General features: G+C 48.6%; 3 protein-coding genes across 5 annotated transcripts; 2 read left to right on the top strand and 1 right to left on the bottom strand.

Moving 5' to 3' along the window:
- The first annotated feature begins 28,319 nt into the window (after positions 1 to 28,319).
- CAMK1G (calcium/calmodulin dependent protein kinase IG) lies at positions 28,320 to 57,098 on the top strand. 2 transcript variants are annotated; one of them, XM_045838592.1, is made up of 13 exons: positions 28,320 to 28,361; positions 38,773 to 38,893; positions 43,419 to 43,547; positions 46,284 to 46,358; positions 48,761 to 48,899; positions 49,567 to 49,690; positions 51,051 to 51,126; positions 52,141 to 52,253; positions 53,035 to 53,113; positions 54,632 to 54,719; positions 54,958 to 55,382; positions 55,921 to 56,048; positions 56,202 to 57,098. In XM_045838592.1, exons 2-12 carry the CDS (start codon positions 38,802 to 38,804, stop codon positions 56,009 to 56,011), a joined length of 1,431 nt encoding a protein of 476 aa, XP_045694548.1. In that variant the 5' UTR covers positions 28,320 to 28,361; positions 38,773 to 38,801; the 3' UTR covers positions 56,012 to 56,048; positions 56,202 to 57,098. The 2 variants fall into 2 exon arrangements, with proteins under 2 accessions (XP_045694548.1, XP_045694547.1); XM_045838591.1 differs by lacking the exon at positions 28,320 to 28,361 and having other exon boundaries at positions 38,275 to 38,893.
- A 911-nt stretch (positions 57,099 to 58,009) lies between these two features.
- LAMB3 (laminin subunit beta 3) lies at positions 58,010 to 115,163 on the bottom strand. Of its 2 annotated transcripts, XM_045838740.1 has the most exons (24): positions 115,049 to 115,163; positions 92,590 to 93,037; positions 91,189 to 91,253; positions 90,247 to 90,401; positions 79,757 to 79,871; positions 79,148 to 79,221; positions 77,963 to 78,154; positions 76,602 to 76,665; positions 76,010 to 76,203; positions 74,142 to 74,262; positions 73,247 to 73,435; positions 71,682 to 71,837; positions 71,124 to 71,320; positions 70,676 to 70,790; positions 69,505 to 69,883; positions 68,285 to 68,445; positions 67,953 to 68,173; positions 67,496 to 67,693; positions 67,007 to 67,151; positions 63,156 to 63,363; positions 62,632 to 62,773; positions 62,077 to 62,253; positions 61,154 to 61,307; positions 58,010 to 58,514 (listed from the first exon to the last, which is right to left on the bottom strand). In XM_045838740.1, the coding sequence occupies exons 3-24, from the start codon at positions 91,214 to 91,216 to the stop codon at positions 58,378 to 58,380; spliced, it is 3,522 nt and encodes a 1,173-aa protein (XP_045694696.1). In that variant the 5' UTR covers positions 91,217 to 91,253; positions 92,590 to 93,037; positions 115,049 to 115,163; the 3' UTR covers positions 58,010 to 58,377. The 2 variants fall into 2 exon arrangements, with proteins under 2 accessions (XP_045694696.1, XP_045694697.1); XM_045838741.1 differs by lacking the exon at positions 115,049 to 115,163 and having other exon boundaries at positions 91,189 to 91,273.
- Positions 115,164 to 115,305: 142 nt separating this feature from the next.
- Positions 115,306 to 116,316, top strand: G0S2 (G0/G1 switch 2). The gene is made up of 2 exons (XM_045838682.1): positions 115,306 to 115,464; positions 115,586 to 116,316. The coding sequence occupies exon 2, from the start codon at positions 115,618 to 115,620 to the stop codon at positions 115,927 to 115,929; it is 312 nt and encodes a 103-aa protein (XP_045694638.1). The 5' UTR covers positions 115,306 to 115,464; positions 115,586 to 115,617; the 3' UTR covers positions 115,930 to 116,316.
- The last annotated feature ends 26,113 nt before the right edge of the window (positions 116,317 to 142,429 follow it).

Below are 142,429 nucleotides of genomic sequence, written 5' to 3'. Positions count from 1 at the left end.
AGTGTGTCTGGGCACATTGATAATGATTCCTGTTTGCCACCAGCCGGTGACTGATGCTTGAACTAGCCGTCAGTGAAGTACAGTCCTGGGTTTTTATTCCATTAGGACAGGTCTTCCCAGCTGCAGAGGGTCTGAGAGAAACGCTGCTGTTTCTCGGGGCATAGAGAGCTTTGCTGTAACAGCGCTGGGCAGCCGGGGATCAGTGTGGACTTACCGGGACCAGTCATCTTACCATCCCAGAAGAGAAAGGGCCAAACATCTCAACAAAAAAGTCAGGTAACTCCTACTCTTCTAGAAGGAAAGCAAGACTCATAGCCTGGGTGAGGGCCCCCATAGATGATGTCCTAGAGCTGTTGTCTTAAAACTGAAGCACATAACGGTGCTGTGTGACCTAAAGCAAGCAAAAGACATCTCTGGACTTTCTTCTGCAAAGTGTGTAACTGTTAGGGGGTCTGGGGCTATGTATAAATACATGAGTGTGTGAGTGAACATGAGTATGTGTGAATATTAAAAGTTTGTGAGTGTACAATCTGCGTGAGGGTATGTATGTGAATCTGTGAGTGTATGTGTGTGTGAGTACAAGAGTGCAAACGTGAAGGCGTGGGAGAGCGTGTGTGAGCTTGCGAGGGTGTGTGAGTATAAGTGTGTGTGTGGTGTGCAGATGGTGAAGAAATGCATTCCACACGTGAGGACTTTCCAAGAAGTATGTAGACAAGGCTAATTTTATCAGCTGCAGGTCCTCAAGCTCCACACACACTGTCCCCGCTGTCATCGGAGTCCCCTTTCCTGCGCACCCTCATGCTTACTCATACGTGCTCTCCAAGGAGTAAAACCCTTCAGAGCACCTAACAAAAGGACAATTAAAAATATTAATTGGGGGTGGGTCTTCTTATTGGTGAAGTGGGCACAATAAGCCCATCTTCAGACTTCTGTTTCTTCGCTGTTTTGGTTCTCTGTAACTAACAGAAAGCCGCGGCCTTAGTCACGGGCCCTCACAGAAGTAGTCTTTAATCAGAGACATTGTAGAGTGCGGGCAGCAGGCCTGCCGACAATTCTCTGGGCAGGGCGTCGTCTCCGCATTCCTCCAGTCTTGTCAAAGAGGGCATCACTTTGACCAGGCCTGGAGAGAATGAAGGGGAGACAACACTGTAAGGGATGAAGATAATTGTAGCATGGCTCTACAAACACACACACACACACACTTAAAGATAAGCGACTCTTGCCCTGGCTGCGTGGCTCAGTTGGTTGGAGCATTGTCTCAAACTCCAAAGGTCGTGGGTCCAATCATCGGTTGGGGTGTGCGCAGGGGGCAACCAGTGTTTCTCACATTGATATTTCTCTCTCTCTCTCTCTCTCTCTCTCTCTCTCTGTCCCACCCCCTCAAAAATCAGTAAAAATATCCTTCGGTGAGGATTAAAACAATAAAATAAAACAGATAAGCCATCTTTTCAACTATCTCTATACTCAGTCCTAAAAGGAGAAGAAAGGGGCTTTGAATAGTCAAACCAGCGCCTAGGTTTGCAACACTAATTGTTTTAGACACGACTGAAATGTTTTCAGGGGCTACTGAAGTCGACAAGTGGTACTGGATAAATCTCGCAAATAAAAATTTTATGTGGCTTCTTTTGAATGCAGTGTGCATTATTCAATAGGTAGTTAAAAGTCTATTTTATCAAATAATATACTGAGCTACATATTCCAATTACAATCAATCTTGAGACTGTTTCATCTTATAAAGTGTTTCAATTTCTCCCCTCCTACACCTCCCATTAATCAAAAAAATTAAATATAGCTGTTGTATGAATTAATTTTTAGCATTACAGTCGACCCTTGAACAACGTAGAGCTTAGGGGCGCCCCCTTCACACAGCTGAAATTCAGCGAACACCTTTAGACTCCCCCCAAACGTAGTAGTCCCTGGGGATCCAAGGGGAATTGGTTCTAGGAACCCCCACAAATACCACTGCGTCTAAAATGGCTGGATGAGTGCACGCAGTCGGCCCTCCACATCACTGACTCCCGACCTCACCACACAGCGGCGCAGGTGCTCATTGAAAAAACCGTGCAAGTGCACCACGCAGTTCAAGCCCCCGGTGCCCGTGCGGTTCAGGGGTCAACCGCACCTGCCTTTCTCCTTCACCACATGTGTTGGAGAGCTTATCTCGATGCCTCGTGAAATTGAAGGAGTCATTTCTGTGTTTTTATGCAAGACACCTATTTAACTATTCCCAAAAGCTAACTCCGAAGTTCAGTGCACACTTGAGAGCACATTTACTAAAAAAGAAAAAAAAAGGCACACCATCAATCATGTTTTTTGTTTTTTGAATAACTTACTATTTTGACTGCATATAACATTGAATTTTGAAACAACTTATATTTTAATAAGAATATTTATTTATTTATTTAATATTTATATTAAATACAAAGTCAGTTCTTGACTTATATTTTATAAGTCAAGAATTTTAATCTTGACTTCTTTTAGTAATCTTTTTTCACAAAATTAGAAGTAATCCTTCTTATGGTGCTTTTCATAATTTTCCTCAAAGCAAAAGATGTGTGTCTGGAAAAAGGCCAGCCAGTATTAATTTAATGAGAATGGTTTATGCAACATTGATATCTCCCGGCAGCCAAGGCAAGTGGACTGGAATGAACATGCATGAACAGTGACGACTTCACTGTACTAGTCAGTGGGGGCAGTAGATGTCATTGAGTGAGCAGGTGTACTGTGTGGCCATTGCATTCAAAATGACTGAGTGAGTAGCGCAACAAATCTGCTTCAAATTTTTTAATAATATATTTTATTGATTAAGCTATTGGAGTTGCCCCAATTTTTCCCCTTCATCCCCCTCCACCTGGTACCCTCATTCTCTCCAGCAATCCCCCCCCTTAGTTTATGTCCATGGGTTGTACATATAAGTTCTTTGGCTTCTCCACTCCCTACACTATTCTTAACATCACCCTGACTACTTTGTACCTACCAATTTGCACTTCTTAATCCCCGCACCTTTTCCCTCATTCTTCCCTTTCCCCCTCCAACTGATAACCCTCCAAGTGACCTCCATATCTGTGATCTGTTTCTGTTCTGCTTGTTTGCTTAGTTTGTTTTTTAGATTCAATTATTGATTGTTGTGAATTCATTGTCATTTTAGTGTTCTTAATTTTTATCATCTTCTTTTTTAATATAATTCCCTTTAATATTTCATATAATAATGGCTTGGTAATGATGAATCTGCATCATATTTTGTGTCAGGCTTCAACATTCCTCCATGGGAACTATTTGGATGATTCAGAAAGCTTTTGTGGATGGTGCAATGAGTGCAGTGCAAATAAAAGTGTGGCACAAATGCTTCAGAGATGGTCAAGAATATATTGAAAGGTATTCATGTTCTGGAAGGCCTGCAACAAGCAGAACACCTGAGAATGCTGAACATGTACAGGCTGCAATCAGCAAAGATCAGCGACTGACAGTACAAGAACTAGAAGCTGACCTGGGAATTGCAAAAGCTGCTGTGTCTGAGATTTTGATGTAGGATCTTGGCATGAAACGTGTTACTTGGCAAAATTTGTTCTGTGGCTTCTGCTACCAGAGCAGAAAGAACATCATGCTGCAGCTGCTAATGATGCTGCAAAAACTGTATGAGGTCCCAAGGGGCCTATTTTGAAGGAGACTGAGGCATCGTTGTCCTATGTACAATGTTTCTTGTATCTTGTATTTGCTTCAATAAATGTCTCGATTTTTCATAGTATGTGGTTGGATACTTTCTGAACAGAATTCATATACTGTAATATTAATTTGAACTAAAAATTTGAATCAGACTTTTTCTTAGAGCAAGCAAGCCTGATTTGCAGACTGGGTTGATGAGAAAGACTAGCGTTGCTAAATAGATCATGCGTGAGCCATTTTCCGTAAAATGAAGGAGCTAAATCTGAGCTCTAAAGTTCTGACAAAAAAGATACTTAAGCGTATGATAAAATAAAAGCACTTTGTGTTAAATTGCACTGGGAAAAGTGGATCGAAATGAACAATATTTTAATTTTCCATCCCTTTCTTAATAAATTGGACTAGAGAAGATGAAAAAATAACAAATATAATTAATAGTCATTGAATAGGTTTTAGAAAAGGCTCTTGGTATACTCCCAGAAATCGAAAGAGTGAATGGCTCTAATGATGAACAACAAATCCCTTAGGGAGTCTTTTTCTCTTTCAACAAAGTGGAAGGATAAATATTTTTGGATGGTGGGTTGCTGTGTAAATTGGGGCATTTAACTCAAAAGAGTTCAAATAATTAATGAAGTTATCATAATGAAACATCTATCCATGTCAGCTTATCAGTGTAAACAAGATTTGTCAGTCTTCACACCTACAAAAACAAAACAAATAAATTTTTAAAAGAATAGAGTTGATACTGTCCACATTCTCATTCTAGCAATAAATAATATTTATTATTTAATTGGGAGAATCACATTAATCTCATTAAGAAATATATCCCAATTATTTTTATTATTTAATTTACTATTAAAATTTTTTCATATTTATGTTATTTTGATTATTTGTACATGGATGATAATTATAATGGCCATTCATTTAAGAAATAATTTTAACACTTAGACCCTCATGGAAAATTTGAATATTAAAATTTTTGACCGTACACAACAATGTCTATGTACTTAGCACTAGTGAACTATACACTTAAAATGGTTAAGGTGGCAGATTTTATGTTGTGTTTTTCTACCACAATTAAAAATTTTAAGGAATTTAAATTTCTGATTACATATATAATATTTTTTAAGCAATGCATACTTGGTGATCAATAAAAGATTAGCAAGCATAAGAACATACTACATTAGAAAAAATTCTAGAAAGATTAGTTTAAGAAGATTCGAGATTGAAATAAAATGTTCTGGTATTAAACAGTTTGAGTTCACGTGCTTTTTAAACAGACGGCGATGGACATCAAATCACTGTGGTATTTAGGTTCTACTGAATGCCTTTAATAAGTGATAATGATTTCATGTTAGAGTCAATATTTACAACACCTTGAAATTATATCCTCAGAATGATTTCAGTTTATGGAGAGAACCGTAGGTGTGAACCGAAGGGTGTTTGAGACGCTGCGTAGATGTTCCGGACACGGTGGGAGGCACCGCCTTTGAGCCTGGGGACCAGCTGGGACTCTGCTGCAGGGGCCAGCGCGGGCCGCCTGTGCAGTTGTGGCTTCCATCCTCTTCCTCCCGTTGGACTCCTTGGAAGCATTTCCTTCTCCTGGAGAGAGCAGCGGCCCTGTGGACCAGAGTTTTCAGAGGCGGGGCTTCTGTTCGGGCTGTCCCCACCCTACACGACACAGCCTTCCCTTCCGGTGGGAAACCCAGCCGGACGGGAGTGGCAATGCATGGACCAGAGCATTCCTTTTTGGAAGGAGAAGAGGTGGGGACCTTAATTTATTGAACGTCTGCCACATACTGTGCAGAATGCTTTATATACATATGTAATCTCATGTATTAATAAGAATAATTAAGGTTATGGTATATGGTTATGATTATTATACTGAGCACTTAATACACACCAGCCACTGAGGTATAAACGTTCCATGAATGATCTTTATCAATCCTTACAACGATCCTCTGAGATAGGAATTATCCTCATTCCCACTGTACAGATGAAAAATGAGGTCAAAATACATCTTTCAAAGGTAAACAGACAGGAGGTGCCAAAGCCTGACACTGAAGTCCACATGTTTAACCTCAAGGGTCATGCCTGGTGAGAATGAAGCTCACCGAGTCTGAGCACCGTGGCAGGACGGCGATGGCCACGTCTCAGGTCAATCTGACTCATTTGTTTCTATTTCATTCCAGAAAGGACTGAGATGCCGCCCGATAACCGCAATGTTCCTAGTTATCTAGAACTCTCCGAGCACTTGTTCACCTTGCTTCTCTGCCAGTTCTATAAAGTGGACGGAATTGATTTTATCACAGTAATGATTTTATGATAATTATATAATTGCCTTCCCCTCCCCTTTTTTCTGCAAATGAGAAGACTGAAATGCCCATAATCTTTTCCGGGACTCGTCCTGCCCCATCGGCCATCTCCGAACTCCTGAGCGGAGCGCATCTGACAGCTGTGAAAACTGAGCCAAGGCGGCCCACGCAACCCCAGGGGCCCCGAAGCGCACAGCGCTTGCGCAGCCGAGCCAGGGTGGGAAGCCCTCAACACACTCTTTTGAGCTTTTGAATATCACTGAAAGTAAGGGCTCCTAACTGACACGTCCCATCAGGCAGGGACCTGTGTGTCCACGGTGTTCATCACGGTTCTGAGCAGGGAGCCCGTGGGGCCTGGCTGGGGAGCAGATGGGAAGGGGCACGCCCGCAGGTCTTGAGGAAGGAGAGCTGTGGGGCTCACTCCTCATCGACTCTCTCTGAATAGGGGTAGTTGTTCAGTTGCTCAGAAAGGAAGGGTCTTCAATGGATTTGCCAAAGGGCCTGTTTTTACTTTTTATGCCCCAGGCAACGGTGTTGTAGGGGGGGGGGACGGTGAACTGGAGTCATTTAAGTCTAATATAACATGTATAAAAATACAGAGATTTGATTCTGAGACAGCCAGAGCTGTGAAGCAGCATTTTAACACTGACAGACCAGCAGGAGGCAGCACCTCCACTGGGGCCTCCTCTGGGTTTGCTTGCTGGGACTCCCAGAATTCCCCTGCCTAGCCTGTGCCACGGCTCCCAGGACTGGTGCACCGCAGGGCCAAGCAAATGGCCTCACACTGGTGCTTTTCTTTTTTCAAGGATTAGAGGGGAAGAAATACCTTTTGTTTTCTTTTTTCCCAGTTGGCTAAACATGACATCTGACCTACAGACTTGGAAAACCACTTGACTAGCAGTGTGAGCGATTAGACAGGACAACAGCCCGGGGTATTATCTCGTGGAACAGGGGAAGCCCAGCCCGTCTTTTCTTCTAAAATTTGTGGCAATCATCAGAAAAGAGCAGCTGTCAAACTCTCCTCCTGCCCTAATGGGACTGCCAGGCCACTGCAATCTTTATTTAATTAGTTTATTAATCTTACAATGCAATACCAGCCTCTGTCTCGTTGCCCCTTACTAGCTAACCAGCTCAGGATTTTCAAACATGCTTAATTAAAGCTCCAAAAGCCACAGGCCTTCCCTCCTCTTGTTGATACTCTCCCACCAGGCCAGATACCAGCCAGAACTCGAATAAATAAATGGCTCTGCCTCTCTGTCCATCTGTCCCACCGTGGGGTGGTGATGAAAGAGCAGGACATTCTGAAGGAAGAAACATTCACTTCTTCAGAGGTTTGCTGCTATCCATGATGGGAGGGGGGCTGCTATCCTTTGGAGGAACACGAATTATAGTGCTAGAGGGAAAGGAATGAAAAGGATGTTATTCAAACTCTTATATATACATCACTCCTTCTCCCAGCCACTACACTTGTTGGAAAGGAGGTGTATCCACCACAAAGGAGCAGCCCTTCTCTAGGACTCTGTGAACTCCTGGAGACAGCGTCCCCACCCTAGGGGGTGGGGAGGATGTAAAGCCAGGAGGAGCAGGTGGGAATATCCAGAGATGGGGCTGGGGCAGAAATGCACTCGTTGTTGTTCTACAACTGTGTCTTAACAGCTGTATGCACAGCTGTCTCCCCAGCAAACTATGAGTCCTAGCAGGCAAGGACTGCTATCTGGCACAGTGCTAGGAACATAGTGGACACATAAATTTGGAAGGAAGAAGGAAGGAAGGAAGGAAGGAAGGAGGGAAGGTAGAAAGTAAGGAAGGAAGGGAGGAAGGGAGGAAGAGTAGATGAGAATGGATGGAGGGATGAGTGGGCAGGTGGATGGATGGAGGGATGGATAGGTGAGTAGATGATAAGGATTTGGATGAAGGACTCCACTCACTGTTACACAGACCCCATGGCTCCAGAAAACCAAGCCAGGGCGTTTCTTCCTCAGGCTGTTCTTTCACTGGCAGACTCTTTCCTAGGAAGGTCCCCAGAGAGCGTAGTCAGAGATGGTGTACATGAAGTCTACACAGCACACCACCAAAGCAATGCCAGCAGGAAAAGAAGAATCCCATTCTGTCCACAAGTTGTTTTGAAGACAAGATGCTAAATAACTCACTGGTTGGGTTGTAGAGGTTATCTTCATTTATTCTTCTATTTGTTTTTACTGAATTGTGTCCAGAGGGCACCATTTTCTCAGAATAAGCAACACTGCAAAAATTAAATCTACCATCTGGACTTTTCCAAACATCTGGATGTCTGGCATCGTGTTGACCTCAACTGGATATCTTACGGCCATGCAGTTATCAGCAGTGGGGCAAAGAAGGAAGCCCAAATAAGGGTGTTCACAGTGATCATATATTCTGCAATACCCATAAATGTACAGGTTTCAAATACTCTGGCCCTATGTCAGGCTATGTCCCAATTCTTAATTGGAAAAATATGGTTGGTCTAGACACGTGAGCAGAGGAGAGAGTATGAGAGATAAGGGGGAAAAGAGGAAGACGGGGAAGGAAAGAGAGCAAGGAGGAAGGGAGCTGATCAGGGGCAACTCTCCAAGCAGTGAGGCGGGGGAGCTGGAGACAGCTCAGTGGGCCACAGGGCAGTCCTCAGACGGCACCTGAGGCCAGCTTGGGCTTCTCTCCCCTCATCCAAAGCCCAGGACCCAGGTGGAAACAGCCAGAGCACCAGGAACTTCTGGAGCTTGTCTTACACCAGTGTTAGGGGCGCCCCCACTTTCCCTCACTCCAGCAATGTAGGCAGAGAAAGGAGAGTGACGCCCCCCATCCCACAGAGGGGAACTGAGGCTCAGGGGAGAACAGAGGCTTCCAGGTGAGCGGCTGAAGGCAGAAGCGAACAGAAGCTCTGTGCTTCCGGGGTGCCTTTTCCAGAGAGACGCTTCAGCTGCAGTGTTCACTTTCGGCTGCCCAAATGTGCTTCAACAAAGAGACAGGACAACAGCGGGAAGCCTGGAAAAGATCGGCATCACTTTAGGCGTGAAAAAGGTGGAGGGATCACAGACAAAAAACAACCTCATAGACACAGACAACAGTATAGTGACTGCCAGAGGGAATGGGGGTGGGGGAGGTACAACAGAAGAGGGTAAAGGGGGATGAATGGTGACAAAAGGAGACTTGACTTTGGGCGGTGAGCACACAACACAATACACAGATGATTTATTACAGAATTGTACTCCTGAAACTTATACCATTTTGTTAACCAATGTCACCCCAATACATTCAACTGAAAAAAAGAGAAAGAAAAAGCAGGATGACAGGGGAAGCCTGGAAAAGACTGGCGTCACTTTAGACGTGACCTGGCCACACACACACTCACATGCATGTACACAAGCACGCATATGCACACATATGCCATATGTCCTTAAGGTTCCTTTCATTTTAAACCCATTAAGAGGAATGTATTTCCTCTCCAGGACCCCTGCCTGCCTGCCAGCCTTTGCACCCCCTCCCAGCTCCTCCAGGCTCACTGTGGTGTGTTTTTGTTTTCTGACTGGGTGATTGATTATAGAAGAGCAAATTAGCTCCCACTGCTTTTAAGATGCATTTTCTCTCTTAAAGAGAAGATGATGTGTGTGAGCATTACTTCTCTCCCCCGCTGCCTGCCTTGGCCGTCGGCTGCAGTCATTGCCGCTTCCGAAGGGCATTCTTGAAGGGAGGAGGCACCCAGGCAGCCCACTGCAGCCCACCGCAGCCCACCCTGCTATGACCCAGCCCTGCCTCCCGTGGCCTCCTCCTAGCCCCAGGAAATCTCTCTGGTTTTACTCTGGGCTATTTTTACCCATCTTTGTGGGTAAAAATACATGGGAATCCAGCTGCCTAGCATGAGGTAGACCACGTTGAATTAATGAATGAATGAATGAATGAATGAATATACACAAGTGATGAATAAAGTACAAATACTAAGGTCCCAAGATAATTAAATCAATCTCTCTCTCCCCCACCATTCCCCCACTATGGACCTGGCTACTCAAACTGCAGTTTTCAGATCAGAAGCATCGGCAGTCACCTGAGGGCAAGGTTTCCAGGTTCCCAAGTAACTCATATGACGTGTACACAGACCTATCAGCTTTGAGAAATGTGCTATGTAGTGCTCAGTGGAAGCAGGAAGGTAGAAAAGATGATCTCTTACATGTCTCTCACTCAGTGACCTCAGATTGATACAGTCATGAGAGGCTGAGCTCAGGGTCCTTACAGGCTGGAGTGCTGGCCTACGAGAGGGAAGGTAGAATTGCAACTCTGCTTCCCTTCGGTTCTAGCTCTTCCTGCTGCCGGCTCCTTTGGGGGCCCAGCTGACAGATCCAGAGCACAGCATGGCTTTGCTCTAACTAATTGCCAACAGTTGGCTGTAGCTGAATTTGTTATTCAAAAAGGCTCATTAATCTCCTAATGCCAGTGTAGCCAGGGCTGCTAATGGTGCCTCTCACCTCCCAACACCCAGTTCCCAGTGGGGCATCCTGGCTCCTTCTGGCAGCATCGCAGGAAACAGCTCCCTTCTCAGGCGAAGTTGGTGCCTGAGGACATGGAGCCAGGCTGATTCAAAACCTGGTTAAGGCCCCTTATGGGAATACCGGGAGGTGGCTCTCTGGGACCTCTCGAATGAGCTGAGCTGTGTGCTCTGTCAGCCAAACAATGGACTCGGTCCTTTTTCCCCTCAGGTATAGGGATGGGCCCTACCTTGGAAAACCTTGCAGGATGTTTAGAAACATGGAAGAGGTACCTTCTAGAAAGATGATGGTGAAGTCTGAAGAATTTCAGAGACTTTGGCTAAGTTTCGAGTCAGATGCTCAAACTTCTATTCATCCTGTCTCTGAAAGTGATGACAACGTGCCTTTCTCCTGCCTTTCTCCCCTAAGCTCTACTTCTGCGGGTTTGTCTTTCCAAGACTGTACATTCTAAAGGGAAGGGGTCTGTTGTGGGTTTTACACCCTGGCCACTGGGGCCCTGCTAACCCATCAGCTATTCCCTTAGCCTCGCAGCTAGACACGGGGTAAAGGGGAGAGAACAGGACAGCAGAGACAGAGAAGGAAGAGAGCAAGTGAGGAAGGGAGCCGGTCGGGGCACCTCCCTGAGGAGCGAGAATATGATGAGTATTAAGAGTAAGATGCTTCACAAGGAAACCCCACTAGGGCTGAGGTGGCTCACCTCAGCTTAGGGCTTTATTCTGTTTCTTCTAACATTTTAATATGAAATTTTTCAGACAGAAAAGTTGAAAGAATTATACAGAAAATGTTAGTTGTATAATATAGGCGGTGGGCATGTAGGAATCCATCTTTGTTGCTATTTTTGTTCTTCCAATGGACCAGACCCTCTGGCATCCGTCAATTCCATTAGTGTTGCCGAAATGAACGAAATGAACGTGAGCGAGCATCCTCGCCACAGAAGTTTAGTTGTTAGGGCAACACTGCCCTCTGCTGGCCATGGGCCCTCATTTCCCCAGGACAGCTCTGCCTGGCAAAGGGCTCAGGAAGGGCCGGTCAGATTGTTCCCACCCAGCCCTTGGCTTTGTCTCTCCTGCCTCTGTCCTTTGCCGAGGCCCTGCTTAGTGCAGGTGGGACCCGCCCAGGCACAGTGGTGCCTGGCACCAGCTGAAACCCAGCTCAGACAATTAAGCGCTATGTTAGGCCAGCCAGTGTCTTTGTGTTCGTGTTTCTACAGCCATTAACCCAGTATCTGCTGGCATGGGGTGCAACACCAGGGCTGTGCACAGTGCACAGCTATGTCTCCGTGCTGTGGATAAATGACTTGACCACTCAGAGCCTTGTTTTCCTTCTCGGTGGAATGGGATCACCAGACTCTTTCTTTCCTGGGATAAAGCAGAGAGTGAGAAAAAGTGCAATGAACCAGGTGGGTCAGACACACCTGAAAACAACTAGAAAGCATTCATCTGCTTCCAGCAACAGCGAACCCATGTGCAGGTGGCTTGTTGACATCAGGCAAATACCCTGGGCCTTCTTATGTTTGAGGTTATTCTAAGGTGGCTGGTGCTTAAATATCACTACCAATGGGACGGGATAAAGCAGAATGGATCATCAAACGGTGGCCACCTATGGGGGTGAAGTCCCTGTGTAATTGGAAGCCGAGAGAGCAGGATCTGCCCTGTGTCTTGGTCACCTGTGGCACGCAGGGTGGGTTACAGCAGTCATTCCCAAACTTGACCTGTGTCTGCCTCACCTGGAGGAGCTGGTACAGCCCAGACTGCTGGCCCCACGTCAGTCTCTGATTCAGCGTGTGTGTTGGGGGAGGGTGGGGACACGGCCTGAGGGTTTGCATTTCCGACACATTCTTAGGTAAGCAGACCAGGCCCGGAAAGCCAGACCAGGCTGTGTAACGATAAGAGCTCCTGAACCTCAGTGAGTCACACCACAGAAGTGTATTTCTTGTTCACGCTGCATGTGGAGTGTCAGCGTGGGTCTCGGGAAGACCCACGCCAGCGGGTGCCCTGCCATCCTGTGGCTGCAGCTCCTGGAACATCTGACTCCCTGGTTGACAAAGGAGAAAAAACGAGGTGTCATGTTTGGGTTTTTCACTGCCTCGGCCCAGAAGTGATGGCACAGATCACGTCCACTCACTTTGCATTGGCCGGAACTACTCGCGTGTGCTGCCCAGGTTCCAGGTAGGTGTCTGCCATGTCCTAGAAGAAGAAGGGCACTGGGTGTTGGTGAACGCTTGTGCTGTCACTCATACCACCCAAGCACATCTCTGTTCACTCTCAAGAACATGTGCAGTCAGTCAAAGCAGGATGGTGGTTAGTGGGGGCATACTTTTGGCCTTTTAAATGTTGGTCAGAAAGTAAAAATGATGATAATAACAATGATGGTGATAACTGTTCCTTGTGCTCTTTTTGTATTAAATCATCGCTCACAACAATCCTATGTGATAAGTTCCACTTGCATCTTCATTTTATAGCAAAGTGTAGTTATGTAGTTTCCCCAGGTCACACAGCTGCTGAGACAGAGCTAGGGTAGTAACCGAGCCAGCCAGACACCAGAGTCCTGTTTCCAACCACTCGTCAGCTCCAGTACTAAATTATTTTTGAAAAGAGAGTAGGAGAGACCATAGTAGGAAGGCCTGGTTTCCAGGTAAGCGAAGAGTCCCAAGTGAAATAATCTAAATATAAACAGTTCTCCAGAGAGAGCATCCTCGTACAAGCAGCTCTGCCGATGGTGTACAAGGGAGTTGGCTCAGCCACGTAGGTTCAAATGGGACCCGGTTGCAATGCAATGCCTTTAAGGGCATTCACTGAGGCCCCACCAGGCTAGAAGTCTCCCCCCGAAGAATACAATCTTCCTAGTAAGTGGTCAGCAATCAGGAGGACGGGGCAAGACATTCCTCAATCTCTCTCATAGGATTGCTTCCCATGTCACCCGGTTCCCCTTAAATGAAGACCCAGAAACCTCCCCCTGCCCCCCAAGCCCTCCCCCTTGGCCCTACTCCATCCAGAAAAACACTTCCAGCTGCAGTGTCCCCACCCTGAGGTCTGAGCACCTCCTCTCACTCTACCCTGGTGGGCTGGCGGCAGGGTCTTACTGAGCAGTATCATAGGAAGAGGCCTTAAGTCCTAGTGTTGCTGAGGTTTGGTCCCACTGAGTAGTGACTAAAACAGCTCCTCAGGGCGGATTGTGTACAGGAAAAATAAGCCTTTCTCCCACTGATAGTGATACGCTCTCAAAACTTCGATGAGTTACTGTAATAGGTAATAAAAACTGTTTCATTTTGCTATCTTAGCTAAGACCCTCATTCCACATGAAATTGGGAATGGAGGAGGTAGGAAAAAATGCAGCTGGGAGAGGAAAGGAAAATCCTACCTGGACATATTGGATCCAAAGAGTTTGTTTCAAAAGGTCTCTGGCTGAGCCAACAATGGCCAGTAGAGGGCGCTGTCCTAGTGCTTTAGAGAGCTTCAAATCAGGAGCTTCCGCCTGCCCTCTCTGCTCACTCCACGACATCTCTGGGAGAATGCCACATCTTCAAGAGGTCACTGTTTAACCCAAATGGTCCTTGTTAGTGCATCAAAGGGGGCCAGTCTTTGGCCTCAAAAATGTCAGATTTCTTCCCTGGCATTTACAATCCTCCTATTCCCTGTTTTTCTTAATAAAATTTCAAAATCTCCTTGTAAAGATTTTGAAACATTGTCATTTTCTGAGCAATGTTTTCATTAGACAGCTATGAAGGATACACAGTCAGTTATTCCATCTTTCTCTGTCTCTCCTCCTCCTGCACACACACACACACACACACACACACACTCAACACTCACAGTTTCTGCTGACAGCTCAGCCCCACATCTGCAGCCTGGGATCCGACTGAGAAGACAGATGATTGGGAATTGTGTGAGTGCTCACATAAGTTATTCTGCACTGAAGGTCTGTACCGTAAAGGGTCTCCAACCTGTTCGGGAGTGTGCTTAGCATTAATTACCAAGCGCAGTCCCATTGAGTAGCGACTAAAGCGGTTCTTTCCAGCCAAGTCTCCAGGTGGTAAAAGGCATGAAAACATCTTTTCTTTCTTGCAGGAGTACCTGTCAAATGGACCAGCAGTGAGATCTGTGTTTTGAAAAACAGGCAAGGACAGCTCACCCCTCAGCGCATTCTGGCACACGAAGCATGCTGTGTGTAGCTCCTTGAGTTGCATCCCCAGGCTCTGTCTGCCTCAAGATTGAAAATAAAAATATGAGGATTGAGGATTTCACAGTATTAGCAATCCATATCTCCAGAGAGCAGCAAAGGTAGATTTGGGATCTTCCATGGCTCTCATTCCAGCCCAGCTGCAGGGAAAGCAGGCCGACCCCATACTTCCTGACGTAGCCCTGCCCAGCTGCACAAGGAGCCCACCCCAGCGCCAGCCCGACCATCACTGGGGAGGTGTATTAGTTTGCTAGAGCTGCTGTAACAAACTGTCACAAACCGGGTGGCTTAAACAATAGAAATCTATTGTCTCACAGTCCCGGAGGCTACATGCCCAAAATCAAGTTGGAGTTTGCTCCTTCCAGGAGCACCGAGGGAGAGTCTGTTCCACGTCTCTCCCCTTATGTCTGTGGCTTGGCCCATGCTGTTCAGCTCACAGAAGCATCACCCTAAACTCCCCCTTTATTTCACATGGTGGTCTCCCTGTTGGCATATCTGCTTCCAAATCTCCCCTTTTCATAAGGACACCACTTGTATTGGATTAGAGCCCTTCTTAATAATCTCCTCCTAACTAATTACATCTGCAATTACCCTATTTCTAGATGACCCTATTTCCAAACAAGATCATATTCTGAGGCACTGGGGTTTAGGCGAAGTTTGAGGTGGGTTTCATAGTTGAAAAGCACAGGGTGAGTGTCCTAAGCAACAGGAGAGCACCGACACGATAAAGCCCATGAAGCCTGACACAGCAAGGCAATAGAGCCGTGCAGCACTGATCTGATCCTGCCAGCAATGGGGACCCACGGGCAGAGCGAACCAGCACACACACTCAGATTTGCCTCGCAGCCCAATTGCTCTGCCAGGGCTAGTGAGGAATGGCAGTGGGAGAGGGACAAGGCTGGAGGAAATAAACTCAATTACTATAATCCAGGCAAGAAAAGATGAAGTCAACCCTTGAAGGAATGGAGAAGAAGGGGCAAGTTTAAGAAATATTTAGGAAATGAAATCAGCAAGACTGGGGACTTACTGATGCGGAAAGGTGAAGGAGGGCAGGGTGGGGGGTCACTAGTGACTCAGGCTTCCAGGTTGGATGACTAAGTGGATCACACGGGGTACAGGGGGAAGAGCAAGTGTGGGGGGAACACGTCGAGTTCGGCTTCATCACTCCTCCTCACCACCACCCCCTCATGCCCCCTGCTTCCCAGTTCTGACTTCCCACCTAGGTTCAGTTTCACATGAGCTGAACTTGGGGAACTGTAGGACCCCTGGGGGTGTTCCTCAGCATCCTTAAATAATTCACATTTTAATACAGAAAGTAGACACGTATGACCCAAATATACCTAGACTCAGCTATCTACAACTACCTATTATCTATAATTCTATTATCTATAACCTATTATCTATAATTCTAAAATCCAAAACTCCTACAAAATCTGTAAAAAAAAAACCTTTTATTGTAAATGTGAAGTTCATTTGGCAGCAGAACTAATCTGAATGAACTTGGGCTCACTGCTTGACCCATCCGGCCAGGGGTAGGTTCCATGCAGACATGGTGGCTTTCGTTACACCCACGTGACCACCCAGCAGAAAGGGGGTGAGAGTGTGCACCCGGAGAGTGTGAAGAGTTCTGTTAGAGCCCACAGGAGCTACCCACTATGCTCCTGAGGGCCCCTGCTCAGTCGAGGCTGCGTTCGTCTCCCGTTCCGTAGTGAAGAAACTGAGGCTCAGATCTAGAATGAACACCTCCTCTGTGAGATAAGAATTTGCGAAGGGGCACTAGGACCTGAACTGTCTTTATTCTCAGACTTCCCCCGTTCACTTCTGGCTGTTTTCATGTTGACGAAACACCACCCACAGACATGTTTTTCATTCCTGGGCTCTAAACCACCCTCCTCCAACCCATGGATTAGAGCCATGCCCCGGAGCAAGAAACTATATGTTTCCCTCTATGGGAAGAGAAAAGCCGCAGAGCGCCGTTTCTCGGATGTAAAAGCTAGAAGTGAGCTGGTGAGACACACAGACAGGTAGCACATGCATGGATGGTGCATCTGTGTCTGTGCAAGTTTTGCATCCAATTTTGTGCACAAAATAGCTAATATCTAATGGTGGCACAAGGCCCCTTCTCCTGAGATCCCACCAGCTGTGTTAGTGCTGCCCTGCGCTGGGTTAGAAGGCTGGAGATCGATGCCTGTGTCCACTTTTTGGAGAAAAGAGGACAAAGCGATGGTCCAGGAGTCTGGCTTCCTGCCTCATTAGCTCATGGCACCATCAGCCTTCCAGTCACAGCTGAGACCCCAGCTGCAGACCCAGCCCCACCCTCGGCTTGGCCACCAGGACCGTCCTCCATTAAGGAGCCCAGAAGGCCCTTTTGTTCGATGAGATTCGGTCAGCAGCCAGCCTTTCTCAGGGTTAATCCTCAGCTCTGACTGGGTCCCGGCCTTGTTCCTGCAACCAGTTTTCCTCCCTGAACCCCATTTTCAACCCGGAGTCTTGTGCTGGGATCCCTGGGATGAAATCCATCCAGTACCCAATTCCTCTGAGACAAGGGCACCCCCTTGCTTTTGCTTCCACCCCCACGCTGGGCTTGGAGTCTCATCCTGATATCCCCCACTAAATCCCACCCCATGCTACCTGCCAGCGTGCCTTCCTGAATCCCAATTTATATTTGCTGAATGAATTGATAAATTACTAGCTCCTATATGCTAGGTACTTAAAGACAGTATCTAGTCTAAGATCTCAAAATTTTGTGAAATAACTCAATAATTGAACATTTTTTAATGTAATGGCAGACTGAATAAGGTCTACTACTGCTGTGGGGAGAGTGAATTACCTTGTCATGGGGGAGGTTACACAGGGGGTAAGATGGGAGCCGTTCTCGAAGCTCAGTTAGTGACCCTCTAAGCAGGAAAGGAGGGGCCGTCCTGGCAGAGGGATGGGGCATGAGCACTTCAGAACCCTCCTTCTCCGAGCTTCCCCACTGTTGGGGACCGTCCTGCCTGGTCTCAGGAAGCTGTAACCCCCTGTGACTTAGGCTGAGTAAAAGACCTCCGGACCAGGAGCCACTGAAGGAGACAAAACATTTCCCTGGCATGAACAGTGCCTGTTCTAATGCCTGGCTTCCCTTTTGCGTGATCGGCAGTCAATGACGGGTAACAATTCTCTAAGAAAGAGAATGAAACTAAGACAGACACAATCACATGGGAATGCCCTTGAGGGAAGGGGCTGTGGAAATGAAGGGGTGATGGACATCAACCCCTGCCCCCTCGGCTTTGTCAAAGCCTGAGTCCTTGTTCTTAGATGTGAGAAATCCAAGTCTCCTGGCTGCCTCTGTCTCCTGCCCTTCTCAGGCCTGCAGGGCGGTGCAGCCCAGACCAGAAATGGCGGCCCCCGGGGTAATCAGGCCTGGGACATAGAATATGCAAGATCCTGTGAGATCTGTTTGCTGGAGGATGTTATTAATTTGGAATTTAAAGGCACAGACAGGAAACCTTTGGAACCTGTAGCCCTTTCATATGTTAAAGACCACAACCCTTGCCCAGAATCACAGCAGGAGTTCTGTCCCCACCTCTGTAAGGTGCCTACATCTTTTGATCTTTTCTGCCAGACTGTGAATCCACAAACTAAGTCTGCTTTCTCAATAAAAATCTGCTTGGGTGTGGACACAGGTGTTGGGAACCGCCCTGACTGGTATTAGAAGCTGAGACCCCCGCCTAGGCTAAAGCTAAGGGAACGCCCTTGGAACCGTGAGCCGGCAAGGAGAAAAAAGCTTGTCTCCCTGGCAGTAATGCTGTTTCTGCTGCGGAACCCCAAAAAAAGCTTGGTCGGTTAGCCAAAGACGGGTAAGATTCCCCACGGGGGGAACAACCCAAGCCAGGCACGATCACTTTTGGGAGGCCCCCCAAAAGAAGGACTTGGGGGGGCTGCAGCAAAAGGGGGTGATGGACCCTCACTCCTCGGCTCTGACAAAGTCTGAGTTCTCAGCGTCCGGAAGAAAATCTCCTTATCTCTCGGTGGCTTTAGTTCCCGCGCTCCACCTAAGCCTGAAACAATGACGGGGAAGTGCAGCTCGGTACTGGGAAGTGCGGATTTCCCGGGGTGATCGGGCCTAAGAAAGAACATGTAAATTACTGTGAAACCTTCTTTGTCCAAGAATGCTCTTAGTTGAATGAGGAGGGTCTTAGGAGGAAGCTAGTTTGTTCCTCAGCCTTACAGCTCTTTGACCCCCAACTCAATAGACCGGCAGAGTTCTTTGTTTTATATGTTCCTTACTTCCCCTAATGAGTATTGTACGTTACCTGAGTTATTATGTAGCATGAGCCTAATAAAAGCAGGTATGGACGGTGGATCAGCGCGCTCCTCACTAGAAGGGGTGGCCATTTCGTCCCTACTTCTCCACAGAAACTAGTTTGTCTCTGTGCATGTTTTTTCTCGCGTGTTTATCGTCGAGCCATCCACAGTGTGCCGTGGTCACTGCTGGCCGGTGACCCACGCGCAACACACAGGGCACTCTCCCCACTACAGAGAGGGTGGCCATTCTGTCCCTATTCCCCCACAGGACCTGGTTGTCTCTGTGTATGTTTTTCTTGTGTTTTGATGAGCATCGGCAGCCTAAATGGATACTGCTGGCCGATATCCTCCACACTGCACCGCTGATCTCTGCACACCTGTGATGCCCTCTTACCTCTTGTGGAACTTTGTGGTGGGAGGATTTGCTGGACATACTAGACACTACCCATCACCACCCTCTTTGAATACTGAGCTCCACCTGGCTCCTAATCCTTCCATTCTTAGCAAGGCTACAGACTATTATGAGGTCAACCTTATCTTAAAGAGATATGTCCACATGACTTGCTTTCAAGGCCGATAATTCCAGAGTGTCCTAGGATTGTAAAAGGAACAGGGACTGCTCTGGGGGCTCTTCTTTCCTGTGTCCCTTGAATCTGCTATGCCCTGGTCCAGGCAGAGAAGAGAAGAAATGTTTCCTTCCCTTCTCTCTGCCACAGCCCACCTTGCAGACCTGGCCCCCAAACACAACCCTCTCAGTGAGCTCGTCTAGTTCCTCTAGACCCCAGGATCAATCAGTCCACAATTTTCTAGTGCAACCAAGCACACTGGTCTTGTCGCCATTGCAAGAAGATAACCCTTATCCTCTGCATCATCCTTTAGTCTGGTTGCTTTCCCAAGGTTTTGGAAAGCCTGGGCAGACCATTCTCGCTCTGCTTCCTCCCACCTGTTGGGGGCGGGGGAGGGGGGCATGTAGAAATGCTGACAGCTGGGAGCAAAACAATCCATAACACGACGTGTCAATGCCAGCCTGCTCTCCACGCCCCTGCCAAGGACTTGCCTCCAGCCCATGGTGCAGGAGCTGGCCTTGGGTGTGGAGCCCATTGTGTGCATTCTGAGGCCCTGTCCAGGGAGGGAGCCAGCCAGTTGTTCTCTGCCCACAGACCTTGCCCTGGAGGCGTCGTGCCCACATCCCCTCTTTCTGCAGGTTTCTTTCAATCCGTCCCTGAAGGTCGCATTCTGACGATAGCACTGGAACAGTCAGGCAAGAGATCTGGTGTCTAAATCAAGCAATTGTTTCCTTCGTAGGGAGTGAATTACTTCTGCTTATGTCTACTTGTTGTCAGTCCTATTATGTAAATGTTCCATCTCAGGAACAATAGCGGATGAGAACATTTAGGTGGTGAGGATGCTGGCAGCCGCATGAGCCCTCCTTCTTCGGAGAGGCTGGAAGGGGGACAGAGAGCAATGGTGAGGGGAGGGAGAGGACCACTGGAAGGAAGGTTTTCCTGTTGCTACTTTCCTCAGGGGACCCCAGGGGTGGAGGTCATCCCAGAATGCTGTGTAGCTCCCAGGTCCTAGGCGTTCCAGTTCAGGAGTCTGGTTGCCACCCTCCCAAACCCATTATTAAGGAAACATTAGCCTTTCATGGCCCCCGCTCATGACTAGCTCCATAGCTAGGGCACACATTGGACTTTCCTGGGTACTGGAGTGAAGGGGGGCTCAGGATGGCTCCCCTTCCTGGAAAGACAGTTACCCCAAGAGGGGAGAGGACCTGTTCTCTGAATCTTTAGCATCTGAAGCTGAGACTTCATGGTACGTGGAAATCCACTGTCCCAGACATCTGGTTCACAGGCATGCGCACACGCACACACGTGCACACCTAGATGCCAACACTGCCCCTGCCCTGGCCCCGTGTGCCGCCCTCACCGGAGATGCCTCACTCTCCTTATTGGTCCCCACAGTGTCTCAAACTGAATCAGGTTTCCAAGTGTCCTCTTTCTAAGAGTTTATCATTTTCCGTGCACTTTCTAAGCAGTTTCTCATTTCATCCTTATGACCCTCTTGTTGAGAAATGTAGTCCTTTGTGCCCAGTTTATGCCTCAGAAGCAGGCTCAGCAATGAGAAGAAGATTGCCTAGAATCACACATCTCTAGCAGGGTCCCCAGCACAATCCCAAAGTTGCTCTTGAGTCTGACTCTGAACCTCTTCACTGTAACACTCAAAGAGGTTACACTACAGAGTTTTACGGTCTGTCTGGGCAGACACTCCTGAAAGTCAACCCTTCACTCAGCAGATGAATCAATTCTCCAGCAGATGAATGCTTCCAGGATGCCTGCTCTGTGCTGGGCGCCACAGGCAGAGATTCTCAGGCAGTCCCTGTGGTCCTGTTAGATCCTTTCCAGAGCGGGCAGGGGGCTTAGTAATCACCCCTGGAAATTTTCTAGAAGATTGGCATCATGAGGATGATGGGTCTGAGACCTCTTCCTCCCCCTGAGGGAGTGGGGAGCAGAGGGGGGCAGGGAGGAGGAGAAGGAATGTCACCTCAGTGCCTGGCACAGTGTCACCCCAATGGTAGACACCTGGCAATACTTGTTGGTTCCTATAATGTGAGGGAGAAGCAGCAGGAGTCTGCTCCCATATCAGGAATACGGAGAACTTTGAGGCAAGCCTTCTTGAGGAAGCGCTGTTGATCAGAAATCGTCCCCGCCAAGGAAACGATCAGCCAGAGCGGGGCGGACACAGGCACCAGGTCTGGACAGAACGCTGCCACTAGAGGGCAGTGGCAGCTCGCTCTTGGGAGTGAGGGAGCCCTGGATACCTTCATTCTGGAGAAGCCAAGAGCAACCCTGCTGCTTTGGAGGCCTGTCCCTGTGGGGGGGACCTGGAGGTGGACGTGGACTTCAACCCGGAACAAATGCGATGTAACTTTCCATGTTTCGTTTGACCTCGACAGGAGACTCGAAGGTTAGACTGACATTGTTAGTCCCGTTTGCCGAGTAAAAACAGAAAGGTCTTTGTGTTTCAGATTCATCCCAGGTTGCATGGCTAATGAAGATGCTGTGGGGACGAACGCTGGGTCCCCTAAGCCCCAATCCCGGGCCGAACCCAAGACCTGTTTGTACGTGGTGATGTGGTCTAAATGCTTTAGGGAAATTCTGACCGTCATAATTTTTCCTTTATGGGCCATCCCTTGCATTATTTACTCATTCCCCTGGAGGGTTAGGAAGAAACAAAAAAAGGAGATTAAAATCAAATTGGACAATCAGGTACTTTGTAAGTAACCTTGCTAAAAGGTCAGACGAGGTAAGAGATACTCATGACTGCCCACCCACTGCCCTTCAGCTCTCTTCCTGCTGTCTTTCAAGGTCACACAGTAGTGACCTTACAGTCAGGACTGATTTCTCCTGCTTCGGATTCAGAAATGCAGGCGGACAATGATGGGCAGTGAGGAGAGAGGTGCTGTTCCCTCTCCTGAGGGCCAGAGCAGGACTCCCTGGGTCATCAGCGAAAACTCCAAAGTCCATGGTGACAGGCTCCATCCTGCCCCCACTCTGCCTGGAACATGGCACATCCCAGTGCTGGGCTCCTTTGGGAGTGTGACTCGGGCCATGGAGGCGACGGCTTCTTTTGGCACAGCAGACTCATGAGGAGGGGATCAGGTGAAAATCTACTCACCTTGTAGACAATTTTTTTAGTTCCTCCTCACCAGAGGGCATTTTTTCACTGCTTTTTTTAAACGGAGAAAAAGAAACATCAATCAATGCCAGAGAGAAGCATCAGTTGGTTGCCTCCTGGATGCGTCTGCATAGAGGATCACATGTGCCCAGACCAGGGATGGAACCCACAACCTCTCGGTTATGGGACGATGCCCCAACCAACTGAGCCACACCAGCCAGGGCCTTGTTAGGCATCTTACCTGCAAGATCCGAGCTAGAGATAGCCAAATGTTGCCTTAGCAGAAGCTGAGAAAAAAGAATAAAAAGGTGTCAGGACAGTATGCATAGAGAAGGTCCTGGTGGAATAGGCTAATATCTTCCTCCCTAGGGGTTTGGGGACACGAGGAAGCAGACAGAGGTCCTGACTGAATGACCCCCATGACACCCAACTGTTTGCACGCTCTAAAGAAATTGGAAGACGCAACACAAATCAGGAGAAGTGGGCTGTTACACGTCATTCTGGATTCTGCACAAGCGTAGGGGGCAGCCCTTAAGGAGCCCGTTTCTAACGCACTGAACGCCTCCTGCTCCTGCTACCAGTGGTCAAACTCAGGATACCGGAAGACTCTCCTTTTAGGTTTCATTCAGCCCTTGGCCTTGTAGGTCTTTGTGGAACTCCCTGTCTGCCAGGGGAGAAGGTGGTGTACAGCATGGTTTCTATCCTTACACAGCTTATCACTATCAGGCAGCCCTGACAGGTATCAGGCAGCCCTGACAGGTATCAAGCCGATTTCCACCCCAGTGGGCAGGGGGGACACCATCGCAGAGATGGGATCTGGGAGAGAGGGTCGTCCATTTTTGCCTGTGGACCCAGGAGGCAGGTTCAGGGCAGGAGGCTGTTTACAGGTCTGGCTCGAATGAAAAGAAGAGCACGTCTCAGGCTGCAGGGGCAATGCACACAAAGACACAGCGGCGTCTATTCCTGGAAGTACTAGAAATCTGGCGTCTTATTTTTAAAACAAATAAAGACTAAAGTAGGGAGTGTTACACTGATTCATGCCTGAGTGCCAGCCGGCCTCTATTGTCCTGTGATTCCGATTCCCTCCCTCGCACCGCCACTGCCTGGGCCGACTCCGTGCTGTTATTCCGCTGCAAATCGGATTGTGTTATGAAATAAGCGTTATTTGTTCTTTGGTGACCCCTCTCCTCTCTCATTTTCCTTCCTGTCATCCTTTCAGGGCCAGGCACGACTTGTTCCTTTCCCACCTCCCCAGATGCATCTGGGGCTTCTGTCCCTCCTGCTCTGACCGCCCAGCCACAATGCACTTCGCTCTGTCTCTCCAGTAGGCGTGGCTCCTTGCCGCCCCGGGGCCTTTATACCTGCATTCTTTCATTTCTCTGACTTTTCCTGAACATAATTCTTTTTCCTTCTGATTCCAGTTTGAAAGTCACTTCCTCAGAGCCAGATAAGTTCCCTGTGACATGTACTTTCGTAATGCCCTAACTAGTCATAGCACTTATCACAATTATAATGATCTGTATTTGTTTAAAATCTGATGTTACAGCTAGAACAAAAGACTCATTAGGGCAAGACTGTGCCTGTCTTGTTTATTACTGTGCCTGTCTTGTTTATTACTGTGTGTTCAGAGCCCAGCATGTTGTTTAGGACAGGGTAGGTGCTTAATAACTATTTGTTGCATGAATGAGTGAATGAATGAATGAAGATAGTTTTCTGCCCTGGCACCTCATCATGGCTTGCCATTTGGCTGTCTAAAAAGCTCAATGTCAAGATCTAGTTAAATGTGAAAAAGACAATGCAGACAGAGGTCAGGTGAGAGAGAGCTGCTCTGCCCTCATGGGCACACCTCCCTTTCCTCTTTCTTACATCAAACCACAAGAGAACACCTTATTTTGTGTATTTCAGGGGTGAGCATGACCCCATGGGAGCAGCGGAAGCGAGCACCTGACAGTACACATGGCCACATCCCCCTCTGTCCCCGTCACCTGTGAACCAAACAGCTAGATGAGCTCAGACCCACCAGCCACTTGGGGCGAGAGAAGGATGCCCTGGGCACCGGCACCACCTTCAGGTCCTTCCCTTCTCTCTGTTCCGCTGCCCCCTTGATTCAGGCCCTCCCCCCACTCAGGCCTCAGGGACTGGCTTAGTGGCCAGGCCCAAAGCGCTCAAACACTCTGGCTGGCCAGCCTCACCCCCTTCCCACTGCAGAGCCGTCTTGTCGTCTCCAGTGTGCATCGCATCTATTCCAGCCTCTGCGCTTGTTTCGATCCCACCCCACTCACCATACCTCCCACATCCGGCCCTGCTCAGCCCTAAGGCCCAACCTCACATCCAGCAAAGTCTTCATGAAAACTCCCCTGATGTCTCCAGCCCCCCGCAGTCTGCCCTTCATGGCCCCATCTCCAGTGACAATGTGAGTTAATAGTGCCCTGCTTAGCCATTGATGGATCACTGAAGGTTTTCTGTATTTTTGTCTTATCTCATCCACTGGGCACAGAGTTGTTGCTTAACAAATGTTTGGTTGAATGGTCGATTGGGAGACATGTAGAGATAAGGCCATTAAAAGACTCAACCAGACAAAACTGTAAGCATGGATGTGCGTGCGCACATGTGTGTGTGTGCACTGTGCATATGTTTTCACGTCAAACACTCTCTTCCACCTCCTGAGAAACTTTCCCAAATGCCCCTTGGGTTTCCTGATTACCTGCACCAACACGTAAGGAACAGATGCTCCGGCCCCACTCCGGCCTCTGATGCCTGGCGTGTGGCCTGGTCGGTACCTGCCAGGACATCTGCTTCCTGAGCTCAGCAGAGAGGCAACACTTTCTCCTGTGGCACCCAACATCTGCAGGACCTATTTCTGTGTCTACAGCTGCGAAATCATTTCTGGTTCCGTGGCTCGCCCAGGCCAGCAGTGCGCAGGCAGATTGGAGGGAAGGGGACGGAGGAAGGAAGATTCTGGTGAGCCGCTGCTGATGGGCAGTTCCTTGCCCAACTCAAACTTGTACCAGGGCACGTCACAAAGCACAGAGCTGACTGATTTGTGTGCTTGGACAGTAGAAGTTCCATGAGCACAGAGTCTGGGTCTGGTTTCGTGCCCCTAGCCGGTGCTTGATGAATGCTGAAGGAATAAGCGTATGTATGCGTGTGCTGGAGAAGACGCCAGACAGGCAGGATTCAGCACCCTCCAGAGATAAGCTTTGCGATGTTTGTTGAGGTCCATAGGCATTATTTGACTGTCTCCAGCTGGGATCAAACTCCCCAGTCCAGTGTTCACACAGCAGGGGGACAGCTGCTAGCTGGGGTGCTAGGCCCAGAGAGTCTAAGCCAGGGGTGTCAAACTCGTTTTCACCGGGGGCCACATCAGCCTCACAGTTGCCTTCAAAGGGCTGGATGTAATTTTAGGGCTGTATAAATGTAACTACTTCTTAACAGTTAAGCGAGAGCTCGGCACTGCCACCGGGTAGAAACAAGGTGCCGGGCTAGATTTGGCCCACGGGCCTTGTGTTTGCCACCTGTGGTCTAAGCAATGGACACTAGAATTCAAGACAAAAAAAGAAGAAGAAGAACCAAGGAGAGCTGTATACAATGAGTTTTGGGAATAGCACAAAGGGAAGCGTGATTCGTTCTGAGGTCAGGAAATCATGGAAGGCTGTGTGGACTAGATGGCATAGGAAATAGATTTTTAAAATCAATAACATTCCCATGGGCAGAGAATGAGGAAAGGGCACTCTATACTGAGATCAGCATAAGGGAAGATTAGGAACTCTGGAAGTAAGTGTCAGGTTAGAAATAAGTGTCTCACATGTTGTGGCTGGAGTGGCAGCTGGGTGGACGGAGGGGCTCGGGGAAGCAGGCAGAGTTTTGTGCCAGACCCAGGGACACCTCCACTGAGGGGCTGAGGGGTTTGGAGTTCATTCTGTGGGTAGCAGGTCTTTTTGAGGAGGCAGCAATGTGTTATGGAGATACCTGAAGCAAGGATGAAAGCTGGATTGGAGATAAAACAACAATAGCTCGCACTCACTGACTGCTTACCATGTGCCAATCACCGCTCTAAGCATTCTGTCTCATCCCACCCTACTAGTACATAAAAGAAGTTCAGTAATTGTCCCATTTTACAGGTGAGAAGACTAAGGCGTGGGGAGGTTAAGCCACTTGTTCAAGGCCACACATCCAGTCAGGGGGTGACACAGGAGTCCAAACTAAGAGCTTTTCGAGAGCTACTGTTAACTATCCCCATGGATCACCTTACCTGAGGACCAATTAGGGCCTAATTTATCACAGTAGCACCTTGGAGAGAAAATGAGGGTCTGAACCAACATTGCAGAGATGAAATATAAAAGAGGTAGCATTTACTTATCGCCTGTTGTGTAAGAAAGGCACAACACGTATACACGCACATGTACTCATTTGCTTGTATCCATATAAGCAAATACTGGAGAGAGACATGAAGAATTAATGAAAGTAACTACCGACAGGGGGCAGGGCAGGAGGGGAGAAGTGGATGGGGCGTGGAGAGGGGGTGAGACACCACCATAAGCCTTTTAATAAAGTTCTGAGTTTTGACCCGCATGACTGTATTTATTTTAAAAACACCCAAATGATATAAAATAAACAGGCACAACTTCAAAGCTAATTCAAAGGAACAACTAAAAGTGCGTAACAGCTGATTAGGCCTGGAAGGCAATGGAAGCGTCAACACGGCCAAGGAGAGTGCTTGAATGCTGCTGGGGAGACGGTAGCCCGCCCGCGGGCCTTGCTGAGGAGCAGGGAGGGGACAGAGTGGGGTTAGAGGCGCTATAACATGTTCCCTTTTGTTTGTGGATGGAAATATTGTGGACAGTTGGATGCAGAGATAAAGGTTGACAACCCAGATGGGGGTCTTGATATGGGATGTTCACGTGAAGCCCCCGTGAGTGGGTGTTAAAATTAAGAGGAAAGTAGAGAAGGAGAAGCAAGAGGGTAGAAGACAGAGGTTCAAGGACCTGCTCTGATGGAGCTGCAGAGAGAAGCTGAGATGGAGACTGTGAGGACTTGGTCCAGGGCAGGATGGAGGGGTGGGGGTGAGGGAGCAGAGGTGCTTCTAGAAACAGGGGAGAGGAGACATTCCAGGTTTACTGGGGGGAACCACTCAACATGGGGTCCCCCTGGGGGTCTTCCAAGGAGTTCTCTGCGGGAGACGGCATGCCAGGCGGATACCGAGGGCCCTTCGGTCTCTACATTTCAGCCAGTACAGAAGCCCTACTGCCCAGGCAGGTGTTTTCAGACAATACACCCCAGCAGCTGAATCGTTTAGAGGGAAACTGAGGCAGGCACACCTAGAAAGCTCTCTGGATTTTCTGTTGTCTCCTTATTCAGGGCAATGGAAGCCTCTTATCTGATGTTTTGTTTTTTGCTTTTGCTTTTTCCTCTCTTTCGTTCTATCACACACATCAAAGCAAACACAATTACTCACATGTACACACACACGGCATAAAAGGGCCCCTTTGCAAAAGCATTTTTCTGGATCAGACTAAATGCTGCTGGGAGGGAGGGAGAGCAGAGCAGAGGAAAGGAAGGAGAGATGCAAGCCACCTAGCTACTTTTCCTCCCCTTTAAGGCTGCCTGGTTACGGTCCTGGGAAAGAAAACCCCTGCATTCCTCCCCTTTAATTCAGTTTATTGTTAAAGCGCTGGAGCAGCGAATCCTCACAGACCTGTAGGAGCTGGAGTGGGAGCACCAGGAGCACGAATTCTTTCTGAGTCCCTGGGTAAGATGAACCTGCTTCTTTTCTTGATTTTAGGAGGTTTCCTTGCTTGGCGGCAGGCAGGCGGCTCCTAGAGAGTGGGTTTGAAGAGCCACTTTGGTGAGCAAGTTGGGTGTTTATTTCAGCCTCAGTTCCAGGCTTGCCTGATTCTTGTGGTGTCAAGGGTAAGTTGTAGCTGCCTTGGAAAAATAAGTCTGAATGGGGGTCCGGGTAGGGCCTCCCTGGGGAGCCATCACTTCAGGGTTGGCTTGAGTGGGAACCTTTTGCACTTCTGGGCAGGAAACAGGGAGCCACATCTCCGTCTATGCCCTCCTGCAATGCCTGCCTGCAGGCTGCCTCCCAGGGACAGTCCTCAGGGCTCTGTGCCCGGGAGGGGCGGTCCATCTCCAGGGTGTCAGGACCTCCAGCGTGCCTCTGCCTTGGGCTCAGCCTTCCTCCCTTAACCCCTCTGACCACATCTGTCAAACCAGGCAATGCCCGTTCTGCTTACTGCCTGGGCTGTGGTGAGCACTAGGACAGCCAGTGGGCAAAAAGGAGGTTTGTAAACAGCCTGTGGCTCTGCAAACCCAAGGAGGTGAAACAGCCTCAGTCCCCCTGGCAGGGTCCAGGGACAGGCTCCAGCTCTGTGTCCCCGGCTGCGTTAGGATGTAGAACTCAGCTGCCGAGAGCTTGTCGGTCACAAGACCACTCCTTCACCTTCCCCAGGGGTGCGTCCATCTCCCTCCTGCCTTAAACTTCCCCAGTTCACTTCTCAGGTAAAGATGCAAAAGGGAAGTCTGGATTCACCACCACCACCACCCCCCATCCACGCTGTCCCTTCTCTCCACGTAACTTTGACGCACAAACCTTAACCCTGAGGCTCCCAGAGGCTCTGCCAGGGCTCTCGCTCGTCTGGCTGCAGTGCACGGCTGGCTGGCTGCTTGCTTGCTCTGGAGCCAGATACATTGATCATGAGGAAAATCGCTGAGAAGTGTCAAGAGAGTCAAGCAGGTTCCGTCTTGGGTAAGGAGATGATCTCTTCCTCCAGACCAGAGGCTGGAGACAGAGCCTGGCCCCTGGCAGTCCTACTGACCCAGGCTAACCGGGGCCACAGATGAGACCCAATAGGCCATAGCACAAAGTGCTTAGTAATACCGGATACGGGGACCACACTTCCCAGTTGATAATGTGCTTTTTCTTAATCACCTTTAGGGCAGGTCCACCCAGCTGGCTGGTGAAGCAAGTAGTGTATCTCCTTTAGCACAGACGAGACCACTGAGACTCAAAAGGTTAACCGGTTTTCCTGGGGTTGCAGAGCTGCTGACTGGCAGTGTCCACTTGATGATAGTGGCATTGGAACCCAGATCTTCTGACATAACCAGTGACCTTTCCATGATACTGCAGATAGCTACGGTGCGTGCGTGGGGAGGGGGGTGTGGAATGAAGAGAGCACTCTTTAGAAAGAGGCAAAACTTTGGGAAAGAAGGCCCACGTTAGAGTGAGGAAAGGTTTGGGCTGGATCAGGGGGAGGCTCCGGCAATAGATGGCTCAGGCCCCAGCGCCGTTGCTGAGAAATCTGAGTGTCCCTGGGACGCAGCCTTTTTAGCTCATCCGAGCCCTGCCTTAGGGTGGGAGAGTGTGCAGGAAGGGGAAAGCAGTCAGGGGTTGGGACCGCATGAAAGCATCCTGGGGACGAGGGCGGGGTAGGTGAAACCCAACAACCATCACCAGGATGGAGGCAACAGGTTGCATGGTAGGGGGCCAGGAGACTGCCTGAGGGAGTCATTTGCCATCCACTTGATTTGCGGTATCTTGCTTCACATGTCTACCCCTCAGGATCCCATCTATAAAATGGAGTTAATGACACCTACCTTGCAGGGCGGCAGGGAGGCTTTAAAGGAGATAATGCACTTGAAGTGCCTAGCACAGTGCCCCACCCAGGCGATCAGTCCGGGAGGGGTGGGCCTGGAGCAATGTAGCTGGGGTTGGAAAGAACCCCTTCTGAGAGGAGAGTGCCTCCCTCGCTCCCTCTCCCGCATGCACGCACGCACTCGGCCATAAATAAGTTGTCACACGTGCCTGCTGCCTGCGAGGGATGGGGCCCAGCCGCAGCCTGCCAGGGCCCGCGGAGTGAATGAGTTGCAGGATGAATGGGAGAGAGAGGAGGAGCGGCAGAGCGTGCGGAGCGGCGCGCCCGCGCTACAACTGCGGGCGCGCCGCCGCGGTCCGTGGCAAGGGGGCTGGGGTTGGGGCTGGGCGGCTGCCGAAACGAGCGCAAGTCTGCGGGGGGCCAGCAGGCTGCAGAGTCTGTGAGGATTGCCGAACCTGGTGCCCTCGGAGGGGAGGCTGGTAACGCCGAGCCTCTTGGCACAGCCGCCCTGAGCTCCCTGGCTGCCTTCGCTGCTCCTCCGCAGGTGGGGATCCCTCCTCTCACCTTCCGGAAGGAAGGCAGTGCCTGGCTGGGGCGGATTGTAGCAATCAGCCCCACACCTGTCGGAGTAGGCACCCCTTGCATGGGAGTTAAGCTCAAAGGCAGCGTGTGGCAGACACACAGTCAAAACTGTTACCCTTGAAAACTCCTTAGAAAGGGGTCCGGGTTTCGATGAACATATTGGCCCTGAAAAAAACCAACACCAGCAGTGTTTCCTACAGCGTTGCACCAGATCTGTGTTTTCTTGGTTGCCTACTAGATGAAGCAGTTAGTTTGCATTATCGGGGCCATGATGTATGCGAATTTATATGTCTTTAAACACTTCAGAATCATAGTGAGAAGAGATGCTCACACTGCGAGAGGCATGTGGGAGCTGAGACCCGCTGAGGGAGTAGCAGGATCACAGCTGTCCCGCGCTCACCCCTATCTAAAATGTTATTTGTTCCCTTCTCTCCCCGGTGCACGGCGCTTAATTCACGTGCCTGTCGTGTGGGCCCACTGCATAGCACCTTGGTGGTTTCGGAGAGCTTTATATGTCCTCTGATGTACTAGACGCCCACAGAAATGCTAAGAAATAGAGAAAGACCATTGTTTCCATTCAGCAGATGAGGAAGCTGAGGCACACTGTGGTTAGAAGCACATGAAGGACAAGCAGCAGCCGCTGCTCTCTCCAGTGGCTCCTGTGTGTTGGCCTCTCAGAGACCAAGTGAAGCCGTAGAGAATGTTCCTCGTTTCCTACATGAGAGACTCACAATAAAGCTTAAGCAATACGTGAAATCTGGCTTGTCGCTGCAGCAGGAGGAATCTAGTTAAACTTAAATATGGATTTGAGCCTGAAATAAACTGCAGGAGGCAATTGAGAAATGTCCTTCCTCAGTGATTTTATGAGCAGAAACTGGCAAGCAGAGTTGGTCTGTGAGACGCAGGACTAGTGGAAGGGCTGGGGGTGGGGGGAGTCCGTGTTCCTTAGAAGTTCTGTCCAGCCAGAAGTCTCCAGGAGGCTTTGGGGTCCGGGCCTGGGCTCTGGCCAGCTTGAATCGCAGCCCATGGGTTGGAACAGGTTCTGACAGCACACACAGACCCAGCCACGTGCCTGGGCCTCCGTGCAGAGAGCAGGGCTGTGACTGATGGCTGCAGGCTGCTGGAAAATGCATATATTGCTCAAACAAGTGGAGACTCACAGAGCATTCTGGCCTCATCCCTGTTTCCTGACGGAAGCTCCAAGCAATCCCAGATTCCCCTGGGTGCCAGTAGGTGTTACCAGGAAAAAGGAAAGAGTTCTACAGTCTAATGCATTTGGGGGATGCCAAGGTTATATAGTCTTAAGCAGGTGTCTTTACTAGTCCACAGAATCTTTAATATGCTAATGTGATCATTAAAGACACCTGCTGAAGGGGCAGAAAATCCACTTTGTTCAGGATTTCCTGGAACTAATATTCTAAAACACAAACTTAAGAAAAACTTAATCTAACCTCCTTTTTTCACCAAGAAGAGAGGTGGGTGCCCAGAGACGTACAGCTATCTGCCTAAGGCTGCACAGCTCCTCCATGCCAAACCAAGACTGGAGCCAGAGCCTAAGTTCTTTCTCATGTGTTTCCCAATCCAGAGCACCATAGAAGGTCCAGTATGGGCCCAAGTCCAGAAAACAGTGGGGCCCAGGCAAGAAAATGTCCCGGCTTTAGCCTTTCAGCCCCTTTTTAACCAAGTGATTTGTATACTGCTGTGACTCCTGTGCCCCGGCCTGGAGACAGTTAGCACATTCTCGTGACGGATGATCCCATGCAGAACCTCCCTCCCGAGACCCACAGGCCTTTCTGAGTCACGCTCCAAAGACACGGAAACCGTGGAAGCACAAAGCAGTCTTAGGGAGGCCTGACTCCTCTCAGATGAGTAAAAGGGCCACCCACACATGGTCCCTCGGGAAGGCTCTGAAGCCTGTTCACTGTGCCCCGGGAGAGAGTGCTGGTGAAGGCAGGCTGCCTCTTCCTGCAGGTAGAGTTGAGAGCCATCACCTGTGGGTTGAAGGCTGCAGAGGCGCTACGCAAAGATTCTCTCCTTCCCTGTCCCCATCTCTCCAGTGTCCAGTTCAGGACTATACAATGGCTTTGGGAAACACATGGCATTGCATTAAATTGAATGCCTAGGGGTTAAAACCTGGTGCTCCCAAAACTCTAGGGCATCTTGTCAGGAGGGGTGACACTCTTAAGCAATTAGCCCAGTTCATTGATTTAATAAGCATCTCAGAGCAGAGTCCTAAGCAGCTGTGACTCAAAACCAGAAGCTTGCTAAGGGGGTTATACGGAGGGTCCAGGGCAGTGTGAGGTCATGAGGTGGCCTAGCACCTCCAGGGTAAGGTGATGATGATGAGGAGGCCTCTGAAGACAAACCTCATCTGCCTTACAGTTCCATCTGGGGCTAGTGCTGCTGCTGTGACCCAATGGAGCCTGGGAAGGAGAGAAGGACAGGGACGACCCATGGAAGAAGCATGTGAAGGGCACCTGCCTCCTGGGCTCACAGCCCAAGATCTCTCAGCAGCGCCTCATAAGTGGCCAGGCTGGATGCACAGGGATCACACAGCCTGTCCCCAGAAGCTCAGAAAGGGCTGCACTCGGAGGCAGGGTCCACCCCAAGGCTGTGCATCGAGCCCTTCAGGAAGAACTTTTCCCTCTGTAGTCTCCTCCTGGCTATGAAAATTTCCCCCAAGAGATCAGAAGACCATCCAAAAAATATGCCTGAGCACTAGTAAGAGCCAGGCGCTGAGCTAGGACCAAGGGAGACAAGGAGATGGACCAGGTCTTTGTCCACATGAAGTTGCTTTCTAGTGAGGATATGACCTCAAACAAACAAGCGGGGGAGTTTTGGATTGTCAGATATGTTGTGGAAGACGGGCTCAGGCTCACATTACAGAGTAACTTCAGGGGGAAGGGAGGTGACTCCAGATAGCATGGTCAGGGGAGGCCTGTTCAAGGGTCCCAGGGCAGTTCTGCTCACCAAGAACTGGACCTCAGGCCCACCCACCTCAGGCCCTGCATTGCCTGTCCCAGAAGTGACGAAGATGACAAAGAAGGCAAGTCGATTTTGCCCTCTCTGCTGCTAAAGGGGAGGTCCTACTGCCTGCCCCCCAGGGTGCAGGGCTTGTTGCTGCTGTTCTTCTCCAGAGCAATATCAAGACTGCAACCCCTACCCCACACCCTTCAGTACCCATCTAAATCCAACTCCTCTGCAAAGCAATCCCTGATCAGGCCTCCCTCCCACCCCGCAGAGCTCTCCTCCTCCTTCATTCATTAACAAACTGGGGCTGGACCCTTGTATGCCCCAGGCTCAGCACCAGACATTGGGGATTCCAAGAGGAGGAACCACGCCCCTGACCTTAAAGCACTCATTTTCTGGTGAGGGAAACTCACACAAAAGCAATTAACCTACAGTTGACCTCTGAACCATTTTGATTCTGACCCGACTTGCTCATTCATTTGCCAACTCCCATCAGCTGGTCTGTGTCCTTAGGTATTCCTTAATATACCTCTGCTTGCTCTTTCCACCTGGACTGTAGGCACTTTGCAGGGTAGCCTCATATCATAAAAATGTCTGTATTTAGTCCAGTGTGTATACAGGAGGCACTCAATAGATGCATGTCGAATGAAGGAGTGTTACCTCCATGACTCAAAGATAGTCCCATGCAATGAGGTCATTTCCTTTGCCCGGAGCCATTTTGCAGAATAGCATCAAGGGTCAGGCCCTGTTGAGGAGCTAGCCCCAAATGCCAGCATCCGCAGCATCTCCTGAGCTGCATGTGGGAAATCAGCTCTAAATCTCAGAATCTACAGTGGCTGTTGTGGGGCTTTGAAGCCCAACAGAAATTATTGCCAGAGACAGAGAGAGGCAGGGAGCGCTTTGGAAACAAATGAGAGCAATACTGGAGCCTCCGCCTTCACAGAATTTGTTTTCCTCTGAAGGGCCTTGAGGTTTCTCTGGGGTGGACCAGGGCGGGCATGAAGCAGGGGTTCAGATTTAGCCCCAGATATTGCCACGGAGCTCTGAAGATAAAACTGAATTGTTAGGATGGAGTGTATGGGAGGAGGGGTGGGCGGGAAAGATGTTTTCTTATAGCTTAGCTTAGGCTAAGAATACTATGTTTTTAAGCTATTTAAGAGAGATGGGAAAGAAGGAACAGAGAGTACAGATCACTAATGAGGTGGCGATGCCTCCTGGAGAGCGAGCAGGCCGTCATTCCACGGGGGTCCACAAGGGGGAGTGGTGACCGCCCAGCCGAAGGCTGGAGCTGGAGAGGCGACTTTTGATTGACTCCTACGTGGAAAAGCAGCGTCTGCAGCCCTGTTCTACGGAATGGGAGAGAGACAAGGAAGGAGACGCACAAACTGACCCTGTTGATTTGGTTCCTTTCAATGCCCATCTCTTCGCCTCACATACTTTGTGACTTCTCAGCCACAGTATGTCCACACAGTAAGAAGCATTTGGGTCCAAACTTAGATGCCAACCACTCTGATAAGTGGAAACTGCTAGATTTGGGGCTAAAAACCTGCAGAATGGTATCCAGCAAAAGATAGCCCTCTATGGTAATATGTAATCTTTCTCTAGGCAGTCTCTTCCAGCCAGGGCCCATTCGTCCCCACCTTGCAGACTGTGACCGACTGACAAAGTCCAGGGCGGGTCCTGCTCTGGCCAGTTCTGTAGCCCCCCTGGGCTGCCACCCTGCCAAAAGGAGCAAATTAACAAAATAGCCTGATGTTACCAGCACAAGCCACCAGATCCACACTCAGCTGTATCAAAGATGTTTTCATAATTATATAGCCAAGTTGCAAATTTACAGGTGATACTAAAATATGCAAAGAAAATGTAGATTCTTTATTCCCTATAAAAGTTCACCCTGCTAGGCAGCAAAAAAAAAAAAGGAAACGACATTTAAATTTGTCCATTATAACCTTTCAGGTTTAATAAAGAGCCTCATTTAGCCATTTATAAAGTGTCTTTCAGGAAAACACAGCCTTGAGATGATCTTTCCTCCTCCTGTTCTAGTTCAAGAAGCCGTTTCATGTTGTAAGGTACTTGACCTGGCTTTAATGTGGGAGAGGGGGCATCAAACCTACCAAGGACCTCAAATTACAGTCATCTGGGCTGAGTAGTGAGTGACCTCTGAGTTGTGACCAGGCCCATCTGGCCCGTGAGATGTCATGCTGACAACCTCCACTGAAGGCCCTGATCCCAGCCATGTGCTTCCATCTGAGAACTCTTTGATTGTGGCCACCTCTTTATCTAGGCCCCAGGTGACATTCCCTCTAGTAGCAACATTTCCCCTCACCAGGGCCATGGGCAGAGGGAAGCTGATAGGTGTTAATATCTGGCTCTTGGAGGGCAGGGGGAAGAATGAGGAAAAGTCCCGATGGTCATATTCGCCTGTTTCCCACCACAGCCAATTGCACACTAACAACAGGAGGCCACTAAGCGTGGAGCCCTCAAGAGATGTGCACAGTCAGCTCTCGTGCCTGAGCTGGCGCAGGCTGGCTCCAGCCCCCACACAGGCCCTGGGGAACTTCTGCAGGTCATGCGACCCCGTCTCGCTCAGCTTTCTCCCCCTCGGCCTGCCCTATCATAACTTTCTGTCCTCTTAGATGTGGCCCCAGCCAGAGTCCCCCCTAGGCATACAGACTCCCACCAGCAGGGGCCTGAAAGCCCGCCCGTCCGTTCCCAGATGGACGTTAGCAAAGATGTGTGCTTCTGACAACTACACCATCTGCCTCCCCGTCTCCTTCCCAGGATCCACCTGGACCAAAAGTGTCAGTCTTTCCAAGCCTGTCCTCTCTAAAGGACCTCGTCTGTATCACATTGTCCTTATTTCCAGGGTCTAATATTCACAGTTATGTCTTCATGGCAGAAGAGGTTTCCTTCTATACTATAGAACCTATTCAATGACATGAGTCCTCCAGAAGGGAATTACCAGGAATGAAAAACATCAACTTAATATCCCCCCAAATATTCTCTCTGTTACAGCTGTTTGATGCACGTGACACAATATGCTACGTCTGTATACTCAGTTTCCTTCACTCTTCCTCAAAACCAAAAGGCCTTCGTCCCCACGTTACAGATGAGTTAATGGACTCAAAGCTGTTACTAACCTGCTTAAGGCAATTTAACTAGTAACTAGTGCAGGTAGGATTTGAACTCAGGTTGACCTCTAAATGTATGTTATGTAATGCTAAATTGTAGAGGTGCAAACTGTCTCTTTGTTCTAAAGCTATGAGAAGACCCCAAGGATTCTACTAGCACATTTTTTAATGGGGAAGGAGAAGTATTGCCTGAGACATACCACCATTAGACAGACTTTCCTCCCGCTCTGTCAGGTCCAACGAGTTTGCGGGAGAAGGGTGCTGGCAGATGTGTGTCTCACCCAGCACTCCCAGAAACTCAGTGCCCTCCGTCCAGCGGCACTAGGGTGGCTAGGGAACGGCACCCAAAGGACCAGAGAGTCCTTCCAACCCACCCAACCACACCCCAAGAGCATGCTTCTCTCTAGTAAACATGGCCCCATAAAGGGCACCTTTACCACGAGGTGTTTCTACCGGAAGCACAAGAGTCAGTCTAGAGTCCTCTCACCCCACCACAGACACATCACCTAGTATCGTAGAAAATGCGGCCCCCAGAATATATCCCGGGTCCATCCACTTCTCTCCTTCCCTACCACTGTGGTCCAAGCCACTACCATCTTTCTTATAGGTTTCTGCCCCCTTCCTACTCTCCATGGATTAGCTCCTGCCCCCTCCCCTCCATTCTCCATGGAACAGCCAGAGTGAGCTCTTTAAAACCTCAGTTCAGTGATCTAATTTAACTCCCTGGCTAAAAATTCTCCAATGTCTCCCAGCCTCACTAAGAGGAAAATCCAATATGTAAGGGAGTCTCTAAGGCCGTCTCAGGTCTGTTCCGGGCCTGCCTCTCCCTGGCCACCCACCACTCCGCGCCGGGCAGAGTTCACGCTGCCCCAGCCACACTGTCTCTTCAGCTCCCTCAGCCTCCTTCCCTCTGTGGACTTCTGTGCTTCGTTCCTTCTGCCAGAATGCTCCTTGACACCCTCTGCACTGGGCTGGTGCCTCCATGAACTGACCTCACCTGAAACATGACCTGCTCAGAGAGGTGTCCCCTGACCTTCACCTAAAGAAGACCCACCCTATCTGTCTCTACTTGAAGCCTGGGTTGTGTTCAGGGTCTTCCCACACGGTGTCCCTGTGCACAGTAGTTCACTGGCTTGTTGCCTATCTCCTTGGGCCTGCCAGCCTCGGGAGGGCGGGGCCAGTGTCTGTGTTGTCCATCGGAACAGGCAATGCTGGGCACGTCTCAGTGTCAAAAATTGAATGAATGTGGTAATTCAAGAACTCGGATATCAAAGTTAAGACATGATTCAGTTTAGAGTTCAGTAAATAACCATTTTCCCAGTTCTGCGCTAGATGTTGTGAGTTACAGAGGAAACACAGTGCTCATTCATCTAGTGTCCATTCATTTAATCTGTAACAGGTAGGGGAGAGGGGGAACCAGGAAGGACTGGGGATTGGCGGAGGTGGCAGAGCTGGGATAATAGAAAAGGAAGTGGGGCTGACTCAGCAATGTGAATAAACACCTTGGGGGCCACCTGGCCACACAGGAAATACCTCAGCTCATCCCAGGCCCCCTCAAGGTGTGTGATCCCATGTTAATCCATACATGGATGTGTTACTGCCCTTAACTGTGTATATGCAAAGTACAGCTTCCTCTGCACACTAGACTCCAAACTCCTTGAGTGTGTGGCAAGAACAGTGGGCGTGTAGTAGATGCTCAATAAAATTGTTGTAGTGATTGACAAAGCAAGCGGAGAGAATAGTCTTATTTTTGCCAAATATCCAGATTCTACTCTTCAGCCTTCTAATTGTTCCCTGAAGGATGTACTTTCAATTCTTTTCACAACATATCTCATTGTATATGCGAAATTAGCTGAGCAGACCCTTCTTCCCTTCCTCACAGCATCCCCAGAAGCTTCAACTCTGGAGGCGATGGGCCGAAAGGAAGACGAGGACTGCAGCTCCTGGAAGAAGCAGACCACCAACATCAGGAAAACCTTCATCTTCATGGAAGTGCTGGGATCGTGAGTGCGGGGCTGAGATGGCGGGGGGGGGGGCGCAGGGCACCACTGGGGGCAGCTGGAAAGGAGTTGTTCCAGGCCAGCAGAGATGGACAAGCAGGGACATCATCTCAGCAGCTCCCAGGGACCTAGGAAGGTGTAGGGGCCTTGTGGGGGAGGGGAGGGGAGGGGAAGGTACCTTGGGATAAAACAGAGGACAGTTTAACACACTGGAGCCCTCAGGGAAAATCAGCCCTTCCCCCAGCTTCTACCTTCTGATCTCCCCCCAGGGACTGCCCCCCTGCCCACCTGCACCCATATCTGCCACATCTTGCGAGCTCCTGGTAGGAGAAAAGAGACTTTCTGGAACTTCCGGAGATTCAGTGACCCTAGAACTTTTCTGGGCCTTCCCACCCCACTTTTTCATTTCCCTGGGCGATGAAAGGCCAGCCCCACTGTCTACTGTAGAAGGAAGAAAACGTGCTTCAGAGGCTCAGAGAGCAGGAGGATTCCACACTTGGATCGGCTCCCCACCCCACCGCAGTCTCTGCTCCGTAGTTAAGTGCTATGTTGGAAAAATAAGGTCACACTGCAGCCCAAACTCCTACCAGCCTCCGGGGAGTCTGTGCCGCCCCTTGGCAATGATTACACAGCTAGCAGAGCAGAGCTGGCCTGTCTGGAGCTGACACTCAGTGCGCTCAGTCCCGCCTCTTTCCCCCACCCACACCCCCACTCCCGCCGAGGGCACAGCCGCTGCAGCACCTCCAGGCCACCGCCCCCATGCCTCGCCTCCAAACCGCAGCCGGTTAGCTAATTAGTCTGGGCTAATTGGGCCAGGGGCCTGGGGAAAAGAGAGGCAGTTAGTGGGCTGCGCATTTAAGCCAGCTCCCCCTCTGCCTTGGCTAGGAGGCAGTGGCCTCGGGCAGCAAGGCTAGCCACACTCACACTGTAGCCAGAGAGGATGCGGTGCTGAGAGGAGGCCTCCGGGCCCTCCTCGCCCAGGCAGGAGTCGGGCTCTGTGTCACAGAAGGGTCCCAGGCATGGTGCTGGTCATCAAAGCACTGGCCCTCCATCAAGGGCCTTTGCCAAGATGGGAGTGGCTAGGAAGGGAGTATTGGCAAAAGAGAGAGGGACAAGACTCGTGAGTGAATCAGAAATAGTTTGCCCAAAACACAAGAAAAGGGGGAGAAGGAAGCCTGGGTTGACAGAAGCTCATTCACCGTCGGCTCAGACTGGTGCCGTAAGACTGTCAGAAGGCACGCACGGCCATCCTGGAGCCCAGCGAAGTCATGCTGCAGTTTCTAAACCCAGGGGGCCACCAGCGCCCCCTGGGCTCTTATCCCTCTAACGGTTAACTGTGAATATGTTTCAGGAAAGACACAGGGAAATAATAGTACGGTCAGCACCAACATGCCCACCCCCTAAGTTCAACAGTTGTTAACACTTCACTGTATTGGTTTTACATATACACACTCACTAAACAATTTGTAAACTGGTTGCAAACATCATCACACATCACTTCTGAATCCTTCCATCTGCATCTCCTAAGAATAAAGGCCTTTTCTTTTATATCCACAGTATCATTTTCATACTAAGAAATAATAATTTCCTATTATTTTAGCCTAGACAACTTTTTGAAAAATATAGATTCCTGGCCCCAGATCTACGGAACTGGGATTTGGGAAGCCAGGACCCGGCAGCCAGGAATCTATATTTTACGTGTTCCCACTAGCTCTACTGTATCCAGCTCCACGCTGATTTGGGGAAACCAAGAGGACAATCAGGGTCAAGTCACTGTTGCAGCAGTCAGGGCAGAGGAGAAGCTGCAGGGGAGGCCTGTCTGTGGTGCTCAGGAGGGGGACCGGCAGCACCGGGCTGCAGACCCCACAACTGACCCTGGTGAGGTGCAGTGGAGGGGGCAGCCACGTGGCGGAGCACGGTCCCCATCTGGATGCACCAGAATCCCGTGACAAAGCCTCTTCCCGCTAGTCCTCAGCTCCTCTGCAACAACCCACCAGGGAGAATAGGCTTTTGTTACATCTGCCCAGACACCACCCACAATTCCAGGGCCCTAGGACAGCTGTAGGGACACTGGGCCAAGGTAGTCCATAGCAGGAGGTATCTCACCCAAGTTCCAGGCCAGCTGCCCTTCACAGACCAGGAAGAGATTTTTCTTTTTGGCCCATGCCCTCACCCTGCCACGCAGGATCCCAGCAAGAGCAGAGAGCTATTCAGAGCAGGAAATGCAAACTGAGTTCTGTTGAAGCAATTACTCCTGGCTCTGAAGGCTCTTCCTGTCTTGCCTCCTGACCTGAACGACCTTGACTGCTCAAAACTAGCTCTCTGCTCCCTGACCTGACAGATGGCACAATTAAGTCTCCTAACCGCTCTCCTCTGTCCCTGTCACGCACAGCCCTGACACACACACACAGTAGAAAGCAGCCTGAGGCAGAAGAGCAGTGACATTGTTTCAAATTGCCACAACACATGCCACTGACAGACACCTTGATGTGGGTGGTACCCCAGGAAGACCTTAATTTGATTCCATTCCACAAGAGGACCCAGAGTGGGTGTCAGCTTTGAAATCAGGGGATTATTCATGTGTGGTTGTAAAGATAAAGGTGAAAGGAGAACTCAAAGTGGATCCTAAAATGTCACCGCTGGCAGGCATCATTAAGCTCACGTGGTTCAACTCCCTCGTTTTATAGGTTAGGGAAAGTGGAGTCTCACCCCTACTGGCTGGTCCACACCTCCATGCTTTTTCTCATGCTTCTTCTCCAGCCCTGCCTGAAACATCACTTCCAAGTTCGTTTGTGTTTTTCCCACTGAACTAACTTTCACTCATTCCTTTAAACTGAGCTCCAGGTGTTCTTATGTCAGACAGCCATGACGTGTGTCCTCCTCAGCCACCCCCAGTGGTCATTTCGCACACGTTAGGACAATTGCCCTTTTCTCTAACCTGCAGGCTGCAGGGAGGTTATGGGGAAACATGGGAATAGCTACCACATGAAAATATACAGTGGCTCCAAGGTGAATGGCATCTGCTGGAACTGCACAGGGCACAGCCTGCCCAGCCACGGCAGATGCACGTCCTGAGTCTGCACTGTCTGAGATCTCGGGACACCTCCTGCTCCTCTGCATGCGCTTCTCTCACTCTAGATTCTAAGCTCACCCAGAACTATCCCCAGTGCCTAACACAGAGAGGTCCTGTCAGCACAACAAGCATTCTCTGAATGGTGGATAATATTTTTCAAATTAAATATCAACTGTTTATTTGCCTGTGTCCCTCACTAGTCTACAGGCACCTTAAGTGCTGAAACGTACTTTTTACCTCCAGCATCTAAGACTCAGTAGGTGCTCAATAAGTCCTGATGAAAGGAAGGAGTGACCGGATGAATGACTAGACGAGCTCGGAAGGCTCTGATTAACTCCGTTCCCAGTGCAGCTGGGGAAACAGGAAACTCAGACACAGGAAACACTGAGCATTTTCTGATGCGGACTCTCAAGGTCCTTTCCACCAGCTTCACTGCAGTTGGGCCTTCATTCTGGAACCCACGTGGCAGTGAGGATGACTCAGCTGTTTCCTCCCTTAAACTTCATTTCCTCTTGTTACTACCAGGTGTCCTCCCTAATGGTATTCAAATAATAATAATAATAATAATAATAATAATAATAATAATAATAACTAACACATGTGGCTTAGTGGCTGTCAGGAATACTCTTAAGCACTTTCATTAACTCATTTAATCTTGTAAACAACCGTATGAATCAGATACTATCAATACTCACACTTTTCAGATAAAGAAACTGGTTATACAGCAATTAAGTGACTTGCCACCTAAAAAGCTGAGGTTCTGACGTGGACGATCAGGCTCCAGCATCCTCCACTAGCTAAGTGCTGCTCTGATGGTCTGGTCTCCAGAGGACCCCCTTCAAACCAACGAGCCTGTAGTTTGGAATCGCACACTGTGCTGCTATTGGGTTCCATCCCCTCTGTCTTCAGAAGCCGGCCCAGACCTGCCGGGTTCTGTCTTCCACTCTCACGGATGCTACTGAACGAGAGGATAATCAGCCCCCTGCCTCTGATCATGGGTTCAGGGTCATTACCACCATCTACAATGGATACAGGAGTCTTTTCTCTCACTGTGTCTGAGCCCTGTGCCCCAGTGAGACCTCCAGCTGCCACTCTGGCTTGCCACCCTGTGCCATCTTGAGAGAGGCAAAGTAAATGGACTCTGCAGTGACCTCTCTAAAATGGGTTTGCCAAGTGGAGAAATCTCTCCGTAGCAAAGCAGAGTCTCTGGGAGTCCCTCCCAAACTAAAGATCCAGGAAGTAGCACCTCCCAGTCCCTGAGTCTGTAGTGGAATTTTTTCTCTCCCGTGTGGTGGATGAAAGAAAGGATTGGCATGTCAGACCATCAGGCACCCACAATGACGATGGAAACTACTTACCAGCCACATCTTCCCTCATTAACCCTTTGGTTTTACTTCCAGCAATGGTCTCTAGGCAGCCAGTACTAATTCTTATGTCCTGGCATCTTCTACACAGAGGAGCTTTTTCAGAAGTTTTCCTGGTGAAGCAAAGGATGACTGGGAAGCTCTTCGCCCTGAAGTGCATCAAGAAGTCGCCAGCCTTCCGGGACAGCAGCCTGGAGAACGAGATCGCTGTGCTGAAAAAGTGAGTGGGCCTTGGGGATGGTGGGGTACAGCTTCGGATCCCCACATTCCCTTCACAGGTTACCTTCTCGAAGGACTGGGGCTGGATTGTTCACACCAAAAGGCATGAAAAGGCTTGCTCCCTTTGATTGGGCTAATGGGTCACTTGATTAGTCAGCTAAATTTAGCCAGACAGCTGTCTTAGCTGATTTTTTTTGTTTTGGGCAGCAGATTGACCAGTGAAACACGTGGTAGCAGAACTGGTTTGTGCACATAGACCAAAGGGTAATTACCTTAAAGGAACAAAAATCAATTGAGAGCCAACCCCTTGGAGAATCAATAATTAAGGAAGAGGCATAAGACTTGGAAATTAACCTCAATTTGTTCCAAATCAAATGCAGGGTCAGCACCCCAAGCATCGCGATGGATGCTGCACTAACAAATCCTGGTATTTATAGCAGGACTCGTACAACAAACCCTTGTGGGGCGCCTTTGGTGCCAAAAGTGTAGTAGGCTTCAGAAACACAGGGAGGAAGCCAACAAAATCCCTTACTCTCAGGCACTCACATTTTCTGGGCAGAGACAGAGGTACTCATAACAAACTCTATTCCCATTAGATGTGAACCATACTAACAGGAAGCAGAGTTTAACGGAGATAGGGATTCATTTTGCCTACATGTGTGTTTTTTATGAGTATGGGTTTTCAAAGAAGAGGGAACTTGAGTGAGCAGAATTGTGTGCAGGCAGGAGGGACAATGCACAACGGGAATTCAGACCAAGAATAGGATAAGCTTTAGCGAAGAATCAAGGCAGTGCAAGTGCTGTTAGGGAAGAGTTAGTGTTGGAAGCCTCTGAACTCATAGTGAACACTGTTAAGGGAAAGGAAATGAAACTAAAATGGTCAAGTGGGACCTGATTATAAAGGATCTGGGCTGTTATAATAAAGACTGTTGACTTTATTCCGTGGGCCAAGGAGTTTAAGTGAGGAGTCACATAATCAGATTCATGTTGTAGAGCCATCATCCCTCTTAAGCATGGTGAAGGATGGCCTGGAGAATGCCAGTCTAGAGAACGGGAGACATTCTCAATAACCTAGGTGAGGGACGAGGATGCAAGCCAAGTAGTGGCAGGACCATGTGGTGGCAAGAAGACTGGGTTTAGGGAAGCATTTTAGACAAAGAAGTGATTGGGTTTGGGGTTGGTTGGTAAGAGCATAAAAGAGAAAAACATTAAAAATGATTCTGAGATTGAGGGATTAAGGGGACACTACTATCACCACTTGGGATGGAAAACAAAAAGGACGTGTAGGCTTGGAGGAAGTAGAAAGAAATTGATTGGTGTGTTGAATGTTGAATATCTCTACAGGAAGGTGTCTGGTAGGATGTTGGAGACATACGTCTGGGCTCCAGGGAGATGAAAGCAGAGAGGGACTCTGGACTCACTGAAAGCAAGGACCACAGTCATCTTTCTTACCATCACATTATACCATCAGTCCCTCATAACACAGAGAAATAAGCAGCTCAATAAACATTTGTTCAGTGTGTGAACCATGAACAAATTAATGTTAACTTTGTCAGCTTCTATGTATGATTGAATCCATCAGGCACTGCTACAAGAGACCTATATTTTTAGAAATGTCTTCAAGATGATAGTTACTATTAATTGTGTGTCTGCTGTTCCCCAGGCACTTACTATGCCATTGATATGCATTTCTTTTTTAATCCTGATTTAACCCTATGAGAGAGATGTACTTTGGAGACAAGAAAGTGAGCCATAGAAGACCTGAGTGAGTCAGCCAGTGTTACTCAGTTAATAGATGCCTGAGCTAGAGCTGAACTCAGACCCAAGTGACTTAGCATCTGAGTTCTTAACCCCTGTGATGCACAACCATGAGTAAAACTTCCTAGAAATTTTCCTCCTAGACAGCCATGCACAGGACTGCTGATTAGAAGGCCAGGCCTCTCAGCTAATATGATTATTCTACTTGCCTCATCCTCTGAGTAATCCCAGACACAGGTCATCTAGGACAGAGTTTCTTGACCTCAGAACTATTGACATTTTAAAACAGACAATTCTTTGTTGTACTGGGGGCTGTCCTCTGCACTGTAGAATGTTTAGCAGCAGTCCTGCCTCTACCTACTAAATGCCTGTAGCGTCTCTCCCATCCCCGGTCAAGACAATCAAAAATGTCTCTAGATAGTGCCAAGTGTCCCCTGAGGGACTAAAGAGCCCCCTGACTGAGAATCACTGATCTAAGGCATCCCACAGAACTGCCTCTCCCACAAATGAGCATCTGCCTTCTCACAATATTCTAGAACAATAATTGTGCCACACTTCCTCCATGGTTACCCATGACAAGGCCTTTCTTCATGCAATGTTTCTGAAAGAGACCTGGATACCCACATTGTAGACTAACCTAGTGGTCAATGTTCCCTCAATGTTCCCTTGGGTCTTTTAACTTTCTCTTTTGATAAACCTGAAAGAGATCCCTAAAGCAACAAGGGCACATTTGTTCCCTGAAGCACAATGATCAATTATCCATTCAAAATTATGGACTGAATACCACCCTAGGAATCTTTTCTCTGGGATTTTTTGTGACTGCCTATGTTTTTGGAAGGCTTCATAGGGATCCTAACTTCCTAAATATTATCCTCAAAAGTTTCTAATAGAAGCAAGAGTCCATTTGGACTGGAACTGCATGCTTTGTCTGGATGACCTAAAGCACATGCCGTTCACCATGACCCTTGTGTTCCCCCAGGATCAAGCATGAGAACATCGTGACCCTGGAGGACATCTACGAGAGCACCACGCACTACTACCTGGTCATGCAGCTGTAAGTGGCAGGTGGCCCGCTTCCTCCACAGATGTCCCATGGGGCCATGGAGGCCTAGAGAAAGCTAACTGGTGGTGAGGGCAGGGTGATGATTAAAAGACAAAATCAAGAATTGGTTCAAGAGGATTTGAAATGCCAACAGTCCTTTTAGGCTCAGTCTGCCTCTGGGCATGGACTTGTTCTGTGTGGGCAGAGGGATAAACTAGGATGGATTATTGGTACATGACAGTACTGTGTTACCAATTGTTAAAATATTTCCTACCAGCCAGCAAGTAGCTAAGACCCCAACCCACCCATCCTCTGTCCTGCCCCAGCCCCTCCCCTCAGACTGGCTGGAACTCCCCACCGCCCTGCGGTGCAACAAAAGGGCAATGCCTGGCATAGGAGGTACCTCCCAAACCCTTCTCTGGCACCGTGGCTTGAGCCCATTTTGACCAGTCGTGGTCATCAAACTGGATATGAAAAGGCTGACTATCACTCCAGGGTAAAATCACTATGGGAGTACAAGCCATGTGTACATAGATTTTAATTCAATACAGAGAGTTTCTCAAAAGGGAGTCACCAAAGGTAGACACAGGCTGTGACTGTGAGTGTGTCCATGTGCAGGGCTGAAATGTTGCCTCATTAGAAAGGCCTCCTGTCACTGTCACATCCGAAGAAGAGTCCTGCCTGAGAGGGACTGCCGTAGGGCTGGTCAGGACTCTCGAGGACTCAGTGTTGGGCTCAGAGACACACTATTTATAGAGTGCACAGAAGCACACACTCACGTACACCAATCACTCTGCAGTCACAGCATAGCGGGATATAGTGTTTTTGACTGACAGGCTAATTCCTCAGAAACTGTAATGAGCTAACTTCAGCCTCAGCAGCCTATTAACTGCTGGGTTCACCTGGGGCCCAGTGAATGGTGGTAGCAAGCAGTCAAGGGCGTAAGTTGGAGGAGGGCCCAGAGCATCACTGACAAGTGAGCAGGAACCATGTGGCACCTTAATAAAGCCAGTTCGACAGGATTAGCACCCAGCAATTTAGAAGGCGAAGAGGAGGCAGGAAGGTGGGCAGGTTCCAAAGTCACTGAAGAACCACCAAGCCTCCCAGCGCTAGGACCCAGGATCCTAGTCAGGAATTCATAGTTGTGGACAAAAAGAGTCTCTTTCTCATGGACTCCCAGCTCCTATAGGAGAGCCCAGAGCACAGGACAGGACCAAAAGAAATAGGATGTTATGCATTTTGATGTGAGAATTTTGACTTCCTTGGTAGTGTATGGTCCTGCCACACATGAATATTCACACCCATGGGACAGTGGCAAGGGGATTGGAACCCCTGGCTGGTGGGTAAAGTAGCCAGGGGTGCTTATCCCAGAGAAAGCCTCAAAGGGCATTTCACCATCCATCTGCACATACTGGAAAAGATTCATATGAAAGAATGTTATTTTTTTAAGTTTTTTAAAAAGATTTTATTTATTTATTTTTAGAGAGGGGAAGGGAGGGAGAAAGAGAGGGAGAGAAATATCAATGTGTGGTTGACTCTCACATGCCCCCCACTAGGGACCTGGCCTGCAACCCAGGCATGTGCCCTGACCAGGAATTGAACCCGAAGCCCTTTAGTTCACAGGCTGGCACTCAATCCACTGATCTACACCAGCTAAGGTGAAAGAATGTTATTTTTGATCTGGGTTCCCCTAATGGGCCCAGTGGTAGAATTGATGTCTGCTGGTAGAAACTACAGGGAGTCGGGTTTCCAGATACAGAAGAAATATTAAGGTGACAACAGATAAAACAGTCTGCCTTAGGAAGTGGTGAGCTCTCTGCCACTGATGTGCCCCAGGACTTACTGTAAGACTTGGCAAAAATGGTGTAGATGGTATTCAAGAAGTGGGGGTCAGACTTGACCTTAAGGCCCCCCTAAATCCTAAAATACCATACCACATGAGCCTCAAGCTACCACTACAACTCCACCCCGTAATTTCACCTTTAGGTAGCCCAATTTTCCAAAATGAAAAAAAGAGTTCCCGACATACACGCGGATTTCTCGCGTGCACACCTGCCCTCGGCTGCGTTTCAGTTTCGCTTCCCCCTTCACCATTTCTTTCTTCCTGTGTCCTAGGCCAGGGAAGAAGCAATGTGCCCTCAGAAAGGAATTATTGGCTTCTTGTGAAACCCTAACTGGGGCATTTTACATTTTAAAGGATGTTGCCAGGGAGAGGTCAATGGTTGGCCCAAAAAGAAATGACTCCCTAGGGATATCATTCCAGGGACCCGAAGGAGGTCTTCTGAGACGGGAGTGACTAGTCCTCCCTGCAGAGTCCACATGTACCTGTCTGTTCTGCCAGACAGGTGTCCCCATGGCTGCATTCACATGCCTTCAACCTGAAAAAAGACCTGCCTTTGCCCCTGTGCCCACAGCGTTTCTGGTGGGGAGCTCTTTGACCGGATCCTGGAGCGGGGTGTGTACACGGAGAAGGACGCCAGCCTGGTGATCCAGCAGGTCTTGTCAGCTGTGAAGTACCTCCACGAGAATGGCATCGTCCACAGAGACTTAAAGGTGCCAGGATGGGAGCCCTCGCTTGGCGGGAGAGGACAGAGAAATGATCCCTTAGGAAGCTGCAGGGGTCATGGGCAGTCTGAGCTCTGTAAGATGAGAGGGCTGGGCTAGCTCCCTCCTGCGGCCCTTTCTACCCTTAGATTGAGCAAATCTTGGATGAACGAACAATCATTGTTCATTTGTACCTCAGCCTTTTCCTGAACTTTCCACTAGGCTTCACCCTATTTGGATACCAAGATAATCCACAGGTTTCTTGAACTGAGCCACGGTCAAACTCAAATGTGACAAATACTTACTGAGGGTCAACGTTACACCAGGCAGGTACCAGACTTTAGAGAGGCCAGAGACAATTAATGAAGGGTGAATTTCTTCAAAAGAGTCTTAGGGTATCTGGGAATGAGAGGAAGGAGATATTAGTACATTAAAGTCTATAAAGCTAAGCCAAGTCAAGGCCATAAGCAAAATACAGAATGCTGGGGTACAGGAGTTGAGGGTGCAGGAAGAAGGCAGGAGGGAAGAGAGGGGAGAGATGAGCCTGGCCTTGAAGTCAGGAGCCCAAGGCAAAGCTTCCTGAGAAATTACATGTCCGGGGGAGGAAAGAGATGTGTGTTTCAGGTGATCATATCCTACACTACATGGTATTTCTCCAACCCCTGCCCCACCACAGCCTGAAAACCTGCTGTACCTCACTCCTGAAGAGAATTCTAAGATCATGATCACAGATTTTGGTCTGTCCAAGATGGAACAGAGTGGAGTCATGTCCACTGCCTGTGGGACCCCAGGCTACGTTGGTGAGTCTGGGAGCAGGAGGAAGGTTGGCCAGTTGGCTACATTTGACCACATGGATGTTATTCACAGAGTGGGATGTTACTCACAGTTGTAAGGAGACAGGGTTCAATTTCAAGGATAAGCTAAGTAGAGGATTCACTTATGAGGTTCAGAGCCAGACAATCCATTGATCTCTGAAACTACCCCAACTGCTGCCAAATCCTACATCTTACAGACAGCCTGCCCCTGAGCCCTCCCCACAGCCCAGAGTAATAGACTTTGCTTCTCACTTTTACACACAGACTTCTCGCATTTGTCCTTCCAGGGAGATGAGGGAAAGAGACAAGATCACAAACCCAGATACCATTAGACCGCTGAGCAGTTGACCACTAGCCCTCTGTCCTTTCCCCCACTCAAGAGGAAACCTCAGCCCCCCAGTTGTTGGTATCCTGGAAGTATAGTGCCGAGTTTGAATCCAAGAAACCCAGACATGGGCCCCCCAAATATACACCCTAAGAAACTGGCAGAGGTGGGGTCCCCTGACTAAACAGGAGGCATCCAGAGGCCCTTAAAAAGAGCAGGCAAGATCCCCCGCGAGAGCATTCCTGATATCCATGGGGGAGAAAACCGAGACTCAGAGCATCCACTCCTGCCCCTCCCCTCTTAGCCAGTCCTTACGGGTTAGGGGTAGGAAATGGGAAGTAGAACCCTCACTCAGTAGAGGGAATCAGCTCTCTCCCCAACAGAGAGGTTGGTTACTTACCGTTACGTGTTTGATCCCACTGGACACAAAGCCCTGGTGTCTGTGATAAATACTGACGATGGTTCTCTACTGCCCCAGAGCTCCCAGTCAGTGGAAGACAGAGCTCGTTCCCTCATAGAGCTCATGATCTTATCAGGCAGACTAAGCCCTGCCCTTGAAGCTACCAGAGGCTGATGGGACAGATGCAGCCTGCCCTCTGGGAGCTCCTCCCTTAACAGGGAAGACTCAGACTCCATCGTCATGGAGATCCTGGTCTAGCAAGAAAGAGACTGTCCCTAACTTGCAGGTTTCCCCATCTGAAGGGGGACACAGAGCCCCCACCCAGCGGATGCCCCGTCTGAGTGGAGAGCCATGGGGCCTGCCTTCAGAAAGACATAGCTCTGGAGATCTCCAGTCTGATCAGGGAGTCATAGACCCTGTCATGGGACCTTCTAGTCTGACGGGAGAGACACAATCCCTGCCCTAGAGGAGTGTTCAGACTTACAGAAGCAACATCATCTTAGAAGTGGTCCAGGAGAGGGCCACTATAAGTCCTCTCCTCCAAGCCTCTTCCTGACCTTCAGCCCCCAACCCACAGCCCCCTCATCTTACCCAGCCATGACTTTGCCTTTGGTTTGCAGCTCCAGAAGTATTGGCCCAGAAACCTTACAGCAAGGCTGTGGATTGCTGGTCCATTGGCGTCATCACTTATATATTGTGAGTAGAAGATGTCCTTGGCGCAGTGCCTGGAAAATCTCAGAACCTGCTCACCCTTTCTTCTTCCCTCCCCTGTGTCAGCTCCTCAAGCAGCATCCCTCTCCCAAGCATGTGTATGTACACGTGCACATACACACACCTGCGCACACACTCGGGCACACAGCTCCACCTGTCCTGATCTCCACCAGGTTATAAAAACAGAGCTCAGTGTGAACCCACTGTCCAGCCACATGGTAGTTTGCCCTCCTTCACCTCCACCCCATTTACTTACTGCATGTGCTGAGTTCCCCTCTGCGGAACGAGCGGTGAAAGGGGGAGAGGCCAAAGCCTGGAAGCCAAGCGGGCACAATGTTCGCATCTCAGATTTTTCTCCTGGTGATGTCATTTCGAGACCAAACAAAGGCCTGGATGAACCTGGTCCTCGCCCCTCTCCACGTCTTCTCGGGCTCTCCTTTCCAAACCTGCTCATCACCCCTTCCCCCCACATCCCTCCTCCTCTATAGCAAACTCTGCTCTTAGAAAAACAATCTACTGTTAGTCATTTACCACTTTGTGTGGATTCAGGTCTCTATTTACTTAACTTATGTCAAATAACTACTCTCACTCATTCACTCAGTCAATAAATATTCATTGGCTGTCTACCCTGAGCCAATCACTAGTTTAGGTACTAAATACATAAAGAACAAAACAGTCTTCAAAAATCCCTCATGACACTTATGGTCAAGTGGCCATTCTACCACCCTTCTTAAAATGCCCAAAGAGGCCATCCAACGCTGCCTGTTCCAAGCTTTGGCTCCCACATTAACACTTGATGGGACCTGCACTGTGTGTGAATCAGAGGCAGGTCCACGTCCTGGCCATACTGCTGGTGGAGCACCTTGCTGCCTGCTTGTGGACCCTGTGGGGGGCTGGGCAGAAGGCAGAGGCTGGGCAGAGGATGGGGCTGGCCTAGGGAGGGGCTAAACTAGGGAGGGAGGGGTCAGTCAGCAGCATGGCCCTTTTGTTCCACTGCAGGTTGTGTGGGTATCCTCCTTTCTACGAAGAAACTGAGTCTAAGCTCTTTGAGAAGATCAAGGAGGGCTACTTTGAGTTTGAGTCCCCATTCTGGGATGACATTTCTGAGTCAGGTAAGACCAGTGGGTGTGAAGGACAAGATAACAGGCTCCAGGCACAGGCTGCCAAGAGAAAAGCCCTTAACAAAGGATGACGGTCCTGGCTCTTGAAAGTCCCTGGGGAACCTGACAGACAACAGGCTGCCAAGGAGAGCAGAGAAATCTTCATGTGGTTCAGAGGCCAAATAAATTATTCGCATCTAAGGTTCATGCTTTTGTTTTCCTAGAGACAGAAGCATGGTCTGCCTGGTAAAAGCAGGGGAAATAGTTCAGATGAGGGACCAGAAGGGCAGGGCCAGGAAGAGGGGAATCTTCCAGCGGGAATTGCTTAGTACCTAGCAAGTACCAAGGCCAAGTTTTAACTTTTACACAGAGACCGAGACCATGCCATACCTCGGTGTGTGGGCAGGCAATCATTGCGTGTCATTGTGCCCGTTAAATAGAGATCAGAGCTGGAGAAAGCCAGCAGTCACATGTGTCCCCATGTGCAGGTGCAGGCCCCTGAATGGGGCAAGTGCACACTCACGTGGCTTGCAGGCATGTTGGTGCCTCGTGACGGGAGATATATGTGCAATGCTATGTGGGTGAGACTGAGTAGAGCCTCTCTTTAGTTCTTTATGGTGGGTTGTTGTTAGGTGGTTTAGATTTCTTTTTTCTCCTTTTAAGACTCTTTAAATTGCCTCTTTGGAAGATTAGCTAAAAGATGTATTCACTGCCACCCACAAGCCCGGAAGTGAATTTCCATCAGTCATGAAATCTGGTCCTAAGATGCTATGTCTTTGATTGCTCCTCTTAGCCAAGGATTTTATCTGCCACTTGCTGGAGAAGGACCCAAATGAGCGGTACACCTGTGAGAAAGCCTTGAGGCACCCCTGGTGAGTGAGGGATGGGGTGGCTCCTAGCCCCGGCCAGTGGCTCCCCAAATGTCACACTGACCTGTTTGCAAGATGTGTTTCCCTGGAGTCTGCTTTCCCTAAGCTGTTTACTCTTGTGGCATTCACAGAGCATTGAAGTGTTCACCTGGCCCAACTAGAGATGCAAACAGCATTTAATTAAGTGGGTTCTGACCCAAGGGTGGCAACCGGGTCACCTGGTCAAGTGCAGAAGGCAGAGGCAGCGGGGTGCTGTCATCAGCACTGGAGAATACTCAGTACTCGTTACTCAAGAGGCACCCAGGCACAGGCAGCTCTGGCCTATTATTAAAAGAATCATTTTACTCTCTTTGGGGTCAAAACCTGTTCCATATGAAGTGACCTGAGAAAATCACAATTCATAAAGTAGGTAAGTAAAGTCCTGAAACACTTCCTTTTTTCTTGCTACACGCCTGCTTGAGAATTTACAATAGCTCCCTATTTCCTGCCTCAGCAAGCCCAGATTCTTTTGTCTTTCCAGGTATTCCCTAATGTGGCCTGGCCTCCAACTTTATTTCCCAGGATTCCCAACACACCTCTGTTCCAGAAATGCCTAAGATCTGTACTCCTCTCCCTGCCTTCCCCTACCCCATACACCAAATTATTTCCAATTATTCCTCGGGTTATGCCATTTTCACCACCTAGAATGTCCTCCGCCTGCCTCGGATGTGGCATCTTTCAGGATGCAGAATAGTCTCCGCCCCTTCCTGAAGCCTCAGCTCCCGCGATCCGGGCAGGCCTCCTCACCTCTCACTATCAATTACAGAGCTTCCCGTGGATTGCTCTGGTTCACGGCCTGAAGCAACGCTCCACCCTACACTGTCAGCCCTAGGGATTAGGACCCCATCTGCTACGATCCTTCTCCGGGCTCCTTAGTACCTAGCAAGTACTGTGCATGTGGCAAGTGTCTGAGGAACACTTAGAGACAAGTGACTAAAGGACTGAGGGGACAGGAAAAGGGTAACCTGTACTGGGTGACCTCACTGAAGAAGGCTTCCGGGAGGAGATGGGCTCTGAGCTAACAGATAATGAAAAACCATGTGCCCTCTGACACTCAGTAAATGTTTTTTTATATAAAAAGCCAGAGAGTAAATATTTTAGGTTCTGCTAGCCATACCACATCTGTGGGAACTAGTCAATCTGCCTGTGTAGCACGGAAGCAGCCACAGCCCGTACCTGAATGAACGGGCATGTCCCAGGAAGGCCTTATTTACAAAAGCAGGCAATAAGCAGATTTGGGCTACACACCAGAATCTGCTGACCCCGCTCTAAAGTAAGCTGTTGGTTTTTCCAAAGCATAGGCCCCTGATGACCTTCCCAGGGGGACAGAGGAGCTCTGATTCCAGCCTTTCCTACTGTGGCCACCCGTCTCCTTGGGCACTCCGTTTGCCTTAACCTGGACCTACCTGCACAGTCCCCTGCCCAACTCCTGGTTGAGTCCCATAGCCAACTACTATCCAGGTGTCCCCTCTGCATCCACAGGATTAATGGAAACACAGCCCTCCACCGGGACATCTACCCATCAGTCAGCCTTCAGATCCAGAAGAACTTTGCCAAAAGCAAATGGAGGGTAATCTGTCCTCTCTGGGAGGTGCCGGGCTGTTCTGGGGCCCTGGGGGCTGGGCCGGGGCAGGGGATGATGGAGGGGCTTTCCTTGGGGCTTCCCAGCAGACACTGGCATTCCCTGGACCCCTCTGGAAGGAGAAGCAGGCACCTTGGTTTCAAGAGGCCACAGAGCAGAGGGAAAGCTTGAGCTCTGTGACCCTCTGAAAGTGGAAATGGCCAAGGCTGGTGCTGTGTCTCCTCAGCAAGCCTTCAATGCAGCAGCCGTGGTACACCACATGAGGAAGCTGCACATGAACTTGCACAGTCCGGGCGTCCGCCCAGAGGTGGAGAACAGGCCTCCCGTCAATCAAGCCTCAGAAGCTTCAAGACCCAGCTCTCCTGAGATCACCATCACTGAAGCCCCCGCCCTGGACCAGAGGGCGGCACTCCCCGCCCTGACCCGGCTACCCTGCCAGCACAGCCCCCGGCCCACCACCCCAGGCCCCAAGTCCCTCAACTGCCTGGTCAATGGGTCCCTCCGCATCAGCAGCAGTCTGGTGCCCATGCAGCAGGGGCCCCTCGCCGTTGGGCCCTGTGGCTGCTGCTCCAGCTGCCTGAGCATCGGGAGCAAAGGGAAGTCCTGCTACTGCTCCGAGCCCACACTCCTCAGAAAGGCCAACAAGAAACAGTACGTACTTTCCCTCGAAGACAGAGGCCCAGCCCTGCTCAGCCTGGGTCTGAAAGAACTCAGGCAAAAGCTAAAATAAATTGACCAAAGGATGTTTCCCAACTTGAGGAAGCCCCAAAGGGTGGGAAGAGCTCTGGATGAGGGGCTAAGGGAAATGCTGTCCTTACCGCCCACTAGCTGTGTGATGGCTGACCACCAGTTCATTTCTCTTTCTATTTTGCTCACCTGTAAAAGGGGTTAACTGAATTATATGGACCTGCTCAGGCTGCCTCACCGAGGTACTATAAAAGTTTAGTGAAGCAGCAAGAGTGATAAATGCCTGCAGAAAACTGGGTACATGTGAATGGTGAACAGTAGATTCCTTGAGCTTCCAGGGCCTCTGTGTTTTGGGGCGGGGGCGGGGGTGGAAAGAGGTTTGGTTGTCTTGTGTGTCTTTTCTGCAAGTGCTGTACTTTCTGAACCTCATAAAGGAAGGGCTGAAAACTACCTGGGCTCTCTTCCTCCCTCAAATACTTCATAGCCTGCATTTCTTTTCCAGGAACTTCAAATCCGAGGTCATGGTGCCAGTCAAAGCCAGCGGCAGCTCCCACTGCAGGGCGGGGCAGACCGGAGTCTGTCTCATTATGTGATCTCTGGGGGCCGTGCCTGTGTCACTGCAATTTTCAGGTGAGGAGACTAGAGACAGGAGGGCCAGGGTGGAAACCTGGTGGGGGAGCTTCTGTCCCAGAAGAAAAGCCCCATCCCAGAGTCTGAATGATGGGGTCCCAGGGGTGCCAGAGGTGGCGGCCCCACCCCAACCTGAAGCCCTTTCCTCTGCAGGAGAAACTGTCAGCTCGTCTCTGCCCTTTGGAACCTGGGGTCTACTGTGCAGCAGGAGGAAGGGGAGAAGTGGAGCAGGGCCTGGCGGGGACAGTCTCTGATGAGAAGCAGCCAACTGCTGCCACCTGGGGCAGACCCTCACCAAAGGCCCTGGCGTGAGCCTCCAGGGGCAGAGGTCTCTCAGAAGCTGCAGGCAGGAGGAGTGGCGTCTGCTGGCCTCCAGGTGTCCCTGACCCACCTGCTCTGCGCCCCACACCCTACGTGCCGTGGTCTGTGCAGTGTGTGTAGATAGCTCCTCCCCAGGTCTGTGTGTTTGTAGTGAAAAGCTTAACAGGCTGGCCAGGCTGTGTCACCTTCAGAGCAAAGCCATAAGGAGCATCGGCCCAGACTCCTTACTCAGCACATACTCGTCCCTGCCTCTCAGGCCTCCGTCCTCACAGCCAGAATGGACTGGCCCATCAGCGTAGTCATCTGTCCGTCTGCATGAACAACAGGCAGCTCCACGATCTGCCTGTGAGCTCTCAAAATTTGAATCCTTCACTCCAGGGTTAGCTCCCAACTGTGCCAAGCTCCCGCCAGTGTACCCTGGCCCACTTCTGAGCCTCCTCCCGCCCTGCCCCTGTCCAAAGGCAGTGAGTGCCACACCCTCCCAGAAGAAAAAGTTAGAAATCTGAGGCAAAGTACTGTAAGGAGTTAGGATCCTGGCCAGATGCCCTCCACACACACCCAATTAAGTAAAAATTGGGAGCTGACTGTTCTCATTTCAGCAGTAATTCTAATCCTGCCTCTGCTCCCCCTCTCTCTTCCTAAAAGTCAGGTACATCATTCTCGCCCCTCCCCAGTTTTCTTGCCACCTGACCTCTCACACCAGCTTCATGCTCAGTGTTGTGCTCAATAAAATGGACATATTTTTCTCTATGAGGCTTCATTTGGTTCTTCTCGCGGTCAGAAGCAGCTCAGGGACTTGTGAGCATGTGGGGAGCGGAAAGTGTGTGGAGAGCTCGAGGCCAGGAAGAATCTAGCAGACGTGGAAGGGTGCACATGGGACGCCAGGCACCCAGGGGCGAGCTACACATTCTGACCCATTTACTCCTCATGTGACCTCCTGGAGCTCAGGCGGTCCAGCTCCAGCGTCCATTCTCCTACTGATTGGTATTAGATGAGCATGAAGTTGAGGCCCAGCCTGCCCTGCCACACTGGTGACCTGGGGGAAGTCATGTAACCCTTTAGGCCACCTTGGTTTCCTCACTTGTCAGATGAGGACAACAGTGCCACCTACATCATGAAATACCACAGAGCACGTGTCCCGCCCAGTGTCAAAGAGTGAGCGATAGTGATCGAGACGTTCATGTAGATAAATGCCTCGCCCAGTGCCTGGGCTGTGGCCGCCCACAAATGCTCATGCCGTTTCCATATCCACCTCCCAAACACTCACACAAATACACATCCAGTACAACTTCTCTTTGAGAACCCAAGACACACTGGTTCTGGTCTTAGTCCTGTTTCTGGAACCTGTGTGAATCTGGCCACCTTGCTTCCCTTCTCTCGATTTCTAGTTCCTCATCTGTAAATATGAAACTAGATCATCGTTCAAAGGTGAAACGGCTCCTCTAATCTCTCCCGGATGGAACCCATCAGGTCCTGGGCAGAGGGGCCCCGTCTTCCCAAGTCGGGCTGATGAGCAAGCTGGGCTGAGCGGAGTGGGGCAGCCTACGTTTCCTGCACCACCAGGCCTTGGGAGACAGAAACAAGTGATAAAGGTTTGCTTAATAGAAGACACATGATTTTCCCTCTTTGAACCTCCAGGATCCTTTCCAAAGACTTTTATTGGGCGCTTTTATTTGTACATCATGTGGGTTAAGTTTTGTGTTGGTCCAGGATTCAGCCTCAGTGGAGAACACAGAGCGAGGACACTGCCCAGCCAAAAGCTTCCTCTGCTTGAGAGCTTCCGGTCACGATGACATGGCTCACCTCTGCCATCCCTTGTCCCTCACATGTGGTTGTCCCATCAGCTCAGGCTCAGCTGTGGCCCAGAGTAGCCTTACTAGCTGCACACCAGCGGTGGGCCAGGAGGTGCTTCCGGCTGCATAAAGGAGCTGGGAAGCGTTCCAAACCAGTCTGTCCCCCAAAGCAAGGAGGGCAGGTGTGTGGGCCCAGGGAGCTGGCAGCGGGAGCATCACTTGCAGGTGGCGTAGTAGAGCACCCGCTCATTGATGTGGTCGCGGATCTGCTCCACGTGCTTCTCCAGCCCTGTCAGGTCCGCTGAGCGAAGGATGATGGCCTGGCTCCCCCTCAGCAGCTCCGACTCCATGTCTGAGGGCAGATGGAACAGCAGGGGAGAAAAGGGGGCTGGTGAGTCCCCAAAGACTCCCACCCACCTGGAGACAGCACCTGCAGGAGGAATCACCTCTGGGGGATCCCCCTCAAAATGGCCCTCTCCAGCCCCACACTCCTCCCATTCACACATGCCAGAAGCCAAGCCCAGGAAGCCCTCATCCCAATTATCCCATGGCCCCTACCCTTCTCCTCTGCTCTAGGCCCCCTCAGTTGTCCCAGGCTAATGAGGGCAGCCACTGGCACCAAGATTAGTAGCCCGCTACCACTGGCTCTGGATGGCAGCCATCCCACCAGCGATCCTCGGGTGGACACCATGGCGAAGAGCTGGCTGAGTGACCAGAGTGCCTCCCCACTCTCCCTCCCCGAAATGCCACAGATATTCTGCAGCCTACCACCAGCCTGTGGCCTCATCCAGCCTGTCCCTCCTGGCACCTGGGGCGGGAGACCCTCTACCATATTCATGAGAGCTGGGACCCAGCCTCAGCCTGAGCTTTTCTAGAAACAGGGAAGGAGTGCACTGCCTCACAAGGCTCCAACTTTAGGCATCAGAAGGAAAGAATGAAAGAAGGAAGGAAGGAAGGGAGGGAGGGAGGGAGGGAGGGGAACAAAGAACAAAGAAAAAAGAAAAAAAACGATAAGAAAAAAACAAGAAAAGAGAAAAGATAAGAAAAGCAAGAGGAAAGGAAAGGAAAGGGAAAAGGAAAAGGAGAAGGAAAAACCTCTCATTAAGCCAGAGTCAGACCCTTCCTGCTTAATTGTTGTGTCTGTCTCCTAGGGGTGTAGGGATAGATTTGCTCTGTCTCCCACACTACAGTCCTTCAAAAGCCTGAGGCTCATCTTCTCCAGATGAAACCTCCTTAATCGCTTCATCTCTTCCATATTTGATGTGATCACTAAGCCCTTCCAACCCTGGTCACTCTCCCCCGGACTTTTGGTTTGTCGATATCCCTTCTGAAGGTGCAGCTGCCGCCACTGAACACCGGACCTCCCCAGGGACATGATGCTGTCAGTGGAGTGTAACAGGGTTAGTACTGGGCTGCCATTCAGCCAGTAGGTACCCATTTGGGCTATGCGTTGATCAAATATTGAACTTTTAACAGCTGCTGTTCTGTCCCTGGTCTCCACCCTAAGAACCCCCTATGCAGGATCACCCCCATAATTCTGCAGTTAGAAGTAAATTCCTGCAAGCAGGTCGGTCAGTAGCCATTCCAGTGCCACAACCTGAGCTTTGGCTGGTTGGTCAGTGCATAGCACACCGATTTCTAAATATTTTTAATATCACCCTTGAGCCATTACTCCCTTATCCTGACTGCTTTGTATTTATCTGCTCTCTGGCAATAACAAGATACTGCTAACTTTTATTCAGCTTACAGATACTCGAAACTCTGAAAATGACTTTGAGTCATTTTCAGTTTTGAGTAACAACTCATATCTGCCTCTCGCTCGCTGGTGGTGAAGTGTCCCCCCCGCAGCAGCCACTGAGAGGCCAGGCCTCGGCTGGGCTGCGCTGATGGCTTCAGGCCCAGATGAAGCCAGCGTGGAAGATAGCGTCTCTCCTCGTTTAATTTCATAGTGCTTCAGCCCATCCTTTTAGATTTCCAAGATTGCCTTAGAACACCGGTTCTCTTTTCTAGTGTATCAACTATCTGTTGTAAAGATTTGAGAAGCATATGCTTTATCTTCACCCACTGACCCAGCAGCCCCTGGGCTCCGCTGTCAAGGTCGATTCCTCTCGTCTGAGAGGAATTCCTTCAGGTCTGGCTGGCCACCACCTCACATCTGCTCACTGTTTACTCAACAGCCCGACCTCCTCTATGGTATCCACCTGGTCAGCCAAACGGATTTTTGCCTCTTTCTCTGAGCTTCAGAGAAACGCTGCCTGAGGCATTCTCTGGCACATCAGTGCAATTGTCCCATCCTCTTGACACCTTAGAGATGGAGCCTGGGTCCTGGACATCCCTGTTCTCCTTTCTGAGACACTCGGAACCCTTTGGAAATCTTTCGTTAAGCCTCTGCCACATTTGAAACCCTCAGGTGGTTCCTCTGGGGCTGGGTCTCCCTCCCACTGGCAGGGAGGCCAGGTGTGCGGACCAGCCACGCCAACCCCTGCTCCTTCTCTCCCTCCCGTTCTGACCCTCCTCAGCCCTCCTCTCTGGCTGGGTGCTCCTGCCCCATTTTCAAAATGTGCCTCATCCTCCCCACTCACCCTGCTTGAGATCCCTCTCCTTCTTCCCAGTCTCTCCCAGGTCTACACATCCTTCAAGTCCACATCTAATCTTATCCTTTCTGAACATTCCCTTCACTGAGCATTTCTCTTTGGCCTCTTGCCATTTGGGCCCCTATCACAGGCCCCCTTGTGCTGCTAAACACAGGGTCGTGCATCTCAGAAACTGTAGGAAAAAGGGCCACATCTAGATCTCGAGCTTTTGAAAACAGGCCATGTCTTGTAAACACCTCTACATTCCCCACAGCCTCACCATCATGCCCCGTACTCACAAGGTGCTCAGAGACTCCGGCTGGCCTCGCTCCCTTAGCCCTGCTGCCCCAGCAAGACTGAGCCTCAGAAGCGCTGGGCTGGGCCCAGCCTTCAGGGATGCCCCGAACCATCCCCTCACCTCTCATCCTGTCCATCATCTCCATGGTCTCCCCAAACAGCTCCTCTGCCTCTGTCTTGACACTCAGGATCCGGCTGCCCTGCTCCCCCAGCATGGGGCTCTGGCTCAACCGGTCCTTCAGCTCGGCGTACTTTTGCTTTATTCTCTCAAATCCCTGAAAAAGGTAGAACAGCCTCTGTCACCATCATCATCATCCAAAGTTCTAAAGACCTGTGGCTGGAGTACTTGACGTCACCCAAATCAGTACTGAGGGATAAGGTGCCTCCTAATGTCCCCCATGAAGTGGTCTTGCCTATTAAAAAAAAACCCTCCTAGGCCACAAACTGTACTTTAAACTTGTTCTGCATGTCCCTCCCTGCCTCTGTAGTTCCTGTCATTTCCCACTCACCTCCAGCACAGTGTCAGGCACATAGTTGTCCCTTAATAGTATACTGGGCAGCTGAGCCATTGTAGCAGAACCATAAATGCTAATATTCCTGGTATACTGGAGACATTGAGGAGACTCTTTGATCTGCCCTCTGGTCTAACTCTGACAGTGGCGGGGCTCTCAGTTAGGCTAAGTCAACAGTGCCTGCCCTGGCTGGGCAGCCTGACAGGGATGGGTGTCAAGAGACCTGCTTTGTAGACGAGCTTTGTTTTGAACCAGTTACCACTTAATCTAGAAAAGGAGAAGGGTTGGACTAGATCATTCCCAACATTTCTGAATCTGTGGCAACCATATCAGCTAGAAGCAGAATTCAGATGTCTGGCCAGATTTGGGTTAATCCTGAAGCCCCTTCTGGTTATTTTAGAATAACTGTTATTCTGCTCGCTTTTGAGCCCACGGTCCTAGAAAGTGTGCACGTCTACACCCAGGTAGCGTCCTCTCCTCTTGGGACCTCCTGCCGCTGTGCTTCCTCAGGCTAACCGCAGCCTCTCTGTACCTCCTGGGCACTCAGTGCCCGCTCGCTGGCGCCTTCCGCGAGCTGCTGAGCCTGGGCTGCCTGTGCCTGCTGCTGCTGTGCCTGCTGGCGTAGCTCCTCCATCCGTGCTCGGAAGTCACCCAGCTGCTCCATCATGCCTGTCACCAGTCTCTCCGCCGGCCCCAACACCTGCTGAACCTTTGTGGCAAGAAGGAGACCTGGGTCTGTGTTGGGTCTCATAAGCAGTGGTCTTGATCCCTCTTTTCTCCAGCACATCAGGCAGCTATAATGGCAGCTTGGATGTTCCTCCAAGCAGAACGTCACTATTGCCCCCTCCCAATCCCCTGTTTGTCCATTGGCATCCAGGCCTCCCCCTTCATCAGCTCAGCGTACCCCCATTCCTTTCTGCACCTGGCCAAGATACCAGAAAACCAAAGGCTCAAAGCCAGGGTCAAGGCTGTAACCCTCCTTCCTTAGGTCCCTGGCTCAGTTGCCATCCAGGCCACTTTCCGGCATCTTGCTTGTGCCTGAATCTGTTCATTCCCCAAATGAGGGAAGGAAGCCCTAACACCTCACCTCAGCAACCCTGTCCTGGATAAGCCGAAGGGAGCGGCTGGTGCCTTGCATGGTCTCCTGAGCCTCCTGCAGCGCCAGGGTGCCCTGCTGCAGGTTCCCGACCACGTCCTCCACCTGGCCCTCCACTGCGTGGGCTCGGCTCCTGGGGCCAAGAGCGGAGAGAAATGAGAATGAGAGAGCAGGGAACAAAGGGGTGAGTGGTGCAGCTCTCTGACCAGTCCAAGAGAATGCACTTCCCAGCCAAGACAAGGAGAGTTTTAACTCAGCAGCTTTTCCATCCCAGGACCCTCCCTGGCAGTGCTCCCTTGGAGACACCCTGTGGGCACGGTTTCCAACGTGGAAGGCAAGGGCCACCGTGAGTGAAGTTTTACCCGAATGCTGCACATTGCTTCACTACCGCCCTCTGCGGTGAGCACACCACTCTGACTTGGAGAGCTTCATCCCTCACTTCCAGCAACAGACTCAGGGAGCAAAAACACCAGCCTGGCCCTGGGCAGGGGTGAGTTCAGGGCTCCGGGCTGTACCTGGCCTGCTCCGCCTCAGCCTGGAGCCTGCGAGCTCGGGCGACGTCCTGCTTGGTCTGCGCCAGCACCAGGTCCACGTTGGGGAGCCTGGCTGCAATGGCCTGGATCTCGTTCATCTTCCTCAGGACTGTGGCGGAGTCTGTGGGCAGCCACAGGGCCAACACAGCCTCGCTGACCTCCTGGATGATGGCCGCATCGGTGTCAGGGTCTAGAAGACAGCCATCTGTCAGACGGGGCGGGGGGGGGGAGACCAGCCACCTCCCCAGAGGGTAGAGGCCACTCTGGGCAGAGCAGCACCCATGTGGCATCTCTGCCTGGCACCTCAAGGCCCTGCCGCTCCGTCTCAGGCCCACTCAGGTGCCCATTCTCTGAGAGTTTCCGGCATGCTGGCGCGGATGACTGTCAGCACAGCTGCAGCAACTAAGTGTCTGGTGGCACAGGAAACTGCGGGCCGGGGAGAAGGAGGCGGTGCCAGACAGCTGGGCCTGAACAATGCGTGGAGCACAGGCACAATCAGCCCTCAATTGGGGAGGGTGGCCAGGAACTAGAACTGCTCCCCGGGCAATAAGAACCCTTCCACACGCCCCTCAGCAGACCAGGGTGCTCATTTTTGCAAAAGCAGATACAGATAAGCTGGTCATAGCTCAAATGTCACCTTCTCAGAGAGGCCAGCCCTGGCCACCCAGTCTAAGGTCACACCCCCCTCCCCACACCAACACTCCTATCTCCCTTCTCCGCTTATCTTTTCAGTGCATTTATCACCAGTACAGGTCAACACTTCACTCATTTATCTGGTCTTCTGTCTGGCTTCCTACTAGGATGTGAGCTTTAGCAGGGCAAGGTCTGGGTTCCATCCACAGCTCCCTCCCCAGGCCCTAGCACAGTGCCCGGCACTTGGAGGCACTCTGTGTTTGTAGAGTGAATGAGTGACAGAAAGGGCTCCAGACCCAGGTCTCCCTGTTACTACTCAGGCAACTTGGGGCAAGTCAAATGGCCTCTATGAGCTCAGGTTCCCAACCTGTGAAATGGGAATAACTCTCCTCAACCTGCAGGGATGAAATAAAACAATCAAGTAGCAAGAATTTTACAAGCCATCTCCGGGGCAGAGAGCAAGCTCGAAGTGCAGAGATGGTATCTCCTCCACAGCTCTCTGTTCACTCACAGATCCCAGTGATTCTGACAAGGTAGCGAAGGTGGCAGCCCCTCACCCAGATGGCTTACCCTGGGACTTGAACTCTCCCGGGGCCCTGGAACCCTGGGCCCAGCCTTACTCTGCACTCAGAGGGTTTCCTCTCCAGCTAGCTCACAGGTCCCAGTCCCAGTCCCCAGGTCAGGTGGAAGGACACTCCTGGAAGGTGGAAACCACGCCTCCTGCATTTCTGCGTCCCTTGGAAACCACACTGGCAGCGGCAGGAGCCCAAGGCAGAACCACAGTGGGTCCAGTGAAGTAGGCTTGTCCCCAGCTACAGCTTTCTCAGGGACCTCTGCACAAGACCAGCAAACTCCCATCTAACCCAGAGTCCTGCTCACAACGCCGGCTTCATGTCCACCTTCCCAGGAAGCCCCTCACTGAGCACACCTTCCTTTACCCTGAATCACTCCAGCTGCGCCCAAGGGCTGGGGCCGAGTTTCCCTCAGTTAATGCAGGCTTCTGAGGCTCAGGGCGGGTTCAGCAAACATCCACCCCTCTGAACAGCGGCACATGGGGCTCTGAGACTGAGAATCACATTAGATTCAGTCCCTGCTCTCATGGAGCTCAAAGTCTGGTGGGACAGACAGGCCCACAACCAAGGAAGCACAACCCTGAGTGAAGGGGGTGAGCGCAGGGCATTAGGACGCCACCAGGAGAGCACCCACCCCAGTCGGACAGGTCCAGGGAGGTGACCAGAGAGTGGGATATCTGGAGGAATCTCAGAGGATGCGTAGGAATTAGCAGGTAAGGAGAGATGGGACAGGGAGGTCAATCCAGAAAGAGGGTAAACATTAGCAAAGGCAAGGAGACAAGAGTGTGGGTGTGTGCACATGGGTGTGTGTGACTCATGGTGCAACAATCCAGAGTGTGAACAGCAGAGTGAGGTGAGTCCTCCCTGTGCTCCCTCCAAGCCCGATGCCCTTAGGCAGCTCATTGAACTTCCTTGTGCTTACAGTCCTCACCTGCAAAGTGGCAGGCACTCGGATGGAATAATACAATACACGCAAAGTGCTTAGAACAGGGCCTGGCTCTTAGTAAGAACTCAGTAAAGCTGAACTATTGTTTTGTCAACTACATTGGAAGGCCTAAAAAAGACGACATTTCTCCATAGGCTCCCCACCCCCCATCTGTGACCCTGGGTGCCAGCAGCACTGAGTACCCACGCCTCCCTCTCCAGACTCTGGAGAACAGACCATGCCATGGAGACCGAGAAAACGGTCCTGGGTCTCTTTTTCTGGCTGCCCTGGCTTCAGACAGGACTTGACCTGAGACGCAAGTACAACCGAGAGGATAAAAGGGGCCCCGCAGCCTGGCAACCCCCTCTGTTCACGTGAGCCTTGTACCCCAAGGAGAGACTCCCCACCCACCTCCTGCTCCCTGGCAGGGTGGGTGCCCATTCAGCCTCACTCGGTGAGCCCCGGGGGAAGGCTGGCTCTGCCTGAGTCCGAACCCCAGACTCTGCCCTAGTCCCTCTGCCCATGCTTGTCGGGCATCGCCTCCCTGCATCTCCAAACAACTCTCCCCCTTCTGGGGCCGTTGGGAGGGTGGCTTCAGCACAGCCTCAGAAAAGCCCGGGGACCTCAGCAGGTCCTTCCTGCCCCTCTGACTTGCTATCCACACTCAGGAGGGGCTTCAGCCTACTGGGAGCAAAGACGGCTCAGTAGTAGCAAGAAGAACCACCGTCGTTACACTGAGCCCTCAGCTCCTTGTAACTAGGCTCCCAGCCAAGTGAATTCCCTGGCAGCGACCAGAAATCTAATAATATCAACTCATATTCCTGAGGCACCTTTAATTTTTCAAAACACATTTTACATCAGTTACTCAATCCCCAGAATAAACTTGTGAAATACTACCATCCCGGTTTGCAGAAGCAAAAAAAAGGAGGCAAAGAGAAAAGCAACTTGGCCAAAGTCACACAGATTCCTGAGTCCTGTCCAGGGAAGTTTCCACTTCCAGGGTGGGATGGGAGGGGATCCAGTTCACATATTCACTCAACCAACATTGGGTGTCTGGCCTCATGCTAGGTGCCAGTGAGTGAAGCAGTGAACAAGGCAAAAAGCCATTCCTGCCCTCTTGGAGCTTACAGTCCAGCAGCAAGTCAAATAATACACTCTGATATAAATGAGTTCTGCAACGCAGGCTTGGACCAGTGTGCTGAAGGTTAGACCTCAAAGCGGGGTCGGGGGGGAGGGGTCGACCAGATGTCATGGTCACAAAAGTGCCCCCGCAAGGAGACAATATTTAAGCTGGGACCTGGAGGGCAAGAATCAGCAGCCTTGGAGAGAGCATTTCAGGCACAGAGAGAGCAGTAAAAATCTCGGGACAGGCAAGAGCCTGGCCTATTCAAGGACAGTCAGTGAGCAAAGCAGGAAGACCCAAGGCCACCTACCCAGGAGGTGAGCAGAGGCCGAAATGAAGAGTTGGGAATTTATTCCAAGAACAAGGGGAAGCCAGTGAAGGGTTTTAGGCATGAGTGGGGCATGACCTCATGCACACATTTTCCAAAGATGCTTTAGGCCGTTCTGTTGACCATAGACTTGAAGGAGCAGGAGGGGAGGTGGGAGAACAGACCATGGCAGCTGGCCAGGGGGAGCGACAGGGCCTGGCCCAGGTGGCGTGGAGGCGAGGGACAGCAGGAGTGGGCCAAGCCCAGGCTCACCTGAGAGGAAGTCCCGGACCTGCTGGATAAAAAGCCGCGTGCGCCTGACGTCTTCCTCCATCTGGGAGCGGCTGGTGCTCACCTGGGTCTCCAGGCGCTGAGCATCGGATTGCACCTGCGAGGCGGCTTCCTCGGCTGCCCTGATCTGCAGACACACGCCAGGTCGGCAACCACCACAGCCCCAAGGGAGTCTCTCAGCGGCTCCCCGGAATTCCACAGACACCTGCTACTCAAGATCTACCTGGGAAACATTTGTAATGAACCCAGCGTGGTCCCCGGTGTTAAAAAGTGATGTGGACTCAGATAAAATAAAAGCCCAAAACATTGCCGCCAAAGTCTACTTCTCACTCGCTGTGGGGGCCTGGGGCAAGGTGCCTGACACCTCTGGACCTTTGTCTCCTGACTGTAAAACAGGAGCTGACTTCCGCAGGGGGCTCTGTTCTCTCTGCCTCCTTCGGCGGGTGCCCACCTCACCTTGGTCGCACCTACCATCTGTCTGGTCTGCTGGAGCTGGGTGTTGAAGGCCCGTAGCTGCTCGGCCACCTGTCCCGCTGTCCGGAAGGCCGCACCAGCCCTGGGGAGGGCGCCTCTGCAGTGGGTGCCACAGGCTGTGCCGTTGTCTCGGGGACAGAGCTCCCCAGGGCACGCTCCTGGGGTGCAGGCTGTCTGCCTGGAGCCCCCACAGATCTGTGCAGAGAGGGGTGGTCAAAGAGGGTACCCACCACTCCTCAACAACCACTCCCATCTCACACAAATAGCCAGATGTCTCCATGGCAACCGGGCACCAGAAACGTGTTTCCTTGGCAACTACTGAGTACACCGTGAGGGGCCAAGGGTCAGGATGGGCGGGGGAGCAGGGTAGGTCCTACTGGGAAATGTGTACAAGCAGTAGGCGTGTGAGAGCCGGGCGGGGGTTCCAGGAACTGGGACTCCATGCCTGACTCACCTTGTGGATGGTGGGTGTCAGATCAGGCAGGGAAGCCATCTCCCGCTTCAGGGCCGCCAGCTGTGGGCCGCTGGCTCCTCCTCCGCCTCCCACCTGCTTCTCCAGCCTCTCTGCCTCTCTCCGGATGTCCCGGACTTGGACCACCCGGCGGACACTGTTGGAGACCTGCTGGGCAGCCTGGGATGACCGCTGGTAGGCTGTGGTCAGCATCTGGAAGGCTCCTGTGGGAAGAGGGGAGGGGGTCCGAGTCAGCCCTGGACCTGCAGGACTGGAGGTGGAGCAGCGAGAGGGTGCGGCGCGACGCCCACGCCGTCCGAGTCCCCACCCCTCACCCGAAGGGTCCGCACTGCTGATCTTCTCAAACTGCTCCCTCTTATTCTGATACATAACGAGGAGGTGATTGAAGCTTCTGTCCAGGCTCTCCAGGTCTCCTGGGAGGGTCAAGGCCTCCTCCTCTAGGGGCAGAGGGCGCTGTAGGTCCTGGAAGGTCCTCCTGAGATGGGAGAGAAGCCCTCATTAACATATAGGAGGGGGGTGACTCCCCAGCACCAGCCCTCCCCTTGGAGAAACTGCTGGTAAGTCAGGAAAAACAGAGAGGACTTCAGCAGAGGTGACGAGATGGAGACGCCACAGGCTAAAGAAGATTCTGCCAGGCTTAGGCTGGGGCTTAGGCTGGGAGGGCCAGCCTGACCTCTCTCCACCCCTCTGCAGGCAGATCCAGAAAAGTCTCTGCTTCCTGGACTGCGTGACTCTGACACTCCCGATTCTCCTCCCCATGCCCACCGCTGCCCACCCCGACCCTCCTCTTGGGCTCCCTACAGGCCGACCTCAGCTGCCACCCGCACAGCCCAGGCGCCTGAGGCTCTCGTCCGTAGTCCAACCCACCCACTGAGCTTCCACAGCTGCTGCCCACTGGTTGTCTCCACCCGAAGGGGGTACCCCATCCAGACCCATGGCCATTGAACTTGCAGCCTCTCATCCTCCACCTTCAGGCGCAGGCATGGACTGCCCCTTGGTGCCTGCATGTCCAGCCTACCAAAGGCCGACGGACTCACTACTCACCTGTGAGAGTCAGGTCACCCGCACCCCTGGACAGCTCTGGGCACGGACAGTGAGGGCTTGGGAACTAATTATAGAAGCTTCCAGAGTCAAATCTCACTAATAAGGCACCTCTGCTCGTGAGGGGATGGGGTTGCGGCTCCCATTCCAGAGGCAAATACGAGGTATTTTTAGAGCCCCTGCCTCCCGGACACCCTCCACCAGGGTGACTAATCTGGAGCGGACTCTCAGAGGCAGCACCAGCACTTGAAAGAACGCCGGGCTTGGGCTCTGTCACACCATCTCTCTGTGCCTGTTTCCTCTCCTGGACATGGAAGTGATAACGCCCACCATGCCAGCCACACAGGGCTGCGGGGACGGTTACAAAAGAGGGCGCACACGAAAACACTGTGGAAACTGCGAAGGGCCCTGCCAACGTAAAGAAAGGCCGTGCTGCCCCTGCTGGGAGCCCATGTGCTGTGATTCTGAGTGCTTGGCAGGCGAAGAGGATTACCTGAGAGAGAAGACGGCACTGGCCAGCTGGGCCACCTCCTGTTCCGTGGCTGGGGCGCCACCAAGAATGGCCTGGATCTGTGCAATCTTGCTCTTGGCATCCAGGATCCGAGAGGCCAGGCCAGGGTCCTCCAGGCCCGGACGGAGCCTCAGGGCGGCAGTGGCATTGAGGAGGCTGTTGAGGCGTAAGACCTGCTCCTGGAGGTCGGCATCGTAGTTCTGGAAGCAAGGGTGGCAGGCCACGCACACAGGGTAGCGGTTGCAGTAGCCTCGCTGGCACTGGTCACAGCGAGGCCCGGTCAAGCCGGGGCGGCAGAGGCAGCGGCCTGAGGCCTTGTCACAGCCCGGGCCCTCGGTTCCCCGGAAGTCGCAGTCACAGGCTAGGGGATGGAGAAAGGAGGCCGGGGTCAGGGAGATCAAGGTGCCTGGCAGGGAGGGTCTGAAGAGGAGGTCTGACCTCAGGGTCTTCCTGAATTGGAACAAGACTGTCGAAATCACAGTGACACCGACAACAAAAGCAAGCACTTCCTTGGCACCCGCTGCGTGCCAGGCACTGTTCCACGTCTCACATGCACCAGGCACACAGCAATTCACTTGACCTTCACAACCTCTCCAGACAGAGTCAACCACCCTGCTGGCCTCGTGTTTTGTAGATGAGGCAACCGAGGCACAGAGAGGTTGGCTGCAGCATGTGCCTTCCCCAGAGGAGGAAACCGAGGCCTGCAGAGGGGGCGTGGCCCGCCCCACCACACTCAGTGGGGCCGAGGTAGAGCAGGCTCCGTCTGGACACTCTCGCGGCCACTTGCCAAACTGAGCTCCCGGAGACATGATGCCTTCCCCCTCAGGACTCACTTTTCCCTCCACGAAGAGGGAAGGGACCTTCTCCCCTTCTTGCCGGGCCCTGGAGGTGGCTCTAGGAAATGCTTTCTCAGGGAACTGAGAGCAAAGCAACCCTCCGGCACGGGGACATGGGATGACCTCATGTCACTGGCCCAGGGCTGGGAAGCTGCTGGCTGGAGCAGCGGGGGGCATGTGCTGTCCAGGGCCACCAGGGCCCACAGTACATGCAGCACTGGTGTCCCCCCCATACCACAGGCCATACCCCACCCTGCCAGCCCACCCAAGTGCCCCTCCCACCACAGCCTCCACACCCCCCATCAGCAGGCGCGTACCTCGGCATCCCCCGGCCGCCGCGTCGCCGTAGGTCTGGTCAGGACACTGGCGGATGGAGGCGGCGCTGCACGTCAGGCCCCCAGACCCTTCCCGGCAGGGGCACTGGCCTGTGAACTGTGGGGAGGGCACCGTGAGGGGGCCTCCCGGAGCCCCGGCCTCGGAGCACCTCCCTAGTGTGGGGGCCCCCAGACAAGGGCCCCCACTCAGAGACAAGCCCTTAAGTCAGAGCCAGAGATGGCCCCGCAGAAGAGGTGGCGAAGGGCATTGCCAGCGCTCTAAAGCCACGGCGGGAGGGACACTGGGTGGCCTCTCAAAGGGGCTGGGGACAGGAGCAGACCAGCCTGACTTTGGAAAGGCCCAGAAGGACAGTGTGGAGGGGGGATGGACGTGCTGGTGTGCAGCCCCCTCTCCTGTTCAGGCACCCACGGGGCCACCCCCACCACGTACCTGGTTGCACTGGGGGCTCAGGGAGTTGTGTGGGTCGCAGGCACACGGCTCGCAGCCCCGGCCACTGGCCAGCTTCCAGTGGTAGGGAGCGCACTGGTCACATTTGGGGCCCACCACGTTGGGCAGACACAGGCAGCGGCCGCTCTCCTCATCGCAGGGCATGTCCCGCCGGGACCCCAGGACACTGCAGTCACAGCCTGCGGGAGGGGGGCAGCTGAGCTCAGGGGACAGCTCACCAAAAACTCGCCCCCAGAGATCATGCACCAAGAGGGTATCAACCTGGGAGAAGAAGCAGGCAGAGCCGATCCCTCCAGATAATCTGGCTGACTCATAAGGCCGCTGAGATTCCCACCAGTTCCAGCACCTGCCGGCTTGGCTGCCTGCCCTGCCTCCCACTGGCTGACTCAGTCCCACTTTCCAAACTGGGCCTGTGCTGCCACCTGCTGGAAGTCAATGGCACAGCACCTGGCACACAGCCCAGTGATCTGGGGCAACTCATGGTTCTGGTGGCCCCCTGCAGCCTGCTCCTTGCCTTGCCAGGCTGGGCGCCCTACTCACGGTGGCAGCCCTGCGGGTTGGCGTAGGTGAGTCCTGTAAATCCCGGCTTGCACAGGTCACAGCGCTCCCCCTGCACATGCTCCTTGCACACACACTGCCCCGTCACTGGGTCGCAGGGAACCCCCGGCACAGCCCCATCCGGGTCACACTCGCAGGCTGAGTGACAAAAGCGGCCACCACAGTAGGAATAAAGAAGAATGCACAGAGTTAAGAGCACATTGTAGGAGTCAGACTTCCTGGATAATGGCTTGCAGTCTTACAACCTCAGTCAAGTTATTTAACCCTTCTATGCCTCAGTTTCCTCATCAGTAAAATGGGGATAGCTATACAACCCTCACAGGCTCCTCATGAGGGATAAATGAGTAAGTGTGCCCTGGCCAGTGTGGCTCAGTTGTTGGAGTGCTGTCCAGTAACCAAAAGCTCGTGAGTTCAATCCCCCGTGCAGGTGCATACCATCCTTGGTATGGGTGCGTGTGGGAGGCAACCCATCAATGTTTCTCTCTGACATCTATGCTTCTCTCTCTCCCTCCCTCCTTTCCTTCCTCTCTCTCCAAAAGCAATGAAAAAAAATGTCATCAGGTAAGGACAAAAAGAGTAAACGTAGCAGGGAACAGGGCTTGGCACATGGTAAGTGCCATACAAGCTCCATCATATTATTTCCTGTCTATGTGTGATTATGGGCACTCTTGCACGTTGCCCTAAGCAATCTTCATGGTAACCTTAAAAGATGAAAGTAATTGTCTGTCTCGTGCAGGTGAGGAGACTGAGGCTCAGAGACGGTGAAGGACCTACTCAGGCCACACAGCCAGAAAGTGCTGGACACAGAAGTCAAACTCAAGTTTTTCTTGCTCTTTCCATAAACAAGTAATATCAACAGGAAGTGATCCAGCTTTCTCCCCCCACCCCATCTGGACCTCTTTCCCTTACGTGCCTTTCAAAACATGGACTCTGCACCTAGGACGCCTTTCCTGAGGAACCCCGCCTGAACCCAACGGCTTCCGTCAAGTCGCTCTTCCCTGTGTGAGCCCCTGGGCCTTGTGGACATGTCAGGTCACGCCTGAGTGTTCCATCGCTTTACATGCATGTCTATTCAATCAGCATCCTGTGGGCATCAGTTATTTGCTTGCTCTTGTGCTAGGGCCTGAGGATACGAGATTCAATCTCTGCCATGGAGGAATTCTCAGCATTTGGGGAAAATAGAAAACTGCGCAGCAAACCACACTCCCACTTGCAAAGGCAATAACACGTAAAGACAGAGGTCTTTGCCCTTCTTTCTCCTGTGTGTGGGGTTTGTGGTACCAAACAGTGTGTGGGTCTCCTGGCAACAGGCACTGCATCTTACATTTACTTTTCTCTTTCCTTTGCCCAAAGTAGGGATCACACGACGATCACTTCACTGATTGATTAATGGTCCAGGCGATTTGCTTAGAAGTGCACAGCTAAGTTAAAACAACGGCCCACAAGTCCTCCTGAGGGCTTGTGTGTCCCCGGGGACATGTGCTCTGTTGTGTCCAGAGCAGATGGGGAGGAACAGACAGATGGCACCCTGGGGAGCCCCTACTCACGGATACAGGTCTCCTCAATGGGAGCACCGGGGCGCCGGTTCCGGAAATAGTGCAGCTGACACCGCTCACAGTTCCTGCCCTCCGTGTGGTCCCGGCAGTTGTCACACACCCCTCCGTGGGCCCCCTGGCTGTTGGCAAACACAGCTGGGTCGAAGTGACATGTCTCTGAGTGGCCGTTGCAGTCACATCCTGGAAAAGGAGTTCCCGGGGCTGCCGTCAGACCGGCGCCTTTGCCGTCCACGAGGCGCAGACCCCCTCACACCCCCCACTGCCTCATTGGCATCTCACAACTCTGCGATATGCTCGGGCCTGGGAAATGGGGAGACTGAGGCCCAGGGAGACTTGTGTAATTTATTTGATGTTGTATGGCAAGTAAAAAAGCAGAATAGAGTGAGAATTCCGGCCTCCTGACTTCAAGTGTGGGAGCTAACCCAAGAATAATGGCCATGTTGGGCCAAAAAGAGAGTTCTGTGAATGGTCCACCCCACCTCTTCCCCATTGCCACCATGACCTCTCTCTGGGCTGGGGACCCCCATTTCCCTCATTTGGGCAGAGAAAGGCCCTGACTCAAGGGAACCAGTGCGAGTAGGAAACCAGACACGTCCTGCACAGGATAAGGCAAGGGAAGGGGCCAGAAGAGGAAGGACCTGCGAGAAGAAACCGTGTGGCATCCAAGCATGAACAAAGCCTCGGTCTCTGCAGACCCGGCTGCAGAGAAGGATGGGGAGGCAGAGGGAGGATGCAACCCAAATACTGTCTTCATCCCCACGGAACAAGAAGAGCTTAAACTGCAGGGGTACAACTAAGATTCAGTTTAAATAATAAAGAATGCATCCTCGATGTCCCAGGAGAGGTCACTGAGGCCCAGAGGGGCCAGCACCCCACTCAGTCATACTTTGGCACTCGTGTGGGTCCTGGTCCTCCGCGGGTCTCCAGGGCCGGTTGTTGTAGAAGGGTGCACAGCGTTCACAGTTGGGGCCGGCGGTGTTGTGCTGGCAGACGCAGACGTCGTGGACCTAGGACAGGGGCCATCGGACATCGGCCATCGGCCATCAGTAGTGATTATCAAAGGAATGGCCCAGGGTGGACCTGCCCTCTCCCCTTTGGCCCTCTCCCCTACCACTCAGGGTCCAGCTCAGATCCCAGCTCCTCCAGCCTTCGCTCAACCCCGGTGACACCGCTCATGTGCCTGTGCGTGTGTGCGTTTCTGCACTGCTCCTCTAGCTAGATTTTCACAAGGTCACTCCCTGTGCTTGGACACTCCCATGATGCCCAGTGCAAGCAGCACCCGGAAGGGACTCAGACACCCTGGCTGGTCAACTTGATTCTAAATTCTTCGGGGCCCTCTAGATTTATATTCCAACAGTCTACAACTGAGGTTGTTTGGCTAATGGACTGCATGATGAATTGTTACTAGACTCACTAGGGTATAAAAATAGAATAACTGTTGCATGCTAATTGTCTTCCAAATTAAGGCCAACACCCTCAGCCTGGCATTCAAGGACCTGTAAGTTCGTCCCATCTCATGTCCCGCTCCCTCCTGACAGCACAACCAGGCTGGGCTTTGGAGAAGCAACCTCCACAAGCCCTACCTTCCTCTCCTTTTGCCTTTACTGACATCCTTCTTTCTGTCTGGAACACCCCTCTCCCTATTCACCACCCAAACCCTGCTAGCCACAACGGCACCCCCCTCACAGGCCTCTCCGCTTCCTCTGCTTCCATGGATTTCAACCCTGAATGTGCCTCAGAATCATATGGGGAGCTTTTTAAAGGAATACCAACAACAGGCCCAATCCAATCAAAATCTCAGGGGCAAGGGCCAGGCATCAGTACTTTATAAAGTGGCGACTCCTTCGTGCAGCCTGATTTAAAAGCCGCGGGGGCTGGGTGTGCCCTCTCCCTGTGCTCCAGCCCACTGCACTTTGTATCCCTCACATTCACAGGCCTCTCTGCTCTGGTCCTTTATCTATGGGCCCCAGCCCACGGAGGGGCTGGTCTCCTCCTGGCCTCCTCTGCAGCCCAGGGCAAGAGCTGGCCCGAAAGTGAAAAGAATAAAGCTGACTGATGTTCATTTCACCTGTATTTCCTTCTCGGGCTATGTTACATGAATATTCGACACCCATGTATGGACAGGGCAAACAGCATGCTACCGTGTGTTAATAGAGCTGAAGCCCCAGAACAATGAAACGACAGCTTCCTCTGCTTCTGGGCCCAGGGTTCTCCTCTGCTAGCGCTTCTCAAATGTGGTTTCATAGCGAAAGCCCCTGGGCTGCTGGATAGGCTGGAGCCTCTCACCCCGCCTACCACCACCCTTGATGGTCCAGCTCGGCTGGTCCAGGGCACACTTAGCATGTGTTAGACTCTGTTCTCTCACCCTGCCCTATCTCTCACCACTAGATGGGACTATGCAGTCCCCAAACCAGGAGCAAACCAGGAGCTCTCAACCCTGGCAGTACATTAGAATCACCTCAAAGCTTTAAAACAATAAAGGTCTGGGTAATATTTTTCACTCCCCAGGAAATTATCATGTGTAGCCAAGGTTGAGAAGACTGTCTTACGCTCCCCCAACACCCACTCACGTCTTACGTGCAACTGAAAAATACCATAATCAGATCTAAGGAAGTGCTACAAATGTCTGATCTTTGAAATGATAATCAGACTTAAATTTAGTGCCCACCCTGCTTTAGGGGAGCCTCACAGATGTCCTTAGTTGTGCTGGTCTCACCCCTTCCACTGCACGCCCTTCCCACCCTAGACTGTCACCTTCACAGTGGTGGAGGGGCCTGCAGAGGCTCCGGGCTCGGGGGCGCAGCGGTTAGCGTGGCCGTGGCAGAAGCAGCTCCCTTGCAGACGTAGCTGGGACACTGCATAGTAGGCACTGGGGGGAAGGTGGCCCCTCTGGGGTACAGGGGCCAGCCTGGTGAAGTTGATTCTCAAGTTTGTGATCTCCCCCAGCTCTGAGAGGGGCAAACACAGGAAGGGAGGGAGTGGGAACAGACAATAAAGAAAGTACATTAGAGGCTAACAGAGTTTCCAAGGGCAGGGTGGGAAAGGGAAGGAATTCTGGCTTTACCATCCCTTCTTCCCTGCCTTCTCAAGATCATCCCCTGGGCCGTCCTCCCCATCCTCAACCCTCTAAGGCCAAAAAGACACACACACACAAATACTCCAACTCGGGCCTTTTGCGTCTCTGGGGCTACCATGGTACCCTCATTAGGTAAACAGGCAAGTAAGTATTCAATCCATCCATGTGGTCAGAAATACGAAAGACCAGGAAACTTTCATGAACTGGGTTCCAACCCTGTTCTGTTTCCCACCCACAATCCCAAAAGGCTAGGGGGACAGCCACACTGACCTTGAATTTTTTGACTTTGAGTTGCTGGAATCCTAGAGGCTAAATCCATAAGGTTAAGCTGGATCTATAGAGAGAAAGAAGAGGGAGGCACTGAGGGGGAGGTGACCCTCACGTGTTCCCAAGCCCAGAAGCCTCCTTTCCATTCAGTACCCTGCCTTGCTACACCAAGGTCCTTCTGACCTGGAATCTGAGACCACCATGGGTGTGAGGCTACCAACAGCCCTCAGAGAGCGAGATGACCCCTGGGCCCTGAACGAGTGTGTGAGTGTGTGCGTACCATCTCTCCTCTCCGTTAAACATGCAGCCGTCCCAAGAACAGCTGATTTCCTTGGGTCAGAAATTACAGGAAGATATATAATATACAAAAAAGGGCTTAGGGAATACTACTTTTCCAAAACCCAGGATGAATAACAGGACCCAGAGCCCAGAGATGCGTGGATGTGGTGACTGCCAACCTTCAGACCCCAATTTCAACTACGCTTTTTCTTTTCAATAACAATCATCTATTGGATGTGACTTTATCTCACATCCCAAAGAACAGTTTTCACATCAGCCTTCCACACATCAGGAAAAAATCCTGTGTTCTGGTCTGGGCTCTGGAGAATGTGGCCCTCGTGGATCTGGATGTGATTATGACCAAGGAGCAGCTGAACAGCTGAGGAGAGAGCTGTGCCATCTACTGGCAAGGCGGCCCTCGAAGCACTGGGCCCATGAGAGTAGCTCCCAGGGCTTGCCTGAGTCCGGGCCGGAGAAAGAACAAACGGCCTCTTGCCAACAGTGGGGAGAGCAGTTATGAAAGAAATGAAAGAATTTGACTCTGGGTAGGAGGATTCAGGGAGAAGCATTCTGAGCTGTTTCTAGAGGTGGGTTCTCATTTCTAGTTCAGGGTTCAAGTTTAAGTGATCTGGAGCTGTGGCTTATACCTGACTGTCCTCAAGGGCAAGGATGAGGCTAGATGAATGGATTAAATGGAAAGGTTCGTTCTCCTGTTAAACCCTACCTAAGCAAAGTCAGAGATTAAATTAAATGTGTGTCATTTGCTCACTTGACTCTAAGTAGCCATCTCAAAGTCAGCTGGACCCTCTCCACCAGGGGGGCAGGCCAAAGAGCTGTGTGGGAGGCAACCATGGCAGAGGGCAGGGCTGGGTCATGCAGGATACTCAACGTGTCTCTGAAATACCCTTCCTGGGCAGCCGAGAGGACAAGCCGCAAATGTCTGGAGGGTGCAGAGCTCAGGGAAGACATCAAAGAGCGCTGCCTGAGGCTGTTCTCATCTCTTCTCAAGTGTCCCGGTGAAGGTGTGAGTGAGGCAAAGTCAGATACCTCTCCATGGCTACACTTTCAGGGTCTCTTCCACTTACCTTGCCCCCATCCTGGTGCGCGTTCGTCCTCGGGGGCAGAGACCGGCACCGAGCGTCCTGCCAACTCTGAGGCTGGCCCTGGTGGACTCGGGGAAAGGCAGACGAGCAGTCAGCAGCCAGATACTGGTACACGTGCCAGGTCTTACCAAAGTCTGAGGAGCGCTCGATCAGCATCCCGGCGGGCATGCGGCCCTGCAGAGATGCAGACAAGGCGAGGCCTGAGTGGCCAAAGTGTCTTCCCTGCGTATACTCAGGCAACTTGAGCATCATGATGTAGCTTTATGCATCTTCAAATCCTGACATCTGACAGCAAACCCCACATATAATCAGTGTTCTATACGTCCGTAGCAAGAATGGACGAATCCACAAATGAGGAGTGATAATAAAACAATGAAATAATGGTATCTATCCAGATGAATGTCACCCTTCAAAGCTGTCACCTTAGAAGTTGGTGCTAACCTAAGAAATTTGGTTCTATTGCTTTTTATTCCCAGCTCATTTTAACTCCTGAAAATGGTATCACCCTTCCTGACCATCTAATCTTAATAACCAAACGTCATCCTTAAATATTTGACTATTTCTGTAGAAATTAACTCCCTGAAACAAAGAAAAAAATGACTGGTCACAAGCGAATAAAAGTGCTCCCTCCAAGAGGAGCATCTGTTGGGAGGCCACTCTTAAAGGCAGATCCAAAAGTGCTCTGGGGAATAAGAGCACTGAATGAGCAGGAGCCCACCAGAAGGGCTGCTCCAAAAACACATCTTCGTGTGGACCAATGGGCCAATTCTCAGCTGTTTGTTAAACTCAGCGTCATCCGCAAACCTATTAAAGCAGAGAATACTGAGAATACACAATGTACAAGTGACAGGCCCAGGAGAACTGGTACTTGGCTGAGCTGAATCAGGTAGACGTGTTGAGGGCGAGGAGGCAAAGAGGAAGTGGGTACATAACCACCGCACGGCAAAGACAGGGAGCCTGGAGGTGCCACTGTTCTCCCAGAGCGGGGCCTCTACTGTCACCATTACAGAGTCTCAGGGTAAGTGTCACCCAGCCTGGAGGAGGGGGCCCACCCAGCGTGTGGTGCCAGCTCCCCAGCCCAGGCAGACAAGAACTCGGCTTCCCATGAGTCAGCCCACACCACCCAGAGTCCCCGCTCCTAGCCCTTGCCGTCCTCAGGAAGCGCACCTTAAAGTCCACTGTGATGTCTCGAAGCTGGAATCTCCTGTCCAAATCCAGCTGCAGAGAGACAGGGTTCACGTCTAGAAGGACGAAAAGTAGGAACCTCAGACCAGAGAATTGCCACCTTCCCAGCCTGAAGAAGGCCTGGACCTCACCAGCTCTAGGAAGTCAGACATCCTCGAACTTGACCCCCAAGCTCCCTCTGGGGAGACATGGCACCAGCATGTTTCTACCTATGTTATCTACTCAAGACCCTATCAGTGGGGGCCAGACTTCCTACCCATCGTGATGTGATGCTCCTGATGCCTTAAAGGGTTTCAACTTGTCTATTCAACGCAGACCTGCTCCCACAACTCAATTCTCCCAACACGCCCATTGTGGGTGGGTGGAGTGGAATACCTGTACCATCTGAAAGGCCTCAAATCTGGAGACCAAGGTTCTGCTTGTCACCCACCACACTCCAGAGCCACAAGAAGCGCCTGGGAAACCCAAAGAGTGCCCAGGCACCCTCTAGCCACCCCCACCACTTCCCTCCACAAGCTTGTGGAGGCTTCCCTCTAGCTTGTGGAGGCTTCCCTCCACAAGCTAGACCCCCTAGAGGTGGCAGGCCTTTACCGTTCTGTGACTGCCACCAGCGCGTGGGGCCCGAAGACGAAACCACATTCTCCACTCGGTGACTGTTGTAATTGTGACGCAACCTGGAGTCGCACTTGCAGCACTTCATCTGCCACTGCGGGGGTAGGGAGACAGCAGAGTCAGGGGTGGGGTCCAGACGGAGTTCTCCCCTTGTATCCAGAGAGCCCCAGACATTCCCTCCATGCAAACCCTCCCCACAGGGATCTGCTGATTTCACCAATACGCTTGGAGGGATTCACCTCTTAAAGCATGGATATTGGTCATCTTTTAATTTAATTCCTCTGTGTCCACCCTAGGATGTAGCTAAGTGAATAGTAAATAGATGTCAGGATTGGGAAAGAGGTCCGAGGTAGCAGGAAAAAAATCTCTGGTACATGACGTTGCCTCCAAGAGAAACTTGAAAACCGTGCCAAGGGGGAAAAAGGAAAGGAAAAGCATCTTCATTTAGCACCTACTATGTACGTGCTAAATGCAGGCCACAGAGTTTTATGTCTCATCTCACTTAGGCCTGGCAGCCTGGGGAAAACTGCGCTTCTGAAGAGGGGACAGCCAAACGGAAGGGAATTTGGGGGCTCCAGTCCTAGCTTTGTCAACTCACACTCTGGGCTCAGTTTTCTCCTCTGTAAACTGAGTGGAGGTTGGAAGAGTCATTTAATCATTCACCAGAAACCGACGTGTCAGCTTGTACCATGCGTGAGACCTGCTCTGGCCTCGGGGGTTAGAGTAGTGAACAAAAAGGCTCTCAAGTCAGGAAGCCAACATTCTGGTAACATTGACATCATCTCTAAGGCCTTCCAACCCTGCTGTCTGGGACTTGAGGATCCTGTTTGGCGTTCTCTACCCACAGGAGAGAATCCTGGGGTCCCCAGTCTAATAGGACTCTGTAGTCAGGCAGTCCCAAGGCCAGGAAAGCATGCAGCCCTGGGGCTGAGGACGACGGCTCCTTGCTCATGTGCTGGAGCGAGACAAGAGACAGAACTGAACACCATGGGCTCCACAGGTGGGTAGAGATTGCCGAGAAAAAGCACATGGCCAGAAAACATGGCCCTGGTTCTTTTAGTTGCATGTATGTATGTACATGTACATGCATGTACGCACACCCCACAGAGGCAGCATAACCATGTCCAAGCGTGCCCCCAGCAACACACATAAAATTGTTTTCTCTGAGTAACCATGGTCCCAAACCTTGTGCCCAGTGTAAAGAGCACTGGGCAGAGGGCTCCAAATCTACCCTTAAGCAGAGGCAAGGCTTGGGTGAGAACCGCCCTGACCTGCTGGTCCTTCTGGGTAGAAATAACTGTTCGTCCTCACACCCCATGCCTGTGCTTTCCCCTAAGCCTCCGTCTCTGAGGGCTTGTGCCTCCTGACCCTCTGCCCTGCCCAGGGAAGGTGATAAGCTAACAAGGCGATTATCTGCGGAACTGATTAACTCAATCCCCCAAAGGGGGGTAACTCCATCCCTTTGGGGGATTGAGTTAATTAATATGCCAAGCCTGTGGCTTAGTTTTAAAAAGTCCTTGCCCAGCACCATCTTTCCTCTCCACAGCTGATAGCGCTTGGAACAGCGATGCAGCTCTCCCGGCTCTCTGAGCCTCTGCTTCCACCCCCTTCCGGCTCTGACCTCCAACCTGCAAAGTCAGAGACCTGTCACCACCCTGGTGCTTGGAGCTGTCCTTTTCAAGTCCCCAGGTGCTTTTTTAAACAGGAAGTCTTGGATGTTTGATACTCCAATGATGGCTGGCACGCGTGCCCTGCATACGGCAGCACCCACTGCCCCTGCCCATCTTTGTCCCTGTCCACTCCTTGCCCTGCCACATTTTTCTTCATAGTGCATGTCTCCACTTGATATACTATGTGCTCGTCATCTATCTGTTTGCTTACAGTAATTGTTTATTGTCTTCCTCCCCCCGGTAGAATGGATGCATACTCCATGAAGACAGAACTTCCTGTCCTTTACCACTGTATTCCCAGTGCTTGGAAAAGTAACTGGCACATAGTAGGCCCTCAATAAATATTTGTTGAGTGAATAGTAAATGCTCAACAGTGTCAACACTTTCATTAGCGTTACATTACTAGACACTCCTTCCTGCACTCAGGAAGGGGGGCAGTGAGGAGGTAAGAAAACAGAAATAGTGAGAGATGGAACCCGGCACCACGTGCCAGGTACTGCACTAGGAGTCCCAGAGCAGTAACTTATTTAAGCCCCACAACAACCCCTTGTGGTGAGGAGCATGATGCCTATCTTACATATGAGAAGGCTGAGGCTCACAGTGGCTCTGTGACTTTCCTATTGATTGATGGGGGGTTTCAGCACCAGAAGCAGAGAAGGACCCTTCCCTCCTCTCTCTCTCTCTCTCTCTCTGTCTCTCTCTGTCTTCCCCCCCACCCCCACTCCCTTCCTGTCACCCTCTCATTTCCACTAGAAACCAGCTGGGTACACAGCCACCATGGGAAGTATGGTCAAAAGGAACAATTTCTGTCTCACCCAAAGGCCTGCTATGACCCTGAAGGTGACCGTGGGGGAGGCTAAGGCAGAGAAAACACCTTGGAGAGAAAGCCGGCATCTCAGGTGGACCCTGCTCAGTTAACACAGAGACTGCAGATCTGTCAGCAGTGAAATAAATATACTTGAAATAATCCTTTCTGGGCAAGAGAAGCCTCTTGCTGGAATCTGACTCTCCTCCAGGACCCTATTTTGGTCTCTGGCAGAGAGAATGCCCTTCTCCCCACTCTACCCAGCCTCTCAGGGGCAAACTTCGCTACTCCCCATCCTCTGTCTGCACTCAGCACATGTCCCACGGAGAAACAGGAGCCAGCCGTCTTCCGGCGGCCTGTCACCAGAGCTGTCTCCCCAGCCCTGCTGGGAGCTGATCCCAGGCTACGCCCTGGCCATGAGAATGCCACAAATGAGGCTCCTTCCTTCCTTAGGCCAAGGAACACAGGAGCTAGAACAGCAAAGCCTGGGACGGGGAATGTGCCCTTGATATTTTCAATTGATAGAATATTATGTAACTAATAAAAAATGCTGCCTAGAGAGATATAGGGAAAATGCTTATAGTATAATGTTTTATGAAAAGAAGCTGGGAATAAACTTGTAAATACATCATGATCTGAAAAATATATTTTTCAAGAAATAGAAAAATGTGAGGAAGGAAATATACCAATATTATAAAATTGCTGATATTCACCCAGTTTAACCTATAAAAAATTGCACCTGCATGCAATTAACCTATTACCTCTGGGAAATGGGATTACAGGTAACTTTTCCTCCAACTTTGTAAATTTTTTGCAGTTTAAGACTTTCATACTTTGGATAGATATTAAGTTTTATACTCAGGAAAACAGACATTACTGTAAAGTAAAACAAAGTAAAAACATCCCAGCTGTTCAGTGTGGGCTTGTCCCCTGCCTCCTCCCCCGTCCTCACAGCCTGGGGTGCTCACGCCCTCTCCACCTTCCTTCCACGTGTGCAGCACCGGTGAGGGATCAGATGGCCCCCACACTTGAAACTACGTGCTGCTTGCCACCGTGACACAGCTAAAGGAGGGCTGGATCTCAATCCTCAGAGGCAGGCTCAGCCAGCAAGCTTAGGGCAGGTATTTTAAGTAGTTCTACTTGTCTACTAGCTAGCAGGACAGTGGCCTGAAATAGAACAGCTCATGGCAAAAGCCCACATAAAGACAAGCTGCTGGTTTCTTCTTTCTCTTTGGCCCTCAGTTTCCATCTCTATTTTATTCTTGTATGCTATGTATTCTATGTAGGATGTATATGAGTGTGTGTGTGTGTGAGATTCTCAAGGCGAGGCTGTTCCCCTGGTATGTGCTTCATGCCTCTGCCTCGCCCAGTGATGGAAGCTCTCAGCTGCAGCTGTTCCCTCTCTGGGGTCATTTGGCCAGCACTGCCCTGGCTGCGCTACCTCAGAGACACAGCATTATTATCAATCCAGCCTGACAGGCCTCCAGCCAGTTTGGCTCCTGTTTGCTCTCCATCTGAAAAGGCTCAGCCTCCTCCCTTATCCTGGAGCCTTCCAGAATCTCAACTCAGTCTGGCCAGAATACCCCCACCCCCACCCTGAGTACTCAGGGAGGGCAAAGGAAAGAGCAAGAGCCAGCACGAGCCTTAATCACAGTGGAGAGGGGTAGATAAAGGAAGGCAATGCAAATCAAAGCTCTGTCTCTGCAGGAAACAGAATGAATTCTGGGGGAAAACAGAAAAATAGGCACTGATTAGACATGGCCCAGGTCCCTCCCAGGAGCAAGCCAGAGGCCACCTGTATCAATGTAAGGAGCTATAGAGCTACAGTCAAGGTCATGGCTGGCAGTCAGGGCCCAAAGAAAGAAAGTCAAGGACAAAAAAAAATTAGCTCTCTGAAAGAAAAGACATTTCTTCCACTTCAGCTTCCTTATTGGCAAAATGCAGGGGTGGGATGAGATAATAAAGTTCCTTCTTGCTCTAACATGCTCTTAGAATTCTCCATCCAGCTTATCAGCTCAGAAGTTAGACACTCCAAACAAGAATGCAAAGGAAGCCAGAGAAACATAAGCCTTTGGCCAGGGTCCATAATGGAGAAAAACTCTCCCCAGCAAAGTGGACAGGGGCAGAAAGGGCCCTTAAGGCCTTTGGTCATCAAGACCTCGTTAGTTCTCCCTGGGACCCACAAGCTTCACCATATCCATATCAATGGATATGGCCAGCAAAGGTCAAAAATTAGGCTATGCTGGGGTGTTGGGTGGGAGGACTGTCTCAGTGCTATGAGGTACATTTTGACCAAAGCCTTAATTCTACACCACCCTATCTCCACCCAAACTAAATTCAGAAAGGTCACTTTCTGAGGCTGATTGTAGAGACGATGTATACCACACATCCAGAAATTACACTGCACCACGCTCTCTCCTGAGCACCATCAGGTGTTACCCCATTTCATCCTTCCAAAACCTCTGGGGTGGGTACCTTAGATGAAATGGTGGGTAGCCTCATTTCACAGATTGGGAAGGCAAGTCTTAGAGAAGTTGAGAAATGTGCCCATGTCCACAGAGCTAGGAAGGGAGGAAGCCTGGATTTCTGTCCTAGGCTACCTGCCTCCAAACCTTCTTGTCCTGTTCTGATTCAAGGGGCAGAGTGGCCAGTTGGCAACCATGGAGAATTTCGGGGGCCAAAATTGGTTGTCAAGATGCTCTTTCTCTTCTGTCCTGGGAAGGCTAGCCTCTGCCTCAGCCCAGACCTCTACAGAACAAGGGTCCCCTAGAACTGAGTGCAGAGAGGTGGTTTGTGTGCCTGGACTTCTGCAGGTTCTACCAGTGACAATGGTCCCTACAGTCCTTGATAACAGAAAAACAAGGTAGGTCTACAAGAAATTGCCCAGAAACTTCTAGGGGCCTGAACCGAAGGAGCAATGGGGTACAAAGACATGTCAGCAGGTCTGTGAGGCCACCCAGACTTGTATCCAGGCCTTCCCACCACACCTTCCCCCACACCTCTCCTTTTAGCTCCACACACCTCACTCCGCAACCCACCACGGCTAGGACCCAGGAATCTCACAGGCCACCAACCCAAGTTTTGTTTCCCTCTGGTAACAACTCTCTTCCTCAATGTCCTTCTCCATTTTCTTCTATCCTCTCAAAACTCACTCGTCCTGGGTCTTACTCTCTTGTGACCCTTTGCAAAAGCCACAGCTGATTCTCTCATGAGCAAACCCTTGCTGAGACCTAATAGGTTGATAAAATGCCTTTCCCAAGGGCGTTTGCATTTTAAATGAGGAAATGAACAATGCTTCACCCCAAAGAGTGAATCCCCAGTGGTAAGAGCTTTGAGAGTTTCAGACCCACAGAGACCTCCTGGGAAGCAGAATAGCAGATATTTTGCTCAGAGACAGTCTGAGAGCCCTCTGAGAGCATGGAGGATGAGGATCTCAAGACCTCCATGGACATGCCCTCTGCCTACACATTAGCCATGCCAAAGGTCAAGAAAACAGAGTCATTAAAGGAAGACAGTCCTTGTTGGGGTGTGTGCACGTGGGTGTGGGTGCACTCACATGCATGTGCAAGTGTCTCGGTATGTGTGTTAGGGAGAAGGGGAAGTCAACTGGCTACTGCCCCTCAGCTTATTTCCAAGAGATAAAAAATGACAGCTGTTTAGTTTACACAGCTAATTAACCTGAGGAATGCACTGTGTAAGACTGTTATTAAAGCAGCTGGGTAATTAACTTTTTCCCCACCAAGGCAGGGTGTTGGGGGATAAATAAAGCACTGGGGGAGCAGACACAACACTGGAGGAGACACTGTCAGGAGCAGAAACAGGGCTGGAAAGCTTCCAGGTAAAGCCCGCTGGTTCCTGGGGAGCGTGCACCAGCTCAGAGATGACCAAAGGTCATGCATGGCTAAGCCCCCACCAGTGCTCACCTGAGAAAGACCATGGCAGATCCTCAAGGCCACACACAGCCCAGCCATCTCCAAGAAGCTGGCAGAGATATTAGAGCTGAACAAAGGTAAAGGTTGACTAACCCAACTCTTTCATTTCATAAAAGAGGAAATGGTGGTCTAGAGAGAAGCCAACACCTTTGTAAGGTCACATTTCTAGTCTAAGTGTCAGCGCCAGGACCAGAACTAGAGTGGGTGACTAGTTGGGTGACTTTCCTAGCCATGACTGTCTCCACATTCTCTACCAGCACACTGCCAATCAGGCTGGCGGCAGTCACCTTGGAGGCAGAGAGTGGGATGGCCCAAAGGTGGGTTTCAGTAGTATGTGAATGTGTGTCCTGATCAGGGGAAAGATGCCCGGGACTGTCATTCACAGATGGGGTGGTCCCTGCATGTTGACACAGGTCCCGGAGGTGGGTGGGGAAGGACATGAAACATTTAGCATCTTCCAAACACCATGCCAGTGGTCATGTGGCTCATTCTTTTAGACCGGAGGTCCCCAACCTTTTTTGGCAGCAGGGACCGGTTTCATGGAAGACATTTTTCCACAGAAGGTGAGGGGCAGGCAGGAGGTGGAGCTCAGGCAGTGATACCAGTGGAGCTTCGATAGCTCACCTGCCACTTACCTCCTGCTGTGCGGCCCAGTTCCTGACAGGGCAAGGACCAGTACCGGTCCACAGCCTGGGGAGCGGGGATTCCTGTTTTAGATGGCCCACAATTTATTGTGGTGAGTGCTATCATTACGCCCAGTTTTCAAACGAGGCACTGAGGCTCAGAGAAAGCGTAGAAGAGAACAATGGTAGGGACACATCACAGACATGTTCCCTCATGCTTGAGCTTCAGAGGACAATGGTGCAGTGAGGCTACCCAGAGGTTATCTAGAAGCTGGAAGAAAAAGAACATGGGGACAGGAGGGGACTGCAGTGCCAGGCTATTTAGGTAATAAACTGCCTGGGCACAAGCCCAGACAGCTGATGGGTAGACAGGGTAGGAAGGCCTCGAATGGGGTGGGGAGGAGTGCCACAAGGCAAAGCTGGCCAAGTTCTATGTCCATTGAAAGGGTTGCAATGTGGACCCCAAACCCACCAAAGCTAATCCTCAAGGCCAATAGGGCTTAACTGCTAAGATAAAATTAGGCAGAGTAGGTGACATGTCAACCGGCTAAGATGGCCCAGAAAGAAAGGAGACACAGTCTGAGATTGGAAGCTGGGACAGACAATTTTGGAACTGGAAAGGGCCCCAATGGCTCCTACAACCCCATTCCACTGGGTTTCCCTGGGGCTGGGGATGGGGAGTGAGAATTACAAAATGTCCAAGGTCATAATCTCCATGGTACTTGCACCTGTGCCACATCAGTAGGCCAGCAGCAGGTGCTGGGTGATCTTGAACTGAGCTCAGGGCTCAAAATGTCACCCCTGTACAGAAATAGAACAGAGGCACTGACCAGAGGCTTTGACCTAAGGAAGGTGTACATATGGGGGTGGGGGTTGACAGAAAGGGTGAGTGGAAAGAGGGAGGGGGAGACACAAGCAATGCAGCTCTGTATCACGCCACTCTCATTTTCAGGTGGGGCTGGCCAGTACACCCTCCCGTCTCTAACTCAGAAAACTCAACACCTCTGTGTTTCCATCAGAAGTCTGGGGTCCCAGCACCTACCCTCCCAATAGCTCCCAGGGATAACAAGAGCCACTCATGGTGTACTGTGAAAATTAACTGAGATAATTTATATAAAACTCTTAGGATGCATAATGTGTGCTTAAGAAATTACAGCTGCTATCATATTTAATAATAAAATAAACTTAACACAGTTAAATCTGGATTCCTAATCTTCATCACCCAGCCATAGCTGCACCCAGTGAGGGCTCAGGGCCCTTCCATCGGAGGGAGCATCTGCACCTTTAGTGTGCATGCTCACTGCTGGCGACCCATGGCCTCTAGACGAGACAGGTAAGGGAGAGGGAAAGAGAAATCAGACAAGACGGGAGGTGGATAGGGGGAGAGAAGCTGGTCCTTGGAAGTCAGCTCACTCCCAAGGAAAGTTAGAGCAAGGAGTGACCCTAGAGACCATTCCATCTTACACTCACTCAGAGAAGAGGAAATTCTCTGAGACTTAGAGAGGGGCAATATCTGATCACACCACAAATGAGTGGCAGACCTGGGGTTACACCCAGCACTCAAGATGCCCTATCCTCTACTCTTTCCAAGAACGTCTATAGATGTACTCCCCCTTATGGAGAAAGCAAAAAAGAGCCAATGCTTCTCAACTTGCATAGCAACACAATAGCTGAGCTTTGTTTAGACTTCTCTTTTGCAAGCACTCTGTTTTGCTCTCGAGGGGCGACTCGCAAGCAGGGAAGGCAGTAGGCTCCCTGGAGCATCCAAGAAAGGCAGAGGGCAGACTAGGGTGAAGTCCAAAACCCCAGGCCCAGAGGAAGAAGCTGTCTAGACAGGCGCTGGGGCCGAGGGGACGGCCCAGCACAAGGGTTTCTGACCTTTCCTCGATTCCGCTCCCAGAAGACACGTCAGCCTAAGAAAGGGGGTCAGAGGTCTCCCTGAAATGTTTAAACATGGCTCACAGGCACAGGATTTTGAGAGTGTGTGCGAAGGGACAGCTAAAACCATTCTATTGCCCAGAAAGCTCCGTACTGCCAGGTCCTCTGATGCTTGTGGAGCAATCTGGGCCCCCGGGGAGGACTCGCCTGATGCTGTGGCCATTTCACCCAACACTGTCAAACAAGTGTTCTCATATCCAAGTGGGTAAGATGCAGAAACCACAGCCAGCTCTGCTCGGCACCTCCAAAGCCATAATGTGATACCATCTGTGACTAAAAGCTGCCAAAAGAACACGGGGGACTAGAAGGGCAGTGAGGCCCAGAGGCAGCATCAGATGCATCACCACGGTCCTGAGGACAAGGACAGTCTGGAAAGAGGAAACGACAGATAACCCAAGTCTCCTTCGTGGCAATCAATCTCCCTCACTCCCTTGCTCGCCCGGTCAATTTTCTTTTTCCTCAAAGGCTGCAGAGACTTAGAGGAAACCACACCCTCATCCATTCCTTCATCCAAATCCGTATTTTGAGGGCAGAAAAATGGTCCAGTGAGCTGAGCAGCTGAGAAACAAAAAAAAACACTGAATGATTTCAACCTTGGTGAACATGAGGAGCAAGGAAAGACCCCAGTCTTGTTGAACGGAAAAGAAAGAAAAAGAAAACCAAAGTTCCTACAGAGAAGCTCCAGAGGCAATGTAGAAAAAGAAAAAACTAGAAGAAAAATCACAACCGCTCTTTGAACACATCAGTTGTCAATGTTAACTGCCATAGCTCCAAGTGATGGAGTTCCTGGATTCACTCAGCCCGTTTTCTTGCTTATCAACTGAGTCCCTGAACCCCCTTGCTAACCTCAAGTCTCTTCCTCATTTATTTCACTGATCTGTGTCCTTCCACAACAGTGCGAGTGTTTCCCACTCTGCCTGGGGTGGCAAAACACGTGGACAAAGGAGACTGAGAGGTAAGAAAGTTGGGTCCTCATGCATGATAATTGCAGAGCATAAAAGGCAAACTCCAGCCTATAATCATATATTCACTCTCCTGCCAGCTCTGTCCACACCCAAACCCCAGTGCTGGCCAAAGATGGCGACAGAGTAACCGTGGCGGCACTCAGCTCGCCCCCAGCAAGACACAACCCGTGCACACGTCCCAGCGCCTGTGCTCCACCAGTCGTGACCTTGTGCACCAAAGATGGCACATCAGACTCTACATACAGAGGATTAATATTTATCTGACTGCCTGTCCCCGAGACTTAAATGGCTGTCCTGCCCATGTCCAAAGGCTGAGAAAGGACTCCAGTTTTATGGAAGAGAAAAGAGAGAAAAGCTATTCAGCTACTACTGAGTACATTTCTCCTGCCCATGCTTATACTTTCCCTACACTCCCCTCCCACAGTGCATGGGGCTGGGCCTCCTCCAGGCACACTCTAAGTATCCAGTGAATGCTGGCAGGCTCACCCACCCCGCCCACCTCAGCCAGCCCTGGAGGCCTCGGGGCTAGGGCCTACCTCGCCATACTGGGTGCAGTAGGTCTCAGGCCTGGTCAGTCCACAGGTGGATGAAGCTCGGAGAAACTGGGTCCGCCCAATGAGCAGGTCCCCAGCAGGGGGATAGCAGGCCCCACGGGAGCAGGCTTGCTGGGCACACAGGAGGCTGGGAAAGACTGAAATCACAGGGGGCTGGGGTTCAGCTGGAAGAGAAGAGGGTCTGGAGGGCCGCTCCAGCCTCCCTCAGGGAAGCAGACATCGACAAGACTAGACCCTCTCCTTCTCTCCTGCTCACTCTCGCTGGTGATAGTAATTATGGTAATCCTGAGGCTATTGGGTTAAAAAACTGGCTCATATTCTATAACCCCCAATTTAAAAAAAAAAACAGGAAAAACACTGGCAACCAACATCCATCCATGAATGATCCTGAAATGTGGCTCCCATGTGTGGCTTCTAGAAACAAACTTCGGACACAGGCTAGGCCACCAGACACAGCCCACAACTCTCCTCCCCTACAGCCCAGAGGAGGGCTAGCTGCCAGCCACTGCAGGACACTGGGAGACGCCTGCATTCTCTCTGCTCATTTATCTGTAACATTGACCCACGTTCTGTGAGCGCACCGCTACAATTCACTGGAAAATCAAGAACTCAAGCCATGATGGGTCTGGGACCACCTTAAGAGTAAAAGGGTAGGAAAGACCAGGGCACTCGGGGAACCAGAAACCACCTTGGGTGGGAACTGGAAGACACCTGGGAGCCCCCCGAGAGAGGTAGAAAACCATCCTCCCTGAAAGCATAAAGGATCAGGGAAACCTCATGGGTATCCCCAGGAGACAAGTGTTCCAGACCCTGGGACTGAAGGGTGACGGGTAATGCTCACACTTTGGTTAACTGTCCTCCCACCCGCAGCTCTCACCTCCCTCCTATGTGACAGGTCCTGGAAGGATGGGAAGGGATACTCACCCAACCACAGAAGAAGGAGTCGTCTCATCTTCAGCCAATGGGGTGATCCCCAGAGAGGACCTCGCCTGAGGCAGAGCAAAGCAGCCTGGGTAAAACAGCACAAACCACTAAGGGATACTAGCCCCTTTTCTGCTTCTGGAATCATGTTTTTTTCGGAAGTCTTCACCTAGGGTCTTGACCTAGGACAACTCTCAGCAACAGGTACATTTGGAGCCAAAAGCTTGGAAAATAACAGAGCCCTGGACTACTGTCCCAGCTGGCCTGTGACTCACAGGGTGCCCTGGGGTAATACCATCCACTCCCAGACTTCAGCTCCCTCATCTACAGTGGACAGGAGGAGGACGGGCTGACCCTGCCCCAAACAGTCATAAGAACTACTTGGGGAGCAGGGCCCTTTGCAGCACAGGAGCTGCAGAGAGGTCTGAGGCCTTGTCGCTGCCCAAGGAGGAGGCCTGGCCTTTCCCAGCACTGGGCTCAGCCCACAGATCCAAAGGCGAGTGGGTGAAAGTGGCTGAAGGTCTGGAGGCCAGCCCTCTCCTGCCGTTGGTATGGTCTCCAATACCACCGACGGCCACCTCGAGGGTGAGGCTGTGGCGGCTACAACTCTGGGCTCAGCAGGTAGTTAGAATGTGATAGGGAGGCCTGGCAGTCTTTAAGGAATGAGTGAGGACTGTATCTGACCTGGAAGCAACCCAGAATGTCTCTAACGATGGGCTGGGCTATGCAGGAGGAGCAAGGCTAGGAGGCCACGAGCAGGGATTCGAAAGGAGATCACAGATGGATGCACGAAGGTCCGAGAGGTAGGCGGGCCGGCCCTGCGAATGCAATGCCCACCTCTGCCTCGGACTGGAAGCTCACTCTGCTTCAGTGACAAGCCACAAGCCCTTTGGCTAGGGTAGGGGGTGGGAATTGGCAAGGCAGGGCCAGAGAGGGAACTGGGACTCTCCTGCTGTCTTTAGATTATACACACTAATGCTTTGAAATCACTCCTTCCGATCAGTTCCCAGGAGTGTCAGGGGCCCAGAGAGGAGGCAGGTGGCCCAAGAGAGAGGCCCACCCACTCATTTACCTGCTGCACTATCTCTGCCCTCTCACCCCCAGAGCGAGGCATTCTGAGCAGCCTTGGAAGAGCTCTGGCCCCGCACCCCAGCCTTCCCTCTTCTCTTTGTGCTCAGCCCGGGATCTGAACTTGCTTTCTTCCAAGTCGCTGAGACACTTATCAGATGCGAAAAGGCAATTCAAACGGAGGCAGACATTTAATATAGCGTTTGCAGGTGGCTCCTTCAGGTGAGCTCTCAGGAAGAGGAAGAATGAGGCCCTGCAACCAGGCCCCAGACACCCAGAGCACAGCGCCCTCTCCCCGCCCTGCCCCCACCAAGCGGGTGAAGGCAGATAACGTACCTGGCTCCCTGCTGCCACTGTTCTCTCTCCAGATCGCCTGAGAGCACCCTTGAATGAGGGGGTCTCCGCTCCTGGCTCCCAGTTTTTAAACAACGGCCTCACCTCTGGAGACTCCCTGGCTGGGCGCAGCCCACTGCAGGGCGGGTCTCAGGAATCTGGCGGCTGGCACGCCCATCCGCCGTCACTGCACCCCCACAGCCCCAGGACAGGACTGGGCGAGTGGGCTGGTCCCCGAGGCCTCGCAGCAAGCCTGGCAGTGCCCACCTGCCTTTGTGTGCTGTGTGGGGTGGAGGAGAACGCTGCAAACCGAAAGCACCAGGCAAATATTCATGGTTGTTCCAGATCAGGGTTCGGAGGGCAGGTAGGGCACTGGCATTTGTGACGGGCACTGTACTTGGTGTTTTCTCAAGGCTCAGAGGGACCAGCTTCCTCTTGTGTCCTGGACCACCTGGACAGAAAACCAAGCAGAGGACAAGAAGATCAGGGCTTGCATATAGGGTGTTACAGCCCCAGACCTGTCCTCGGGCTGGAAGGTGGGAAGACCCAAACCTCCAGGACCTGGAAAGCACCAGACCCTCTCTTTCCCCAAGGAAAACAATAACAGTGGAAAATCCCTACTTCCTGCAGCATTCAGAGGAGCCTTAAAAGGCTCATCAGGGAGGGGTCAAGGCCCAACTCACCCAAGGGAAGTTTAAGGGGAATAAGAAATAAACTCTAAATGCCTCCCCTCCAGCTCCCTCCCTGGCTTGGCAGGGAGCCCTAGGACAGGTAACTACCTGTGAGTCACTGCCCCCAGCTTAGGAGGAGGGCTGGTCTCCTAGCCTCTCCCTGGCAGGGCAGGAATGCCCGCCTGGAGGGCCAGAAAACAGACCTGACCACAAGTGGTGGAAGGCAAGGCCGAAGCATAACTGGGCCCACTTGGCCTGGCCCACTGCCAGGCCCAGGAACACAGCTTTCTTTGTGGGACCCAGGGCAGGCTCCTGCTCAGGGCCACTGGGCTGAGAGCCACTGAAAATGACCATAACAGTCCAGGTACAGAGGCTGGTCTCAGAGGACACTCTTTCCCCAGGTTAGGGTCAGAGGCCTTTAGAGAGATCTGGAAGGTCGCCCAGTGAGTGCATACCATAACCCAGAGAGCCTGCACTGGCATCGTTTGGGAACAGCATTGCTTCAAAGTTCCTATTTAAAGGAGACTCTTAACTAGCCATCCTGACCTGTCCGCCTCTCCTAAGCAGGAAGTCCTCTCTACAATAGGAGGGTTAAGTCCAAGACATTGGTTTGGGGACCCTCAGGAGAAAATGAAGCATCTTGTGGATTAAGCTGGACATTTCTAACCTGCGGTCTCTAATTTAGCCCCAGAAATTTAGACAGGCTGGAGAACTGCTATAACTAGCACATGGACAACAAGCTGTTTAGATGCAGGATGGAAATTCTAACAAATGTTAGTGTCTTGACCCCTGTGAGCATTCCAGTGAAAGCTAGCTTTACTCAACAAGCCCGAGTCAGTGCCAACAGCTTCCCTTCGTGGGCCACAATCTGCAACAAGAACACAGAGACCCTCATCATGTCCCCCAGAGAACAGTCACAGCTGCCACCCCCAGGGTTCTGCAGCCACCTGTCTGATTGCTTCCTCTCCACTTCTCCAACTCCCTGAACTCAGGGCTCCCAGGCAGTTTTCACTCTCCTGGAGCTGCCCATCCTATGCCCACCAGCAGGAAAGACGATGTACAAACAACTCATTAATAGTTAACTCCGCAGAAGAGCAGGTGTTGCAACCTCAGATCCTCACCTTTAAGTCCCCCTCCTCCTCCCCCGTTAGGAGGCAAGAGCCCGGGTAAATAAGCCTTTGGTGTCTCAGACATCACAGGCTGGGGCAAGTCCAGGGAGTGGCTTGCCTTCGCAGGAAGAAAATGGCAATTTCTCTGTTTGGGCCCCCCACGCGCTCCTGCCAGGCCCAGGACGTTATTTCTGCACAACCCAAGAGCAGCCTGGTCAGCCTCACTCCTTACGGACACTGAGCACTCCCCTGCAATCCAGTGCCCCTGGGACTGCAAGGCCCCAGGCACAGGCTTCGAACTTCAGAACCCAATTTGTTCAGACACGAGAAGCCTAAAATAGAGCTAGAGGCTGGGTTAGGGCCCAGCCAGGGCTAAAGGGGAGGCAGGGGCGTGGCTCCAACACTACGGCCTCCCCGTGTACCCTCGCCTCCCTCCCTGCCTTCCATGTCCTGCTCCAGATCCCTCAGTCCTCGGGGCTCATCTGCCATCCTTGGCTCATCTGAACTTATCCCTCAGGAAAGTGGCTGACCAAGTCATCCTTGACTCCTGATTCTCACACCCCCATGTCAACCTATCAGGCAATTCCAAAGGCTAACCAGGACCACTTCTACCCTCCTGGCCTGAGCCTCTTCCCCAGACTTCTGCAGTAGCCTCCCTACTGGTCTGCAGTCCAGTGCCAACACAACAGGACACGGCCACTTCCGCTCAGACCCCTGTACCTGCTCCCCATCACAGACAAAGTCAAAGCCAAAGCCCTTACAGAGGCCGCACATCTACGACCTCTCGTTACTTCTCGACAGGACCACTGCTATCCCCTTTTCTCCTTCCACTCCAGCCACATGGCCTCTTGGCTGTGCTTCTGAATTACCAGGCTGCTTCTGTCGCAGGCTGTTGCCCCAGCTGCTCTCTCCACCTGGACCATTCTTTCTCCAGTGTCTGCAAGGCTCACTCTCTTACCTCTTTTAAGCCTTCGTCCAGATACTACCTCCTCCATGAGGCCGACTCTGAGCACCCTCTGTAAAATGACAACCAAGTCAGGGAAGTACGAGACTTACTGGGGGCACCACTTTGTAAGTGACAGAAATGTCTAACCACTGTGCTATGCACCTGAAACTAGTATAATATTCAAAGTCAACTGTCACTGGAAAATTTAAAAAAATAAAATGACAACCAAGTTCCCTGTCCCCCACCCCAGCTCTCCCAACCTCACCTACCCTCCATTACTGATAGGCTGGGATTTGGGGGTTTGTTTTGGGTGGGTTGGTTTGGGGGGGCGTTTGCAACACTTTCCTCCTCCTAAATAACTATATCACATCCCTATTTATCATATTTACTTTCTTCCTCCCTCCACCAGAATGTAATGTCCAAGAAGGCACAGATTTGTGTCCATGTTCTTCACTAGTATTTTCCAACTACCTAGAAACAGTGCCTGGCACATAGTAGGTGCTCAATATTTGTAGAATGAATGGATTCGCATGGACATGTAAATCATTGATCCAGGTCAGCACTTTTCAATCAGTGTGCCGCAAGAATTTTTAAAGCGTGCAATACCTGACTTTAGTCAGGGGCACTGACCTCTTTTCCCGTAGGTTGTCAAATAAAAAAGTGACAACAGCCAACACAGCCAATAGCCATCTGGTGTGAATGAATCAAAATTATACATAGCTTTTGGTCAGGTCAGCAAAAATATATTTTTTTTGAGCTGCAGAATGGTTAGCAATTAGTCTATGTGTGCCATGAAGTGAAAAAAGTTGAAAAGGGTCAATATGGCTTAACAAGTCTCCGTGGCCTTGCAGGTGTACTTGCACTCCCAGAGGGCACAGTCCGGACTTTTCGTCACCACAGGGGATGGCTAACAGTAGTAATTCATCCATCAGTCAGCTGCGGGGGTGGGGGTCTGCTTCTGAAGCTGTCACCATGTCTGCTTACCAGTCAGCTGTTCCTGGCAGGGTCTCCACCTACCAGACTTACACTGTCTAAATTGCCAGCGAGATCAGTCGAGATCTCATTAACAAGCAGTCAAAGGATACGGAGCAAGCAAAAGAGGAAGGAAAGGAGAAAAGAGATTAAGAGGGATAAGAGAGCCGGGCCCAGGCTGTAAATGCTGATACTCAGGTGTGGAAGAAGGGGCGCCGGGTGACTAAGGCTCGGGCATCACCCGAATACAGTGAGTCATGGCTGAGTCCTTGTCTGTGGAACAGGGCGGACTCCAGGAGTGGCCCTGGGATTGGCCACGTGACTCAAGCTGGTGTGGCCCTCCACTCCAGCGCAACTGCTCAAGTGCCCAGACAGTCAGTCACTCTTCTGTGTGCCTCGCCAAGAACCAGAGAGAGAAAGTGGGTCTGTGAGGTTACTGAGCAGACAGGAGCCAGCCTCGGGCAGAGGCCGGCGGTGAGCAGGGGAGGAGTCTGCACTGCCTGTCATGGGTGACTGTATTCCATACCCCTCCCTCACCTCCTCCCCACCAGACAGCTGTGTGCATTGGCTGGGCCTGAGGTCTGGGGGAAATCAGGCAGGCAGTCTAAATTAACTACACCTAACATTTCGCAAGTGCTTGCCACACGCCAGGCACTGTGCTAAGCCCTTTGCATATATTAACTCATCTAACACCCGCTGTATCTCTGTGAGGGTAGACATTTAATTACCCTTCCTTTACAGATGGAGAAAATGAGGCACATTTTCAAGAACTTGGTCCCAGCTAGCAAGTGGATCATTTGAACTCAGACCAGTTTGCTCTGGCACTCAGATTCTTGGTTGTAACTTACCAAAGCACAAAATCGCCTAAAACCCTGACTCCACCCTTAGGATCCCTTGACCAGAGTCCACCAGACTCTGAACCTTATGTTTACCAAAACTAATCAAGACCCAGTATATAAAAATGTCTCTTTAAGCCCTTGCTCCAACTCTTGGAGCCCTGATGTTGACTGAGGGCTCCTGGGGAGACACGATAGAAACATCTAGAACAGATGCCATATTTTGTTTGCTCTCCATATTGACAGCCTGTTTTGTGTGGGCACAGGTGGAGTAGGAGCTGGCCTCCAGCTCTCCACTCTCAGAGACTCCGGTCTGCCCCAGCAGGGTTCCCCCTTGTGTCAACAGGAAGCCGATCTGAGTGCGGACGTGAACACCTGAACTAGTGAAAAGACAGGGAAGGTGACTGGACAAACGTCACGGTGAGCTGACAAGATTACACAAAGGGCATGATGACGGATGACACAACTTCCCCCTTACCCGAGGAAGGGAGATGCCATCCCTTGAGGTCAGGCTCCAGGGTCGCCCTAGGGAAACCTTAGCTCCTCCTGTTCTGTCTCCCAGGGTACACCCCCAAATATCCTATCCCCTCCCTCTCAAAGGGTACAACTCAGCCTGCAGCTTGGTGGAGTCAAATGCTGGCTGGCTCCTCAGAGAAGAGGGAGGAATATCTTGGCATTTCTGCCACCATCACTGCCCTACTCACTGCCCTACCTTCCTCTGGCAAATAGGCCCGCTCATGGCCACACCCCCTTTTCCACCCCAGAACTGGTTGCCCCCAGCCACCTCTACTGTGCAGCCAGTGCCCTGTGGCGTAGGTTCTCGGAACCTAAGTCAAACCTCTGTGATCTTTGGCCACAGATTTGCCATGTGGAACTGACCATGTGGCCCCGGCCCAGCCTCACCTGAGAGGGGAGAGACACAGAGCAGAAAGGGGCAACATGCAGCCACGAGGTAGGTCACGAGTGTCTGGGAAAGGGAGACACGAGTGTCTGGGAAAGGGAGACACAAAGGAAGAGCTGAGAGGGTCAAGGAGCATTTGCATTAGGAGATCTCCCCAGGCTAAAAGAGGGCTGCCCAGGGGACTTTACAATTCTAGACCACTAGAGAGGCAAACTAAATTGCCTAATGTTCAAATGGGCAGTTGAGGACTAAATATAGAGAAATGGGCATCTGTGGTTTGAAGGTGTGTCTGGCTTCATGTCTTGAATCAATATCACATAAAGGCTTTTAATTAGCATGCGCCTGCAGTACCTGTGGCCACACAGGGCCTGTGTTTGAACTTGAGCCTCTCTTAAATCCAAGACTTAGCTCGAACTCTGCTACTTGATAGACGCATAAACTTGAGCGAGCCCCTCTCTGGGCCTCAGTCTCATCATTCACAGATAAAAGTGTTGTTGGATTTTCCTGGTTCTCAAGCCAGGCTGCCCATCAGAATTACTTACAGAACTTATAAAAGTATATCCTCCAGGGCATGCCCCACCCAGGGATATAACTGGCTTTCAGAAGGGCAGGGACTTTCAATATGCTTTCCAAGCTCCCCTGAAGACCCTCCAGCTCTAAGATGCCGTTCTCAGAGGCCAGCAGTTTAAGACAGCAGTTAAAAGCCTAGACTTCAGAGCGAGAGAGGTGAAGCTGCAAGTTTGGTTTTGTTCTCACCAGCTGTGACTTTGGACAACCAAAGCGACTTGCCTCCACTGGGAATAGTCAACAATCTACCTCATGGGTCCTTGTAAAGGTGAAGGGAAACAATGCATGTACACCCCTCAGCAAAGTGCCCGACGAGGTGAGTGCTCTGTAATGGGCATTGGCCCCCACGTGAGCATCACACGCAGGTGTCTTGGGCTATGATCAGCAGTCTTCACAACGTTGGTAACAAAAAGCAAATGTCACTCTCCTGCAGACAATGGCTGGGCTGCTCCCCTCCTCCTCCCTGCAGGAGGCCCAGGCCCCAGCCTCAGAGCCTGTGCTTTGTGCATTCCACTCCGAGGATTCCGTCAGGGCTGCAAACTTCCCAGGGATCATAACCTGGACCAGATGGAAAAACAAGGCACTCGGGGGCCAAACTGAGCTGAGCTCTCCAAGAATGGGGATGCGTCTGACCGTTCCAAACAGAGAAGGATAGAGGGTGGGGATAGGGCTGTTTACAAACAGAGGACAGAGGAGCAAAAACAAGCATGACACTGTTTATGGCTTCAAGCGTTAGTCATAGCGGAGCCCAACACCTCATTAAGATAGGAATCTAAGCTAGTCTGGACAGCAGGTTTGTTACTTAGCTCAGGGCAGTTACCAAGCAAGTCTGAGGGTACAGGGAAAGAGGTCCCCCCCATGTGAGCAGGACCTCTGCTTACACAGATCAAAATCTGATCGATGTTGTACCAGACAAGGGTGATGAGTCCTTGGCTAATCCAATTCCTTCCCCTTAAAACATCATTCAAAACTGACCCCCTTCTGATCTAGAACACTGATAAAGAGGTTTTAATAACTTGGGATAATGTTTATGAGATACGATTAACTGGCAGGGGGAGGGGGAATAAGAAAACAAATGTGCAAGAATCTACTTAACTCTTGAAAAAATTCTCAAAGAGAAGACAGAGAGAAAATACCCAATATGTTGGCATTTTCTATCTCTTTATATTTCTCAGTATGCTCTCATCTTCCAGAATGGGCCTATTTTACTATATAGAATGATAAATTAAAATAAAGTAAAATGTTTCAGGAAGAAGAGTGATTTTTGTCCACCTACAAGTTAGTTTGTAACCCTTCCTCTCTTTGCCCTGCCTTTGCCCTGAACCCCCCTCCCACTATCCCTACAGACTGTCTGAAAATTCACTGCAAGTTTCCAAATCATTGTAGATTTTGTAAGATATGGTCTCCTCTTCTTAAGAAGTCCAGTATTGCTTGTTGAGGCTGTTAGATGTCTTTTGTCAAGAGAGCAGTTAACACACTTTCTCAGTAAATGTATGCACGAGTATGAGAGCAGGCAGAAAACACCTAAGGAACAACCAGCACCTTACCTTCCAGCTTGCGTGTCTTTGGGCAAACCCAAAAGAAAGAACAGACTCAGTTTCACTTACCTATAGTTTTCAGGGGAAAGAGGAATTGAGGCCAACTAAACATTTTTATCCTCACCCAAATTGGCCTCTCCCATGCAACTGTCCCAGAATAACGCCGCCTAATTCTGAACGTTCTCATTGCTCACTTAGAAATGTGTACACCCATCAGCTCAAGTGCAAAATACACATTAGTGCTCATGAATGTGAGGTTCCAGCTCTATCTCAGGTGGGCACTGTCTCCAACAGGAGACATAGTTCCTTGTAACTATGCCAGCACTGACAGATCAAATACAGGAATCCCGATTAAGTCTGAATCTCAGGTTAACCAAGAATGCCTTGTTAGTATAAGCAGACCCCAAATATTGCAGGGGGAATACTTATACTAAAATAATATTCACTGTTTATCTGCTATTCTAATTTTACCAGGCTCCTTATGTTTTTACTTGCTAAATATGGCGACCTTACTTGTAACATATTGTTCATCCATCCTCACTACTTCCAGACTTTTCCTAACCAAGTCTAAAATTTCTCCCATCTGCCAATAATCTGCCTAAAATATGATGTTTAGAAGTGAACACAGGAGTCCTGGTGTCTGGATGCTTGACATCCTGGTGCATCATGGGTCCCTTTACAAAAGACCACTCCAGGTTAAGGACCGAGAACCAAACCAACAGCGCAGAGCTGGGCCTGACCCTCCACTGTCTGAAGACTACATGGGCATAAGAGGTGGTGTTGACTCCCTTGTTTAATTTCTACCCCAGAAATAAAGAGCTTTGTATTATTATCCTGAAAGGACAAAGGGGGACAAAGTAGTTTTCCAGCTCTTGCTAGGTAGGTATGAGGCACCACTCTAAACAAATGTACCTGCAGTGTCTCATTTAAGCATCACAGCAGCCCTTTAAGACATCTCCTTGAAGGAGATATTTTTCCCTTTTTTTACAGTCTCAGCATGCATTACTAAGTAGTAGCCTATACAAGGTTACAGAGTGTTAGGGATTGAAAATACCCCAAAAACTAATTTGTTGAACCCCAGTGTGATGATATTAGGCTTGGACAGTAATTAGGCTTAGGTGAGGTCACGTGGGCAAAGGCCCCACCATGGAATCAGCACCCTAACAAGAAGGAAGAAACACCAGAGGACACCACAAGAAAAAAGCCAGGCAGCAGGCTCTCCCTAGGAGCCGAGCACCTTGACCATGGACTTCCCAGCCTTCAGAACTGTGAGAAATAAATACCATTGCTTAAGCCACCCAGTCTATGGCATTTTGTTGTAGCAGCCTGAGTGATAAAGACACAGAACTAGTTAGTGCTTCAGTTGAATTAGGCTAGGCTACACTGCATTAATAAATTAACCATAAAATCTCAGCAGCTTAACACAACAGATGTTTATTTGTTGCTCACATAAAATAAAATGCGAGACAGGGGTGAGGGGAGAGGTCCTCTGTTCTACACACTCAGGGACTTCTGCCACCTTGTAAATGCACCACCAGGACACATGACCTCGTGGTTATAGCAGCATAGGAGATGAAGAGCTCTCCCCAGCGATTCCATGCCTCAGCTCTGAATCCAGTGACACGGTCACTCTGCTTACAACCTACTGGCCGGAACTACTCACAGGACTCCTAAGTGATCTTCCTATGTGCCAAGAAGAGGAAATTGAAGTAGAACGTCATTAACACGTAGCACTATCTACCACAACTAGTATATACAGTGAAAGCAGAATCCCACAGCAGATCTGTCAGCTTCCAAAGCCCATGGAAGGGCTTCCAATATAACATTTGGCCTCCGGAGATTGAAGAAAATCTCGCAAGAGGATAATTTGTAGAATGTGACCTCAAAAAAAAAACAGTGGTAGGAAAAATGGCCGTGGTGAATGGTTTAAACTTTCAAAACCCAAAACATCACAAGATCGCCCCCCTGGAAAACTTCACAAACATACTCAATATCTCTGCAAGTTAGACCCAGAGGGTGAATATTTAAGAAACATGGGTGCCATTCCAGTGTGTAAGAGAAACACCACTGCGAGCCGGGGCAAATCTTCAGGGAGCCCATGTCAGTACGTTGTGGGATGACCAGCCATCCTCATTTGCCAGGACCCTCCTTGTTTCAGCTCAGCATTCTCCTTGTTTAAGCTCTGAAAGCTCCCTGTCCCAGGACATCCTTCAGTCCCAGACAAATGTGTGGCCAGCTGGTTGTACAGTGATACCTTTTTCTCCCAGACAGCTTTTGTAAGTGTCACCCCAAATGGCTCAGAAAACTCTGCATGAAAATGCACAATGATCTGAGAAAGAAAAGTCGGCTCTAACTCCAAGAAAAATCTGGATGGAAATAGCACATGAGAATAAAACTCTCCCACAGGAAAGAACTCATAAAGCTCCTGTATGAATGTGGGCCCCTCTGAGCAACGCAGCCCTCTTCATGGACTTCGGGGAAGAAAGTATGCCAATAGCACTTCTGTGCTGGAGATTCAACTCCCGCTGCTGCGACCGATGACAGCAGGCTTTTCCCAGCCAGATCAGGCTGACCAGCGGACCCATACTGACCTCACAGATACATTAACACCTGTCTTTTTTCAAGTCAAATACTGTTAAAACAGGTTACCCCCTCTTGAATTTGGGCTATTCCTAAGGTGGGCAGCACACACACGTGCACACACAGGCACACACACAGAAGCTCACATGACTTTGCATTTTAAGCTATTACATTTAGTCTTGTTAGCTTTGGCCTACTGCTCCATTTGTTAAGTGGGATTCAGAATGCACTTTGACCTGTACATGCTCCATTAACTCCAGATCACAGTCCAGAGTCCACAGCCAGGCGCTCAGGGTCCCGCTGCAGAGAGCTACGTTTCTGGCCCTCACGCACACGGCCCCCTTCATGCCAGTGCTCTAACCCAGTTATGCCATTCCTTTAACCGCACCTGGGCTCGAGTGACCCGGCTCTGTCTGTGCTGCCCTCTCTACCTCTAGTGTCTGTGGCTAAATCCTGAATCTATGACCTATTTCAGATTCCTGGGTCAGTGATGGCTTCTCTGCTGTTCTCTGTCAATTCTTCCCAAACTCCAGCAGCAGATCTCACCAACGCAATTCAGTTAGCAACCAGTTCTGTTCTGTCTCATAAATCCCTTCTATCTCAAACTGACATAAAAGTTATTCAACTTTTGGTTATTTTCTGATTTTCCCCAGACCTGCATTGCAAACTCCTTGAGGACAGGGACAATTCTTGCTCATTCTTTTTATCCCCTAATGAGGGGTATAACCCAGAGTTTTCACACAGAAAGTACTCAATAAGCAGATATTGATTTATTAGCATGGATCCTTGGGGTAAGGGAAAACCTAAGAATAAGTGTTTAAAGACCGATGCCATGACTATGACCCCATAACTCCTTTTCAAGACAGCCTAGAGAGAAAGTCATCCAGAAAATGAAACATCTTCCCCCCAAGAATTGAAACCTGAGAAAATTCATGAAGAGCCGATGCACTGGTCAGCTGACTTCCAAGGCTGTACTTCCTATTCCATCCACCGTGGCTGGGATTTGTGGATAGAAAGGCCAGGGATCAAACTGGCAGTACTTTCGGTGTTTGGAACTGCAATACTTCTGGGGTCAAGTGGTAGATCCGGTCCTCAAGGCATCAAGACGCAGCTTTTAGAAGCTTGAAAGGTGATGAAAGGGGGAAATGCGGGTCCAGGGGAGAGGAGGGCACAAATGGGAAGAATGTCTAGGTAGCAGGAATCCCTAAACATGTTTCAAGGATTCTTTGTCACTCCCAGGGAGTCAGGGAATGTGGATAGCAAAAAGTCGGTCAGTCCCTGCCTGTCGCTGTGCTGCTGAAGATGCTGTGTCCCCTAAAGTAGTAGTTTTAGGCCCATTCCAACCTTTGGGCAATGAGTTCCAAGCCTCATACATTAAGAATCCCTTCTCACAACTAGACAGGGTCTAGGGATGTTTGTTTCTCTAAGTCCAATGACTAGACGATCGACCATTGTCCTGCTATCCCTCCAGTTGTCCAGGGGCCTGAGCTCAGGCCTGAATCCTCCCAGCAAGTCAGTCTGTATATTGACACCCCTCTGTTCCCAGCTTCTGCCTGGTCCTCATTCCCAGAGCCTGGGCTTTTCCTCATCACACCACAGCAGACCCTTCTGACTTTTGACCCAGAAACACAAAAACATCCAGAACCATTCATCCACAAAATAAATATTTGTTGGGCATGCATCCTATGCCAGGCATCCAGAGGTGAACAAGTCAGATATAATCAATGTCCAGACACAGACACTAAATACACAATGGCCAAGTAATTTATTAATTATGTAACCCAAATGGCCTCAACTTATCTAGCCATCCAAGAGTCACTCTTCTCTACTATACAAGGACTCATAATTCTGAAAATTCTAGGGAGATATTAACAGATGATACAAATTCATTCTAGTTGCTGCTTGTCCTCAAACACGCCCAACTTTCTTTTAACCATTGCTCTATGCTGCCCCCAATCTCTCCAGCCTATTTTGGCCCAAAATGAACACACACTGTTTCTCCAAAGAGTAAAACACAAAGCTGTTGAATTTAAGAAATGTTACTGAAAATTTGGAGATGACACAGGGACATTACAAATTAAAACTAAATATCAGTGTACCATGCCCCCAGCATCTAACATCATAGCATGTTCCTGTGACATCTTCCTCCTTAGCTCTACGCTTTCACCAGGTTGCTGACAGTGAGCGATGCTCAGCACTGGTTATATAGGGAATTCTCTGGAGTTTTGTTTTGTTTTACTTTGTTTTGTTTTGTTTTCTTTAATATCTGATGCCTAGGCCTCATCCCAAGAGATCGAAGTGGTGGCATTTTAGGAATTGGTAATGTTTTAAGTTCCTCAGGTGATTCCCACCTGAGGATGCAGCCAGGATGAAGACCATGGACATGGGGCCTTGTAACCAGTCAGAGAGACAGAGCAGTACATGGTGAAAAATGTGGACCCTGGCATCAGATTGCCTAGTTTTGAATCCCATTTTGAGCATTGACTAGCTATGTGACCTGAGGCACATTACATAAGCTTTCTATTCCTCAGTTTCTCCATGTGAAAGCCAGAAATAATATACAGTTCACCCACCATGTAGGGCTGTTCATAGGATTAATAAATTAGTGTACATGAAGGTCTTAGAAAGCATTACAGATGCAATGGCTCTTAGCTTTGACTGTTCTGTCTGAGCAACAAGGGCAGCCTGGCCCAGGCTGGAGGCAGTGGAAATGGGGAGGAGTGCATGCAGCCAAATTATGTATTCAGAAGTAGAACAAACAGGACTTGCTGAAAAATTGGCTGAGATAGGTGAAGAAAAAGAAATAAAAGATGCTTTCCATGTTTGGGACTTTTGGAATTGAATAGAAAGTGATGCCATTTACCAAGATGGGAAAGACTAAGAGAGAAACATGAATTGTTTTGAAAAAAATCAAGAACTTCATTTTGCACGTATTATGTTAAAGACACCCATTAGCTATCCAAGAAGAGCTACCTGTTACACAGCTTAACAGGCAGAGAGAAACACATTCCAGAGAGAAAGACGTTTCAGAGTCACTATTGTACAGACTGTGCTATCCAGTATGGTAGCCACCAGCCACACTTTACATTGGTAAAGTTTTAAGTTCCTCAGATGATTCCCACATGCAGCCAGGATGAAGACCACTGACATGGGGCCTTGTCACCAGTCAGAGAGACAGAGCAGTACATGGTGAAGAATGTGGACCAGCCACACCTGGTGAAGAAGTATGGCACCAGCCACACTTACAGGGCATTTCATTTAAATTTAGAATAATTATGCCATGGCTGGTGTGGCTTAGTGGATTGGGTGCTGGCCTGCAAACCGGGGGATCGCTGGTTTAATTCCCGGTCAGGGCACATGCCTAGGTTGTGTGCCAGGTCAGGCCCCCAGTGGGGGTGTGTGCAAGAAGCAACCACACATTGAGGGTTTCTTTCCCTCTTTTTCTCCTTCCCTCCCCCTCTCTCTAAAAATAAATAAATAAAATATAAAAATAAATAAGTAAATTTAGATTAATTAAAATTAAAGTTATAAATTCAGTTTATCCATCACTTTAACCACATTTCAAGTGTTTGGTAGCCATATGTAGCTAGTGGCTACGATATTGGACAGCGCAAATATAAAACATTTTCATCATTGCTGAAATTGCTATAGCAAAGTACTGAGTCTCAAAGCATGGAACTGTAGGAAACCACCTAAGGAAGTAGTTCACAATTCTGGCTACCCATAAGAATCACCCCAGGAATTCAGAGCTGATTCATCTTAGGGAGCTCCGAGGCAACAGTCATTTATAAAAAGCTCCCAGGATGACTCTAAAGTGGAGCCAGGGCTGAGAGCCACCGGCCCAGGGAAATAACGTGGGTGGACGACAAGGATCATGGTAAGACCCTGGGGTGCCCCAACATGAACTCAATGTGCAGTCTCAACTTGCACACTGGAATCACCTTTAGAGTTTTAAACATACTGACATCTGCATCCTGCTTTAAGGAATTTCTGATTTAACTGCTCTTAAAGTGTTACCTGGTTTTCAGAAACTGACAAAGCTCCCTGTGCCCTGGCTGGTTTCACTTAGTGGATTGAGTGCAGGCCTACGAACCAAAAGGTTGCCAGTTTGATTCCCAGTCAGGGCACATGCCTGGGTTGCAGGCCAGGTCCCCAGTTGGGGGCATGCAAGAGGCAAACAATGGATGTATCTCTCCCACATTGATGTTTCTCTCCCTCTCTTTCTCCCTCCTTTTCTCTCTCTCTAAAAACAAATAAATAAAGTCTTTAAAAAAAGAAAAGAAAAGAAAAAGTTCCCCAGTGATTCTGACATGCAATCAGTGGTTGAGAACCACTGATTGAAAGAGGGTAATATGTGCACTGACTGGTGTGACTCAGTTGGTTGGGCATCGTCCCACAAAGTGAAATGTCACCAGCTTGATTCTCAGTCAGGGCACATGCTTGGATTGTGGATTTGGTCCCTGGTCAGGGCACATACCAGAGGCAACCAATCGATGTTTCTCTCTCATATCAGTGTTTCGCTCTCATATCAATGTTTCTCTCCCTCCCTTCTTCTCTCTCTTTAAAAATAAATAAAATCTTTTTTTAAAAGTGTTTCTAGAATGCTAAAATTCAGTTCATTCAATAAACAGCCTACTAGATTTTGGACGGGGATGAGAATGGAAACCATATGGCAGTGGGTAAAAGGGTAAATGGTTGAAGAAATTGGTATAATGATTGTAGACAACTAATAATATTAAGAGAAGCAAAGAATCTCACAAGAGATTGATAGTGATTTGGGGTCGTGGACTAGATTTTTTAAGACATTAGAGTATGTTTATTCACTGGTGGAATACTATAATAAGGAAGAAGAAAATAAGTATTCAGGAAAGGGGAGCGATCTGGCAGGAAGCTCACTCCCTACCGGAAATCCAAACCCTCCTTCCTCCTTACTAAAGATCCCCAGTGTTTTTCAAGTATTCAGGGCAATTGTCCTTTCCCCAGCTCAGAGATCAGCCTAAACCAGTGATTCTCAAACTTTAGCAGGCACCAGAATTACCTCGAGGACTTTTTACATCAAAGACAGCTAGTCCTGCACGCAGAATTCTGGTTCAATAGGTCTGGGGCAGAGCTCAAGAATCTGCATTTCTCACAAGTTCTCAGGTATTGCTGCTGCTGTTCCCAGGGACAACCTTTGAGATCCCTGGTCTAAGATCAGGATGGTAATCCTTCCCTTTATAAGTAGTATTAGGGATGGGCATTCAACCCAGTTCTGGCCAATGAAAGGAAGTCTCTTGGGGGAATCTAGGCAAGGTTTCCTTCTCAATGAAAGAGAAAGAACAGCCTCTCTCCTTTTGCTGGATGTCATCATACAGAATGCAATGGCTGGACCTGTGACAACTACCTAGGAACCATAATGTGAGCTAGACTATAACAAATCTCCATGCTGAAGATATAAGGTGAGAATGACAGAAAGTACCTGGGTCTTGATAATGTTACACTACTGAATTAATTGATCCTGAAATACCTGTTTAGTGAAATCATATATTTTTCTTCTGTTTAACCATTTTGAATTAGATGTTCTTACTTGTAGCCTAAAGCAACACGAGTTATTCATGGACTCCCATGACCTTAAGTAGATGAGTAGGATCAGATGGAGGGGCAGCTCTATACACAAAGAATCAGGATGCTTCCTCCCTGGTAATGTGACAGAAGGTAGAGCAGACAGATTTGGTGGCTGAAAATTAAGTAGCTCCTGTCTATTTCACCAGGCCATGGGTGTCAGGGAAGAGGAGGATAGAGCCTATTTTTGAAAAAGTCTTTTTCAAGAGTAATAAAGATAATTGACTTGGGAAACATAATAAGTTATAACTAACTGCCCATTTGAGGTTTGTGATTTTAAATTTACAGGGAATAAGCAGTCAGTGTGGCTGGGTAATTTATCCCAACAGTGCTAAACTGCATGGGTGTAGATTGATATAGACAGTTGACTCCAACCACGTTTAAGTCTTTCTGAGTAAATATGAGAGAAACAGAAGAGGTCAAGGAAGTGCTTATAACAATGGACCATAGATTCTAAGCCAGCTTCTCCCCATCCTGGTTATTCTTCCTGGTCTTTGTCAAGTTTTGAATGAGTTTTATCCTGTCACCCCAGCAGAAGCTCCTAGTATGCAGCTCATATTAATTTTGGGTTGTTACAAACTTGATAGCTTAAAACAAAATCCATTTACCAACTCACACTCTGTAGTCAGATGCCTGGGACAGTGATAAGGTTAATAATAGCAAGTTTCTGATAAGCTGTATCCTCACCTGGATCTTGGGGTCTTCTTTCAAGTAATGTAGTTGCAGAATAATTTAGTGCCTTATTGCTACAGAAAGCAAATAAAATTGAGAGATACTTAAGAGGCAGAATGACAAGTCTTGGTGATCCTTTACATATGAGTGGTGACAGAAAGAGAGAGGAGTAAAGGATGGCTCCCAGGCTTAGGATCCAAGCTACTAGGTAGACAATAAGCCTAAACTAATAAAGATGTGAAAGTTTAAGGGGAAGAAATACTGAATTTGGCCTTAGACATGGTGAGTTTGATACCTGAATAACATCCAAGTGGAAAAGTAGCACAGACAGGGGAGACAGGTCTACAGCTCAGCTCTGTACATCATCTGATAGAGGCAGAAATGGAAGCCTTGGGAGTAAACTAAATCACCCAAAGAGAGCATGTAGAATAAGAAAAGAGGCCACAGGACTGAGTCCTGAGAACTGTGACATTTAGAGGTTATATAAAAAACAAATGTGAGCCCTGGCTGGCGTAGCTCAGTGGATTGAGTGCGGGCTGTGAACCAAAAGCATCACCGGTTCGATTCCCAGTCAAGGCACATGCCTGGGTCACAGGCCATGGCCCCCAGCAACTGCACATTGATGTTTCTCTCTCTCTCTCTGTCTCCCTCCCTTCCCTCTCTAAAAATAAATAAATATTTTTAAAAATGTGAGACAAAGAACCCAGGAGCGTCCAGAGTAAGGTAGAAGGGAAACTAGAGGCTACGATATCATGGAAGCCAAGGAGAATGTGTTTCTAGGAGAGGGGAGTGGTCAGTAGGTCCTAGGGATGACATATGCAGTTGATCATTTATATAATTGTTCAACACCTGGCTCCCGCCTGTCGCTGCCTCACTTCCTGCCATTTCCCGGAACCCATCCTCTGTGCTCTAACGCCAATCTTGCCTCATTTCTCCTGGGCCTTGCAATGGTTTCTCAGGCCTCCCGTTGTCACAGGCAGTCCTTTCTCAGTCCAGGCCTCCCCAACTCTGAACCCCGACTCCACCCCAGAGTTACCTGGTGAACACCTTCCACCCTTTAACACCCTCAGCTGCTCAGTCATGATCTACTCTTAGGCCTCCTTTGACTACCTCCTTCCCAAATTGAATCAGTGCACTTCTTATTCTATTTGCCTACCTCATATATATCTTTATTATTGTGCTTATCTTAGTATAATGTGATAACTTATTTAATGTCTGTGTCCTGTAGTTGAATATGAGCTACTTGAAGCAAGGACAATTTGGTGTTCTGCTTTGTATAACTATACTTAACCTAGTATCAAACACACAGCCAACTTCAACAAATGTGTTTGGACCTTATTGCTGCCTATATGCTGCGTAGAGAATGTGAGTGTCCTGGGCTGGAATAAAGGACCATGGGAACTGCTGACATGGAGAAGGAAATAAAGACAGCTGAATAACAACAGAATAATAACTGAATCAATAACATGTATTGATTGTTTCATTTGTGCCAGACCACTTATAAGCCCCTTATAGTGCTCTAGCTCATTCAGACCTCAGCACACCCCACTGAATAGGTGTTATCATCACTCTCCCTTCGCAGATAGGAAAATGGAGGCTAGAGAAGTTAAGCCACTTTTCCAAGGTCAAACCCTGGTAAGACGAGCCAAGACTTAAATGCACCCAAGTCTGTTTGATTCCAGATCCCTGTACTCTCAAGTCCAGCCAGTATTTGAGCTTGGGGGAGGTCTCTTGTACTGAAAGCAATCTGTAAAGCACAGTGCTGTGATTCAGAAGTGGTACGTGGGCAGCAGGGTGCTCGTGGCTACACAAGGCTCCCAGCAAACCCTGCATGCACTGGCAGTGGCTCTGCTGGGCCAGAATCCATGAGTGACAAAAGCAAAATGTCTATAAAGGGTCCGTTCTTCAGAGTTGATCTGAAGAGGCCTTGGTGTCCCAGGAGCATGTTGGTCGGGTGCCCAAGAGTGAGCCAAGCACTGCGACATCACACACTAAGTTGGGAGTGCAAGTGAAAGGTGAGGACGCCAGAGTGGAAGGAACTAAGCCAAGTTGCCAGGTCTTAGGCAATTATAACCCCAAGGACTAGCCACTGTGCCCAAAATAACCTCCCGAGAGAATTTTAACTGACCATTTTGCAGTCTCTAGCCCAGTGCTGACTTTCAGGCCGGTGTAACTAGCATTGATCAGGCCCCTATTTTATGTTCCACAGAGACAGGGCAGGCCCACGGGAAACAAGGGAGAGCTGTATGACACGGTCCACAGTGCAGCACCACCCTGGGCAGTACAAGCCACAAAGGCAGCTGAAATTCATAGGAAAGACTAGTCAGGGTGTGCTGGCACAAGCGGGGGGTGGCTTCTTGGAACACAGGAACTGAAGGACGGAAGACAGAATAGGAAGAGAACAGCACTTCAGGTAGGAAGAAGAGTATGAGCAAAGGTGAGGCAGCAACAATGCAAACGAATTACTTCTTTGCCTGTGAGAAACCCACTGGTGGAGCAAAGGGTTCTTGTCGGAGAAGAATGGGAGATAAAGTTAAGTGAGCAGGGAAGATCAGATCATAGAGGTGCTGGATTCCATGAACATGAGTCAAGCAAATCCAACATGCAGAATCTAGGAATTCATCATGTGGGTGAGAAACCATCCCAGGCTTTATTTTAAACAGGCAGTTAAAAATATAAATGTAATTTAGGAAGATTTTTTTTCATAGCAGTGTTTGAGATGGATTAGAGAGGAAGACTAATAGCAAAAAAAAAAAACTGCACTCCCCCCAAAAAACCCTTAATGATCCTTTGAACATCCACTAAAAGTCTTACTGCAGGCAAACCTCATAAACATGGTCCTTCCCCAACCAGCCTTCACGGTCCAGTGGGGGTGACATTCATTAATTCCGTGGTTACCTATTAAGTACCTACTCTGTACCAAGGAATAGCCTGGGCCCTGTGGACACAGAGAAGAACTAAACAAAGTCCAGGCCCCCATGAAGCTCTTTCTCCAAGGGACGTGGAAGACCACACAAAAAGCAAACCAATGAATGTATCAACACAAACTCAGGTACTAAGTCCTATTGAGGAAAATAAAGCAGGGCGTTGGGCAGAGCAGAGTGGGATGAACTGGTCAGGGAAGGCCTCTCCCAGAAAACGCCACCATAGTTCAAGCCCAGAGAACAGGTAAAACGGAGGTGCCACTACCACAAATCAGGATATTGAGAAGGTGACTTCATGTTAAGAGTACAGAGAATGTGGGGCATCTTATTTGAAGTGTGTCAAGCTTTATGAAAAAAAGCAGGGCAATCGCACAGAAATATCTAGACCCTCGAACACTAATCTATAAGACCAGAGGAAGATAAAGGTTAGTATGTAGATTTAATAATCACCTATTGATAGTCGAGTAATAAGAAACAAATTTACATGAACTGAAAATAACTCAAGGACTGAAAAATGCTGGCTTTTGGTCGTGTCTCCTATGATGATCCCATCCCTACTTCATAAAATCCCAGGTGGGTGATGACTTCAGTGGGCAGCAAGCAGCAGGTTAACAAAATAATACCGCTAACAACTGAGGTTCACACACAGCCAACCATCCAAAAGACCTCTGTCCCCTGCTCCTTCAGTCTCCAAGGCACATTGGTAGGGACAGCTCTATCCACTTCTGTACTTCTCCCTTGGACCACATGTCACCCCTTTTTGATTGTTTCCTCTGCAGATGGTTCTGGGCACTTTAACGTTTGGAAGAAAGGGATTTGGAAAGCAAAATAAAATTTAAATTGGCATTCTTTGTCTTCCTAGAAATGGCAAGGATTAATATTGGGGTAGGCTCTAGGGCAGGGTGACTAACTGTTCCAGCCTGCCCAGAATGGTCCCAGTTTCAACACAGTAAGTCATGCCTCTGAAGGAAGTCCCTCAGTCCTGGGCAAAGAGGGATGAGTGGTCACCAAGGCTGGTCGGACCGTCATAGCTATATAACCTGTGTCTGACCTGTGTGATGCAACACAAGACTTTACATTGCTAAAGTGACATCAGTGCTTTAAAGCATGGGCTTAGTTTCCCAGGCCCTGTGTAATCCCCTACCCTTGAGCCTGGGCTCTCCTCCCCTCCCCCCACAACCCCTCACCCCTCACCCCAGGCAGAGGAGCTGTGTCAGAAATTCCTAAGTAGGAAGTGATCCTAAATTCCTCAGCCTCCTATTTCCTTCATCTCCCACTCAGCCTGAGCTACTACCTAAGCCAGGAACAGCAACTTTACAGGCAACTCCAATCCATGCCCCTTGCAGACCTCTCTACTCAGCATTAGCAAGCAAGCTGGTAGGGCTGGGTGTCAAAGTCAGATTCTCAAAGAGGGAAAGACAGGAACTCATCTGAGGTAGTGATGTGCTCTACCACTGCAAATCACAAGAAAGGGGAACCCCGGTGAAATGAGAATCTGCCAACCTTAAAAGATTGCTTACAGAAACACAGAAAATTCTTTGACATGTTAATTTCAGAGTTTTGAGTTCAAAGCTGAGCTGACTCAACTTCAAAACAGAAACCAGGTAAAAGCCCCAATAGAAATGTTCTTCCAAAAGCCACAATGAATGCTTGCAACACTCACAGATCTTGGCGAAGCTCACAGATCATTTCTGCCAGTTATTAGAGACTTCTCCAAAATTATAAGGAAGATTCAAAGAAAATGGCATGACTGATATTAATCTCTGCTTGGTCCCTTGTTATGGAATTTTCCTGCCCGACAAGACTAAAAGAAAAATAAGCAGAGGACACAGTCCTCCAGAAATAATCCATATCTGGCCCCTGGCTGCCTTGACTGCTTGTGTGCAGACAAAAATGTAGAAGGTTAGATAAGCTATTTAGGTAACCTCGCCCGATCTCCACAAACCAATCGTACTTCCTGAAGTACGAATAGCCAAGGCAAAGAATAGTTGTTATGGTTGTCTTTTTTTAACTGAATTGTCTGGGAAATTGCCTCAGAGCCCCAAATAAAGATTATTTTTTAAATTTTCAGATACTCAAACTTTTGATCCCTGAAACAGCTCTGCCCCATACCCCACCCCTCAGCCCCCATCCCTCCCCATCCGGCTCTGCTTGAATGATTGGGACAGGCTGCTGCAGGATTGCATCACTGACCTTTGCAATTTTCTGGCCAGTCTGATTTCCCCCTTCCCCAGCCCGCTCCCTTTCTTTTTCTAAAGCCCTTTGGCCCACCCATTTCTTTTTTTCCCTGACTTGTTAACTCTGGCACATGAAGAACCAAAGCTAAATCAGAACACACCCCCTACACACACACACACACACACACACACACACACACACACACACACAGGGCGATGATGTCTAATCCTACTCACGGGCCTACTATCTTCACACTTCCAAGAGTGCTTTCTATTCCTTAACTTCTCACCCAAACTCTCTGCTCTCAGCCTTCTGCCCCTATACTGTTTCTGTGATAAGCTGGGCTGGCACAGTTGTACCCCCAGATTCAGGGAAGTGGCAAATAATTTTTGAAAACAGCATGAAATATTTAGAGTTCAGACCAGCAGACTAACTTTTGCCAACAGCCCCTCTTCCATCTTCACCTCCCCTCAGCCCCCAACTTCATATCTAAAGGGGGAAAGGGGCAATTTGGATTTAATGGCAGTTCCCTGATACACAGAAGTACACAGAAATGCCTGCAGGCACAGAGACTGAGGTCACATGCACACACACGCACACCTGGGCATAACCGAGCCCCTGAATGAATAGTTATCAGCGACCTTAACAATGCAAGCACCTGTGAATAAAACCAGTCAGGCCGGAAAGAAGCACACACTGCCCTTATGCAGAACCTGGAGACAAGTTCTGTTCTTTACCCCGACGCTTCCCCCTTGCCTTCCTCCTCTAAGACCTTCACACCTGTGGGAAGAGGACAACACTTCTGAATAAAAACCAGTGATTCTCCCATTAGGTATAACCCTAGATGTCCACCTTAGGGGCCCTTCTCAGGCTGCCCAGGACCAGATAAGCAGTGCACCCACCCACACTGCTAAGAGAAAGTCGTGTCACAGAAGTACCCGGGTGCCTCCTTGGGCTCAGGTCTCACCCTTGCGTGCCCCCGAACGGGACCTCCCCCGTGCAGATCTGCCCTCCCGGGACCCTGCTCACGCGTCTTCGGCGTGCACAGCTCTTGGCCGCCCCAATCCCCAACCAGCCCCACCGCCCCACCGCCCCACCGCGTCTCAGCCCCGCTCCTCCCCCTCTTCCCTCTTCCTCCCACCCTCCTCCCCACCCCGCCTCCCTCTGGCTCGCGCAGCGCTGGCCCCAGCCCAGGAGCCCAGGAGGCGGGTTTTGGAGAAAAGATATAAGCGGTCGTGGGACGCTGACAAGGTGTCAGCTGCGGAATCTCCAACTGGCAGAGCCGCAGCTGCCCAAGAGGAGAACGCGGAGCCGGCCGGACCGACAGACGCGCCCCCTGCCCCTAGCTCACCAAGCCTCCCGGACGCTCACCGCGCAGTTCAGGTGAGCCCGGCTGGCACAGCGCAGCGGGGCCCCCTTTCTGGGGGTCGAGGGAGGCGGGCCCAGGCAGCGGGTGCCATTCTTCAGTGTTAACGGTTTCCTTTCTGCTCCTCTCCACCTGCAGGTCCCGCCCGCCCCTAGGAGCCCAGAGCCGGGATGGAAACGGTGCAGGAGCTGATTCCACTGGTCAGAGAGATGATGGCCCAGAAGCCCAGCAGGAAGCTGGTGAAGCTGTACGTGGTGGGCGGCGTGCTGGCCCTGTTCGGCGTGGTGCTGAGCCTGATGGAGACCGTGTGCAGCCCCTTTACGGCCGCCAGCCGCCTGCGCGAGGAGGAGGCTGCCAGGGCCGCACTGCAGGCCGCCCGGGAGCGCCAGGCCCTGCAGGCACTAGCCCTGCAGGAGAAGGACAAACAACGGGATGCCATCCTCTTCAGCCGGGCCCTAGCCAACCGGCAGCACGCCTCCTAGAAACTGTGGGAGGCCAGTAGAGGTGAGAGGAAGAGGGAGAGAGAGAGAGAGAGCGCGCGCGCAAGAAAGGAAAAGACAGAGCTGGAGACTGAGAATGATTCAAGTAGAAGAGAGCCGGAGTCCTGGGCTGTTTGGATGGACTTTGGAGAAGCCAGACTCCCTGAAAGTGAGCTAGCTCACAGATCCACCAAAAGGAGTCTGGGATGAGTTTTGCTGCTGTGCAGCGCCGCAGAAGGATGACCTGTCCAAAACTGCGTATCTTTGAGCCCAGTGCATCTACCATTTGCACTAGAGCAGAAGGAGGAGAAGTCCTTTTTATATTATTGGCATTATTATTATTGTTTTTACAATGACCATCATTTTTAAATAAAAGATATTTTATACAAACTCTCAGTCTCTGATTCCTGAGGGGCATGGTCCCCTGGGCTGGACGTGTTGGTGAGAGGAGTCTGGCCTGAGTGAGCACTGCGGAGAGAGAGCAGCTTCCCGCAGGTCAGGAAACACTTTCTTCACTGCTAGGGACTCTGATATTCATATTCCATGCTTATACGTCTGTTGAGGATTTGTTTTTGTTCCGTGTTAAGGATGGGAAGAGAAAAACCTCCAAACGTCCCACCAGACTTAGCGTTTTAGGTGAGGAGCTAAATCAACTTCTGAGCTAGAGTACCTGGATAGGAGATACAAAAAAATTATCATTTCACACCTGTGCACCAGAGGCTCCTATGGCCAATACCGCCTTTTTCCCAATTGTATTTTAGCAAGAGAAAGAGGGAGAGAAGGAGGGCAAGAGGAGGGAGAACACCAGCCAGCTGGTTGGAAGGGAGTGAAGGCAGGCTTCCAAGAACTCCTAACTGAATGTCTAGTTCTACCCAGCCTTCCTCCTCATGAACTCAGATCACACTAGGAGAAGGTCTTGGTTAGAAGGAAAAAAGACTGGTTGGCACAGACCTCAGCCCTCTCTCTCCCGGGACAAAGTTTGCTTGTGGTAATACCTAATTCAGTGTCTCCATAGAACTCGGCAAAGGAAATTTGAACAATTGCTCTTAAAGAGGTAGCTAGGGGCATGGGCCTGATGGCCCCTCTCCTTGCAATTTTAACATGCCTCATGCCTAACCCAATACAGACACTTCACTCTTGTCATCAATAGCTATGCGTTTTTGCCAAACTCACCAATGGCTTCTGTCATTGGCTCTGATCAGACGCTCTCTCTACCACCTCCCCCTCCCACACCCCCCTCCATTTTATTTCTGCCAGCTCGAATCCTACCCAGGCTTCCTGGCTCCGATAAAATGTCATCTCCCCCTGTGATGCAAGTTATGACTCCAAACAAAAGAACAATCAGAATGGGGTAGTATTAATCAAAGGAAAACAGGTGTATATATAAAGAAGGGAGGTATCATAAAGAAGGTACCTTTATATATAAAGGAAGAGAAGAATATGGCACCACTGTTCTCCCTGTTTCCAAATTGGGAAGCTCACCCCTATATCAAGACATAGCCTCACCTTAAATGTCCAAACACTTCTTAGGAATTCACCCAATCTTATTCTTCCAGTTCGTTTTCCCAAATCCCTCCCCTGTTGCGTTAATGATTTCTCCTCCCATTTAGCCACCATCCTGCCCAGCTCTCAACAGCTCAAACCACCCCCTAGGACATTCACCCCAAACCAACCCACTGCCAGACTGTCTTCTGTTCATACCTTCCATCCTGCCGCTCCTCCACTCAAGGAACACCACAGACTAAACTCCCATGCCCCAGTGTGTCCGTGATCTGCTTCTACCCCAGCCTTTCAATGGCTTCTCAGACTGCCCAGCACACACCCTGGTACCTTCTTTTTCGGTGTTTTGTATCTTTGTTCACATTATTCTTCCCACCTGAATGTCCTCTAGCCTACAATCTCCACATCTTCTGAAGCCAACATCAAATTCTCCAAGACAGGTATGATCTCAAGTATTCTGCCTATTGCCAAACCATATATCAAATCATGTACTCTAATTTTTTGTTTAGAAAATAATGCCTACTTTTTGGTTTGTCTATGTATAAGAAAATATATATTTTACATATTTGCCTGAATATATAAGTAATGCCTATATATTTTTAGTTTAAAAGCTATGCCTTGTGTCTATATATGTTCAAAATACCCAACCCAATTAAGTCCACACTATTGAAATTTTCTCTGTCCTAACTGATCTTCTCATTTCTCTGAATTCTTATAGATCATACTGTCTGGGTTTCATACTGGATCATTCAGAAGTGAAGTTTTTTCTTTGGTTGTTTTATGGATTTCATCATATTTCTCATAGTATAATCTTCTCAAGGTCAAGGACTACAGCTTCCTATTTAGTGTTTATAGAAATTATCAAGTCCTATGGAAATAGTAGATTCTTAATAAATATTTGATTGCTCAATTAATTGATTATGAAGTTAGAACAATGATTCTCAACGGGAGAGGGAGCAATTTTGTCACACCAGGACACATGTGACAATGTCTGGAGACATTTCAGGTTGTCTGGTAGGGAAGGAGGGGCACTACAGGTAACATCTAGTGAGTAGAAGCCAGGGATGCTGTGAAACATCTTAGAACACACAGGATAACCACCCACAACAAAGAATTCTCCAGTCCAAAATGTCTATAGGACTGAAGTTGAGAAACTCTGGGTTAAAGGAAAGTAAGGGGAAAGGATCCGCTTAGTAGTTTCAGAACCAAGGTTTTGAGGAGTCTCACAAGACAATGCCTGGGTGTGAACCAACATGATAAGACCCTCTTCCAATCCAGTAACAAAATTGGCCCTTGGCCTTATCCTAGTTGACAATTTCATCAGCAATCTAGGAGAAGTCAAGAAGGTACACATCAATTCTGCTGATGATGTAGAGCTGAATAGTAGAGTCAGGATTCAAAACAACTCAACAGATTGGAACCATGCACTGAAGCTAACTCATTGGAATGAAATAGGGAAAAAGAGCACAGAATTATGGTCCAAAAAAATCAGATGCATGGCCACAGATTATGAAAGCTTATTCTAGCAACAGATCATGTGAAAAAGACATACATATTTCTACCAATTACAAGTTCAATATAAGCCAACAAGGACTAGTGACAGGGCTGTTAAAACAAAGTAACACCTTACTGGTGAAACTAGAACATCCAGAAAGAGGGAAGAGAAGGTGGTTTTGTTTTACTTGGCCATCTGGCAAGGGAGAAACAAAAGAAGTTAAGTCTTACTGCCTGGATTGCTTGGGTTTGCATTCCAACTCCTTATTTATGAGCTTTAAAGCCCTCAACAAGTAAGTTACTTATAAACTGTCTGCCTCAAGTTACTTATATTTTCTTCCCATCTATAAAATAATGTTTCAGATTAAATGAGTTAAGTGCTTAGAGAGTACCTGGCATGTACAGTGGACCCTTGAACAATGTTAAGAGCACTGACTTCCGTTGCAGTCAAAAATCGAAGGATAACTTTTGCCCACCCCCCCAAAATTAACTACCTTCAATATTCATGGAGAATTGTTTCGAGCCTCCTGCATCTGGTGGATACCAAAACCTGTGGATGTTCAAGTGCCCCATATAAAATAACATAAATCAATGCATACATAGCCCTCCAAATCCATGGATTCCCAATCATGGATTGAAAACAGTACAAATATTTATTTTTAAAATATGTTATTTATTTATTTTTAGAGAGAGGGGAAGGGAGGGGGAAAGAGAGGGAGAGAAACATTGATGTGTGAGAGAAACATCCATTGGTTGCCTCTCACGACCAGCCCCACAACCCAGGGATGTGCCCTGACCAGGAATTGAACTGGTGTCCTTTCAGTTTACAGTCCAGTGCTCAATTCACTGAGCCACACCAGCCAGGGCAAAACAGTTCAAGTGTTTATTGAAAAACATCTCGTAAACATAGATCCATGCAGTTCAAACCTGTGTTGTTCAAGGACCACCTGTAGTGAGCTTTCAGCCGATGACTATTGCCATTGTTGTTGTTGTTTTAATTTAAGAAAAAACTGCTTCGATTAGAGTCACTTGGGCAAGTAGAAGTCAAGAAACCTTGTCACATACAGAAGTAAATGGATCACTAGAGAATAGAAGATACAGCAGTGTCACATAGCAATTGCCTACAAATAGTTGAAGGCTGCCATATTGATCCAATAAAGAATAATAAAATAGACTTATTTTATGTGGCTTGAAAGTACAGAAGTAGGACTGGCAAGTAGGAGTACAAGGAAGCATATCTTAGGTCAAGAAATCAGAGTGTTTCAAAACATAATGAGGTGTCTCCTGATGTTAAGTGCCCCATTACTAAAAGCACCCAAGCAGAGGTTAGCAATCACCTGCCAGAGGCAGAATAAACTGAAGGGGAAATTTCTGAACTTGGAGGGATGTTAGTCTTATGACCTTTGAGGTCCCATGCAATTATAAGAGGCTAGGATTCTGTTTTCATGCCACCAAATAAGGGTTGCTTCTCTAGAACGCACCACCCCGTCTTCTCTCTGTTTCCAGTACATTCTCTTTGTTCTTTTTCCAAGCATATCGACAAATATTTTTCTTCTTGCTGGATGACTATTGAAAGTAATGAATTTAATCCCCAAAATGAACTACCTCCTGATTAAATTTATCTAACTAATACTCTTCCCTCTTACAAAATACCTAACCCTAGTGGTTGAACCTAATAGTTCTCAAACTTGGTCATAATGAAACACGTATTAGTTACTTTGCTCTGTACAAAACATGGAACTCTGATCTTTGAATATAAATACATATATTATTTTGTGTTATATCGGATACCAGTTTGCACTATGTTCTAGTGAAAACAAATACTAAGAATCAACTGTAAGAATATTAAAAAGTTAACACAGGCTTGGGAAAAGTTTGATTGCTCTATCATCATGGTACCCAGAACTAGTTTTAAACCTATCAGCTCAATCAATGACAACTCACCTCAGTCAAAACACCTTTACAAGCCAACCAATCAGTGATAGCCCAAAAGGTCAGCCAACCTGGAACTGACTCACCCATAAATATATTTCAGAGTGCCAACCAATCAACAAATAAATATGCTTCCATAGATGATGTCAGCTTACTTGTGTGTGAGAAAGGACACCAATCCCTGAACTCCATGCTTCTCAAAATCAACAAGTCTACTTACTGGGTTCCTCAGGCCCAAACTGTATTTGCCCTTCAATCTGCCACCAGATAAGTCAGGCCCAACACTAATCTAAACTCAGCTGGCTTCACTGAGTTCTCACCTCAATCTTTACATAAAGTAATTAGAAATTTTAGTTTACAGATTTCATTCTGGTAAATAATTATACCTAGGCTTTTGTATAAGGTCATCAGACATTTTGTTTGGAAGGTATATCTTTGACTAATTAGACACGAGTTTGTATGTTTTCATTAGATCTTTTGTTTAGGAAGTGTACCATTTAACAACTACTTTTGTATTAAACTGTTTATTCTCCTGGTGTTCACTTTGCTTTTGATTCTGTTTATCTATATTATAAACTCTTATTTCACGTGTTTTTGTTCTGTTCTGAAATGCTTTGTTTCTGATAAATGAATAAGGGAACATTTCATATGAGATGGCCCAATAAGCTCCCAATCTAATCCAAGATGGTTCTAAGGGATGACAGTGGGAGGCCCATGAGACTGGTGACCAATTCAAGAAAGGGCAATTGGTCAAACTTGCCCTTAGGTCCCCACAAAACATTCATGAGGACACTGTCTGGTCAATGTGTGACAGGTTACTTTTAGTCTGTATTACAGGGCCAAAGATTGTCAGGATATTAACTACATGGCCCTTTCCTAACTTTTGCTTAGAAAGGGAACCCAAGATAACATTTGCAGGCGTATACTGTTATTAAGCAGCCTCTTTTGTCTCTCTTGGGTTCTTATAAATCTTACTTTAAAAAAACTGATTATAGAGACAGAGAGAGGAAGGGGGAGAGAAAGAGAGAAAGAAACATCAATTTGTTGTTCCACTTTATTTATGCAATCATTGATTGATTCTTGTATGTGCCCTGACCTGAGATTGAGCCCAACGTTGGTGTATTGGGACAATGCTCTAACCACCTTAGCTACCCAGCCAGGGCCTCTCTTGGGTTCTTCTGTATTAAAAACCACAACTTCCTCTAGGAAGAACTCTTGCTTTCCATATAAAGTTGCACTATTATCCTAACTCTTGCACTTACTTTAATAAAGAACAAAAACTTTTGATTTAGAATAATAATGAACATCATGGAGAAATTTTAGCATGTCAAGATCAATAAATCAATTCATTTACAAGGAACCCCAGAAAAAGTTAATATATTTAAGAGGAAACCCAGAAATCTAAAGAGTCAATACTTAAAATCTTTAACTCGTATGCTGATATTTAACTAACAAAATTCTAATTCCAGCATGGTCTTTCTCAAAGACTCTGAAACCAATGATCCTGCCCCAAAGGATCCATTAGCACCCAACAGTTCCAGTCCTTTCTCTAAATGGATGTCCCTAAATCTCAGAGAGCCCAGTGTACCTACATATCAATTACACTCTCCACCAGGGCAGAATTCTGTCTGGCTTAGCTCACCATTCTATTCCCAGCTCCTAACCCAGTGCCTGGCATGGAGTAGGTGCTCATTAAATATTTGTTGAATAGTGAATACATAAATGGATGAAGAAAGTGACCTTTTTGTTGACACACTATTGTCCATGCCTTAGTTCAAAAGAATGAAAACCTCTGAAGTGGATATGATGTTCCATCATTAATTGGTGTAAATCAGGCTGAAATTATTGTCTCTACCTATGGAGCCCCTACCCTACCTGGATCCTGTTAAAGGCTCCTATCTCCTCCCACCATCCACACTTCTGTTGATGAGATCACCATAATAGTTTGTAAATCATATAGATTATTGCTTAAGGAGATTTTAATTGGGAAATATGTAGACACACAGAGAATATTGGGTTGCTAGAGTCTCTCCTCGTGGGGAAGGAAAATCTGCCCAAACCCAGTCCCTGCTAAAGTACTTTTCTTTGCGGCAAAGCCAGGAATCTGAGAGTTAAGCGCTTTTGCCTGCTCAAGGTAGGACAAGGGTTCTGCCTGGTGTGCCTCTGGGCATGTTTAGAGCTGACAATAGTATTGGATAAGTCTCCAGGGCAACCAGGACCACTTCCAATCATTCAGGCCCTGGGCTGCCTCAGGAGCTCCTCTGTCCCTTGGGGAACCCTGATGCCTGTGGTCCAGGACTGGCCCATCCTGGTTTCCCTTTGGGACTCTTCTCCCTGCCTTCTGGCTGCAACTTTTGTCCCAGCATAGGGCCTTCTTCCTTGGCCTGGGTTTCACCTTCTTGTATCAGGTGGCAGACCAGCTGGTTCCAGCCTGAATCAGATCTTCTGACTCCTCCCAGAAACCAACTAACTTCGGAGCAGGAAATCCTGCCCCTCCTCAAAGAGTGGGAAACCGCAGAGGAAGAGAGAGATGAAACAGAAGGAAAGGCAGAGGAGGAGGGAGAGAAAGAAAAGAAGCAAAAGAAAGAAGGAGATTCATAAAAAGAAGTAAAATTTGGTGGAAACCTCAAGGTAAGACTTTTTAAAATCCCATTATATGTTATAGCATCACTATTGTGTCAGGGCCTGATTCAAAGTAGGTACTCAAAAAAAAATGCTGTTGAAATAATGCATTTATTGGGATAAACTAGAGGGATAGCCCAAAGAGAGATTTCAATGTCAAATACCGGTCAAAGAAAAAAAAGGAAAGAAATGCCCAATGAGTTATGAAATGTGTAGGAAGGAAGATGTAATACGCAGATGGAACCAGATGTCTGTTACTGGCACTGAGAGCATTATGATCATGTTAGTACAGAAATTAAGTTAGAATAAAAAATTGTAAAAATAGTTTTAAAAATGTATGCACGTTCTTTTGAAATCACACAAAGGTTACAGGTCACAAGCATTTTTAAAAATTGGCTTTAACCCAATGAGAGAACACAAACATCAGGGACTATTTTGGAAAGTGCTAAAAAGTACTGATATCTGCATTTTGCATCCAATCATCAGCCAGTTTAGTATTATTAATATTGAAATCCAGAGCTTTGAGAAAAGCTTATTTTATTTTAAGAAGTCTGCCCTGGCTGGTGTGGCTCAGTGTACTGTGTACTGAGCACCGGCTTGTGAACTAAAGGGTCGCACGTTCTATTCCCAGTCAGGGCACAAGCCTGGGTTGTGGGCCAAGTCCCCAGTGGAGGTCATATGAGAGGCAAACACACATTGATGTTTCTCTCTCCTTCTTTCTCCCTCTCTTCCCCTCTCTTTAAAAATAAATAAATAAAATATTTAAAAAGAAAAAAAGAAGTCTTGTTCAATGGACCAAGAGAGGCCTAAAGTTGTCAATAAAAATTCTTCATGCACTCTTCACCTATTCCTTAATCCCATTCCTACCTGCCTATCAGGATACTGACCTTCTGAGCTTTAAAAGGTCCTGTTCAGAATGAATCCAAAAGTACTTCTTTCAGGTCAGTTAGAGAAACCCTGACAGAAACAGGAAATGCCATTCCCTACCCCCACCATTTACCCGAACTCTCACTTGCCATCAATAACAGTATCATCCAGAAGGTTGCGGTTTACTGATCCAGTCTTGGAGGGATTAAAATAGCTGGACTCATGCTTTGGAAAGTGACTATAGACGATGGTGATACGTTTTCAAAAACAGTTGTCTTTTAAGAGTCCTGCTCCCCCAGCTTTTCCAACAGAGCTTAACAATTCAGAGGGACACACTTGAAGTGGGTTTTTTCAGTGCCAGTATTTCTCTTTGGTGTTTGTGTGTGTAAACCAGTCAGAAGCTGAAAGGAGGGTGGGAGAGGTCCAGAGAGATGGAAGAATCCCACTTCTGTGTGCTTGCCAAGATTTAAAAGGAATTGCCTTTCCGTCTTTAGCATGATATGAAAATAAACCCAAAAATCCAAAGTTGCCCTTTATATTAATTTCAGTACAGCTAAAAGCTCCCTGCATCCAGTTTCTGAGCTGGAACAAATCTTGAAGTTAATCTAATTTAATTCCCCTTATTTGCCAGGTGAGGGAATTAAAGCTAAGGCTGGGAAAGGGCCTCACCCAAGGTCCCGTATATGTCAGTGGTGGAGTGGAGACGAACCCAGTCCTCCTGGTCTCACCCAGGGGTCTCTCAGAAAACCACCCAAACTTTATAAGATGGTACTCCAGACGCCTAAGAACTCATAAATACTACATCTGCTGATTAAACAAAATATTCTCATAAAAGTTGCTCAAAGAATCCTGGCCAAAATGGAAAAAGGAAAAAGATTTGCCTCATAGTTAAGATTTCCCAGAATCTATTTTGTAACTGTCAGGAGACCAGAGACTACAGAAGGAGGATTTATGGCAGGCTTGTCTATCTCTCTCATAAGAGAGATAGAATCTTTTACATTCCTACCACCAATCCAGCATTTTATACATCTCCTCTCTTTATAATATAATTTCATAACATCCCCATTTGACAAATAATATTTTTTTAATTTGCTCAAATTCACAGAAGTAATAACATAGTATGACTTCTGCATGTCTCACTAGTAGGCCCAGGATCATGCTGTGGACTGACGTGGGTACTTACAGTTCAGTGACCATATACTCTTACTCAGACCACTCCCAGTGTGTGGACCTTTGCTCCAGCCATTACAATCTATGTGAGGTTCTTCTGACATGTCATGCTATTTCTAGACCCCTTGCCTGAATACATCAAGTGCCCTTTGCTAGGACTGCCCTTCCCCCAACTTCATCTCTATAACTTGTACTTATCCCTCAAAACTTAACTCCAGGGCTGCCTCCTTCCAGAAGCCATTCCCCCACTCTGGGCTGATTTGGATGGCCTGTTCTGTACTCCTATAGCATCTTATGCACAACCTTACCATAGTATATTATTAGCTATTGTGACTTTTAATTTACTTGCCTACCTTCCTTATGTTTAACTGCAACCTCCTTGAAGGAAGATACCAGATATTGCCCAGCTGTTATATTCCTGCCACCTACCACAGCTTGGATTATTTATTAGTGCTCAATAAATGTTTGGAAAAACTGGATGAATGAATAAATAAAATAATGTCCCTCTTTCCCTTCCACCAAAATGATGTAATAAAAAGTCTCATTTCCACACTCTTGACTCTTGGGTAACTTAGGGAAGAAACAGAAAATGTCACTATTATAAAGTTCTGCTCATTTTAAACCTGCAAACTACTTGAAAGAACCATCTAGGATTAAGTGTGGGATTTTAAAAGACTTATTAGCCCTGACTGGTGTGGCTAAGTGGTTTGGGGATCATCCTGCAAACCAAAAAGTTGCTGGTTTGATTCCTGGTCAGGACACATACCTGGCTGTGTACCAGGTCCCTGGTTAGGGAAGTGTGAGAGGCAGCTGATTTATGTTCTCCCCCTCTCTCTAAAAATAAGTAAATAAAATCTTTTTTAAAAAAAGAAATAAAATACATATTAATTTCCACTTTCTTACAAAATGTACTTATCACAGTAGAAGAATTTACATGCTATTAGCCACAGGGTCAAAGAGAACTTGAATGAAGATAACGGCAGAGGAGAGGTGCCAACACTCTTTTGAAAGATGCAAAGTGAATGGACAAGTGATAAGGGACTTAGCAAACTAGAGACTGCTGAAGGAAACCCAAGTGCCCATGACAGGAAGTCAACAAGATGCCACATATCCCAGGAGGGTCTCAGGGATCAGAGCATCAGAATCTCAGAACATAGACAGAGAGGGAACAAAAATAGGAGACAAACCAGATCCCCTCTCCTATCCTCCAACTGAAGAAGGAAAGTCTATTTTCTGGAGAAACTGGCCAAAGAGACAGCAGGCTCAGCAGAGGGTGGGGGTGAGGCATTGAGCTAGAAACAGAAGGATTAGAGAAAGACTCCATCCTGAAAGATGAGATTCTCCAGCCCCCTGTCCTGGCTCAGCTCCCAGAACACCAGCAGCCTGGCTTATATCCCTCTCCATTCACCCTTCTCCAGTCCACACCAGGCAGAAAAACTAAGGATTCCTCTGTGTAGAGAGTATCCAGCCAAAGGGGAACGTCCCCCAATGAGACTGTCCAGAGCCCTCTGGACTATCTATGGTACAGCCAACAATGGAATAAGCCCTGCCTCCATACACAAAGCTTTCAACAGCCAAGGAGTGGACTCCAAGGATCATTAATCATGGAGTAAAAGCCTCTGACATTGAAGATGGAGACTCCAAAATAATCGCGAGAGTAGAAGAAATTGCTAATTAACAACAGCCACAACAACATGGCAATGACCCCTGAGGCTAGGGAACACAGTGCCTCCATAAAGGAAACCAATGTTTTTAAAAAGTAGTAAGGAACAAGAAAGAGCTTTTTACAATAAAAATACAACTAGAAATTTAAAAATTAAAATGAAGCATTGAAAGATAAAATTGACAAAATCTCCCAGAAAGCAGTTCAAAAAGTAAAAGAAATAAAAAATAGGACAAAAACAATGAAAAACTTACAGGATCCATCCAGGAGCTCTGACATCTAATACAAATTCCATAAAGGGAAAACAGAGAAAAGGGGAGGGAAAACATTAATCAAAAAAAATAATTTCTCCAAAGTTTTCCACAGTGAAAAATTTGCAATTCCCTATGGGAAGGATCCAGTGGGTGCTCAACACAATAAATGAAAAAAACTTTCCCCAAAGTACACCATTATAAATGTTAGAACACCAGCAATAAAAGGACCCCACAAGTTCTAGAAAGAAGAAAACCAATTCTCAAACTAAGGATCGGAAATCCAGGCAGCAACTGGACTTCTCGGGATCAACAGTGGAAGCTAGAAACAGAAAGGGAATACAGCAGTGTCTTCTAATTCCATGAGAAAATAATCTCCAATCTAGAAATCCTTACCCAGTTAAACTGTGAGTCAAGGAAAGGGTAAAATAAGGACAAGCGGGCAGAGCTTCTGCCCTGGGGTTTATGTGGCCATGATCTGATGGATTCATGCCCACATAAGAATGTTAAACACAGGATCCAGTGCAAGATGGCAGATGAGTGAATCCAAGTCACACTCACCTTCTCCCAGGAGCAATCTGGAATTACAACTAAATTGTGGAGAAATCACCTAAAACAAGAAACTGAACAATAGCAAGAGAGAAGCCTTGTAACCTCGGATGGACAGAAGAATCAGCTTCAGCACAACCTGGCTGGTAGGGAATGTGGTAGAGATGCAAGAAGACTGGCTGGGTGCTCACAGGCAGCAGTGCTAGAGGGACAATTAAGCAGCCAGTTGGATCCTCCTGAGAAGAATGGGGTCTAAACCCTAAGTTGGAATCCCCAACCTAGAACACCAGAGTCCAAAAGGTACACAGATAACAACTGGTCGGGGAAAGTGTCAGGGTTGCTCTCTGTCAGAGACAGACAGATGGAGATACAAAGAGCCATTTAAATGGCCAACAGACAAATGTTCACTTGCAGCCACTTACCCTGGGCTCCAGCAAAGGCAGGGACAGAGTGGACTAGGGACACCTGAGGAGAGACTGGAGACAGAAGTTTTGGGGAGAGAACTGAGAAAGTAGCTTCTGGGAGCCTGGTGTTGAGTCATCCCCCGTACAGGAGCAGCCGTTCTGCTCAGGCAGACCACTCTGAGCAGCAGCAGCCTGAAGTGAAACAATAGCCCTGAACCCAGAAGGGACTCTTTCCTGGCCTTGTGGTGCTTAAGCCTGACTGTTGAGTGTAGAGTGACCAGATTAACAACTGAAGGAGACAGCCACAGACAGTAGATCCCTGGAAGTCTCGAACTGGATGCCTAAGATCAGATGGTGTCAACACCTGACATCACCAGAGGCAGATTCAGAAAGAAAAAGCAGTGGTAAATACAAGAGGCTACTGAGATTAAATCCACTGTGGTCCTCTCCATGGTTTGCAATATTTTCTTTCCTGCATAGCTTTTTAACATTCATTTCTTGTCCATCAAGTCTGTGCACATTAAGTCACTAGACATTATACTACAGTTTATTTCAATTCACATATTTTGCCCCTCCCTTCTCTTAACCCATTTTACCTTCTCTTTTCTTGCATTATTTTTGTTTTAAATTTTGTTTCTCTCTTGATACAACTTGTTTCCACTCCACACTCTTACTATTTCTCCCCTACCAGACTCACAAAACCAATTTTCTCACCAATAGTCATCTCACATCCTTTTCCCCCCACTCTTAAAACAACCGTGTTCTCTCTCCACCTTTAGCAATCTTTGCTAGTTGGTTGTGAATAGGATAGTTGTTATTGCATTTTTCAATTTTATCTCTAGATCTTCACTAGTTTTGTATTTCAAATCTCAGATTTTAGCAGCCTAGTCTCCTACTCTTTTTTTTTTTGTCTCAAATTATGAATTTGGTCCTGTTAAGACAGGTTAAGGCAGCCTGTTTTTCTTTCTTTCTTCTTTTTCTCTTTCATCTTGCCCTTTTATATTTCTTTATTTTCCTTCTTTTTTTTTCATTTTCTTTTCATCTCAAATTTTAATTTTTCCCTGTCTTAGACTGGTTTTTGTTCTTTAGTCTTAGTATTCCCTCACCCTCTATCATTTCAAAATCAATTCACATTTCTCTAGACATCTCTTAAGCATTTCTTTCTTTCTTTTTTCCTTCTTATTCTCACCCCACCTGTATTAATTTTAGCTTATTTGTTATTGATAGTGCTGTGATTGATCTTTCTCTCCCATCTGGCTCCTATGTTTTTATTATTTATTTACTTTTTTCCTTCCTTTTTCTTTCTCTATCACTTTATCTTATTTTATTGTAATTTTTGTTTAAACCTAATACTATGCACTTCCCTTTCATCCTTCATTCTGCCTTCTTCAGTCCCTTTCATGATGTAAATTTTACTTTATCTCTTCACATTGCTCCAACTCCCAACTCTTATTAGTGCTCTTCTCTCTACCCTCTCAAAATCATTTTTCTTTCAGTAGGTAACCTCATATTTACTCTCCTTTCTTATAATAGTCTTAATCTCTTTCCACCCTTATTAACATTGGTTCATTTGCTGTTGATAGTGAGATTGTAGTCGGCAGTTATTTTTTGCAGATGTGGGTTTGTTTCCTGGGCTTTGTGGTTTTGTTCTGGCAGCACCTGCACAACAGCATACAAGATGTAGTGGGTGGAGTGACCTTCAGTCAATCAGCTGGAGGGAAGGACCCACCAAATGGCATGAAGGGCATCCCAAGAGCATCAAGTTCTGGAGATCAAGGAGACTGCACCACTGAATTTCACAGGTCTTTTACCATAAAAGCCCATACTACAAATTCAGATAGACAAAACAGATCAATTTAAGAAGCAGAAGCAAACAAGAAGAGTCTCACAAATAATGGGAAGACAAATAAACAATCCCCAATTGAAAGGAAAGGAGGAATCCTCAGAAAGAGTGCTAAATTATAGAGGCAACTAAACTCTTAGATATTGAGTTCAAAACAATGTTTATAAAGAAGCTCAGTGAACTCATTGAGAATTACCAAACACAATGGGGAAGCTACAAGGAACTTACTGCAAATTATATCATCATGAAAAAGGACATAGAAACTATCAACAAGAGCCAAGTGGAAATGAAAATACAATTTCTGAATTGAAGAACACAGTAGAAGGAATCAAAAGCAGGCTAGATAAAGCAGAGAATCAAATCAGTGAGCAGGAGGGCAAGGTGGAAAAAAACTTCCAGAAAGAGCAAGAAAAGGAAAAAAAAAACTCAGAAAGAATGAAGAACATTAAGGGAACTGCAGAACAACATAAAACATAATGATATTTGTATAATAGGGATACCAGAAGAAGAAGAGGAGGAGCAAGGAATAGAAACCCTGTTTGAAAAAGTAACAGTGGAAAACTTCCCTAATTTGATGAGAGAAAAAGTCATACATAAGTCTAGGAAGTACCAATGGCCCCAATCAAGAAGAACCCAAAGAGGCCCACTCCAAGGCATATCATAATAAAAATGGCAAAATTCCAAGACGAAGAGAGAATCGTAAAGGCAGCAAAGGAGAAACAGGAAGTAACATACAAGGCAGCCCCAATAAGACTGGCAGCTGACTTCTCAACAGAAACACTACAAGTGAGAACAGAATGGCAAGAGATATTATAAGTAATGAAAAGCAAAGGCCTGCAACCAAGACTTCTCTACCCAGCAAGACTCTCAATTAAAATGGAAAGCCAAATAAGGAGCTTCTCACACAAAAGAAGGCCAAAAGAATACAGCTCCACCAAACCATCACTGCAAGATATGCTAAAGGGACTGCTTCAAGAAGATGAAGAAAAAGAGTGAGAGAGAGAGGAACACAGGTACAAAGGAGGTAAAATGGCAATAAATAAGTACCTATCAATAATAACCTTAATGTTATTAAGGTTATTAATGTAATGTAAATGGATTAAATGCTCCAATCAAAAGACATAGAATAGCTAAATGGATAAGAAAACATGACCCACACATATGCTTCCTACAAGAGACCCACCTCAGAACAAAAGACCTACACAGACTGAAAGTGAAAGGTTGGAAAAATATTCCCAAAAAATGGACAAGAAAAAAACCTGGGATAGCAATACTTATATCAGACAAAATAGACTTCAAAACAAAGGCCATAAAAAGAGACACAGAAGGACACTTCATAACACTCAAGGGAAGAATCCATCAAGAAGACGCAAATATTGTAAACATATATGCACCCAACATAGGAGCACCCAAATATATAAGAAAAATATTGGAGGACTTCAAGGAAGCAATACAATTACAGTAAGGGATTTTAACACTCCACTGTCAACAATGGATAGATCTTTCAAGCAAAATGTCAACAAGGATATTGTGGAACTGAATGACGCATTACATCAAATAGACTTAACTGATATATACAAAACCTTTCATCCAAAGAAGCAAAATACACATTCTTCAATATATACAAATGCATGTGGAACATTTCCAAAGATAAACCACATGACAGGACACAAGACAAGCCTCAACAAATTCAAGAAAATTGAAATCATATCAAGTATTTTTTTGGACCACAAAGGATTGAAATTAGAGACCAACCACAAGGAAAAAACTCAAAACATTCAAACTCATGGACACTGAATAGCATGCTATTAAACAATGAATGGGTTAATAAGAAGATCAGGAAGAAATCAAAAAGTTTCTGTAAACAAATGAAAATGAACACACAACAGTTCAAAACCTAGGGACACAGGGAAGACAGTCCTGAGAAGGAAGTTCATAGCAAATTAGGCCTACCTAAAAAGGATAGAAACATTCAAATAAACAACTTAATCCTACATCTACAAGAACTGGAGGAACACCACCAAACAAAGCCCAGAGAAATTAGAAGGAAGGAAATAATCAAGATCAGAGCAAAATTAAATGACATAGAGAGTAAAAGAACAATTCAAATGCAAGTGCTGGTTCTTTGAAAATGTGAAAAAAGTCAAAGAGCCTTTAACCAGATTCATCAAGAAAAAAAGGGAGAGGATCCAAATAAATAAAATGAAAAATGAAAGAGGAGAAATTATAAGTGATACCACAGAAATACAAAGGATTCTAAGAAATTACTACAAAGAACTGCATGCCAAGAAATTTGAAAATCTGGGTGAAATGGACAAATTTCTAGAAAAATATAATCTTCCAAAACTGAATGAAGAGGAAACAGAAAGTCTGAACAGACCAATAACAGCTAGTAAAATTGAAGCAGTAATCAAAAAACTCCTGGCACACAAAAGCCCTGGACCTGAGGGCTTCACAGGAGAATTCTACAAAACATTTAAAGAAGTGCTAACCCCTATCTGCCTCAGACAATTCCAAAAAATCCAAGGAGAGGGAAGACTCCCAAACTCTTTTTATGAGGCCATCATCCTAATCCCAAAAACAGATAAATACACACGAGAGAGATAAAATTCAGGCCAATATAGCTGATGAACATAGATGCTAAAATCCTCAACAAAATATTGGCAAACTGCATCTAGCTATACATTAAAAAGATCATACACCATGATCAAGTGGGATTCATCCCAGGGATGCAAGGATGGTACAATATTTGCAAATAAATAAACATAATATAGCACATAAACAAAAAGAAAGGCAAAAATTACATGATCAGATCAATAGATTTGGGGAAAGTATTTGATAAGGTATAGCACCCATTTATGATAAAAACACTCAGCAAAGTGAGAGTAGAAAGAGCATACCTCAACATAACAAAAGCCACATATGAAAAACCTACAGTCAACATCATACTCAACAGGCAAAAACTAAAAGCTTTCCCACTAAGATCAGGAACAAGACAAGGATGTCTACTTTCACCATTTCTATTCAACATAGTATTGGAAGTCCTACCCACAGAGATCAGAAAAGAAAAAGAAACAAAAGGCATTCAAATTGGAAAGGAAGAAGTGAACTCATTGTTTGCAGATGACATGATAGTGTACATAGAAAACCCTATAGCCTCCACCAAAAAACTACTCAACCTAATAAGTGAATTTGGCAAAGTAGCCACATACAAAGTCAATATTCAGAAATTGAAGGCATTTTTGTACACCAACAATGAAATATCAGAAACAAAAATCAGGGGAAAAAATCCCATTTGCTATAACAACAAGAAAAATAAAGTACCTAGGAATAAAACTAACCAAGGAGGTAAAAGACCTGTACTCAGAAAACTACACATTGCTGAAGGAAGAAATTAAGGAAGACACAAATAAATGGAAGCATATACCTTGTTCACGGATTAGAAGAATTAACATCATCAAAATGTCCTTACTACCCAAATCAATTTATAGATTCAATGTAATCTCTATTAAAATGCCAATAACATATTTTACAAATATAGAACAAACATTTCAAAAATGTATATGAAACCATAAATGACCCCAGATAAAAGCAGCAATGCTGAGAAAGAACAAAGTAGTAGGGATCACAATACCTGACATCAAACTATGTTACAAGGCCACTGTAATCAAAACAGTCTGGTACTGGAATAAGAAAAGGCATATAGATCCATAGAACAGAATAGAGTCCCTAGAAATAAACCCATGTCTCTATGGTCAATTAATATTCGGCAAAGGGGGCAGCAACATAAAATGGAGTAAAAATAGCTTCTTCAACAAATGGTGTTGGGAGATCTGGACAGCTCCATGCAAAAAAAAATGAAACTCAACCATCAACTTATACCATATACAGAAACAAATCAAGATGAATAAAATACTTAAATGTAAGTCACAATACCATAAAAGTCCTAGAGGAGAACATAGGTAGGAAAATCTCAGACATTCCACACAGCAATATTTTCACTGATATGTCCCCTAGAGCAAAGAACATAAAGGAAAGAATAAACAAATGGGATTCTGTCAAATTAAAAAATTTCTGCACAGCTAAAGAAACCATCAGCAAAATGAAAAGAGAACTAACAGTATGGGAAAATATATTTGCCAATGATACCTCTGACAAGAGTTTGATCTCCAAAATATAACAAGAATTCATGTGACTCCAGTCCAGGAAGACAAACAATCCAATTAAAAAATGGGCAAAGGGCTTGAACAGACACTTCTTCAGGGAAGACATATAGAGGGTCCAGAAGTATATAAAAGAATACTCAGCATCACTAGCCATCAAAGAGGTGCAAATTAAAACCACAGTGAGATACCTGTACACACCAGTCAGAATGGCTATCATAAACAAATCAACAAACAAGTGTTGGAGAAGATGCAGAGAAAAGGGAACAGTAATGGACTGTTGGTGGGAACACAGACTGGTGCAAGCACTGTGGAATACAGTAAGGAATGTCCTAAAAAAAAACTAAAGATGGAACTTCCTTTTGACCTGACAATTCCACTGCTGGGATTATACCCTAAGAGCCCTGAAATATCAATTCAAAAGAACCTATGCACCCCAATGTTCATAGCCATGCAATTTACAATAGCCAAATTCTGGAAGCAACCTAAGTGCCCATCAGTAAATGAGTGGATCAAAAAACTGTGGTACATTTACACAATGGAATTCCATGCAGCAGAAAGAAAGAAAGAGTTACTACCCTTCAGCATGGATGGAACTGGAGAGCATTATGCTAACTGAAATAAGCCAGGCAGTGAAAGACAAATACCACATGACCGCACCTATAAGTGGAACCTAATCAACAAAACAAACAAACAAAATATAACCAGAGACAGTGAAATAAAGAAGAACTGACAGTGACCAGAGGGGTGGAGGGAGGGTGACAATGGGGGAAAGGAGGAAAAGGTTTGCCCAGCTACCAGCCTATCAAGCTCCTCATGCAGATTGGAACAGGAGGATTAGGGGCTCCAAGAGAGATATCTCCAAGAAAAGAAACAGATAGATTTCCCAATTAATTGTACCAGTTTATTTTTCTAGCTCTTGTCAGAGGATTTGAAGAACATGGACAACTAAGCAAAGTAAACAAACAAAAATGTGATTGTAAACTCCAGCAGGTGACATGAACCCTGGCTCGTGGGGCCCACAGCATTGTGGATGAGATGACAAATTCACATGGACTACCCAGTCCTGGGGAGGAAAAGGGACGGTGTGGCTTCTCTCTGAAGAGGAGAAAAAGCCTCGGAGCTCCTCAGCCACGCTCTCAAGGGGAGAGCGCCCCGACCCTTGCCTTGACAAACTTTTATTGCTTTTCTGGGCACATTACATGATGGTCCTCATTTACTACGCACAGGTTCGCTTTAGGTGGTTACCTTTTACAGAGAACAAAGGAGAGGATGCCACTAATCACATCACAGAAGAATATTTGCAAATGCAAAGGAAAAAGTGGTTGAACTGGTTACACTCATCCTTGGAAGGTTTAGCATGGACTTTAGGAAGTTAATTTAAAGATATTCAGTAAATGTTTGCTGCCTCAATTCAGGGTGAGGGGGTTTTAGCAAAATCAAGTCTCATAGCAATCTAGGTACGATGCCGGCCTGATTCCCCATGGGAGAACCTATCTGTGGGTGTGGGTCCTGTCTGGTCCCATGCCATGCAGAACAGTCTCCTATAGGCAGGGCAGGTGGGAAAACTAGAAGAAAAGAATCACACAGCACATTACATTGCTGAGCTGTAAACAGTTAAAGCACAATAATATGAACATTGACTAGTGATTTAATTAATTAAGAGATGAAATAACAGTATTATTTTTAAAAACAGGAATCTAGAAGAAAGTAAATGAGTGTCTATGTGTGCTGTCAAAAAAACAAAACCCTGATATTTCTTTGTAGGAGATTAATAAACAATTTCTGAAATTGCAAAATCAAGAAGTAGCAGTAAAAGCATATTGTTTAAAAATATGTGGTTAATTCTCAGATGAACAAAATAAGATTTAAAATAGGGGTCGCCTCTGAAATGAGGCCAGGGCATAGGTAAGGGAGGAGTAAGGGTTGCGGTTATTCATAAGCCTTTTGTACCACATGACCTTTTAAATCCTCCTCATGTATACATATATAAAAACTATTTTTTTAAAAAAGAGACAGAATGGTTCAATCACAATGGTGGGCTCCCATGGCTGATATTCAGTCTCCCAGGCTATATGATGATGACGTCTGGAACCATGAAATTTAGCTTCCAACAAGCTGTAGTTAAACTACTTACCTAATTACCCAGAGCAGTTCACCAGTCTGTCTGTTCACAAGTTACTTCGGAATCGCCTGGGGAGCTTTGTAAAAATACAGATTCCCGGGTCCCACCCTTGATGGTTCCGCTTCAGCGGGCTTTAGTGGGGTCTGGGAATCTGCGCTGAGTTCCTGACTCAGTGACACAGCACGGGTTAGGAACTGCTGCACCGCAGCAGAAGTACTGAGTGTGCCTAGGGAGAGGTGAGGCAGAGGGTTATACGAGATTTGTGCGAGTGTGTTTCTGTATATATGTCAGTGTATTATGAGTCTACCTTTCCCTTTCCTTTCTCTTTCATCCTCTTTAATCAGAACTTAACTCTTAAATCCCTCTGGACTGCTGAAAATATTGCCAGAAATGCCATCCGCATTCCCGTGATTTTTAACCCCTGCATTCTGAGCTTTCTCTCCCGACCTTGGCGCTCCCTCTGCTGGCAGAAACCTGTTAAAACTCTTAGTATCCTAAACCTAGACCATTCTCCTTGCATCCCTAGGTAGGTCGTTTTCCCGGGTTTCTTTCACGCCCTCAAACTTCATGACCCCTCCCATCATACAGGAAATGGAAAATCCAGCCAAGCTGGGAAGGACTTCTTTGCCTTACAGGTGTGAATATATAAAGATGAGGAGGGAGCATGACGGGGCAGAAATGAGAATGAGAGGTACATACCAAGGCCAAGTAAAAGAAGACCTTCAGGAGCTCTACTCCCCACCTTCTTCTTCCTTACCTTCACCCTAGAGAGATGGACAGATTGGGAAGACAAATTTCTGCCTTCCAAAAATCAAAGGAAGGCAACACGTTAAGCTAAAGAGCTCATTGGACTTGGAAGCAGAAGGCAAGGTTTCAATATCCACCTTCACTTCAGTTCCTCCCGTCTCCTTTTCCAGAGCCATGTGCCATTATCACCCAGGAGCCTGTGCATCGTGACCCTCCAGCAGTTCTGTCTGTGGACTCTGCTGGACCTTTCCCACAAGCTGAAAACATGTTCAGCTTGGCTCCGTGTCTGGCATGGGGAAAAAATAAGCTCAAAAGCATTTGAAGGAAAATTTTACTTGTTGCTCTCCTAAAAGTCAAAACCTTCCTCCAGACCCGAGTACCTCTCAGGTGCCTCAGGCCATGGCATCTGGCTTCAGCTCCTCCAGAACTCTCTGGCACAGACCTCCAGTGACTCCTCTACACCAGACACAACGTAAACTTCTAACTTCTTATCCTCCTTGGACTCTCAGAAGCTTCAAAGCTGTGACTGCTCCCATCTCAATGAGGCTCCAAATCCATACTAGACATTTTTATTTGAATGTATAAGAATCACTTTTCATTAAACATTTGAAAAATGCTTTCTGAGCACCTACTGTGTGCCAAGTACCATGCTAAGCACTTCAGGCACACTAGCAAGGCAGACCAGGCCCCTGCCCTCTCAGAGCTGTGTATAATGGGAAAAAAGAGACAAACGAGTAGCTATGAGTACCAGATGATGTGAGCCATAGTGAGAGAAATGCCCAGTGTCTGGGGAGCAACTCACCTTGTCCAAGGGAGGTGACTTTGAAGGCTAGAACCTGAAGGATAAGAAGAAGTAGGGGCAGGCTGGTGAGAGGTTCCTACGAAAAGATTCCAGAACTTATGAAGAGCTTGTAAAGCTAAAAGAGTGAGTTTAGCCCTGGCTGGTTTGGCTCAGTGGACTGAGAACTGGCCTGTGAATGAAAGGGTCACTGGTTGATTCCCAGTCAGGGCACCTGCCTGGGTTGCAGGTCCCCAGTAGGGGGTGCTTGAGAGGCAACCATACATTAATGTTTCCCTCCCTCTTTCTCCTCAGCCTCTCTAAAAATAAATAAGATCTTTTTTAAAAGAAATATATAAAAAAGAAAAGATCTTTTTAAAAAGATCTTTTTTAAAGATAAAGCAAAATAGTGAGTTTAGACTTTATCCTAAGAACAATAGGGAACCATTGAAGAAGAATGGGATGGAATAGAGCCCACAGGGCACTTTTACCATGTTGCCAGTGGTCAACCTTAAGGTGGACAGTATGCTCATGAATCATTCACTTTATCATTATGCCTCATAAATTATTTATGGTTTCTATATACTTTTCTGCACTTCAAATATTTCATAACCTCTTTTTTTAAAAAAAATAAATGAATTGGAGAAGGTAAGATAGGAGAAGGTAAGAGAAAGTGAAAAGTTTACTAAAGCAGAAAACAGCAGTGGCCTGAGTTAGGAGAGTCATAGCAAAGATGAAGAAACGGAGATGGTTCAAGAGATACTTAGGAAGTATAACTGACGGAACCTGGTGAGTACTGGAACGTGGGGATATGGAGAGGGAGGAAAAAGGAGGGATTGCCAAGGTTCTAGGGTATTCATTGGATGGCTGGGGAAGCCATTGACTGAAACAGAGATCACTAGGAGATGGTGAATGAAAACAACAAAGTCACTGGAGAACAGTTTAGCAATTTCTTTAAAAAGTTAAATATAACTTCACCATACAACCCAGCAATGCACGCCTGGTATATACCCAAGAGAAATAAAACGTTGTCTAGACAAAGGCTTTCACTCTAATGTGTATGGCAGCACTATTTATAATAGCCAAAAAGTAGAAAACTCCAAACGTCTGTGCACTGGTGAATGGATGAACAAAATGTGGGATGGCCATATGATATGATTTGGCAAAGAAAAGGAACAAAGCACCGATCCATGTTACAGTATGGGTAAACCTCAAGACACTATGCTAAAGTCAAAGGAGTCAGACACAAAAGATCACATATTATGCTATTTCACTAAGATGAAAGACAGAACATAGATTATTGGTTGCCTGGAGCATGGGATGGGACCAGGAGGTCATTGTAGATGGGTAAGTAGGATCTTTTGGGGGTGACAGAAATGTTCTAAAACTGGATGGTTGTGATGGTTTCCCCACTCTGCAGATTCATGTAAAAATCATTGAATTGTACACTAACTGTGAGATAATTTTCTGGTATATAAACTAGACTGCAAAAAACTGTTAAAAAATAATCAGTTCAGTTTTGGCATGTTGAGTTTGAAGTGTTTCGGAGGAATAAAAAGGAGAGGTTGAGTAAACAGGGGTGATGCTGCCTGAAGCTTAGGAGGCCATGCTGCAGAGCTGGTAGAGATTTTTAAGACTCATCAACATAAAGGTAATGATTGGGACCATACGAGTGAGGGAAGTCACCCAGAGAAGACAAAGGAGTGAGGATAGAATCAAGGCCAACTCCAACATTGAAGGAGTCTGAAAGGGAAGAAAAACCTGTAAAGAAACAGTCCAAGAAGTAAGAAGAAAGTCCAGAAAAGATGAATGGACAGAATCCAAGGGAAGATGATTCTCGGGAGCAAGGATAGAGGCAAGAGGAGGAAGCGTTCCTGAGAAGTCAAAAAAGTGTAAACGGGACCAAAAAAAAATGGAAGACGCGGCAGAAAAATTGAACTGAGCCTGGGGGAGCCCACTAACATTGCTGGGAATAGCTCCAGGAAGCCACAGGCCTCCGGGGGACAAGACCACACCCAGTGTGGCCCCCGGGGAGAGTGAAGTGTTGATGCAGGAAGTGGGGCTAGATTGATGAGCCTCAGGCTGGCAGGGGATCCTGAACTTTCAGCATATGAGGGAAGAGAAATGAGGGCAAAGAGGGAATAGGAAAAGGCCAGTGAACAGGCAGGGCTCTGGGAATGGGATAACGAGGGTGCAGAGTGCGCCGCAGGGTGCAGAGACTTCACGACTGGGAGTAAATGGACAGAACTGCAGACTCCATAGACGTTCAAGGCACTCAAAGATGCGGCTCCTGCTAACTTCTCCGGGCTTACTTCTCAACATAGCACCCCGCTTCTTAAAATTCAGTGATCCTGCCAGATGGAATTGTTTGCAGTTTCCCAAACATGCCATGCTCTTTCACACCTCCTCCCAAGGTCTCACATGGCTTCCTCTGTGTGGAATGTTCTAGAAACCAGCCTTGCCCTCTCCCCCACACACTTCTGGAACCTAAGTCAGCCTCTTACCCTTCCTCATTTGCATGGAGCATTCCTGCTCTCGCTCAATATGGATCAGGTTAAACTCTCCTCTGAAGCCTTTGCTCTTGCCCAGACCCCACGTGGGATGAGCTATTTCCTTCTTCATGTCCCCACCAGAGAGTTCCGTCAGAGCACTGGTAGCACTTTATACATTTCATTTATTTCCACTGTGTGTCTTCTTCTAGGGCTTGGAAAGCATTGTGTTTGTTTTTTTATTCACAGCACCTGACTCAGAGTAAGTGCTAAATAAATGTTAATAGAAGAAATCTCCACTCAGTCACATGGGGTGACATGTGTCCTTTCCTCCTTTCCTGCTCAGGGCCCATTTGGAGGCTGTCTGTGGCCAGGCTGCTGAGCTCCACCTAGGGAAGGCCTCGCCTCTGCTCTCAGTAGCCATGGTCAAGGATGTCTTGTCCACACTAAGGCACAGTTTTCCAGTATCTCCAGAGCTCTGTGCCACTTCTAGGATTGTCAGCTAAAACCTAAGATACCAAGTTAAATCTGAATTTCAGATAAATAATGGATAATGTTTAGTGTAACTATAGTCCATTGAATAGTTGAAATTACATAGATCCTAAAAAATATTCATTGTTTAACTGCAATTCACATTTAACTGAGTGTTCTCTATTTCTAACTGCTAAACCTACTAAGTCTGGCAGCCCTATTGCCCAGCACAGGGACTGACGCTGAAGTCACTGGCACACTAAGAAAGGCACCTGGCTGAGGCTGCTGTGCCACCTTGCTGTGCTTCCTGAAAGCTGGGCAGAGCAAGCAGGAAACAGCACTAGAGTGCCAGAGCTGTGTGGTGGCTCTGCTTGAGGCAGTCCTCTCCACAGTGTGGGATCCGCTCTCCACCCCCTTGTGCTACCAGTCTCACCAGTTTCAGGCAGTGACTTCCTCAGTTACTGTGTGTGGACTCCGCTCTCCTCCATGTTTCAATGCAGGTCCATGGGAACAAGACCAGATAAAAAACCTGAAAAATGCCCTAGCTGGTGTGGCTCAGTGGATTGAGTACCGGCCTATGAACCAAAGATTTGCTGGTTCAATTCCCAGTCAGGGCACATGCCTTAGTTGTGGGCCAGGTCCCCAGTAGGGGGCATGTGAGGGGAAACCACACATTGATGTTTCTCTCCCTCTCTTTTGCCCTCCCTTCCCCTCTCTCTAAAAATAAATAAATAAGTAAATAAATAAATAAAATCTTAAAAAAAAATAACCTGAAAACCTACAACATGTTCAGAGCTGCCTCCAACCCACCCCACTGAGGAGCAGGGATCAGGTCATGCTGGGGGCCACATTAGGGTACTTGTTCTTCCCCAAGAGGCTCACAGCTCTCCCAGGCAAACAGACTCCAGTTCTCCCCCAGCCCTCCCACAGACTACATATGACAGGTGGGGACAGGAGAGCACACACGGGGCAATTTGTCCCATCTCTAGTTCATTTTTTCACATCTGAGGTTCCATCAGTAGGAAAATATGAGTAAAGCTGTCCATTAGGAGTAGGGTCATGCTAAAGGATCAATGAATGAGAACTTCTTCCTCAAGAGAGAGAAAACAAAAGGAGGGGGGAGGGGAGAAGAAGTCCTTGTTATCAGAAGAAAGGATAGTTGTTTCCATAGTTGAGAACAGATTTCAGTGACCATAGCACATATTTACAAATTCCTAAAGTCAGACCTGAGAAACTGTATTGGGGTAGGAGAGGTGAAGAGAAAGGAAAATTTAAAAAAATGTTTTATTGATTATGCTATTATAGTTTTCCCAATTCCCCTCCCCATCTCCCCAGCCCCACCTTCCCACAGTCAATCCCCACACTGTTGTCCATGCCCATGGGTGATGCATGTGTGTTCTTGGTCTAACCCCTTCATCTTCCAACCAGTCCCAAC

Source organism: Phyllostomus hastatus, unplaced genomic scaffold (genome assembly GCF_019186645.2).
Source record: "Phyllostomus hastatus isolate PE091 unplaced genomic scaffold, TTU_PhHast_1.1 phas_contig_283, whole genome shotgun sequence".
In the NCBI taxonomy this organism is placed as follows: domain Eukaryota; kingdom Metazoa; phylum Chordata; class Mammalia; order Chiroptera; family Phyllostomidae; genus Phyllostomus; species Phyllostomus hastatus.
This window is presented reverse-complemented; position numbering and strand designations above follow the sequence as displayed.

What these genes read in the sequence shown, in the direction of transcription:
- G0S2 (XM_045838682.1), top strand. Translation starts at nt 115,618, where the DNA reads ATGGAAACGGTGCAGGAGCTGATTCCACTGGTCAGAGAGATGATGGCC.
- CAMK1G (XM_045838591.1), top strand. Translation starts at nt 38,583, where the DNA reads ATGCTCAATAAAATTGTTGTAGTGATTGACAAAGCAAGCGGAGAGAAT. An exon ending in GAGATCGCTGTGCTGAAAAA is followed by an intron (nt 43,548 to 46,283) that starts GTGAGTGGGCCT and finishes GTGTTCCCCCAG; the next exon opens with GATCAAGCATGAGAACATCG. An exon ending in TTGCCAAAAGCAAATGGAGG is followed by an intron (nt 54,720 to 54,957) that starts GTAATCTGTCCT and finishes GTGTCTCCTCAG; the next exon opens with CAAGCCTTCAATGCAGCAGC.
- LAMB3 (XM_045838740.1), bottom strand. Translation starts at nt 91,216, where the DNA reads ATGAGACGACTCCTTCTTCTGTGGTTGG. An exon ending in TGAGCCCCCAGTGCAACCAG is followed by an intron (nt 70,791 to 71,123) that starts GTACGTGGTGGG and finishes CCCTCCCCACAG; the next exon opens with TTCACAGGCCAGTGCCCCTG. An exon ending in GCTGAGGCGGAGCAGGCCAG is followed by an intron (nt 62,774 to 63,155) that starts GTACAGCCCGGA and finishes TCTTGGCCCCAG; the next exon opens with GAGCCGAGCCCACGCAGTGG.